A 144,179-nucleotide genomic window follows, 5' to 3' on the forward strand; every position below is an offset into this window, starting at 1 on the left:
AGATGATAGCAAATCTCTGGTTCTTCCCTAGGTAGCCACAGCACTGGCCAGCAGCTTGGCATATCCACCCCCTGCTTCCAGTTTTTTCAGATCACAGTGCTATTGCTTTCACTGCTGACAGCAAGCATCCAGTTTCAGAGAGGGATTGCTACAATTTAAAAAGGCTTCCTTAAAGTTTATGATGGTGGAGACGTCACAAAACATTTGTCTTTTGATGTGATGCAGTGTAAATGCTGTAATCATATTTACAGGACATGATTGATAACATGCTCCACATGAACTCCTTCCTTTAAACCTTCCCATAAAACATATTCATCTGCCATTTCCCAATCTCAACTACCAAAGGATCAAAGTGAAAAAAAAAAAGTGAAACGGGTTCAAGCAGGGCAAATAGGCCCTAAATGACTGTTTAGGAGCAGAAGATGAAAGCTCAGCTCCAAATTTCTGTTTGATGAATTATTATATTCTTTTTTGAAAAGTCTGTGTAGAATAGAGGTTTCAGAGGGCTTTTTTTTTTTTGTTTCACTGAACAAACTAGACTCACACTCATATAAGATTAACATGAGATCCCAATGAATACAAAGTCCAACAGCAAGTGTTCACTTGATTACCAATTCAATTAATTGTTTTTTTATTTTTTTATTTTTTTTAGCAGTTTCATCTCATTGATACAGAAGGCTACTCCTGAGCTCCACTGCTGTACAGGGATCTATGGGAGATACTGTGGAGATGGCTATGGACTTCTTGAGCTGATTTGCTTCTTGACAATACTCTCCTATTAGCTGTAAATCACAGAAAATCACCCTAAGTCACTGCTAGGTTATAACCAGCTCTGCTGGCAGGGAATCAAGGAGCACTCTGTTACCCTTCTGTCTCTAGGGCTGGGAGGTGATAATCACAGGCTAATCACAAATGGCAGCAGGGAGCATCCCTGTTAGATAGTAAACATTTCCACTGCAGCTGTAGGCACCGAAGTTATGGTCCGGGGTGGGAGCATTTTACAACTAAGGCAACTAGTTGGGCTCACTTATCTTGGTTGAAACTCCCCTTCAACACCATACAGGCAAAGTCTGACTCTTGTGGAAGACATGAATTTGACCAGGTCACACAACAGGAAGCACATTAAATTCTTGTAACTGGAGTGTGATGGAACAATTAAACAAACAGTAAAAATGCTAATTTGTCATAGTGAAGGAAGAGCATGGTAAATAAACTCAGATGGAATGGAACATCTAACATCTAGTGCAACATTTGTGTTGCATTAGAATTTCACAGGATTCTGAGATTAAGGCAACCAAGCAGCACATATTACAAAACTCTAGACACAAAAGAAACAAATTCAATTTTTGTGTCATAGAGATATGTATTATTTTGTTATAGTATGTTTGAATCTACAGTCAAGAATGTCTAAAATATGCTATAAACCTTTGGGCAAATGGTAGATAAAGTTGAAGCAAAATCATCCTCACAAAATCTGGCATGTGGTAAAGTTGTGCTGCACTCATTTAAGATTATTTTGTGTAGCAGGTGGACATCCCATCCTGCAGATGCTCAGATAACAAATGTTTTCAAAGCACTTTGAAGATGAGGCACATAAATACAAGGTTTCATTATTAGATATTAGGAAGAGTAATAAAAATAAGTACAGTTTGTACTAAAGAACATCTGAAGGCTCTTTTATGAGACACAATATAGAGGTCTTTTCAAAGCAGTGATTTATTTTTTCACATTACTTCTTTTCATTAGCAGAGTTCACAAATTAATTTGAAAATTTCTGTTTCATTCAATCTAGCAGTGTCAAATATTTTTGCCAAAGAAAGACACAACTACTCAGACAGTGTAAAGAAGCTTATAAAAAACTAGTAAACGGAGAAGTTCATTCAATGACTAGCAGCACTGATTGGATCCAGAACTCCAATAAAAACGGATAGCCAATATACACCCTTACCTAAAACCATCTCAAATACCACACAAAGCAAAGGAGACAAAGGAGCAATAGAGCATAACGTAGAAAAACAAAATGAAAGCCATACATTCAACATCTCAGTTTCGAACAGTTGTGTAAAAACATCTGGAAGCTGCAAATCCTGAAGAACCCAGCAGTGCCCTGGTCTAATGTTTCACCCAAGGACACTGTATTTGGTTTCTATAAACTAGATAAAGAATAGGTACAAAACAAAGCATAGAATGTCAAATATGGCACATACATGAGCTAGGTATTTGTTGGCTTCAATACAAATTAATCTATTTTCTATGTAATCAATGAGAAATGTTCTACTGACTTGGGCTGTGAGAGCAGCACGTTTGGAAGAGAATCTCACACCCTGAGGCTTACATCCGAAAGTGTGATCTATCAGCCGTGTCCCTACAGTTACTATAAATGTATACTGTATCTAGACAGCCTTTTATTTTTTGCAGTGATGATAATATGTAATTACAATTTTGATAAAGCTTCACGAAGGAAATTCCAGTAAGATAACAGTGTCTTCGAACTAAGAAATATACTGAAAGATAGCTATTAAAATTTTATGAGGTTTCATTTACTGGTAGAAGACAAAGACCTGTAGTATTTGATAGACATAAAGCGAGACGCAAGGCAAAATTAAGTATCACCTACACAAAAAGATGAGAATGCAAGTCACACTGGATTGGAAAAAGAATTTTCTGTCCTTTGTATGAGGCAATTTTTGTGAATTACTAATACCATCAGAAAAATCTCTTCACTGAAAAACCAGAGAGGACATCCTCAGGTAGAAGGATAGTGACGGAAGTAAGGATGCAGATGCCAAATAATTGTCACTTGGATCATAGAATCATAGAATGAGCTGTGTTGGAAGGGACCCACCCACAAGGATCATTGAATCCAACTCCTGGCCCAGCAGAGGACCATCCACAAGTGTCACACCATTAGCATGTCAGTCACAAACACTGGAGCTCTTTCAGGCTGGTGACCACTTCTCTGGGGAGCCCATTTCAGTGCCCAACCACTCTCTGGGTGAAAAGCCTTTTTCCATAAATGACCTCTTACAGAATTGAGAACCAGAGCAGGTAAGGACAGGACAATCCTACAGGATGCAAAACCTGGATTTTCTTTCTGATTCTGGAGGGAGGGTGGGTTTGTTGTGGACAAAGAAATACTTATTTCTCTGTTTTAGACATAAAAGATGCTATTATGTAAAAAAAAAACCAAAAAAACAAACAACCCACAAGCAATTTTCTAGTAAAAGAGAAGTATAGAAATATAAGGAATATTTTAGGAAATTCCAGTTAGGGTTAGGATTATAAGGATGATGAAAAGAAAAACTATTAGGGACACATTATTTTGTGTGTGTGGCGCACACATGTAGGACTAAAAATCCACAATGAAGTCACAGATTAAGCTCTTTAAAATGAAGAATACCATAACATGGGGTCACTTGTGTATGTGCCTTAGGATATAGGAAGGGCTGACGGACTGGGCTGCTAGTCATCACTGTGTCCCATTCCCAGTGTTCAGCCTGTGTCTTCTGCATAATTCAGAGTCAACTCTGAAGACAGAAGTGCTGAGTTTCTTCCATGTCTGTTTTCCTTCTCATTATAATACTTGAGTGCTTCACAGACTGCATTTACACCAAACCTATGAAGTGAGGGACTACTTTAAGAGATGGAAATTGAAGCACAGCAGATTAATGTCCAAGAGGATCACCCCTTTGGCGTGTTTGAAGTGAGGTTCCTAGATTTTTTTTTTCACCTTTTTGGAATTAGCAAGAATTTTACATATTCCAGATGACCCTTCCATTGGGTTTCACAGCTCTTGTGAGTATTCTGCAGTTCTGCAGAGAGCAATAAGCTGCTAAATTACTGACAGTATGATGCACATTAAAGGTGTTAAGAGAGAATTCAATTGTCACTCACAGAATTTTATCATCTGACTTTCCCTGAGTCAGTAAAAATCTTCCAGTTTCCTCAATAATTAGGGCAAAAAAAACCCCCTCCAGATAACAAAGTATTCCACTAATGACTCCAGTCCTCTTGTGTTATTGCATTTAGTCTGCTGAACTGGCTCACTCAGATGGTTGCCAGAAAAAGTCTCCAATGCAAACTAGAAAGTAGCAGTTTTCTACTAATATTCCAACAAGTTTCTTCCCTTTCTTAAAAAATTATAAAATCTCACTGAGGAAAAAGTATACAGTCATGAAAAGTGCACTCCATTTTAGAGTTCTCATTGGAAATTCTATTCAGCAATTTCAAACCCAAGCAAGGCAATGGTACAGAGTCTGGAAAATACAAAGCTTTCATTGATTCCTGTACTCCTGTTTTCCAAAAACAAAACAAACAAACAACTAAAAGTTTACTGGCTTACTGGAAGCCAGTTTTTTTTGTTTTGACACTGTAGCCTGATGAATAAGAATGGCTGATGGGATGGCTCTACACATAGCTTGTGTTCTTGATTCAGCAAAATAATGTGGAAATATTGGTTTGGCTTTCAAATACTAAGATTTGCTGATTATAATGAACATCTGAAGGCTACTTATGTACATATTGCTCTGGCTAACCTTCATACAGAACATGTATTTATACTCTGTATAAAGCACAGTGAAGGCTGTTCAACACACCTGTTCTGTAGTATGCTTAATGACCTAACGCAGAGCAAATGTAATTCAGTGGCTGTGAAAGAAGCTAATGGTCCCTTCTGGTTTTAAACTCTTATGAATCTGTAAGAACAAAATACTAAAAAGTTACAGGAACATTTTTCCTTCATAGCTGTATAAGAGTATCTAGTCACATCTTTCAGAGAGTTCTGATTCAGCAGCTTCCCAAGAACCTGATACTACTTAAAGAATGGAAGACCCAGGACTCATGGCAACAGCCACCTGAAAAAAACAAAGTAACTACTCTAACTTGTTTTCAACTAAAGAATGCTATGAGCAGTCATTCCGTTTTATGAGTCAATCCTTTTGCCACAGCTGTTTAGCCATTGTGGGACTGTATTAGATTTCACCCCATCCTATCAGACTATGACACAAAATAACTACTGCCAGCTCCTTGTCACCACTACTACTTCCTTTTTCCACTGGCAAACAACCAACACTTGTAACTTGATAGCTTGAAATTACTGTCTTAATAGCTGGTACCATAAATGATCATATTTTTTTCTGTCATTCCCGTAAGACCTTCGCATGTACTCCTACAGCAAGGTTTAGAAATTGGTTATTTGCAATACAAGAAAATAATTTCCTACCCAGAAGCCCTTAATAGCCACTAAGTTCCTCTGTCAAGCACTGTGACATTTTGCTGATGTGGAAGACTGAAATACAAGGAGTGGAAGGACCTTCCTGCACATGGTATGAATTTAATCCATGTGAATTTAATCCATAAACCTACAATGGACTTCTCAGACTTCCCAGAAGTTTTGATCCAACACTGACACAAATGAAACTGAAGCCCCATTTTTATTTAGGCAAGAATTAATTTTCCCCTCCTTTTTTCTGTGTCCTCAGGCACTTTGGCCTTATTCACTAATACTACATGCCTGCTACAGCCTCCAAATTCAAGAGCATAATGAGTAATTCAGACCAAAGCTTGAGTGAAGGAAGGTGGTGAGATTCAGCACATAATACAGGTTTCATTGTAAGCTGCCTGGATATTCTGTACTTCTGCAGATCAGATGAATATTCTTTTTCTGCTCTCTGCCAAAGAACTCAACACTCCTGTACTTCACAAGACAGTTTTAGTGTCAGCTTTTTACAACTACATGAGAACTTTATTGTAATAACACCCAAGAGAGGGATTTCCTCTAAGTTGCTCATAGCATCTAGATTTTTTGCATATTCATCCCTCTAGGTCATCTGTGACAGACTAGCTGTGAAGCTGGAGGAAGCATGGAGGTTATATGCAGCTCTGTTTTAATTGTCATTTAACATGCTGATTATTGTTGTGTCACACAGCAGCTGCAGAATTGCAACATTTTCAGCCAGTTCTGTTGTCTGTAATCTGATGAATCCAGAATGCCCTGGCATTTTATTCCTGAACGGCTCACATTGACCTGTGTATTTTTCCAGTATGTTTGAATTTCCAGCAGTTTCTCCAAGGTTTGTTCAAACCAACAAGCATTTGCATTTGAGGCTGTTTCTCACAACAAAAGGACAGAGTTTCTGAATGTAGTCTTTTGCTTTCTCTTTAACCCCCAGTTATTTGCTGCTCAGATGATATGTCACTGTTGAAGTTCCCTGCCTGTAGTTACCATCGCCACTAATCCAGTAATTTCTAGTATACATTTTAGGGCCAAGTCAGCCAATCACTGCTTTGGTTGCCTCCTTTCATACACCACACACTAACAAAGGCTGCAAAACAACGCTGAAACTCTGCAGCTCTGCACAGCTCTTAACATTCTTAATTGGATCAAACAGACAGAATTTCCTTTGTTTCATTTGCTCTCCATTTGGAAACACATTTTTGCTAATAGCAGATGCAAACTACACAGATTCACCATAAACTCTGACAGTATTTCTTACTAAATACAAAGCCACATGAAGACCAGATTCATGACTAACTTGTCTGGCTTCTCAAGTGGCATACAGCAAGGATCAGTATTTATTCAGGTAATTTTAAAACTTTCCACCAAATGTTTACCTGTCACTCCAGTACACTGCACTCTTTTTGATGTATTAGCTTCCTGTACACATTGAAGAGTACATGTAAATTTTGATCAGTAACTCTGTTGAACTTTGATGGTGTAGCTGCAGAACAACAACACAGGGAAGGAGAGGAATTTTTTCTAGAGAAGACAGGTACACTGGTGTAGAATCTTTGCTTTTTCCTCAAAAGACTGGAAGGTAAAATTAGTTTTGTTATAGATTACAGCCACAGATCTTAGTTATTACTGCATTTTGCTTCCTTCAGTATTTTATTAGAATATGCCAAGAAGTAAATCCCATGATAGATGTGTATCCTACCAGAGTAAGGCCACAAAGACTTTACTTGACATTTTGCTCTCAGTATTTTCCATACATGTTTTAATGGTGCAAAAGACTTTGTGAGGGAAACTGGTCAACACATATGTTAGCCTAAACATTAAAATAGCATTTGACATCAGGATGATTTCTAGACAAGATTCCTCCCTGCACTGAAAATTTCTGATATTCATCTCAAAGAGAAAAGGAGAAGTTAATAGAAACATATTCTTCAATTATAATATCACTAGGCAGAGATGGGTTAAAAATTACTTTACACTGGGGTCCAGCAAGCCAACCTCACTCCAAGTGGACAACTGCCAATAAGCTGGTAATGGGAACATTCTGAAGAGACAAGAAACACTTCAGCTGGGTGAGAGTGGCCATAGTTAATGAAGGCAAAGGGCCAAGACAGAGCTGAGGACCCGAGGGATGCATGCAGTCGGATAAGGGGCATAAATGACTTTGAAACAATAACTCAGGCCTTCACATAGATGTACCAAGATGCCTGTAATACTCTGAAGTTAAAGAGAGGTACACTTCAAGCATTCAGAATATATGCGCTTAACGTTAACAACATTTCCTGAAGGCAGTTACTGCTTACAGACCATTATCTGCTCTCTGCAGTAAATTTTCACCTTTTTTTTTCAGATTTAATACACATATTCTTAATAACTTGAAGATAGAGTCTGGGAATGAGTTGGAGAATACACAAAATCCTTACAGTGAGTAAAGAAGAAAGCAGAAAAAGCCTTTTGGCTTTTGGGAATTTCAAAGTAAAGATTTTATTTTTTTTACAACGCAGTCATCATTTTCAGTAAACATGACAGGATTCATGAGAAGAATTCTTAGCATTTAAGAGCTTTTAAATTATGGCTAAATGCTATGCACAAAATGCTGACTTAGCTTTTCAGCATCTCTCTCTCTCACTTGCCCCTTTGGCACATTTTCCTCAGAGCTTCTCACTTCAGTGGTTGAGTGGTGTTTATTACCAGGATCTTCTACCCTTATTTATTCAAGCAGAAGAAACATACCTTACATGTATTGCCCAGAGAGAAGAAAAATCATGGAGGTTAAAAAAAGAAAGTGTTTCCAAAGAGCTACAAAGCCTCATTACTTAAAGGCCTTGCCAAACAGCAAAGAACTACCTGGCAAGAAGATTGAAGAGCAGGCGGTATTGCTTAAAATCCTTTGGTTACTCCTTCAGCCTGTATAAATTATCCCTCTAGAGGCCAGCAGAGTATCAAAAACAATTATCATGAACTAGACCATAACACTACCGTAGACCCAAATCTTGCCCAAACTATATAACATTTAAAACTTCTTCCAGCTGTCCAAAGGCTGCCTTTTGCAATGAGACTGAACTGTCCTGCAATACAGTGGCAATGTAAAAAACATTTCATAGCATTACCTCTACCACAGGTCCAGACTCCTTAGTATGGTGTCAGGGATGTTAAGAGTGCTCATGAAAACAGATCTGTTACCTTCACTCGTAGAACATACTTAGGAGAAGTAGTGTTTATTGTGGTCAGAGACAGGAATGGGACTCTAACACACACCAGCACTGATTTGCTGATTCTGACCTTTCTGTCTTAGTTTTGCCATCTGTAAAACAGATACTGTAACACTTAAAATGCAAAGCTGACCCGGGAGAAACGCCTTCTGCCTCACAGAAGTATGCAAAGTAAGAGATTAATTACTGCAATCAATTACATGGAAAAGCCTCAATGAAAAGTGCATTAGGAACACAAAGGAGTGAGAGATTTGCCAAATGAAACAGGTATATGCATGCCTTAGTACTTTGTTCTAATGAGTGCACCGATCTAATGCTTTCACTTTGAGTGGGTTTTACTCCAAAGGCTTGTTCCTGCAGCCCTCACACAGTCACATTCCCACAGAAGTTTGCTTGAGGAAAGCCTCAAGATTTGACTCTGTGTGTTTTCTCTTGTGCCAGGAAATACTATCCTTTTAATTAGCAGGTCCATTTCTTTGATAACTGTTTAAGTGGCTTCACTGCAATTTCATCTCTTTAGTTGTCATCCAGCACCTGGGAGGTAAGGAAAAAGGAAGCAAGCACTGAATTTTTCCATCATTTCTGCTGAGGGATATTTCTGAGACCCTGTACTTTTGTGGGTGGGCGGATGGATGAATAGACAGACGGAAAAGGGAGTTTCCTTTATGGGATTCCAATAATTGGTATGTGGTTTACATTCCATTCATCTGAAGGACTCTTATTTTAATCAGAAACAGGCTCAGGCTACTAAACTACCTCCAGTGTTCAAAACATATCCATGCTTTCAGCTGGTGACTTTTCTCACATGCATCTTTTCTCTGACACCCACAGGCCCCATAGTGTAATGTGGTCATTTACCATCAAGAACTTGGCGTCACCTCCTATAATAGGAGTTGGTTCAGAGCTCTTTTCCAGACAGAGGTTTTCTGATTGCTAGCTTCACAAGCAGAAGCTCTTTAAAAATACTGTGGTATTTGGAACTGCCATTGATTTCTCTAAGCGGGTTTTGGGTTTGGTGGGTTTATTTCCTAGGCTCATCCAACTCTGGGAAAGCCTTTTCTGGACAGTGTTGTGGAAGTCTGGCAGTACAGCTTTGTCTTAGTAGCCAGAAGCTAATGCAGACAACTGCTGAGAAAAGCCCTATACTCAGCAGCTGGACTCACTGGTGTGCTTTAAGGCACTAAAGTCTAACACCTTGTCCAGAACTAGTCAGACTAAATAAATAACCATACAGCAGATTTCAGCTCTGGGGCTGGTGAAAATGCAAAAATATTCAACATCAATTGCTGTTATCCAAAGGAAGGGAAAACACTAAATGACTTGCAGTGAATTAGTATTCTATTATTTAAATCTCTCTGAACCTTTTGTGATAGATCCCTAGTACACCCTAAAAATTTCTTCAAATCCCACCTTTCCCCATCAGCTAACTTGTTTCACTGTCCAGATTTGTTTACCCTTAACTTTCATTATAGATGCCCTAGCAAATTTATCTTTTCAGGGTCTATCTTGTCTAACCTGTCCAAAGAGTGATCGCACATGCTTTAGGGATTTCCATGCCATTTATCTTTGAATGTGCTCCACGTCACGACTCCCTCTGGTGCCTACTGTTCAGCAGATCTGTCAAGCAGCACAGCAGGAAATCTCCTGCAGGCAGATCACACATTACACAATCTAAGAAAGGAAGAAGAGTTTCACAGCTAAGGTCTATGTCAACCTGGATCCATCACAGAGTTTTTGCACATACAGCGTGCCTGCCTCGTACCTCACTTCCCCAGTGGGGAGAGGAAAACGAGGCACAGATGCAGATATGCTATTAAAAGGAATGGTGAGCCTGTCCCCTCTTTCCCACACTGAAGATGTGATGGAGACAACCTGTGGCAGTGGCCTGTGAACACAAACAAGAGCTGCAGAGTCGCCAGTTCTTTCCAGATCCATGCATCCTGAAAGACAACACACAATATGGCTTTCATCTGTCTTTGGCCCACACTAGGCAAGTAGGAGTTGCTAACACCATGAAGGAAACAAAACCATCAAATACCTCTTGCTTTTTCCTTATGACTCAACAGCCTCTGGGCAACACTTCTCTACTGTTTGTTCAGAACATGAGACCCTTGGCACCTAATTTAACGTTGGTACTGGGAAGTGAAAAGTATTTGAAGTTGCATTTTAGGTTGCAAAGGTTTCAGCAAAACCCCCTGTCTAGAACCTGATGATTTCCTCTCTCAAGTCACAAGGAAGCAGGAACATCACAAACTGGGAAAAGGCATTTAACCCTGCACTCTCCTAGACCTCTTAGAGGTGTGGACCCAGGCTGTGCTATCCAGGGCAAGGCAATGTATCTGTCACAGGATGCTTTCATCAAATTACTACACTTTGCCCTGCCTAGGCTTTCACAGATCCTGATCTCTCAGGATACAAGATTTCTGTCTGAGATTCACTTTAAAAGAGATTATTTTCTCCTGATTTAGTTCAGAGCTATAATGAAGTTAATCTTTAAGTACACGCATCTTGCAATCGCAGAGCTAGCTACATTGCGCATTTGGAGTCAATGTATCAAGATTAGAGATAGAGATATCTCAATACTGGATTGAAAACATGATTTGGAGTACTCAATCACATTCTAGCCAAATAATTTCAAATTGAATGAATAGTAATATTTTGTTTGTTTGTTGTATTTCTTTTCTGCCATGAAATGAACCGTCATTTATTTTGAATACTGAGATTTATCACAGAACAAGAATTTGCTACAATAGTGCTTTGCTGCTGGACATTTGTAGTATTCCAGAGTAGAGCTTTTTACTTATTTTATACAGCGAACCAGCCTGATACAAGGATTCTTTGGATTAATCTTTCTGGGGCTTATTATAATAATTTTACACCACTTTTGATTAAAGGAAGGTGAATTGCTGAATAAACTGTGACCAGCAGACCACAGGGGCCTATAAGCAGCACAGGGCAGTTCATTTAGTCATTCCCTAGTGCTCTTCCTGGACTGATCAGACAGCACCTTCACAAACCAGGAACTATAATGATGCCTTTAATGTTAATTAATGTATGACTGCTTAAACTTGTGCAGTTTTTTTCCTCCCTTCCCTTCTTTTGGCTGGTCACAACTGTCGGTTATTCTGCTTAAGTATTAAAAAATGCTTAACTAAATAGGCTGGCTTATTTGCTTTAGCTGATAGTAGCAGTCCACCCACAGAGCTCTTTCAAATCTCTTCAGTGTTTTGGAAACTGGATAAGGGACTTATTCAGTGACGTGCAAGTTCGTCTGAGCCAGGAATGAAGCGTGCATTTCATGAAATGAGAAATAACCTCAGACCACACACAGTGTAATTTCTGAACTCCAGCTTGGGCTCTCTTCCCCTCGTCCCTGTGCATACACACACACACACCCCCCTGCTAAAAAACCAGATGATGACTGACATCCCTAAATCCTTTAAGCATTCTTTTACAGCTAAGAGCAGAGGGAGATTTTTAGAGCTTAGGTGGCTCATTATTAGTAACACACTGATGAAAAAAATGGATTGCTACAGTATGTGCATACCATACCAAAGAAAAATAGCAAAAAGCCTGCACCATCTAAATACTTTCAAGAATATTCAAGAGGAGAAACTGCTGATGCAAATATATTAAATCTATTTTTACATTATAGGGAGATGAGAAGTCCTTCCCACAATTTTCCTAGAGACTAATGTTAGTTCTTGTTTAGTTAAACTAAAATCACTGAGTGTTGCAAATACTGTTTTCCATTATAATTATAAAAAGAAATAAATCAGGAAGGTAAGTTTATTGCATATTAAAAACTCACTCTTTCCTCTCCTAAGCAGCGGAACTATACTGTATGGCTGTTGAGAACAACGTACACATGGAAGAGGCAAAGGGCAAACCTTTCCACAGCTATTACTCCATAGTTTGAATACCCCCTCCTAAGCTTAATGCTTCACAGCCTTACAGCAAATGAGTACACTTCATGATGAGCAATCTGAATCTGAATCTCTGAACAATGAGATAGCCTGGTGGACTCCTGCTCAGATCTCCTTCAATATTTCCTTTATGCTGGACTAAAAGAAATAGCTTTATTGTCTTCAACAGGTAAGGAGTTCTGCATTACAATTGTGGCACCACTGTTCAACTGCCCCTGCAAAGCTTAAAATGGACAAGCAAAGGTGCTTACAGACTGACTCCTGTGCCTCTTCCATTTGCTTTGTACCTGTACTTGATCAGTAATAACATCACGCAAGTGAGCCATTGATACTATCTGCTTATGCATACAAATGTACATCCATATTCATATCATACATACTGCTGATACTCCCACCAATAAAGGTTGCATAACACTCTCTGTTACAGGATCCTAATTCAGTTGTCCATAAATTTGTCAAACTCTAAGTGCTCAAGCTGAAATTCTTCCTGCTTCGTGTCTCCATCAGGCTGAATTTTTCTCAGAAGTTTCAACTTAAACAGCTGTTCTGAAAAGGGGACAAAAGGGAATCAATCTCACTTTCCCTCAAGTTTTTTCTAAACTAAGACACCATTTCACTGCGAATCTGTTTTGTTTGCTTGTTTGGGGAGAGATACTGTGGGTGGCAAGAGGGGTTAACTTACTGCAAGTATCATGTCCAGTAATAGCCTTCTGAAAACCTGACAAATTTTGGCCAGGTTTTAAATACTGGGGCTTACCCACACTCCATACAAATCTCCTAGAGAGAAGCAACATTATTTTCTGTACATTCTACTAAAACAAATTACTGCCTTGCCTCATACACCTCCTTCATCACCAGACTACATACATGTCCCTTCTCACAGATGAACTGAGTGACTCCATGATTATAAAAGGATTTATAGAGCTTTTTGGGTCTTTTCATGCAATTTATGGTACTGGCCCCCAGAAGCTGCTGAGGCACCAGAACTGAGAGCTGAGAAATCCTGACTGTTGTTCCATCAGTACTCACTGATGGTGCCCATGCAGGACACTGGGGAAGCTCATTAACTTGGAAACAAGCTGAAGAGCTTAGGCTAACAAGAAAGAAATAGAAAGCAGAACAGACTTCCAAGATACAGATGCAACATAGGCAGAGCATAATGATCCATTGTGCTAAATACACAAACACTGTCTCCAGACTGTAGAATAGAACCAAGACTTCACAGATGCCTGCACTCTTTTGTTTTCAACCAGTTTCTGTGACATCTACTAACATCTATATCCTTTCTTCCCCTGACTGGCTAGTCTACAAAAGAGACTGTAATCTAGTGCTATTAACAACTCCAATTGGTCAACTAATTGGAATTGTCATTCCAAATTTTCATAATGATTCACATGGGAATCAATCACTTCTGAGCGAAGGAATACCCTTCTCTCTAGAGTTTTATTTGAAAGTTTTCAAAAATCGCCTTTTCAGAACTGCACTAGAAATAATAAAGTTATAAAAACTCTCAAAAGCTACAAAATGACAGCATTACAACTGCTCATGCATTCTGTCATAGTCTTCTACTGTATGCTTAGCAATACTAACTTTTCCCAGAGACGTCACCCTCCTTATCTGCAGATTAACACATTTCTAAAGAGATCCCTTTATTTCTTTCCCTTTATAGTTTTTCCCCTCTGACTTTCTGAGTACAAATCCAAGGATGAAAAAATCCCAGGTTGTACCACAGATCAGCTGCAGCCTCTGCAGTTATGAAGCACAGCTGAACAGTGGGCTACCATTTCAGTGCATCCATACCAAGTTACTTGGTAGATATAATATTTTCCAATTAGTTCCCAGTTCGCAGCCTGTACAATACCAGAAGATAAAGGCAGACACAGATCACAGACTTCTAATCTGTTATGCTGTAATCCTGCAAAGTTAAAAATGGAAGTTCTCTGCTACCAAGAAGAACAGATTTACTGATGCTTCCCAGAGGTTTTGAAAACACCCACTTCTTATCCCTGAAGGAATAAAACAATAAAAGATAAACTTTTGCTTAAAAAGTGACATGCTTGAAGTATAGCAACTCAGTTACAGAAGATTTTATTGCTCACTCTGGTTCTTAAACACAGTATCTTCTAAAATGCTGGGATTTTGATGGTGAGGAAAGTAAAAGTGTCTTGTTCTATTTTTAAAACTCCCTTAAAATTTCTTAAATTGTTTTCTTACCAGGACATTTTATTTTCAGAGACATCATCCTCAAGACTATCAGGTCACAAATATCTCTTCTCATGGTAGAAGCAAAGACTTCTTGTATGAGATGAAAAACTGTAACCATGCTCAATTTACCACCACAGCCTAAATACCTAACCATACAAAGTAAACTTTACAAAAAGGCCTAAACCTTTACCTTTCTTGGGGTAAGGGTGGCAGTTTTGATGCTGGGCATCAGGGTCTCCAGGTGCAAAAAAGTTCCATGTCTTTGGTTTTTTCAGTCACTAGTTAGGTTTTTCATTTCACTGGCACACATGAACATTAATACATAGAATGTTTGAACCAAAGGGTAAACAAAAACATTAAAAAGACTCCCACCACTTTAAGTAGCTTTTCTCATTACTAAAGAGTAATAGTAAGTCCAACTTTCACTTTTAAGTGGTTTCCTACCGCTTCTATTTCTTTTAGTGAAATGGAATTTACGAAGATAATTCCTTAACATGTACATCCAGAAATGTTTCAAGAGAAATACCACCATTTAGTCCAAGCACATTTTCCTAGACTGAACAGTCTAACAAAATAAGAGACTGCACATTCTCTTCTGTGCAGTTTGAAAAGAATCAAGAGAGATGAATGACACTGAATTCAGGTATTTCTGAAGTTACAGTTTTTCACTGATTTCTTTCTCATCTGCTAAGATTTATGAGTTTGACACAGACTATCAGATGCGAAATTACCCAATTACAACAATTTGACAGAACCACAAAATTCTAAACCACTAAATTGTTCTATGTTCCCAAGGTTCAAACAGCAGTATGTCAAATATGAAGGTAAAATACCTAATATTTCTTTTGCTTCAGGCATAAAATACTTATTTCATACTATCATAATTTCTTGTAATTCTGTACAAATTCTTGTAAGTTGATTATATTGTATAGATCATTTAAAATAGAATTCTAATTTATGTATACATAGATATGTATAGTATATAATATAAAGACAGTATATAAGTACATATACATTAAATATATATTATTATCTACCTCTAATGACTAGGGCATACAGTAATGTAAAGGAAGTGTCCATTACAAAGAACATAGGATGTTCCTTGTCTGTTTTTTCTAAATAGTGCAGAGTGACAGTCTGTCAGAAGCAGAACAGAACCTCAACATTTGACTAATAAGAAGTTATTCCTCAATACTCCCACCAAGTATGAGACTCTTAAATTAGAATTAGTGTATTGTAATTACAGCAATATATACAACCATGACAGAACAGTGAAGGCAAAGAGGCAAGAAGAGCACAAATGCCTCTAGTTACACTATATCAAGGGACCAAGCTGGACACAAATGCTCTAGTATATGCATATCGAGGGACCAAGCCAAGCTAATCTGAGTCTGCTGTGAAGGTCAAGAGACAAAAGCACAAAAGAGACGTTTTAAGAAAACAACTTTCTCAGAGGTAATTAAATTACATTTCAAATCAGACCACAGTATGAATGTTTTCCTTGCTAAAGAATTATAAACCAGAACAAGCAGGAACTGTCATAGAAGTCCCATTATAGTCTGAATCATGGAAAGGCAAGTGCTGATGACAGTTGTGAGCAGTTACCTCAAACAACATAAATAGACATTCGGTATTTGTTTTTAAAGCAAGTAGCATAGAATGATTTTCAGGATGATATGGGAGATCATGTTTACATAAGCATTCACATGATGGAAACAACTCAATACAAATAAAAGTGGAATAAAACCCCTCTAGTATAAACAGTTCTGTTGAAGAAAAAAACAGATTCACTCTGAGGTTAGCTGATATTTGTTTAGCATCCCAGCCATCCCCACTGATTAGTAATTGTCTTCATTGGGTACAGTGTTAGGGACTGAGAATGTTGCTATTAAATATACAAATCAGACATTGTGACATGCTACAACAGACCAATGCAAATTTTAACATAATTAAGCTGTCTTTGTGTATTTTCAGAAAATAATGCTTTAGTGCAATGGGCCTGTTTATGCTCCAACTTGTGCAAAATACAGGTACCATTTCAATTCAGTCATACTGTATGCTGCCACAGATACTAGGTCATGTTCTGACCACTCAATTCCATCCTCTCAGCTCTGGCAAACTCAGAGAACAACTGAGACAATCTGTCCTCAAGCATCATGCATATACATCATTCTTACATTCAATTACATCTTTTAGAGCACAATCTTCACTTGGTCTTTGAAAAGGCAATTCAGCTGATGTCAACTAAACAAAGGTTAGGATGCCAAGCAAACAACTCTGAAGCCCTCCAACCATCTGTTTAGATGTACTTTCTTCCTCTTTCAGAATTAGCTGTCAGAATCACACACAAGATATAGACTCACAAGGACATTGCTATGATCCACACATGATCTACAGGACAAGAGTTATGCCTCTTAAATGCTCTGAATCACTGCCTACCTCTCTCATCTGCAATCTAGACATCCAATTTCAGCAGCAGAAATTGCATCTCCTTAGTCATCCCTAGCCAATTACTTTTCAGGCACCCTCTCAAGAAAGGTAGATTATGACATGATATAAATGGTCATTACTCTTTCTTTATAGAATGGATGAAGTCAAGATGTACTGAACTGGGGAATGTGCAAAAACAAGGAGAGTATTTCTAACAGTATTACATCATTTGTTGCATAAGCTGGAAGGTATGCAGTGAATAAGATATGCAGGATACTGCAGGAATGGAAAAATATGTTGCAGCAAAGGCAGTTAAATGCTTCCTTGGAAGAACAAAATCCTCTCCTGCAATTGAGATTTCTAAGAAAGTAACTTAAGTAATCTTTTTCTTACATAGTAACATATTATCACCTCTGAATTATCCTGTGATACTTGATTATGTTATTACCAATCACCCTTTCCTCTTCTTAATACTGGTTTTTACAGCATTAACAGTGTGATGAAGCCATGACACTGGCATCAGTCTGCCTTCTGGGGCTCACATGACCTGCTAAAGCTAAGTAAATACATCCTTTCAAATGATCTTAATGTGTTGACAAATGTTTGCATCCACACCCTGACTTTTCTCAAACATACTCATTACCTGAAATAATTCAGTCTCCCTCCCTCAGATTAAATGAAATCTGTGTACCACACAGCTACTGCCAAATGCAGTTTTAAGTATAGCCCCAGTTTGCAAAACAGCTTATGATCCAAACTACACTCCAAATTAGACTCAGAACACAGTGTCTTTAACTAGGTCTTGAAAGATGATGGTTGTTGGGATAGCTGCATTCGTTAGCATAGACAGGGCCAAATTTCTTACTATTTCACTGGAAACCTGCTTTTTTTTTTCAAAGAATTTCCATTGAAGGCAATACTGAAAATAGTGGTACCACCTGCAAGGTCAGGGACCCACAGCCAGACTCATAGGAACTCCAAGGAGGAAAAAAACCAAGGGAACTGCAATAAAGAGCAGTAAAATCCACCAATTTCCACGGGAAAACAATGATACTCCATCTCCTGGATGATTTACATTCAGATCAGGTGACAACCACCATGAAGCTATTTCTTTATGCCAGGAGGCTGTTTTCCTGTAGTCCACATCTCCCTGCATGGAACCCTGTACATAGAAGTATGAACTCCACACTACCATTTTTGTTTTTAAAGCCAAACAAAATGATAACCACAGTTTTCTAAGAAGATATAATTGATCTCTTCAGTTCTAATATTTGAAGACTATGTCTCCAAATGCAGGTAAAATTATTTTTTAATTTGTTCAGATCCATTTTTTAAAATTATACAGACAACTTCACAACAAAAATATTACAGACAGATCCCTAGGGCTGTAAGTTGCAATATTTATGGCTTAGGTGATATTTCCTTGTAAAATACATTAAATTTGCAGAAAGCTACGGAGTGACACAGATCTTACATCAAGACATGTTCCCATAGCTCAGTTCAATTGCACATAACAAACAGACTTCCACAAATATACTGTCAATATTTGGCAGATGTGAATAAAACATGCACATCTATGGAAGTTTTGAGTTATGCATACCATCACCTTAAACGAGAAACATTTACTTGATTACTTCAGGAAAATTATGACAGCTTCATACTTGGGAATCAATAGAAATCTTACCTACCCAAATCAGATTTTGCCCTCTCTAGTACCTACTGATTCACACCATGACTGACAAACAAGGTGCTGTGGTGAAGCTTCCCTTCAGTACCCCAATACCAGCTGAAGTCAACAAGGTTATCCAGCCCCTTCTGGCCCTCAGATGGATGTTACCAGTCCCTCCTTCTGGCCAAAAACAAGGACAGTTTAATCTATGCAACTTTTAGCAGGCTCTTTCCTCTGCTGTTCTTGATCATGTCAGATACTAGCACTACGCAACCTACAAACTCCCTATAGAGTTTCCCTCCCTACTATCTAACTTCAATTATCTTTGGTGCAGCTTAAGCCATTTAACTCCTGTTTTTCTGCTGCAGACATAAAGGGGTTATTCCCTTACTCTCTTTTAATGTATTTGATGACCACATCTTTCATTCCACCGAACTTGCTCTTTGTTACCTAAGGAGCAGTTTCCCTCTCAAAACATAAGAACTCTACCCTGTACAGAAAGCTAATACTGATGCCACAAACAGAAGGCCTGAATTTATCTCAGGTTTATTAACATCAACAAGGGTGTCGGTATTCCTTGGCTTAAGATGACTTCCTTTAGCTGTACATAATTCAAATGTATCAATGACTAACAGATTATAGCTTCTTCTTTTTCTTTCTTAGTTCGTACTTTTTGTTGAAAAGCTGTTCCAACTGACCATTATACCATTTGGTATAATAAAGTAGTAAAAGCATAAATTCAGAGTAAGGGAAAGTTAGGGAACACATTAATCTTACTTATGTTAGCTACCTGTAAAGCTTTTATTACTTAACATTCATGCAAGATACTCAGCTCCCTGTTTCAGGTATTTAAGTCAGATATCACAACCAGGATTTTAGGTGGTTTCCACTTCTAATATGTTCACAATGGTTACCAGAGAGACAGAGTGTAGTCTACCACAGCTTCCCATGACCAAAAGTAGAAGCTGCTCCAGATCAAATTTAAGCTTATTTTCCAGTGGGTAGTCTTTCAGACCACAAAAACTATCACCATTCACAGACTGCTGCTGTGCAGGTTCAGTGTCCAGGATTTTAAAATTTCATAACATTTACCCTTCATAAAAACAATTTATACAGTATACTCAATGTAAACCTGTATACTAATGCTCACAAAAATCAAATATTAGGGTTAAGGTTTCCAGAGCAACATGAAGCCCTGTTCTCTTCTAGTTACGTGTTACAAGGTGCTCTTTCAGTCCTATAGCACTGAAAAATGTGACAGACCACTTGGCAAATGAGATATGACACTGAGTATCTTACACCCTTCCAATCCGTGAAGAATAGTTTTAATTTGAAAATTTTATTACATCCAGCATTCCACACGTAAGATAATAACTTGTCAAGATGTTAAAATTCCTTACTCCATATACACTGTATGGTATATTTCTTACACATATAATGTGCTGCATATTCCCTGACAAAGACATGACAGAAGTCTATAAAAATAAAAAACGGGAGATGAAAGAGTAATGAGATAAAATTTAACACATCATTTAATGAGAAAGATCAAATAAAAAAACTTGGTTCTTTACATCAACCAAGCTGAGAAACTCACTTTTATAGGATACTATGAAGATTTCAAAGGTCCACAGCTTCAGAGACTGAAGCTACTAGACACAGACATCATCCCTGTCTCAGGAACTCGTCCAGTCTCTACCACCTCAGAAAATATATGCATTATCATTGTTAAATCCTGTTATCTCTACATTGTGTTGGGATGACTGACAACATCCAAATTTAAGTAAAGGGAAAAAATCACTTAGTACTTCTATTGCGCCTAGGAATATAATCAGAATTAAAGAAAGCAAAGTGCAATCAGAAAATTCTAAAAATCATTAATATAAAATCATCATATATTACAGGCTACAATATATAGTACATATTCATGATTATGCACTTATGTACTATATATTAACCTGCATATGTAATTTCATTCATAATCACACTTGTAAAATGTAATTCTGTATCACTATAAATAGGAATTAATCATTTTACCTTTAATTTCATGGAATTACCATGTTTTGTGGCATAATGCTGTCAAAGTTCAAATAAAATAGTTATAGTGTAACTTCCATAGAAAACTTCCATTTTACTACATTACAAGATTTAGTAGTGGATGGTTCATCTCAATCATCTGCACTGTATTTTTTCCACAAAAAAGTTTCATTTCTTTTCCAAAGAGAACTTTCACACACTTCTCTCTCCCCTGTCACTGTGGAATGAGGGACTCTTTCACAAAGCTTCTCTATGACTGTTATATCTGTGAGCTTTCTGAGGCTCTCCTCATTCTGTTCATTCAGCATATCCCAGAAATCTTTTGGTCTCCCCTTTGATTTTTCTGCTTGTCCTGAAGAGAATCTCCTTGGTGATCCTGTAGATACCTTTCCATCATTTCTGAATATTTCATCAAGAATAGAGGTATCTCCAAGTAAGTCCATAAAATAATTTTTCTTGCAAATCTGAGCTTTTCTCTCTACATTTTCTGACTGAGACAGGGATCTTTTTTTGGGCAGCTGTGTTCCTTCTGAGTCTTGCTGTCCTTCACAACTTTTTACAGGCAGCACCTCAATTATTTCTGATTTACTGCTTAATGAGCCAGATGCCATAAAATCCTTGAATGCCTGACTGTTTCTTCTTTGGTTATGTTGAGTAGCAACACTGGGTGATTGTTTATATTTTGCATCAACAAACATATCTTGCAAGTAGGAGTCCTTGTGAAGCTGTTCTGCTTCTCCTTTATGGCACTCCTGGGTCTGCGTTTCTGTAGTTCCACTCAAAAGTAGTCTGTTAGCTGATGAAGGTCTAGACTTAGATCGTCCAAAATTAACAATGGATTTTCTTTTTCTGGAGTGTGTTGTACCAAATTTTCTTTCCTCACAGTTATGTGAAGTTTCTGTAGGTATTTCAAGTGAGAAGAAAGATTCCATGTCTGGATGCTTGGAAACATAAAAGTCCTTCAACATCTTCTGCCTGGTTTCTGATGTAGCTTTTACAATATGTTCTGCAAGGTCTTTCACTGATTCCACATTAAAGTGGGATACCATTTCCTCAAATTGTCTCCTGTAATTATCAAGAAGGAAAAATGTGTTACCCTTAACTAGGGGGTGGGGGAAATGGGGAGGATATAGTTCCAAGTCCTTTTAAAGAAGAGTTGCTAAACAAGAATTGGATAAATGCATGCACAGGAGACAAGCATTGTCCACGTCATCCTACCCAGTGAGTTACAGAATATTTTTTTCTGCTAAAAAGCCAAGCTCTAATTAAAATAGATCACTTTAGTTGAGTTAGCCCTAGTCTGAGGTCAGGGAACTTTACCGGAAGGCTGGAGAGGTAGGTTTACAATCCCATGCTGGAGAAAGGATATGAAACATGTAGCTTTTCATGTATGAGGGCTCCAAAAGGCAGCAAGATTTAACCCTGTTTGCCTCAAATACCACTTGATTGGCTAGCTCAAATTATTTGAGTGTGGTGACTGCAGTTGGCTTCCCACTCTGCCCTGCAATTACAACAAACTGAGGCATACAATCATCCTCATTCACTCTGGCACGTCCACATACACTACAAAGTCTAACTGCATGCCAGGTGCTAACAGATAACCTGCTCAATGCTCAACAGTGAATTGTTTAAGCTTTTTATTAGGTATGACGTTAGGATCTTGGAATAACAGCCTTAGTTACTTCACTGGCTTTGAAAATATTACCTCAGTAAATTTTTCATAAGTAATTATGATTTTGAACATTTTTAGAATGAAGAGTTCCCCTTCACCTGCCTCACAAATATTTGTATTTTCCCGTGTCTATAACAGTAAACAAACCTGACAATTACTGGCACTTTGACAATAACAGCATGGGTAACTGAGGCCAGCTAGACGATATGAAAGCTTCTGAATGCTTACAGCATTACCTAGATACCAGCTTTCATAAAGTAATTTACTTGTCTCAAGGCGAATTGAAAATAAATACCAAATACTTATTCTGTACCTTTGCCTATCTAGCTACAGCCTTCCAGTTTCTATTTCCACAAACCACCAAGCTATTTTTCTTGAACCTCTATCTACATAACAAAAGAATTTAATATTCATACTAATAATAGCAATAATTTAGGAAAAAGGAAATCAAGGAAAAAAATTATTATCCCTCCAAAAATAACGGGGGCAGGGAGGGGAGGGGGGAAGCCTTAAAAGAGATACAGAAAAGTATTGAGCAATACGCTGAAAAAGAAACATGAAGCCTAGTTTTTTTAACCACCATTCAGTGAAAGTGATGACATCTGGGCAAAATCAATAGGCAGTTAGAAGATAACATTATAAAATGCTCTATACAGTTTAAACACTGTTTTGTGGTAGCCCATGATGCACATACTACAAACATTCATGGTGATGACTTCTACACAGTTTATATGTAATGTGTCACAGTAATATATGACCATTGAATCAACATGTTTAAGTGATTTTTAGGTTCAATTAATTTTATTAATCAATTACAGTACTCATATTGTAGAGCGAGTCAAAGTTTCCCACTACTTTCACTCTTGCCATAGAATATAACAGTATTCCCTGAGTAGGGTCGAAAGAAAGACAAATGCAAATACTGAAAGGTAAGTTTGTTTCAACGTTAAAATTTTACTTCCAAATCAGCAAAAAAATCTCACCTGCGTATTCCTTTGGGTGTCTTTCCAATCAAGAAGGTGGTTGAACCTACTCTGTGTACTTTTTTGCTTCTCTGGGTCACAGGATGTATAACATACAGATGATGCTGCTTACTGTTTGTCAACACTTCTTGCCTTTCCTTAACAATTTTCTTCTCTGAAGTATTGTCTTCTGGGACTTCATAATTTTTCTAGTAAAATAAGACATTGAAATCATTAGAACAGCTGTGCCTCTGAGGTAATAATGCACCCAACTGTTTCCAATTCTGTCCCTTGTAACTAGCATTACCGGGGTATTGATTGAACACTAGGATTGGGATTCAGAGCTGAAATGCAGATTCCCTTTTCAGTTGCAAAATTCCAGCGACTTGAAGGGAAGTCTTGGTTCTCTGACATCTTGCACTAAAATATGATCCTCTTTAAACCTGAGTTATTTTTCGGAAATTCTCACAAATTCTCATAAAAATTTCGCCTTTGCCAAAACATAGCTACCTAGTGATATCCTCAGTCTTCCTACTAACACTGCTTCAGAGATGAAATCACAAATTGCATTCACATCTTGCCATGTGCTGTTCAAAATTTGGTTTCAGATCTACACTGTTTCTTCCCAATGCTCTTCTACTTGATCCATATCTATTTTCTTTATTTTCATGGACTGTGCACAATGTTCTTGAGCTTTAGGATCTCACATGTGTTCTGACCCCACTACTTTGGTAAATAACGTCCAACTAGCATACAGAGAGACATGCTAATATTACAGAACCTACAGGAATAAATTTTCACTTTAATGTGAAAATGCACAGCTCCAAAGATTAAAATTTTACTTCACCATTCTTCACCACGTATTACTCTACACAATACTGAAACCCCATCCCAAGCAAAATAAAAACCCTATTCTCCCAATAATAGTGTAATTTTAGTAAAAAAAAAAAAGATTTAATTAGTAGATGTAGATTGTAGATTATCTACATAAATATTGTACAGTTCTCTTGCTGGTTCTGTATACATTTGTTAACTTTCTTATTTTTTTTTTTTTAAATATGCATGGGTAATACAGGATTTTACTCAGAAAAAGAAGAAAGCAATCATAGTTTAAAAAACATTTACTTTTATAGATTTTTTGCATGAAAAACGGTATTCCAATCTCACTATGGTAAGAGCCTATTTTTCACTCTGTTAGGAAATCATGCCTATATAATTTAATTCAAGAAAGTATAATTTGAATAGAATACAAGACTAACCATGTCAATGCCTGTCTTAAAGTTATGTTAAACCTCCTTAAATGTGCATCAATCTACCTCTCATTAAACAAGACCAAAGTATAAGAGGCAGTACTACTTTGGTTTATACATTTGTTCAAATACAGAAGATTTTTAATATCTTTGGGAAAAAAGCCAAATGCTGTAAACATACTGAAAGTAATAAAATTGCTTGTCTTTGCAGGAAACCACATTTAATGTTAGAAGTATTGCTAATTGCATATAAATGCACAAAAAGCCATACTTAGTTCTGGAAGCATAAAATTTTAGGTACACTGCACCACCCAGAAAAACAACACAAAAATACCACCAAATACATTCAAAGAGCATTTCTTCTTCTACTTAGGAGTTGTTTAAAGGTGAGGCTTCTTTCTCATGACAAAAAATGTTACTGTTGATGACTTAAGTTTTAGCTTTCATGTTTTTCATGTTCTGTGCTGCCTAGGTGTGTAGTTTTGAGTTTCATATTAAGTGTTAGTGAGCTCTCTTTACAGAGTAGGTAAACAAAATAATTCCTTTTCCAGCTTTATACCAAGGATAAGTTTTACAAGTTTCAGGCCCAAAAGCATAACCAATGGTGGACTGAAGACAGAAAACAAGAAGGATGGGGCTTCATAACCTGAAGCTGTGATTGGACAATTAACCCTGATACGCAGAATAACCAAAACTTATAAGAAGGTGAGACTTCGTGGCCAGTCATCCATTTTGTGACCATTTTAGGTCCATCATGGGTGTAGCCCTGGCCTGGAGCTTGTACTGCCTAAGGTGTGTCCTTTAAGGCCTTTCGGTAAATAACTACTTCATTCTTAACTCTGTCTAGCCTCTGTTCTAGGTCAGCCTTCTCAAGGAATCACTGTAAAAAACGTTATTGCAAGAACTACAGGAGCTAATTCCAGTGAAAGTCTGCAGCCATTGTGAGTTACTCCTGAAAAACTTCCCAGCTCCCCAGAGCAAAGGCAACTGGTTACATGATAAACAGGCTAAAACACAACAAATGACTCCACTGAACTGGTGAATGCTTTAGAAAGCCCAACACCCAGTGCCTAAATCCAGGAACTTTTTTTTTTACAGAATAAACATTTTTTAAACAAACCTAAAACACTTAGGTTTTTTTTTAGATGTCTCCATGTAAAAGGTCAAATCTGATGTTTATTACTCTGAATGATACAATGGATGACAGGGTCTATGTACAAGTAAAATCTACAAAATTAGATTAAAATATTCTATCCTTCTACTAGCATTACAAAAAAATGAAAACTTCAGTCAATATTCCAGTACTGTCAACATTCTACACTGTTTTGCTTTCTTTTGAATTTGACTTCCTATATTGCTCTTCTATATTAATTCCTCTCATGGCCAGTATCTTTCCAATTATCTTTCAATATCTGCCCTCTTAATCACTGATCTCAATAAAAAATTATTTTCAACAGCTTTCTTTATTTTTCTCAAAGCCCTGTCACAGACAAATTACTGTGTCCACACTCCTTGCTTCTACATGAAATGCCATGTTGACTGCATAATGCTGGTCATGTTTGCACAAATTATCTATCACTCTCATCACATGCATTAAGACAATCTCACGAAGTAAGACTGAAATTAAGAAAACTTGATTCAGATAGAAGCCTCTGACTCTTGTTCTTCTACAGACACTAGCACATTTAATCTGTTTATATTATTGAATGTCACACTCTGTATCACATTCAATATGTCCTATTTGGATATTGTATGATAGAATAATAAAGGAAACAAAAATCTTTCACTGTAAGCTATAGCATACAGTGTCTGCTGTATATTACAAATATTTACAGAGAGAATGACAGCAATCAGGAAAGTCTTTACTAAATATTTAAATACAGTGAACACAATAGGCCTTTGCAGTGCATTTTATAAAATTTCTAATCATCAAATTTCTAATCATCAAAAATCAAAGTGAAGTTTCATTTAAACTTGACCAATACTTGTTGACCATCTGAAAAATTATGTTTGTCTATACTGAATTATCTTTAACACTATTATACATTTCTGTTTTCACAAACTTGGCAGAGAAGGGTAGGAGATGCAGCAAAATAATTACATTGACATCAAAGATAAAATATTTTGACTGTATTACTGAATGCAATATTTTTACTACTTTCTTAAACTTTGTGCACTTCCATTATATCAAGAAAACTTTCACAGCAAGTTCAAAAGAAATACACACTTTAAAGGCATACATATAAGATAAAGACCATACAAGTGGTTTAGCAGAAGGCAATGTTTTTTAATTGAAGAATTTAAATGAGAAAATGTTGCACTCCAGAAAAATCCCACTAAATGCAAACAAAAAGTTAATTGAAAGTACAATAAAATTAAATTACAAAGTGCTACTTTGAATTATGGAAAAACCCACAAAATTGTAGCCAGTTCTTCCTGTCTTATCCTTTTTTTCTTCTCCTATTCCCCCCTAATCTACCACACTTACTCTTAAGAATCTTTTCATACACTGCAATGAGAAAGAAGACAGATAAGTAGTTGTGCATAAAATGGTTTCTACAGTATTCAGAAAATCCAGGGATTCTTACTACAACTGAAAAATACCTCAAAGAAAGCATTCACTGACACCTTTCATTTAGGCTATGTAGTTTCAATCCCTTCTTCTTTCATTATGTAGTTCTCTTACTCTTGAAAATATATATTGAGTTTTGCATACCAATAATGAGTTTTGATTTCTTTCAATTATATATTACCTAAGAGGATGCAGCAATCAAGAGTCTAGCAAAAATACTAGACTATGTGTGCACATTCAGTGTCACACAATTCATTTATGGGTAACACTCTTCAAGAAGAATGAACACAGGCATCAAGCAAAAATTTAGGTGTTACAACACAGCAGGAATTTCTACTTCAATCTACAACTTTGTGAATTTCTACTGAATCTACAACTCTTGGATGTGTTAGCTCTGTATGGCAATCTGTCTCCTGCTGCCTAGTTACAGCAGTTATTTAAAAACAATATACACCTAGCAAACCCCATTTTTGTCTATCTTTGACAGTACAAAACTTCTGTCCTTTTTGTATCAGGCATAAAGAGGCAGCTCTATACTCTGGAGCAATGAATGCTAGTGCGTGTATATGCATCATCAGACATGACTGAGATGACTGAACATCTTAAGCCAGTAACTTCCCTTTCTTATAGTCCATTCAAGCAAGGCAAAGGACAATGTTTCACTTTTTAAAATACAGCAAGATGAAAAGGTACAGCAGAGTAAGTGACCAGAAGCTGGGAGCAGGATGAGTAGAGAAGAAAGAATCTCTGAGAGATTCAGGGATACTTGTTTTTCAAGCTGCCTCATATCTGTGGCAATTCGATAAGAAACCAGACTAACCAGAGAATAATGAACATCCTTCAGAAGCCTGAATCTGAAGCTGAAACTGGATGGCCAGGCCCAGAGAGTGGTGGTGAATGGTGCTGCATCCAGCTGGTGGCCAGTCACCAGTGGTGTCCCTCAGGGGTCTGTGCTGGGGCCAGTTCTGCTCAATATTTTTATTGACAACATGGATGAGGGAATTGAGTCCTCCATTAGTAAATTTGCAGAGGACACTACACTGGGAGCATGTGTTGATCTGTTGCAAGGGAGGAGGGCTCTGCAGAGCCCTGGAACAGCTGGATGGATGGGCAGAGTCCAATGGGATGACGTTTAATAGGTCCAAGTGCCAGGTCCTACATTTTGGCCACAATAACCCCCTGCAATGTTACAGGCTGGGGACGCTGTGGCTGGACAGTGCCCAGGCAGAAAGGGACCTGGGGGTACTGGGGACAGCCAGCTGGACATGAGCCAGCAGTGTGCCCTGGTGGCCAAGAAGGCCAATGGCATCCTGGCCTGTACCAGGACTGGTGTGGCCAGCAGGAGCAGGGAGGTCATTCTCCCCCTGAACTTGGCACTGGTGAGGCTGTGTGATGAGGCACCTCGAGTGCTGTGTCCAGTTCTGGGCCCTCAGTTTGGGAAGGACGTTGAGACACTTGAGCGCATCCAGAGGAGGCAACGAGGCTGGTGAGGGGCTTGGAACACAAGTCCTGTGGGGAATGGCTGAGGGAGCTGGGGTTGTTTAGCCTGGAGAAAAGGAGACTCAGCGGTGACCTCATCACTCTCTAAAACTTCCTGAAAGGTGTTTGTAGTCAGGTGGGGGTTGGTCTCTTTCTCCAGGCAGCATCTGACAGAACAAGAGGACGTTGTCTCAAGTTGTGTCAAGGGAAATATAGGCTGCATATTATGAGAAAGTTTCTTATGGAAGGAGTGATAAAGTACTGGAACTGGAATGGTCTGCCCAGGGAGGTGGTGGAGTCACCATCCCTGGATATCTTTAAAACAAGATTGGATGTGGCACTCAGTGCCATGGTTTAGTTGAGGTGTTAGGGTTAGGTTGGACTCAATGATCTTGAATGTCTCTTCCAACCTAGCGATTCTGTGATTTATTATGGATCCAAATTACTTCTCCAAAGTATTTTGCCAACATCAAGAGACCAGGAAAATTAAAGCTGATAAAATTACATGAATTTTAGAGGAATATGCAGTCATTTCCCCATGTATGTCGCATGTAGCTTTACTGCATAAACAAACTGAGACAAGGACCTTCCATAAACTCTAATATTTTGCTTGGTACTGGAGAATTGACTACTATATCACTTGAGAACAGACTGAATCCTTTCTATTTCACATTTACTTCTGAGTCTGTTTCTTCTACAATCAGGTAACAGAGCAAGAATTTTTCATTAGGAGCAATCTTACTAAAGCTTTTGAACCTTTACCTGAAGTAACTCCTGCAAGACATACCATTGTTTTTCACCAAAAAGCTGACCTTGAATCAATAGTTATTACTACTGGTGAGAATGAGAGGAAATACTTGGTCTATCTAAGAACTCAAAGCTTAAGGTAATTGCTTGTTCCAGCAGAAGCTGTGGACTTGCACCCATCTTCCTTCACCCTCTCATCCTTTTGTCAAAAGAGCAGCAAAACCAAAGATGATGCACATAAGTAATAATGAAAACTCCACTACAAGCTTAAAAGAATGCCACATATTACCCACTGCATTATGAAAACACAGCCAAAAGCGTAATAGTGGAATGGCTAATTCCACTGTAAACTGAACCAGTAAACTCAACAAAGCAGTATTACAGGCAAATCATTTGTGAAAAATTACTTTAAAGCTGAATACTTCCCATCCTAGAAGAGTGAGGACAAAGGCATGCTATCTCCCAAAAGCCTACTCTTTGTAAACAACTATCTAAACTTGTTGAATCTGAAAGCTGTGCAAACACACTGCAATCAGAGTTCCTTGATAGAAAGTCTTTGTTTAAATAATCTACAAAATGACAGTGTAATACAAATAAGATAAAGCAGAGTTCTTAATGACACAACTTTTGTATTTACAGTATTTTCAACAGTACTTAAATCTGAATTGGAGATACAAAGGGCATGTTTCTTCCTAGGCTGACAGCATGCTTAGTTTTCTCATTTACACCACATTGCAATAACATAAAGAGGGGTTTACCATTAATCCAGGTTTTACTACAAAGCATCTCGTTATTTCTCTGTCAAACACTGGCAATAGTGCCAAATGTCTGTCATCCAATTCAGGGGATTAAGCCTTCCTTTATAGTGCAATTCTTGTACAAATTTATAAAAATACAGATAAAGTTTCTTAGAGCTGGTCACAGTCTATATTTTGGCCTGAATTCATGCCGCAGAGGTTGAATATGACAGCTGGCAGGAAGCTGAGGGGAGAATACATCCTCCCCCTTTTCAGTCACCACATTTCTGTTGCCATAGTGATTAATCCTCAATTGAATGGCTGTCTTTGTACATTTCTTTTCAGTAAAACTTAAAGTAAACTTAAGTTGAAAACATGCAGTTGACAGAAAAAAAACCCTCAACTTTAGATATTAAACAGGTATAGTACAAGTTCTTGTGACTAATACTTTTCCATATATTAAAAAGTACAAACTCGTTCTAATGTGGGACATCATTGGATTTTCAAATTACTTAGTATGTCCTGTTCCCATCTTCCACCTTTTTTGTGAAACCTCCAAGCCTTCTCTAAGGACTTCCCCACGCTCACACAGCTCCCCCTCCACACCCTAGATTCCTGTTGAAGATATACTACATAAATTCAGCTGTATAGGAACTAGAGAAAGACTATCCCAGACTTCCATACTGTGCAAAACATGTATCATAAGCTGTTTTTGCCAATTAAGACAGAAATTATTTAGGAAAATCATTAAGAAATGCAGTCATTTAATTCAGAATAGACTAGAAACATTAGAAGAAAATATTTAAATCTTGCCTCTGGGAGGCTTCTCTTTCTTATGGTACCTAAGAAAAAGCTTCACAAATAGAACTTTCAGTGCAAGTTACCTAAAAACCTAAGGAAGTAAAAAGCTTCTGCACTGAAAATCAGGCTGCTTTGTAACTTGGAGTCCATCAAGAAAAAAAACCCCACGAAAATCAAAACCTCTAAAAATACTTAGTAGATGACTAAGGCCTTACAGAGTTTGCTAACACTTCCATTTTTTCCCCCAAATTAATGTCATAATAATTTTGGGCAAAATATCACATGAATTACTCAAGACTTCTTTCCTCTCTGAAAGGCTGAAGTAAATGTAGGCCTGTTCTGAAAGCTACAGTCTGGCTTTGCAAGTCCACCAAGTACGGTCTACAAGTTCATTTCATATGTTTGCTTTAAGAAGCTTTTGTTTTCCATATGATTCTTTCTGTGGCTACACAAGATAGTTCTTTTTGGTTTTCATCTATGTTCTTAACATATAGTGATAATAGAGCCAGCAACCTTCCATTTGCTTAATGAAAATACAATGTTCATAAAGTCTATTTGCACAAGACTTGAATTTCAACTCAAGTGTAGAACACAGATTGTTCTGTGTCATCAAATCAGGCTAAACCCAACAAAAAAATCCCAGAAAAAACCAAGTCATTTATTCCAGTAGATTAACTTGCAATATAATCTTCCTCCCTCAAACTTGTATATAGTAGACTGGAAAACCCAGCCTGTGAATAACCTTGAGTGAAGCAGCACATCAAGTGTGTTTTGTTGTCATGTAACAGCTCTCAGCAATTTTTACTGGAATGGCCACATGCCACACTGAATAACATGCATTTTCTACCTCAAGATGTTTACAATAATATAGCCTTGTGTAATTCTCCCTGCATCATGGCATCACAAATAGAAATGAAACTCATGCTTTAACACTCATGACTTCTTAGCAAAGATTATGAGTAGCATGGGATCTCAAACTGCACAGAGACACATCTGACTACTTTCTGTGACAAACAAGTTTCTAACTGTAAAGAAAGATGAGATGTACTATTAACATATCATACAGTGTAATCCGTATCTCCATATCTGTTTCTCCATATCTCCATATTTCCATATCTGTTTCTTCAGAAACAGCTGTCTACCACACTTCTGCATGGAACAGAAATCCCTGGCTTTGTTTTGATTACCATGGCTCTAAACACCTCCAAGTATTGACATGTAAGTTTCTTCTACATAATAACCACTCTCAGAAGCATCAACTCTTCAAGGGCAGATTATCATACTCTTCTTTGCTGCATCAAAAGAAGTGTGGCCACAGGTCAAGGCAGGTGATTCTGTCCCTCTGGTATTAGTGCAAAGGAAGGCCAAAATATTACTGGAGGGATGGAACACCTCTCCTATCAGGAAAGGCTGAGAGACTTGGGGTTATTTAAACTGGAGAAGATTCTGGAGACAACTTACCGTGACCCATTAGTACTTAACAGGGGTCTGTAAAAAAGATGGAGAAAGGCTTTTTAGCAGGGCCTGGTTTTGATCTAGTTAAGACATAAGAAGGCTTTTTTACAGTGATGATCATGAAACACTGCAGCTGGTTGTCCAAAGGGGTGGTGGATGCCTGTGTTTGGTCTGACTGAAGTAAAGTTCACAGCCCTTACAGCGCTGTGCTTTGCGTTGGTAGCTGAATGTGTGATGATAACAGACCAGTGTTTTGGCTACTACCAAGCAGTGCTTTCCCTCTGACATTCCTTTCCCCATCAAATGGGATGGGAGTGGGCAAGAACCTGGGAGGGGCCACAACCAGGCCAGCTGACCCAAATGAGCCAAGAGATATTCCATACCATACGACATCAGCTCAGATATACAAGCTAAGGGAGAAATAAGGAGAGGGGGGCACTCCTGAGTTTTCAATGTTTGCCTTCCAGAGGAACCGTTTATGTGTGCTCTTAAGTTCTTGTGTGAGCAGAGCTCTGCTTGTTTTGTACTTCTGCTGTAATAAAACTGCTTTATCTCACCCTGCTGGTTGTTCTCCATCTTATTCTCTCACCTGTCCCAGTGGGAAAGGGAGTGATAGAGTGACTGAGTAAGCACCTGGCACCTAGCCAGGGTCAACCACCACTGTGCCCCACCCCTGGAAATATTCAAGGTCAGGTTGGATATGGATCTAAGCAAACTGATCTAGCTGAAAATGTCCCTGCCGATTGCAGGGAGTTTGAACTAGAAGAACTTTTAGGGTTGTATTCTATAGTTCTTACGTATTTTCTTCTCAAAATCTACAGCAATCCAATACTGACAGTTGCGGGCCATTGTCAGAATACAGATAATCTTCACACAAAGGATATCTGCACTCAATACAGGAACTATTGATATTGCAATGTTTTTATTATAATTCTTATTCAAAGTATTCTACATTTAAGAGACATGCCATGTCTGTCAAGAAACACCAGTTAATCTTAGTCTTTTAAGTACCTCCCTCATCAAGCTTGAAAAATCAACTATAAATGAATCTCCACTGCTGTAGATGACTATTTATGAAAACCCATTCTGTAACAACTTGACAATGTCTTTCTTCACTGAGAATGCTGCTTGAACTCACTTAACAGATAGAGCATCTTCTATTTTTATGTAATTCCATGAACTTTTGTGATAAAAGGAACATGTTCCATAATTTGTTTTCCTTTCTTAAGGATCACGTGATAAAATACCTTTCCACATGTGTTTGCTACTAATCTTGTCAAACACAAACCTCCTTTAATTCAGGCGCTGGACAGGATTTATTTTGACTAATCAGATTATGGTTTATTCTCTTGCTCATACAGTTAGTGCATAGTTTATACTGTTACATTTATTACTTCTGGATTTTATCTCACCTTTCACAGCTGCCAAGTTGTGAGAGAGGTATCATGCTGTCTTGTTTTTATTCCTTGATGGCATACTTTATATTCTGGTTGCCACTACCAAACTGTGTTTTCCAGAGTCATATAGTACTTATAGAAATACAGACTAAACAAGCATTCAGTACTATAAATGTGAACATTCTAGCTAAACAAGTCAGTTTGAAAAATTCCTTTAAAAACCATATATAGACAATATAAGTGCACTCCCCATCAGCTCAGGGAAAAGAAGATTAAAGGGCTCTGCAGTCCTGCAGGACTGTTACGGAACCTGGAGAACAAAGCAAGGAAGGAAAAAGAATGAGTAGCAAGATCTATTGCTCTTAAGAAGTATCTTAAAGGTACAGAGCAATAGCAGATTAAAATAATATGTTCTACCTATTCAGAGAAAAGGTAAGCTAGGATGGACAAATACTAGGACAGGTAAAATTAAGTGTAGATTGGATAGTTATTACTGGATAAAAAGTAAGCTTGATTGAAGCCTACAGCTTAAAAGGTTAAGAGACTTGACGAAGAATTACACTAGTGCAAACTGCACAGATCTAACACTGGCCTTCTAAACTCACCAAGGTGAAATCTCAGGTAAGAAAAGATGTTCAAGTCTTACACTTCTTTATAACCAATTTAAATACAAGCGTGTTAGTAACTCATGTTCTTAGGATGTTCTACACACCTTCAGGTATCTTTTGAGGAACATGACTTGCTTCTCCCCATGCAACCTCTCTCATTTTCAAAGAAGATACCTTACAGGTTTTGCAGCCTGCTCCAGCTTTAAGCAGTTACTAGAACTTAAGCAACTACATTAGTCTCCATGATTCAATAATAAATGAAGCACTAACAAACCTAATTTATACTTTAAGTTACTAGAAGCAGACAACCAGGACGAAGACATTGTTTTACAGTGCTTTCCAGCAACTTTTTTCTGTTATTTGTACTCAAATAATTTCTATAAACTGGCTACTGAAACTAAAGACCTTAACCTAGATTCTAAAAGTTCAAGAGAAGTACCGAACCCAAAATGCGATTAGATGGCTAGTCAATAGCAAGAAATCAGCATGTCAATATTCTTAGAATACTTTAGCTTATTATAACATTGCTTATTATCCCTGTCATTACAGACTTCTATATAAGTGTGAAACAAAAATTCCACCAAGATTTGTAGGAATTCGTACCTCCCAATCTACAACTTATCCAATTCAACAGAATACTTCTAGTTTTTCAAAGTTCTTGAACCCCTTTCACAGAAAGACAAGTCATTGCTTGAAAAATGTATTAAATCAGAAATGTATTATTACAGAGTGCTTACTGAGTGAAATTGTAAGGCAGGAAGACAGAAGTGGCATAGATAAAATTAACACCCCAACGGACATTGTACTTAGCAGATCTGTCGATGAAATGCAAATAACCTTTCTTGATTGCTTCTACTTAGAAATAAAACAATTTCATTAACTGCGCTTAAGAAGGGACATAGATATGATCGGAGCATAAATATTATTCAGGTGCCTTCATGACACTATTACATAAAGCTTCAACCTAAATACACCTTAAAAAGCTTCTAATTACGGATCTAGTATCATTAGTACCCACAGCCAATAGAAAGAGCTACACAACTGTTTTGAGAAACTATTAGACCAATGACATTTGAAATCTACATCAATAAGAAATTTCAGAATTTCTGACAAAACTTTGTTTTCCTTTCAATAATTATCAGTTTCCAGTTAACATTCCAACATTCAAAACTATAATTTTATTTACTTAAAACAATGAGGGAAATTTAAATGACTCAGCTGTATTTTTAATATTATATATGTTGCTACTTTAATCTACTGAAAAACATTTTTATTAAGTAGCATTGTTTATGATAAAAGAAGTAGATACTCAGACAGTGAATGTCCTAACTTCAATTGATGGCAACTAAGTGAAAAAGGTCCAGCAAAACATGATGGCCAGAAGCACAACAGTGACCACGTTTTTCCACAAAATGTCTTCTAAGGAAATACAGAGCAATGAAGAAAGAAAAACAGTAGCAGTAAAAATCTAAGCAGAGAACTTTTCAAAGTTGTCCACCAAGTTCTCTTCTTAAGCAGAGTACTAAAAGCTCAAAATGCTACATTTAAGAATAGTCAGTCATCTAGATTTTGTTTCTACACTACTGCCTTTATGTAAATAAGTAACGGGAAATGAAAAAAGAGGCAGCCTTTGCCATGATTTTTGATGTTCTTCTTCCTACTTAGCAAAGAGAAGCGATACTACTGTTGCTTCTGAGTGAAAAGTGCACACCTTAAGAGTGACTGACAAATTAATTAACAGAATTTGATTTGCAATACTTGCATTCACACAGCTCTACATAATAAGCTGTAAGTTACATGAACACCACAAACCACTTTTGAACAGAGAAGAATCAACAGATATTTAGTCAAAGTACTCTCCTCAAAGTTTTCTTTCATTCTTACTTGGTTTTAATAATGTTGTCACCCATTGCCAATAAATAAGTACCTTCCTACTGTACTCTTGAGTATTTTTAATCAACTTTTCTGCTAATGAAGGACATTCTAATCAAATGTGTTAGAACTGAAAAGGCCTTACCTTTACTGGTTCGCCCAGTTTGACCTTCCCAGTATAAAAATTCCTGGCAACTCTGCTAATGGCTTAATTAAATACAGTACAACAACAGCACTGGAAGAAACTCTTCTAGCCACTGCAGATGTTCAACACCCCAGAACAACATGTCTTATATCTACATTTCTGCAATGACAGCTAATGTGTCTGTACAGACTAAGCAGCACATCCATCAATTACTTATTCTGTGCTTGTGGTTTATCTTAAAAAATCTATCTAGGAAACTGCAAATATTTATTACAAAGCACGCAACCTATTACCCAGATAATCAGAGCAGATTAAAAACACTACTGTGTGTAGTAAGAACAAAAATCTGGAAGCTGTACCTGAATTTTTTCCAGATCAGTGTGTGTTCCAAATGCAATTAAACAAGCTACAGGACCAACAAAAACATTAGCAAATGCTAACAAAAAAGCAATTAATAATAACAAAAAGCATTAAACGTATCTGTTGCTGCAACTAAGAACTCCCAGTAAACTCCAGTTCTATGTTTATGATATTAAACATAGACAGTTTGGCTCAACCACGTTTGTTCACCTCCCCAGTGGGGTCTGCAAACTCATTTATGTTCAAATTTCTATGCTACAGTGGCTCCAGAATGTACTGTGGCAACTGGATTTTTGTTAACTGGATCCAGGACAAACTGAAGATTTTTCAAGGCTCAAATCAGAAAAACATGACACAGAATTTGATTAAAAAAACCCCTATCTTTAATCTTACCATTTCTCTCACAGAAAAATCTCACAGAGGGTGCTGTGCTGTTTAATTCAATGCTTTTAAAGCTGGCTAATGTAAAAGCCACCCCAAAAAACCAAAGTAGTTTATTACACTTCCAACTGAGCATTGTCTTCCTCCCATCCTCAGTGTCTTTGATCACTGATGGTGGCCAGTAACAGAAGAACAAGTTTTTTAGAGCTTTTTTAAGATGAAAAATGAGGATAAAAAAAAATTAAAATGACATTTCCAAAAATATCTCTTTACCTTGGCACTACAGACAGCTACATTAGCAGGGAGCTGGGAAAACTGCTTCAACTCAAATACGTCTCGCACTGCCCATCGGCTCAAGTGATTTTCAGCCTTGCTGGATCCAACCACATTCTGATTTGAATGAATATATGCCACTTCTTGAACACCATCTGATACATTATGAGAAAAATACAAAGATGTTGGTTATTCCAAAGGTACTTCTGAAAGGTTATTCTGAAGGTATACATTTGCATTGAAGGACAATGTAGTTTTTAAAAAGTTACATTAAAGTTGAAAAAATCATTACAATTTATCCAGCTAATTTAATACTATGTGAATTTCAGGGTGGTTATTTTCAGATGGACAAAGATGTTTCAAAGTATCTAAGGCTTCATAACTGCAACATCAGTGGTTAAAATTAAGTCTTTCAGAATCAAGTCTTCTACATGGTGTTTAAAACTCCCACACCACTTTTTTTTCCTGTATATTTTATTTAAAAGCCCTGTCAAGACTCTTAAGATTTTACAGTTCAAATATTTAGTTTGTGAATTCTTAGTAAATCTTCAATCTCAGCATATTTCAAGAGACGGTAAGACTTTAACCAAGAATTGCAAAGCAGCCTGTCACCCCTTAAGACAGAAAAGTAAGACTAATAAAGATACAGGAAAATATTACTAAATAATAACTTAGCAGAGCATTTATTGTATCTTGTAACAAAAAAGGTTACAAGATACAGTTCCTGCTTGTACAGTGAGTAGACCTTAAAACCTGCTGACAGTGGTAAATTAGACATATGCTATAACTTTAGTTACAGTAAAATCAAACAAATTAACAGTTACCTAAATATTTGTCCATTGATTCAATTGTTTTCTCTTGATGCTGAAATTCAGTTTTACTTGCATAAGTTCTATGCATAGCATAATTAATAGACTTCATTTGTGCAACAGAGGTATCTTGAAAAGGATGCAGCATTTTAGACCCAAACTGAACTCTGACTCTCTGTTGTTTACACTTAGAGCTTTGCTTCCTGGCATGAATTTTCTCAACTGGAAAGTTATCTTCAGAGGATGAGAATTCATCAATATTTTGAGAATCACTTTCCCTTCCATTTCCGTGGGGCTTCTTTGCTTGTAGCAAAGATTTGGAGTCATTATCTAGTTCATGGTTAAGGGAGCATCCTTCCTTCTGCTTCGAAGTTCCTAGCTTTCTTGATTCAGAATTATGGGAAAGTTCAATATCATCAGACTCATCACTTACGTCACTTGCTCCTTTCAAATCAATGTCATTCTTGACATCTTCAAAAGACATGGCATTGCTGAAATTTGACTCAGTACTGTGGAATCCAAACTGTCTACTGTTTCCCTTAAATACAAACCCAGCTTTTTCTTTTGCTAACTCTTCACAATTTTCAGATGTAGAGCTATGTGTTTCAACTCTTTCAGTAAGCACTGGTTGCTGGCATACTTGAACTTGGGTAGGAAAGATGATGTCATCATCCGCTTCAGAACTACTTTCAGTTTCCATGACTGTATCACATTGCTCTGAAATACCTTGATCCTCATTTTTTCTGCCCCCTTCCTCCTCAGAGCCTGATAAACCAAGACAGTCTCTACTATGCATATCTTGTTTTTCAGTTCCATTTGGAGACAGAACAGCTTTCTTATGCTCCAAAATAGGCACATTGGTTTGACATTTCTGAAAACCACCATGCTTGCAATTTATTTTTTTTCTTATAGTGTGATCATCAGAACTTGAATGATGAGACTTATAATTGTCATCTCCTTCTTTGGTGGTTTCAATTTCTTTCTGCAACAACTTGGAGAATCCACACTGCATCAAGGAAAGCTGTCCTTTTGTTACCACAAAATTATTTTCATTGCATGGCTTCCTTCTGTCACATTTTTTCACAGAACTCTCCAGAATATCATCATCACTAAAATCATCCCAAAAATCAGCTTCTTCTCTTTTTAACTGTGCCTGAATCCTCTGGGGATCTCCATCTTCTTGACAGTCTGGCTGTTCATACTACAAAAAAAGGAAAATACAACAATATTATTTAACTTTAATAGTATACGCAACATGCCTAATTCCAATCTTAGTGCAGTGGATAACTTCTTTATATATGGAGGCTAACATTCTACTCTAAAATTCATCAAGGTCTACTTCAATCAAACAAAATTATGCCCAGGCAATCTTAAAACATTTCTAAGATATGGAAGTCTAGAACACAGGTCCAAAACTGCATACTACTGAGATAAGAATTATGACAGCATGTAAATGGAAGTCAGAATAGTAAATACCAAAATGTTGTACTCAAAGAGACATTTTAAAATTAATACATTAATCCTGATATAATTCTGCTTACCAAAAAGCATTTAACATAAGCTTAAAAAGCTGCTGTTTGTGAGATCATGACCATATAATCATGTATTATCAGTAGGAGGCTGAGATCAGTGTAAGGGCACACATTAAATACTGACATTTACTCACAGAGTATCATTCGGTGCAATCCAATCTAACAATAACTTTAAACTAAAGTACCCGAACATGGCGTTCAGTCAAAAACATTCCTACAAATGCAATGCTCCTATTAAAACTGACCTTTGCTGAAAAACAAAAAATAATATCCTTTCCCAAAGGAAACCATTATGTAATTACATATCTTAAAAAAAAAAAAAAAAAGACAGCATTGAATAGACCACTGGTTTGGTGGGAATCACTCTCCAATTGTCTGACTACAACAACTAAATAGCCCAGGTTTTCTAGAGTTCCACAAAACCAGAAATGAAGCTTTCAATCATCTAAACCAACTGTACTCCTTTCCACAGCCCCCTAAATAAAATCTTCTAAACAACAGGGTAAAAGTATTACCAGCCTAATGACATATTGCCCATATTTGCAACTGCAATATTGGGAACTAGGGGCCTGTCATACTCTGGTCTACAGTCCACAAAGACATCTTACCTTTTCTGAGCTGCATGAACGATTCTCTTCCTTCAGCCATGTAGTCGCTGTCATGACTCCTGCTTCTACCTGTCCTTCCCTCTAAAGGAATCAAAACATAACATAAATAGATACCGTTTTTATTATACACAAAGACAAGCACAGGAAGCACCAAAAATAGAATCAGCAAGGGCCAGACTAAATCCCTAACAGAGGAAAAATAACAGAATAAAGGGAAGGATGGAAAGAAAAAAACACGGAATAAAGCTGCAGTAAATTTGAAGATGTAAGCTAGCTGCAGCAAACATTTTTTTTAAACAGCTACTGACATTGCAGAAAGTACTCTAAAGAGGTTAATGTGATCATAAAAGATATTTTCATGGTAAGAATTCTGGCTTAAAAGGTCAGTCTGAGTTACTGATGAATAAAAGGTATCTGTGCACAAAGTTGCATGAAAGTATCAAAGAATAAGTAATGTAGTTTTTATACAAAAAATATAGGAAACTTATGAAAATTATAATCCAAGCTTTTTCCATTCTCAGATTTGGAGAAATGTATCTGGTCTGTATCAGAATGAGTAATTAGCATACCTATATCATTTAATCATTTCATTCATTCATTTCACTGCACAGACAAGTATTCATTAAGTTTCACCATTCTGTTTTATACTGTTTCCGTTCAAAACAATGACCAAAAAGCCTCATCAAGAAAGGAAAAATTTAAAACTAATATCCAAAAGTAAAAGGGTAGTACTTCACACCTCCAGTATCTCTTTGGTAAGACAGGTCCCATGAGTCCTAAGTTTGAAAAGGTTATGAATCCCAAAAAGCTCTCCTTGATGTTCCTTTGATCCTTGCACTGCCTCAAAATACCGCCTGGCATTTTCCGTTCCAATCACTGCACAGTGAAGTTGCTAAAACAGAGCAACACAAGAGATTTCAGAAGTGTTTGCTACGACAACACATCAGAATTTCCTGGCACCCACATTATATACACAGCTTTAGCTGGAACAAGAAGAAATTCCTAAGAGAGGATATTTTGTTTTAATTTCCCTGGCAGATATTGGTATAATAGATTTTGTATAATATGAACCTGCTTGGCTTTATTGAATTAAAAAAAAAAATAGAATATTCGAAGACTTTTACTGCATTGTTGCCTATTATCAGACCCCCTATACATAACACTGACACTTCGCTGTATCTTGACAGCTAAGCTTCCACTATACTAAATTATTAGCATTTTTTTCACCTTCCTTTGCACTGTACATTTACTTGATAAGGGAAAGCAATACAAGTATAGCCAAAAAAACCCCAGCCCTCAGACTTATAATTACTCTGTTTATTGGTGCTTATTCAACTTGAAAAATGAAAGTAAAAAAAAAAAAAAAGAAAAAGAAAAAGGGAGGAAGAAAGAAGGACAAAGAAAGAGAGAGGAAGGAGAAAAAAAGAAAAAAAAAGATTTATATGTCCTTTCAATACTTATACATGCCTTTTGGAATTCCAAACAGACAATATCCAAGTCTTCTTTTTCTAAGAGATCACCATCTCCAAAGATCTCTGCAAAGCGGGTTCCCCTTCTTTAGGATTTTATTGAATAGAGTTGGTTGTAATCTGCTATTGCTCATTTTCTTAGCCTGAGACTTCACCTATTGATACTTGCTGTTTAAAGGAATTCTCAACAGTATTTTGCACAAGAGAACAGGATCCTCTCTAAGCTCTTCCATGAATGTACATGCAAACAATAAAGTTTAGAAGTTTCTTTGCAATGAACACTCTTCTAAACCTTACTAATGTTCATAGAGCTGTTTATGCTCATGATGTGTTAAAGAACTAAACTATTAGCTTTAATGTTTTCAGACCACTGTCCCTCAAATACTGTTTTAGGACTTACCATGTGTTATATTTAACTTGCCTTTCTAGTTTATTATTTCAACTACTGAAAGGTCTTATTCTGAGCTTCTGACAGAATCTCTGCAAATTTTCCCATTACCTGTTCAGCCCATCACCTACTTATTTTGATTTTTCCTTAAGTTTCCACTTTCTTATTTAGATAATTTTATCTAAAAGAACTCAAATGGCTTTCTGGCTTTTACAAAACACTGACTTTAAGTGACAGAAAAGTCACTATTACAGTTCCAGAAGTAGCATTTTAATGCAAACCATACACATTACATAACAGCAGATCAAGATTCAATCATCCTGAGATAAATTTATTTTATGACTATTGCTCTGTGAAATCAGATGACCTTAAAACCTTATTTTGTCACTTATTCAGATCTTAGAAGTATAATGACAATCCCTTTACTGCTGCATTTCCCACTCACTCAGCCTCCAACTTCCTCCTTGTAAATAACCCAGCTAACAAGTGCTTATCACTGAAGACTCATTAACAACTTTTCTTTTTTATGGACAAAATTTCAAATTTTTAGGATAATTCCTTAAGTCTAATGATGTTTTCTTCAATATATAGTATCATTCTCCCACAGAGGTGACCTACTTCTATCTTTCCTACGCAATGCATTCTTCAGGACAACTGTATCCCAATGGTTTTCTTCCTTTCTCCAAGTTTACATGCCTGCAATGTCAGAACTGGAAAAAAATCAATCGTCTGATTTCTTAACTTGAAACTTTTGTTGAGAAAAACATGTTCATACCTCTTCTAGTTTCTTACTATTCTGTAGCCTGCTTTTTGCTGATCATGTTTGAGTTTGCTTATTTTTTGTTTCAATTCTGGTATCATCAGGAAACAGTTCCTAGGTATGTGTTCCTCAAACCCCACACTTTTCTTTCCCTGATCTTAGATATTTAAGCCTGTCATGGTTTAGGAATGATACTCCCCAATTCAAGTGGTCACTACTTGAAAACCCCCAACCTCTCCCTCCACCATGCTACACTGCCCAGAGGAGACCATTGCCCCAGTTCTCGAAAAATGACAGGTCATGGTATTTGAGTAACTTTCAGGCCCTGGCCATGCCCCCTTCTGGCTACTGCAAAAATTAGCCCTGTCATGGCTATAACCACGACAAAGCCTACCAATGCAAGTCGAAAAATCTGGAAAGCACAAGTAATCCAGCCTGAGTGTTCAGTAAGCAGCATCACTTCTCGTCTCCTTAACAGAGCCCAGGACATTTCCCTCTCCTTTTATACAATAATTTATAGAATCAGGAAAGTTGCAATGCTTCTTGCTTTTCTTCTATAGCATCAGCAAGATTTCTGCTTCACTTTCTCCAGACTTTGATGAGAAAAAGCTGCCTGAATCAGACTGCTGCAGATACTAACTACAACTATCACAGCTGTACTTTAAAAATAAAAACAGTTCTCTGTATAACCTGAATAATGCACATTGCATAATTAAACTGTCAGTAGTTACAGAAAAACTTGACTACAAAGATAATTCTGTTCCATTCTTATAACAATTGCTAAAATGATGCACCTTTGCTTAGTAAGCTAACATCATATACCATAGACACAAAGTAAATTACAATTTTACTATAGGCTAGTTTAGCTTTCACTCCCTGAAATTTCTAGGAAGAGGTCCCCACTTAAACAGTTTGTGAGCTTTACCTGTTTATAAACTTGTCGCAAGTACATCATCTCTTCCACAGTTCCCAAGGATATCAATCTAAACACTTTAACAGCTCTGTGTTGACCAATTCTATAAGCTCTGCAAGGACATGGCACATTAAAAACAGTCTAAGAAATGAGAGCTCTTAGGGGTAGCAATAAACAATAAGCAAACTAAATACATAAAAGCATTATAATAAAACAGGACTATTCAAAATCATGCATATGTTGACTGGGTTGTTTTCTTTACTTTTCCAAATTTTACTCAGCAATTCCTTTCCTTTTCCTTTAGTATTTCATATTTCTCCACAGGTCTATCCAGTTTAAAAAAACTTTCTCCTCATTTTATACCACAAAAACTGCCTCCTACCTCTCCAGAAAACACATCCACTCTGTTTATCTCAGGTCTGGCATTTTTTTTCCCTCCATGTCTCCATCTACTTCTTCTCAAAGTATTCTCCTATTTCCACTTTACAGGAATTAACCCATGGATTACTTGGAGCTGTCCTTTCTTAACTTTATAAATCACTTTACAAGATACAACATCATATAAACAGCTAATGAACTGGCACGGTTTTATTCAAATTGTAAATTCTGAGACTTCTAATAGACTATACTCCACAAAACGCACAGGAGGCTAAAACAATTCATAGTAACATGATCTTACAAAGATTCTTCAAAGACAGTCCCCAATACATGTTTCTGATAGTCCCCAATATATGTTTCTGATATATTTCTCTAGAACAGATGCACATAAACACAACCTAGAAATCAGAAAGCCCCTTAAAACAGAATTACATAATTGCATGAGATAACAGAAACAAGTGTATTTCTGCTCATGAAAAGTACATAAATCTACTGAATTTCTAATACACTTTTATATGGTTTTAATATTTTTTATAGATTTTTAATATTCTTTACTTTAGTTACTAAGAGGTCTGCCTTGGATTCCTAGGGAAATATCCTACAGTCAAAAAGCCTTCGAAGAAAAATCTGTATTACTGGAAATACTCCAAAACCATAATATCAGAGATAGATGTGAGTGCTAAAAAGACACTAATCTCCACAACAGTGAAGCAGAAGAGAACAAAAAGAGGCCCTGTGTCTTTTAGGGTTTTGGAATTCAAAACATCATTTGAACTAGGGTCAACTACAATGTATTCTTCATTACAAACAGAAGAAAAATGTCATCTACACACACATATTCTAGAGATCGCAAAAAGTTATAGTACCCACAAGGAATTTTTGTTGTGTTTTTTTTAGGCTCACTGCTGCAAAAAAGAAATAAAGGAAAATAAATTGCAAAATTTAGGGTTAAAAATAATCCCAAAAGAGCTAAAAACTAATTTAAGTTGGACTTCTCCTATTGTCTTGTGGATGAATCAGACAATGTAAAAAAATTCTTAATTGAGGAAAAGTTTTAGTTGAACAGTCGGATTACAGAATGAATGCAAGAGTGCAACATGGATCAAGTTCTGTATTTTCAGAGTGTACCTGTCAATAGCTTGAAGATCATTTGCTGGATTCCATGTAGGATCAAACAGTATAACAACATTGGCACCAACAAAATTAAGACCCAGTCCACCAGCCCTGAAAACAAAAATAAAAGAACAGAACTATATGATAGTAAGAAAAAACCTGCAACTAGACTGTTCTATATTAGGTCCGTATTTGCCTACCCTTCCCCAACTTAAAAAAAAACACATTAAAGATACTGAAAACAGTACAGTACACCTTTGTACAAATTTGCTATTGTACTAATAACCACCAAGTACTCAAATAACCACTGCCATAAAATGCAGTTTTCTCATCTATGTATCAGGATTGTTACAGACTATATGAACAACTGAGTCATAAGCAACTGCTATCAACTTACCTAGTAAAAATCCCTGTTGCTTACTTCATTCCCATTAAGTCTTACACAGGACAACACCCTCAAATACTATAATGAAATTCATAACCAGTTTTATGCCAGTTAACATTATGGAAGCAGGAAAACTACAAGTGAAATTTTACTCCCTCTAATCCCAGGACACAGTTTTTGACAATAATGCTATGCAGCTTCCATTAAGATGGTCACAATCTCAGGTAAGTCATACCTGTAAGCACTAACAACTGACACAAGTGTATTTGTACAGCAAGTTACTCAGCTATTAAAAAAGCAGTTGGCCACACAGCTGCATGTGATCAACATTTGTATCTGTCATTAAAAGGAAAAAAAGTCATAGCAGAAATGTGTCTGCTCTGGAGGTTAGGAGTCACAGGAATACCAGCTGCATCATCTTGTAACACTCAACAGCTGTAGAGTGTTTTCAGGTAAAATCTGCAAGCCAGAGAAGATACTGAACATATATCTAACCTGAGGCAGCTAACTGCTGAACCCAAAAAAACTGCTCAGTTACTTGGAGTTTGGCATGTGCAGACATGAATGATTTGATAGCAGCAAAAGTGAGGAAAACACTGCTTCTCATCCAGCTGCAAAGCAAGCAAATACTCAATTTTTTTTTTGACTGGCTCAACCAACTATCGTACAAGAGACAAGTTGCTACACAAGCACATGCTAAATACTATTATTAAGTAAATAATTAAAGCAATTATTCACATTGGCATAGGCATCACTCATTTCAAGTGTGTTATATTTCTGGAAGAGGTACTGCAAAATTGAAAAAGTCAATCCCATTTAATTTAACAAGCACCTGGTTTAACAGATTACTTTAAATTTTGTTTGTTTGAAGTCAACGAAAAAGGTAACATTTTCAGGTATAAGAGTGAATGGAGACAGAAACTAAAAACTTATGAAGTCCCACCACTTTTTGGTTTTCATGGAATCCATGTCAACATAAATGCAGGTGTGGCCTTTTCCTTCTAAGTAAGGTCTAGCTTTGGGTTAATTTTATCTGGAAAGGGAGGGGATATGGAAACCTGCTAATATTAATGGATGTTTCCAGAGGATTCAGATTCTCAAACTGTGAAATACTGAACAACAATATTTGGGTTGGGTTCTTTTTTTTTCACAATACATTATGGTACTTTTGTAATTTAGTGTGTTTCTTTTTAATAAAAAAAAAACCCTCATTTTTAGTAAGCCTCTCATCTTTCCAAACCAGCCCTGCAGTTGGACTGAAACGTAAGTCATGATGTAATCAACATGACCTGTCCATAAAAATTAAAAAACCAGGATACCTAGCTTTACAGTAATTTTACCTTTCAATGTTTTTAGGTATGACCCAAAAATTTAATTAGTCCAAACCAGAAAATAATTGCTCCTATATCCTTCACAGACAGAAGAAATGCTGTAGTTTGTGCATTGTAAGTTATGTCCTCCATTTTACCTTTTGCTTTAACTAGATGCTAGTTATTACTGGAATTTGGTACACGCAAATTATTATGGTATGGTTTAAATAAAGAAACTTTTGTTAAAAAAGAACAGTTTTCAGAAGATCATCTTCCTTAAAACTGCACAACTCAATATTTCAAAAGGTACAGAACAATACTACATTAGTAAAGGTTCTATGAAAGCTTAATATAATTCTGTTTACCAAGGTAGGTTTCTAAAGTTTCTATGTTCTTTGTTTCAGAGAGATTTTGTGGCAGAAAATTGTTTGAATGTTATCATATGCACACTAAAACTTGTTCAAAACATTGCTGTGAAAGAATTAAAGCTAAATGAAGCCCTGTAAAAGGAAAATGTAACAAACTGCAGTCCACTAATAGACAGTAATAGAGAACGCTGCAGGTAGAATGGAAGTGGATATTCAACCTTCCATGATAAAAACTACCTACAAATTTCTCTAGACACTTCTCCTTACATAAAAGAAAACTAAGAAGCAGAAATAGATTCTCATTAACAATTCTGACAGAATAAGTCTAGAGAAAGCCTAGAACAGAAGAATCCAGAAACACTGATTTAAAGGCAGGCATACTTACTGCTTTTATTTATTCCTGAACACTAAGACAGGACAGAACTGTGCTGACTTTGGTGCTGTACATATAGTTTCCCTTCTTATGGCTAAGCAGCATCACTGGTATTGAAATATTTGACATTGTCCTGTCAAGTTACAGCAACTCCAGGAATTATTTTAATGTTTCTAAGCATGCTTAAAATTCCTCTTCTCTTCTTCTAAATAATCATGCATTTTCCAACACCAGCGCAGGACTGAAGTATTCTCAAACAGGTATTACTTCATGAGACTTAGAAGTTCCAACAGGGGTATACTTATTTTTCCCTAGTGTTAAACCTGAAATTCATGAACCAATGGTTTGATGAAATGTACAAGCTCTGAAGAAATCAAATACATTTTCTTTCAACACCTATAAAATATATTTATCTTTAAAGCTGTATTAATCACAGCTGTCAATAAAAGCATTAGGGATAGCCATATGCCTATGCTTGGTACCAATATTAACTGCAAAACTTGAGGTCAAATCTACTGATCTGACAAATTTTCAAAACTCTATTGTATATATATATACACAAATTCAGGGAGAAACAACATTTTGTAAAAAAAAGGAATATAAAATAGGAACACTGTAAATTTAACAGATGATTAAAGGATCATCACTGCTACACTAATTCTCTGATTGGTGCTTTATGTTTTATAAGGTGCATGTTAATTGTGCCAGTGAACATAATGACAGTCTGAAGATTACTATGCAGAGAATTAATCCTTTGCAGAATGCGCTTACACATCCAAAAGACTGCGCAAGTATTTTCAGTGAAAATCAGCATTTGGCTCTCTGAGTAATGAGACCTTCAGAACACATATAAATTGATTACACAGAACAGTTGTCAGAAACTTTGCAAGAAGATACAGACAGAAGAGTATGAACCAATTCAGTCAATGTACTCTGTATTGAAAAATACAGAATATACTCTAAAGAGTATTATTATTGTATATATGCCTGAAACCTAAGTGAGAGGAAAGATTAAATCTCTTGTACAGTAGAACTAAGATAAATCACTTTTTAATTTCCAAAGGATTACAAATGTAAAGATGTTTCCATTACTGTGAATCAAGCAAGGAAAAGAGATCACTTCCTGTTATCTGTAATAAACTAGGGAAACAACTGCACCCTCTGTTTTGCTTACAAGACACTAGTTATATTGACTGTAATTCCATTATGGTTTGTTCCTTTCACTTATTTTGTAAGGTAAGTAAAACTATCAAAAAACAGAATCAAGACTTTTCTCCAGCACTATCAGCAGGCAGATAAGGCTCACTAGTGTCTATACACAAGCTTTCAAAACAGGAGAAAGTCCTGACCTTCACTTTTATTTTGATGTAAATTAATGAAAGAGAACTAACAAGGCTATGATTACAGCACTGACTGAAGCAAAAATTAGTCCTTCCTAATGCTACAGATTCTGAAATTTCCCTCTCTCTTCAGGGAGAAGGGGTATGGACTCATAGAGGTCTTGGAGAAGCCGATGGCCAGATTCCACAGTTGACAGATTACAAGCCAATGTACATGACCAGGATCACAAATCTCTTCACAACCCTATTCCTAAACACAAGAGTATTTGAATACTGCTCTGACATCCACCTGCAACAGCCTTTAAGATGACATCTGACTTTAGTAAAATGGAGGTAGTGTGGATCCTCCTAACTCCATCATACCCCCTCCTTCCAGTAAAGAAGAACTACAGTGACTGTATATTCAACAATATTTCATCAAGTTTCACTGAATTTTTCCCTCTGGGTAGGAGGCAAAAGGAGCAAAACTTCTCTTCGCTCCTTTTCTGCCCTTGCCCAGTAAAAAACTTATTCAAGATGAAGTGTGGAAGTAACATGAACAAAACAAATAAATAGTCATTGTAGTAACAATAACTTTAGTTGAACATAATAATCTACTTCAAAATAATTTGTTATCCATCATAAAGCAAATCTGACAGGTAAATACATTTTAAAAGGACGATCAAAGTCCTTGTTGAAACATTTTAAATAGACATGCTAGCTAATTGACATGATTAATAAAGTGCAGTAATAGTGAGAGAATTTTTCAGTTCAATATGGCATTTCATGTTCACACTTGCTAGTTCTACTAGTAGAACACAAGAAGCTGTCTACAATAAAATTAAAGGCCTTTTGTAGATAATGACATAATAATAATAATAATAGTGTTTAAAACTGTTTCCTCAATCCTACAACGACCAGAAATTTAAAACTAGGATCCAGAAGATCTACTTCTTTCTGATTTTAGAAATTCTCATGAAGCAGGAAGGGGGAAGGGAGAAGGTGTCTATATATTTTAAGAAGCTTCAGACCAAAGCAGTAAGTCTATACTTACTCTCACTTTCTCAAAAAGTAATCCCTTATACGCTCAGCAAGAAAAATGCAGAGTAACCATTTTACACTAGACAGATATACTGAAACAAACGACAAGTTAAATTTTCTTACATTGTAGATACAAGACATATGTTAATTTCCTGAATGCTGTTGAACTCTCTCACTATTCTGATCCTATCTTCTGATTTTGTATTTCCATCAAGTCTTCGGTAATCTAGCCCGGATGCCATGCAGTACTGTTCCAGCACATCTAGCAACTGAGTGGAAAAATGAAGAAAAAAAGAAAAAGTGAAGTACTTAACAGCATCTTTTAATTTAACATGATCACAGGGGCCATGTTTATCAAATATATTTTCAGTACACCATCCATTGCTAATGACAGTAAATCTTTGCCATTTTGGTATCAACATTCATGATTCTCTTTGGTCATGATTCTACAGCACTCAAAGTGATTAATACTGGTCTGTTGAAATCTGACTCCATCATCCAACCCTGGCTGCCTGTTTCATCTCTAACTGTCCTCAATCCAACCCAGTCAGCAGGCAGTTAATTTAAGCAGCTTCCTCCCACTTTAGCAAGCTTCAATTACTTGAAATACAGTAAATAAGTCCCACAGCCAGTACAGAGTGCACAGTCAGAGTTCAGAAGCATGGAGTGAAAGAGACTGCAGTAACTAGCAGTCAGTCTGGTACTGGATGTCATAAAACATAGCCTAAGACACATGAGAACTTTACTACTGCATCTTAACATTAAACTTGCATTCCTTCTTAAAGCCAAAAAAAAGAGCCATTTAAGACTCCTGAACTACCACTCAAATTACTATTTTTTTAAATACTTTTTAGTACTATCATTAGAAATACTTAAATAAAAAGCACCAATACTACAGAGTGCGCTATTTCAGGAAACATGTTATTCCCTAATAAGGAAACCAAGGAGCAAGTACCTTAAAAGTAAAATGTACATATGTGTCTTGCTCCAATTAGATAGTTTTAAGTTCAAATCAGCTAATGTAGCACGAATTGAAGTTTCATTGATGATGATGATCAAATGTCAGCAGAATGAGGAAACTTAAATTTCAGCACTAACACAAAGGTTTTATGATATGGCAGTCATACTGAGCTGTGACAGTGCTCTAATTTAAGACATAGCAGTTGAACACAGCTAGGAAAGCAGAAGAGTGTTACACTTATTTTGCTATCACCATTTTTATCATGAGGTAACATAAGGTTTCAATATGCTTGTGGTACAGCACACTGTCCTTGTAATTACTCCTCACAGTATAAGCAATAAGGAAATGTGGTTGACAAGGTGTCAACTTTCAGATTCATGCTTCAGAACTCACTGCTGCAGTTAACTGATAAAAATCACATGGAGCTCACCTTTGTAGAAAAGGAGAAAAGAAGAACTTTATCCTTATTTTTTCGGAAGTGATTTAAAAGCTGCTGAAGGACCTGTAAATGAACCAGAAGCAGAAAAATGAAGAAATTTTTATCTACAGGTCATCTCACAAACACTTACTCATGCTTTCAACCTCCAAACAGGCTATACTGTACTTAATTATTTGCAAAGGCAAACAGAGCCATAACTAAAATCCTTACTAACATAATAAATGGGCCAAAGGTAATGGAGATGCTGGAACTTTGCATTTTTCAATGATGCACATGGAAACCCTAATATGAAAAGGTCATCAGACCACTAAGAGATAGATTCAGAAGCTACTTGTGTCAGTGCACAGACTGCAACAAAATGTTTCTTATGTCATACACTAGCTCAGATTCTGAGTTCTTCATTAAAAAATGCACACATTTATCCTGAAAACTCCAAGGTCTGTTTAAACTTTTTGTCCTACATCTGAGTTCAGAGTTTCTTGGAACTTGTCTTCTTAAAATAATCAGTGAGATGTATGCCCCTCCCTGCTCCCACTCTCATCTGTTGCTCTGTTTACAGTAGGATCCAGCTTCCCAGACTCTGCACAGACCTTGAAATGCCAGTAATCCGCCCACACACAATGTTCTTCTGGTGGGGAAACAAATAATCCAGATCCTTGTGTATAATAGTGATACTGTTATTTTCAAAAGAAGCATGTCCACATCTGGCAGTGGCAGCTCCAGAGTACTGTGCAGAAGCCATACACATTGGGAAAAGAGGAATTTTCTGTACCATGACTGTAGGTTTTTCCCACTGGTCAATAAATATTTTTGAAATTGTATTTGTTCACTGATAAACCGATGAACTGTTAATCAAGAGCTATTTCCCTACAAGCCTTACAAATCCTTGACAATCAAATAATGATGAATGTTTGTATTAATGTCACAATTCTAGACATTATCTAAAACATAAAATGGTAATCATACGTCACCTATGAGCTCCTTAGTAAATGTTAGCCAGCTTGTTACAAGTGAAAACAAGCTAAAAATGACAGATTTTTTGGCCTCATTTCGTTGTACATGAACATATAAACTAGGATTTATTTTCCTGGGGGAAAAAATACACAACAGGAAATTTAACATGAGCCATACTACTTAGATTTGCATTTTATTTAGCCACATTAAGAAAAGAAACAGAAGTGACATTCTTTTAAACCAGAAGGAATTAGCTTCTGTGCTATTGTTGTTATTAAAGTACAGGTCAAATAGTGAATTTCCTATAGGAGAACACAAAAATAAATCCACACAATTTGCTTAAATAAAATGGATCAATTTCATCCCCATTGGGAATTTAGGTATTTGGGAGTAAGAAACACTCTAACAGGGAAAAGTAATGAATGCTTTTGCACCAAAGAGAAGTAAATTCCAACTTGTGCACCTGAATATTATCCTGTATGTTCTTAGTCCTAAACAGAAATACTTGATTATACTCAAGGAGAAGTCACATTTTCTTTTCAAAAGTCCACACAGATTTCAACGTACATCTCCCCATTGCTACACATGGTGAGTAGTCTGTAAGTGATGAAATTTTACCTCTTGCTTTGAGAATATTTTTTTCTATAGAGATGCTCAAGTTAGCCTACAGGTTTTTTTAACCCTTCAAAGCCAGGCCTGCCTGGGTCAGGGTTATGTTTAATGGTAGAGGTTACCATTTCCTGCAAACTGCTCCAACAGACTTCCATTTTCCTACTGAATGATGATATCTCAAGCAAAAATAATTAAATCAATACAACAGTTATTCCTAAGAGATTTGTGTTAAGAACAGTATTCCAAAACCCCACAAATGGATGTCTGTGGAAATGTGTACAGTTAAAAAAATAAATCTTAAAAAAAATATTTCAAGTGCCCAGACATTTAATAACACTTTATATTTAGAAAGCTTATAGAGTGTCTCTGAAACACGATTTTAACAAAACTGTAGAAATAATCAAACAAGGTAGCATGAATGAGGATTATTGCATGATTGTAAAGCTATTTTCGCTCATCTTCTTTTCCAAGCATTCCTCAATATTTCTGTTTGGACAATCTGAGATCACTGTGTTTCAAAAGCAATGAACCACTTGTCCTTACACTTTGCAGGTCCGCACTGTCCTACATCACGACAGAAAAATGGTGATTTCCAAACAAAGCAGGACAGTCCTTTCACTCAGATCTCATATATTCAACTACTTCTATTTAAAAACCTAAGCATGAAATTCACTTGTTAATAAAATGTGTCAGCAAAGCTTGAAAACTGTATTTTCTGCAGTACAAATGAAAAGGAGGGGATAATTTCACAAAAAAAGCTGTGAATTATCCACCTCCCACAGTAACACATATATATTAGTGTCCTCATTACACCATATCAAGTACACCATCAATGGTTATACATGTTGTATATTTGGACTGTAGGGACTGTTTTTTCCAGGCTCTTGTTGTAGTACAAAACTCAGAACAGAAAACCTGGGGTGGCATGCTGTTAATGCTACAGCTTGCAAAACATAGAGAGATGACTGCAGCCACAGCAACAGGTAGGACACAAACACCACATACAGGCCACTCTTTAACTCTTGCATACAAGCAAATCTGGTTTCACTGGTGGAAGCAATTTGTGTCCCATAACAGAATGTTTCCGTGTGTTTTATCTCTGTTTGGTTGGAGAACAGATACATTATGCAGAGGGAACCTTTTCAACTCTGCAAAACAGCTGCTTAGCTAAAAACTTAATTAAAAAAAACCAAAACCACGGCCTTTCCCCTTTCCCTGAATAAATTTTTAAGAAATGCCACAAACTATTCCTTTGCAACTATGCTTATCTCAAAAGAATAATCACCTGTACCAAAATTTCTGTGTAGTTTGTACTGAATTTTAAATTGAAAGACGAAGTAATACTTACTCAGTCTACACTACCAGATGAAAGTTACAAAAGAATTTCAATTAGTTTCTAGATTTTATCCACAGAACAGGAAATGCAAAGTCATACAGTGCTACAAGGTCATTAAAAACATTTTACTATCATTTGTCTCAGTTATTCCCAAATAAACACATTGAAAATTGATAAACCCATTTCCAAGCTCTAGAACCAAGCTCTTCTCTGATTACATTCTTATGGTAAGACAACTTTCTAAATTAATACTTCCTGAGTCATTTTGCTTTCACAGTATAAAATGCAAAATCATCACAAAGAGCTTCCATTTTATAATTCAGAATAGAAAACAAAAAAGCAAGTCACCACACCACAAAGGTATGAACCAGTTAAACTTAACGGACCCAAAACCCAGCTTATTTTCCATGATAGCTATATAATCCATTATCTTCCTTCCAGGCACAAAGATCACTGAATCATACGACAGTTTGGGCTAAAGATCATTTAGTTTCAAACCATGCCACCATGGGCAGGGATGCCACCTACTAGATTCAAAGCCCCATCCTAACTGGCCTTGAACACTTCCAGGGATGAGGCATCCACAGCTTCTACAGGGAACCTGCTCCAGCGCCTCACTACCCTCACAGTGAAGAATTTCTTCCTATTATCCAATATAAACTTACTCAGTTTGAAGCTTTTATCCCTTGTCCTGTCACTGTAAAACATCCTCCTTCAGATTTCTTTAGATTTCCTTCATCAGTGAAAGGTGGCAGTAAGATTACCCAAGTGCCTTGTCTTCTCCTGACTCAGCAACCTCAACGCCCTCAGCCTTTCCTCATAGAAGAGGTGTTCTACCCACAACAATCTTCATGGCCCCCCTCTGGACTTGTTCCAAATGTCCATATACCTCTTGTGCAAAGAAAGATGGATACAGTACACTGCAAGAGTGGAGCAGAGGAGGAAAATAACCTCTCGTGCCCTGCTGGCCACACCTCCTTTGACGCATTTCAGGACACTTTTGGCTTTCTGAGCTGTGCAAGAATAACCCCTTGGCCACACCTGCACCACTTCAGGCACCATCCCCTCACAGCTACTGCACAAAATTAACTCTGGCCAGAATCAGGACAGCATCTTACCACAACCTCATTTCAAGTAGTTGTATAGAGTAATAAGGAGGCCCAGGGGAGACCTTTTCTCCAAGCTAAACAATCCCAGCTCTCTCAGTTGCTCCTCATAAATCTGACATTCCAGACCCTTCAACAGCTCCTTTGCCCTGCTGTGGACACACTCCAGCAGCATCTTAGTGTCCTTCTGGCCCAGAGAGGCCCAGAACTGGATACAGCACTCAAGCCATGGCCTCACTAATGCCAAGCATAGGTGAAGAATCACTTCCCTGATCCTGGTGGACGCAAGATTTCTGATACAAGCCACCAAGATGCCACTGGCCTTCTTGGCCACCTGGGCAAAATGCTGGTTCATGTCCACCCACTGTTGGACATGGGCCAGCACCCTCATGTTCTTTCTCACCTGGAAGCTTTCCAGCTACTCTGGCCCAGCCTGTAGTACTGCAGGGGGCTGTTGTGGCCAAACACAGGACCCAGCACTTGGTCTTGTTGAACCTCATACCATTGGTCTCGGCCCACTGATCCCTCTGCAGAGCCTTCCTAACCAACAACAGACCAACAATCCCACCCATCTTACGTGTACCGACCTACTGAGAGACTCAATATCCTCATCCAGATCATCAGTAAAGATATTAAACAGAACTGGCCTCAACACTGAGACACCACTGTGGGAGACACCACTGGTGACTGGACGTCAACTGGATATGGCACCATCCATCATCACTCTCTGGGCTCAGCTACCCAACCAGTTTCTAATCTGGCAAAGGGTGCACACCTCCAAGCCATGGGTTGCCAGCTTTCCCAGGAGAATGCAATGGAAAAATAAAAATAATTAAATATAATAGAATAATAACAAAAATGTAAAATAGTAATGTGAATAATGTCATAGTAAAATAATCAGTAACAGAATTGCTTCATAAGCAATTCTTCAACTCCTGAAGATGATGGATTTGGTTTTTAAAGCTATATATTAGAAATTTGCTGGTAGCTAATTTAACAATTATTTTCACCTTCTCAAAACAACTAAGTGTATATAACAAAGTTAATATGCAGGCATTTCACATAAAAGTATTAACAGTAAAGACAGTTGTTGCTTAAATGGTAACAAATAAAGTGGTAACAGCCATTCCTGCTACAGCAACATGGTCCTCCCATTGCCATCAGTCCCAAGAAGAAAATATTAATATCCAGTTTTACAGAGAGTCAAAATTCTGCATAACTTCTAACTCCTCAGGTACTCTCAGCTCCAGAGCACTACTAAAACTAGTGTGGTTTTCTTTTTAATTATCTATATTAGACATACTTTTCATCTATATTAAACATCATCATCATCATCTACACTGTATGACATCTTGTCATCTTTTGTTCCTCTCTGGAACCAGAGAAAGACAGATTCTGAGATGAGGAGTTTTTCAGATTCATACTAGACACATTTATTTTGGTCATCTTTAGCATGACTACTATAATTTTCATAATGTCCAAAGGGTTCAAAAAGTCAGTGAGCACTCAGTACATCTTCACCAGCTCCATTCTATTCATTGTCTAGCTCTCATTCATGTTTATCCTAAGATATTCTTTAGAGTTTGGATGGTCGCAGCCTACTTGGCTGCTTCTGACACACAGTTTCTAATCACCCCTGTGGCCCTTCTCTGAATCATCCTTTGAATCTTTTCAAAATCTAACATATGCCTATTGAAACTTGAGAGATTGAAACTACACACAAAATTGAGGCTGTGCACAAACCATTAAGCACACAGTGATTCTGTTTTGCTTCCTTTTCTTTGCCAAATATTGCCGACTGTCACTGGAATCCATGGTTTCATGAAACAATAATTGACTATAAGGGTCATTTCTATGTCCACCATCAAACATGTAAAGTTAAAATCACTTCACATTCAAAAAATTTTAGCACCATGTGAAGAAAATTTTAGCATCACAGATTAGTCTTATCCAGTCTTTGCCCATATAAATACTGATCCACAACAGGAGATACCTGCTGCTGTATGATCAACCATAAACCAGAAAAATTAAAATGCCCAAAACTATCAGGTGTATATTTTCTTATAACCATATAATATAGGCCAAATCTATTACTATGAATAATATTTATTTTTCTTCTAAGAAAGAGGTTTACCTTCATTTTTCCACTATATTTTGGATCTGAAATTGTTTCAAAGGCTGCATCTTTGCTTAACTGCACAAAATCTGGAAAACTGGAAAATACCTGGCTGCAAACTCGTTTGATATGTGCTTCCTGGAGGAAAAGCAGAAAGATTAAACAGATGTTAAAAATTAGAGCTGTATTAAGGCATGCAAGGAGTTAAACAGGTCAAAACATGATCTGCCAAACTATCTCAAGAACAGTTATGTGGTTTTTAATTTAGTTCACTACAAAACTGCTGGATAAAACATATCCTGTGTGTTTTGCTTTGTTTCATTTAAAAACAAAAGATATTCTTAATCTGAAATCATGGATCTTATTCAAAATTTCTTCTCGTGGCCAGAATTGTCAGTTTCAAAAAATTCTGTTGCCTTGAGGTTTGCATTACCCAACAGTTGTGCACCAACATTTCTCTTGATCCTCTGGCGTAACAAGCCAGTAGGGGAATTACATACTGTTCCACAACAAAAACTGTGCAGGAAATGCACTTAAGCTGTTCAAAAGCCCCATAAAGCTCAACTGCTAAATTTAGCTCTGAACTTACACATGACTTCACACTTTAAATCCACTTTTCCAGAGAGAAAGAAAAGATCACATCTCTCACCTAAGAATAACCCATGTAAGGGCCTTCAATACTCAAGGTAAGAAACACTATGAAGTATTAACTTCTCGAGTAGATTTTGGCAAAATTAATAATTATGGATGATACAGAAGACTGTAAGTCACAAAATACTGGTACTCTGTTATTTCAAAGGTAATTTAAATATCAAATGTTATTAGAACAAAAACTACATATGTCATACACAAAAAAAGCCCACTGAAGATGTCTCGGTATATGCTGTGTGTAATGCAGAGGACACTAAAAATAGTATTTCTGAAAAAGCAAAATTGCTTTAATAGAATAAACTTGCAAAATTAGCTAGGACATTCTCATTTCTCTTCCTTGGTAGATTCTAAGAGAAAGTGGTAACATCCCTAAATCCCTTTCCTCATTACTGGATCTTAAGGCTCACAAACAAGCATTTCTTAAATTGCCATTTGTTGGTCTTGTTGCCTGCCATAGCAACCAGATAAACTGATGATGATCTTTCATTGAGCAATTTCTTCTAAAACATATTTCTCATTATTTAAACAAACTCATCTCTTAATATAAAGTACTAGAGAAAAAAAACCAACTATCTAATTACCTATTATTTGTTTATTTGCACAAAGACTTTCCTCTTATAGGCACTCTTCATAAATGTAACAAAAATTTAGTATTAGAAATCATTAAAAATTACTCTCCCTCCTAATCTCTTCAGTATTTTATAACCCTTGCTTTCAGACATGAATCAAATGAGCATGCTGTTTTGTTTAGTATCTTTATAAGGTGTGCATTCAGTATGACTGAAAGGAAAAGGAATTCCCCAAAATATCTTAATTGCAGTTAGTTAAGACTTAAAAAGGTGGCCAGTAGCAATTTTCATTCAAGAATTTTCACCCATTCATTTTCCACAAGTCCATTTTTTAGATACTTCTGAAACTAACCTGCAGCTTGCTGGTGCTGTCCATCTGCAGCAGTGCAGCATGATTTGCAACCTTCTGTAGGATCATTAGGTAACTGAAGCGCAATGATTTAATCGTTTCACCATGTGCATTTACCTACAAAAAAAAAAAAACAGTTTATGCAAACAAATACTACTGAAAATAAGTAATAATCTCAAATAAATACTATTCTTACTAGGTTTAATGTCTTAACAATTCTTAGTACTATAACTGATCCCCCAGAGATGAATACCATATGCGCGATAAAAATGAACTAAGTTTTGTTTTTCCTGCAGTTTTGTGACCCTATTAACAGAAGTGTCTTCTCAATAAGAGACCCTACAGCTATGTTCATTGCTTGCTAAACATTTCAGATAGTAACTTCTACAGACACCACATGGAGATAACAAAGAACTCTTCAGAAAACAAGAAGATGGTAACTTTATAAATAATTAAATCAAGCAAGAACAGTTTGAATGACTTCTTACCTTTCAACTGCTAACTACTTTTCTCTCTAGCAAAAGCCTATAAAGCTTTAGAAACACCTCAAATAGCATAATTCAAGCTTCAGACATTCTACAGTGCAACAGCAACACCCTCATCAGCTATGTTCCTAGTTATGGTTGGCTGGCTTGATCAGTATTTGTTTTCCTTTGGCTTCTCAAGTCACTAAATTTCACAGTTAACTCTGGAGTAAGACAGTCTGCACTCAACTATCTGCAGGCCTGCCTACTGCCCTTCTGTGAATCAAGTTCACTGGCATTTCTTTTTTTCTACAAAACATCACTAGAAACAAAAGCCTACAAAGAGGGCTAGTATCCATGGAGTATTAAACAAAAATTATAAGCGCATTGCTCATGAAGAAAGATGCAGGAGACTGAAGAAGCTACATCATTAGGAAAAAAAACCCAAAACACTACTCAAGAATCAGAGCAGTTCAAAGACATAAAAGGAAGAAACAAGCATGTGACATATGCTTTCAAATGTTTAAGATGTTAAAAGCTGTGCTTAATCTGAGTCTACTGAGTGAGGTAGGCAAAACAAGTTCAAAGCTAGCTAATCAAGCTTTAAAGAAGTCCAAAGAACAATGAAGAAATTTGCAAAGCTGTTACTCATAGACAAAGTTCAGCATGTGCTTTGTGACTGCTGTTACAATTCTCCCCTCATGAAGCAAGGCAAAGTGTATGCTCAATGGCACAGGAAGGCACAACTGCAATTAGAACAGAAAGAACTGCCCAGGCAACCTGCTGAGTTCAGGGTGCCTCCCATTTGCAGCTCCTGCACAAGCTGCCTGGGAAGCACCTGGGAGCAGCATACCTGACATATACTGAACATCTCAACGCAGTACCCTTGCCAATATCAACAAAATCGCAGGTGCATTTAATAATACAAAAGATCCAGAATTTACGGCAACAATCATCTGCTCAGGGCATGCAAAGCAGCTCTGCAGTATCCCCAAAGTACGTAACTCCATCATGCTGGTGATGCAGCTCCCCATGTTTCCAGATGGGTTTTCCCAAACAGATGAGTTACAACTAAGCAAACATTTCAATCAGCTCTTCATCAGCAGAGAATCTCTCAAGAAATTCAGAAAACTATACTCTAAAATCCAAAGAGTGACAAATACTTACTTTGTAACAACAGTTCTTCCTTTTCCGGCCACTATTGCAGCTGCAGGGCTCTCCTGCTCTTAAGACCAAGGTTACATCATCAGTCTCTAGCACAGCCTGGTACACAGCTTTCTGGAATTCAGTTAAGGAACAAAATACCATCTGCCAAAGAGAAAACAAAAGAAACACTATCATGTGCAGCATATAATGAAAGTGAAAAAAGCACTGCATCAAAAAACACAAATCACAGGTCACTGAAAATAAAGTAAGAAATAAATACTACACTTGCTCAAATAATTACAGGAAATTATTCTACCAACAAGAGAAAAAAAATGTGGATTTTGACACCAAGAGAGCATGAAACTGTAGCCAAAATGTATGCATACTTATTTTATACCACCCCAAAATTCTACAAAGAATATCAATATCATTCTACAAGAAACTGATGTTATTTTGCTCAAAACCCTTACCTTAAATATGGCTTTTGTGAATGAATAGGAGGAGAAAGGAAAAGTGAGAGAAGTAAACGCATAATGTTAATTACAAATTTCTCTCTGTTTTTCAAGGTGCTTAATTCGCCCTTTTTTTCCCCTTTTCAGGCATTAGCTGCTGCAGGGCACTACCGCAAGTGGGACAAACAAAATAAACAATGAGAAGGCAAGGATCTACACATTGCTATGGCCAAAACTCTGACCCCTCTTCTTAAAGACCATGGGTGGCATCTCTATGACATCTTTAGTCTTAAGCAGCAGGAGACAGAAATCCCAAGATCATTCCTTAACCTATGCTATCCACAAAGTAGCAGCACCATGCTGAGCTATAATAATACAGCAGTAACTTGAACATATACTCACATTAACAAGATAATGAACAGAATAAAACCTGATAGATTCAGAAAAGCGACTGACGTTTGTGTTATTCTTTACTTCAGAAGACAGCCTAGATGACATTATTATAAACAAAGGATGAAGAAAAAGTACCAAATCTTGAAAATAAAAACAGCTGCCAGCTTATGTACTTGTCTACTCAGAAGATTTAGCAGAACTCTTAGCTATATCAATAAAGTATTATCACTTCATATAATATTTACAATTGCATCAGATGAACAAGATTACAAATCTATCATAGAATCGGCCTGTCTGAGATTTTTCTTTCATTTTGGGATCAAAAATGTGGGAGTTAATAGCATACTGTTCCATACACAAAGTGTCAAAATGCAAATTCAGAAGTTTTACATAGAATTTCAAGAAATTTACCTACATTGCTTTGGGCTTGCACAAATAAGGACAAAAACATACCTAAAACAGATATGTAAACCACTAGTCAGATTAGCCAAGCGTTTTCATGCTCAATTAACTCCATTTCAATGTGCAATCATAGTAATTATGTGAACAAAGCATACTACTTAAAGTGCTGAAGTAGTACTTTTCCAGGGCTATGAATTCTTCTTAAGTTAATACGATGAAGAGAAAACCATAAACCACAGACATGATGCAAGAGAGAAAATACAACAAGAAAAAAAAAAGAAGAGATACGTTCATTAGCATTGTATTTGAAATGTGAAGGAACTCTTACTCTGTCTTCCTTTTTTGGCAACTGATCACTGATAAGCGCTTTGGTACGTCTCAAAAACCAGCCAGACATTTTCCTTGCTAGCTTCACCATGGCCTTACGACCTGTTGCAAGCTCTCTTTTAGTTGCAGTGTGCCTCTGGCCATGCTCCACTGGATCAGAAAATTTCTTCTTGAAATGGACTCTGCTACCTAAAAGTCCTGGTACAGCCCTATTGAAAAACAAAAGGGGATGGGGGATTGATACACGGATTTGAAGCATACTATAAGTTTGGTTTTTTTCCTGGTCAACAGCAAGAAATCTTAAAGTAGCAGTCACTAGAGAAACTATAAAAATTTTAAGTACAAATAGCAACATATACTATTTTAAGACATGTCATTTTTCATTTGTTTTCTGTGATACTCAAATGCTAAAACATATCCCTTAGGAAAAGGGTTACAATCCCAAGAAAAACAAAAGCTTAGCAGAACAACAGAAATCACAAGTATACAGAACCTCTAAACTACAAGGCTGCTAGTGTTGAGGAGCCTAAATTGGAAGTGAAGCAGTTGTGCTTTCAATTTTTTCTGGTTTTATGAAATCAGAATATGCAGATATTACAATTAACTAAATAAAATCTGGAGAAGCCTAATAGTAAAAAGAATTTAGTAACTGTTGGTAGCATTACACATTGGAATAATTTACTAACAACATCAGCACAGTTTTAATGAACCAGATGCAACACTAAGCTTAAAATTTTCTTCCTGCTATTATTATCTTCGTGTTCTGTATATCCTTATATTTAAAGTATGTTTGCTTTGTTCTTGCTCTGCAAAGCATTCACAGGAGGTTTAGATTTGTATCTACAAATTGTTGCATCTCTCCTTGAGCACTGAAGTTTTTCCTGGACATGACTGTTACTTTTCAAATATACGCACTTGTACATTTTGGAAAAAAAGCAAAGTATTTTTACTTTCATCCTCTCAAGTAGGTCAGAATGACCTGCACATACTGGACACAGCAAAGGCACTATGCTGGTCAAGGCTGTGTAATGATTCCCTATCTACTGGGCAAAGGACAGAAGAAAAAAGTGTCCTTTGGGGGGAAAAAAAAAAAAAAGGTAATATTGAAGGTGGAGGAAGAATAACTTTAACTTCTTCCCAAATTCCCCAAAGAAACCAGATGGGATGAACTCCAAATGTATTAAGCAACTCAAATACCACGAGCTTACCTCCCCAGATGTCTTAAAAAAAACACAGTTATATTCTCACAAAAAAAGCAGGTATTTTGAGGTTGAGAGTTGTGTTTTGTTGTTGTATTTTTATAACACATCCAGTCTTTCCCTACCCCCCACTGCACAGTTAACAACAGTGTTGTTTAACCACAAAAGAAAATATTTTCTTTACCAGTCCATAACACACCAAAGTTCCTTCATATTGTTTTGAAGAATGGTTCCAGTAAGACCTATGCGAACACTGCATTTTAGTGACTTCATGGTTTGAGTTATTTGAGCCTTTGGATTCTTGATTCTGTGTGCTTCATCCACTATCACAGCAGACCACTCTATACTGCAGATCAAAAAAAGATTTCATTAACTGACATTACTTGTCCCATCATGCCTCATACATACATAAAAAAGCGAAGTAAGCCACACAAATAGCTGCTATTGTATTATAACACATTATTACTTTTTGATTTCCCTGGTTTTTTTTGTATTATACCACTCCATTTCTTTATATTGTTTGTTTAGTAAATTCAATTAGCATAGTTGAACATAACGGCTACACTACATTGCCAAATAAATGAGCTACTGTTACCTGCATCAAATGCTTTCTGTGAAGAAAGCAGCTTTCAGTCTGTGGACCAATAAATATAGCACATCTCACTAAAATTAACTCCACTCATAATTAGGATTACAAAAAATAAATAAGTCTCTGAAGGTAAACTACTGAAATATGCTTAACATAGGTATGCTTCATCTTCTCAACAAAAAATTATCCAATGCCAGTGAACTGAAAACATTTCAGTCTCCATGGTTTTCTACAAGGAAGTATCACTCAAGAATATTTATACAATAGCAGAAGAATTTTAATATTTTGGGATTGGGACAAGAAGGAACATTGCTATAAGCTGCGACCAAAAGAAGTTCAAGAATAAAACTTAGGGGTAGAATGACCTATATACCATAATAATAATAAAAAATCTTCAAGTCCCTAGGAAGAGATTTACTAACTTTCACTCTTTATATATGAATATGTCAGAACCCAACCATATTCAGTTTAATATGCTGCAAAAAGTTGAAACAGACATGTTTAGAGATGTTCAGTAAAAAGCCTATCTCCTGAGCAAGCTGCATTTAGCTCACTAATGAAGGCTGATCTTGCTGCATTTTTGCTACCCACTAAATACATCCATTCATATTCAAGTTCCTACATTCCCAAAGTATGTTAAAAATTGTAGTTTCAGAAAAGTCTAACAGATGTTAGACGTTATGAACATAAGCCACCTCCTTCCATTTAAATCTCTCATACTGATTTACATGTGTAACTGAGCATATGTATTCTTATTCCAGATAGCTAATTATTTAAGAGCAGCTTTTGAGGCCAATTCATCACTGTAGTGAAGCAAGACACAAAATGTCTTCTGGTGTTGAAATCATAGGCCCAACCAGTCACATCCTCCACAGAAAGAGGTGAACCTGCATTCTGAAGAAATGTACTTGCTGATGTCACACATTAGATCTGCTCCACACATGCACCTATGTATGTCCTGACCACAGTCTATTCCATGACCAAGCATGAACAGTTCCTCAGAAGGAACACAAATAGTTAGGGGTCTGATAACAAAACTACTTTACTCTCTGATCTGTATTTCTCTGCTCTCTGTACTTCAGACCTGAGAACAGAGATGAAGATCTGATTGTTTTGATGATGGATCTCCAGACAACTACAGTACTCTCTGGGGCCTGGACCCTTCCCAACACCTGAAATGCCAAGATCTGCAAATCCACTTAAGATTAGCTGCTGAGAGCAGGCTGCTACCACCAGCCATTGACACAACTTGTACCCTACTTCCATAGACATAAAGGAAAAGGACCTCTAGGATTGGATGAGAAATGTGTGGGTTTAAATCTTAAAGCTTTTAGGGCTCAATAAATTCATCAAGCTAGTGAAAAGAGCAAATAAGGAAAATACCTTTTTGAGCATTTGCTAAAAATTACAGTGATTGTTCTCCTTACACTGCACTAAAAGACAGAAATACCTGCTATGTATCTTTCAGCTGTCATCAGCTTTCAGGCAGGCAGTTCCTGTGTCTTTCAGAGAACATTTCATAACTGTGTTACCAGCGAAGACTGGTTTTATGGGAACTATTCAAACACTTACTGCTACCAAGTGTACCATTACAAAGATAGTTGTATTGAGTCTGACTGAGATGGATTAATTTTCCCACAGCAGCCTTCATAGGTCCATGGGTAGCTGGAAAGGTGTTGTTAAGATGCCAGGGCTTTGGCTACTGCTGAGCAGTGCTGGTAGAGTATCAGTGCTGTCTCTCAACATTCCCCCCACAATAGATTGGGAATGCATAAAATCCAGGGAGGGGACAAAACGTGGCCAACTGACCCAAACTGACCAAAGGGATAACTCATCCCATATGGTATCAGCTCAGATATAAATGTTAGGGAAAGGAGGAGGAATGGGGCACTTGATATTTACAATGTTTGCCTTCCAGTGCTGAAGCCCTGCTTCCCAGGAAGTGGCTCAGCACTGCTAGCTGATGGGAAGCAGAAAAATCTACTTTTTTCCCCCCTCTTTGTGTGTGCATGCCTAAATTTCTGTTTCTGCTTTAGTAAACTACCTTATCTCAACTAAAGAGCTGTTTATCTTAATTTCTCTTCCCTGTGCAGCTGGGAAGGGGGCTGAGAGTGGCTTAGTGGAAACCTGGTGTCCAGCCAAGGTCAACCTACCAGAATTGTACAGGTTAAATTCAGTAGCACAGGAAAAATTCAATAGTTCAGGGATTATTCTCTGAAACACAGTGAGTCAATGGATTTAACAGTAAATATATTATACAGAAAAAAGTCCTTTGAAAGAACAACACACAATTAGACAGTTAAAATTCAGTGTGTACAAAAACACATTAAAACCATTACCTGTTAAATTCATCCAAATACAGGCGAAGTATCTCATATGTTGTAAGAGCAACTTCACATTTACCTTGCTTGATGCGACTCATGTCATCATCTTTTTTACTGCCATGTAAGACAGAGACCTTAAAGTATCCCCATGTGTCTAATTCATCCTTCCAGTTGTACAGCACTGAAAGAGGGGCCACTATGAGGAAAGTCTGACAATAAATAATATTATAGTATCACTTGAAAATATACTATATTTTCAATATCATAGTATCATTTGAAAAACTACAACATAGCAATTTCTTAATAACAGAAGTCAAGATCTTGACTGTTTGACTGCTCTGAGCAGTTCGACTCAGAGCAGTTTAATTCTGTAATTTCAAAAAAATATCTAAAATATTTAGATATCTAAAATATCTAAAGTTAATATAAATTCAAAAGTAATCCGTTTACTCTGAGTATGTATATCATACAGCAGAAAAATACTGTAATACTAAAATTAAATACTAAAAGGCACTACTTACTCAAATTATACTCTAACAACTGCAGTAAGATGTGAAATGCTATCACTTTGCTTTGTTATAGCATCTGTATACCATAAAATGTTTTACAAATGGAGAAAATAAAAGGATGAAGAGGGTAAGCAGCTTCCTCAAATCCACAAATCTAGTCACCAGGTGACTTGAAAACAGATAGTCCTGAAAAGGGTTAAACAAATTAGGACAGCTCTTACAATTAATTTAATATGACAGGATAATAAAATCAGTGAAGTAGGAAGTGACCTTGGGACATTTTCAGTACAACTTTACAGTCAAAGCAAGGGCAATACTTACTTCAGACCCAGGTTTTCCCAACTGTGGCCTTCAAAACCCCATAAGGGTGGATGGAGTCTACAACTCTCTGTGTCCTGTCTCAACACTAAATGCCCTCAAAGTGACATTCTCCTCTTATTCTTAGTCAGAAGCATTCCTGTTTCTTTGCACATGAACTGCTATCACTTTACCCCTTCTCCTCAGCCTGTATTTCCTGAGAAGCATGTATCCATTATGCACAAAGCTACAGTCATATGACCCATCACGCCAGTCAAATTCTGTAACTATTCCAGCAAAATAAAAATAACAATGAAAAACAGAAATCACATGGTTTCTGTAACGGGTAAAATTAAAATGATCTTCATATTTATCTCATTCACACAAAACTTCTACAAGTATATTTTATTTGCTGTCACTGTATTTGACTACCTAGATTATCAGGCAGACTTATTTCCAACATTATGACAGCCAATCAAGAATATACAGGATACCATAAGGCAATTAGAAATACGTTTTCCAAATATATGGATTTCTCATAATTAAATATGCTGTTATTACAGATATACATGCTTTTTTTAAATTTAAAAATATCACCCAACACTAATTTTCTACTCACTGACATGGGCTTTTACTCTAGCCACAAGTCTAACCCGGATACCTCCAAATGTTTTCTGACAGCGCAGATGAACAGTAGTAACAGCTTAGACAAAAACAACTAGAGTTGTTTTTGTCTAGAAAACTGAAGACTTCCCAAACACTGCTAGGAAAGGCATGAAATCCTACAGGATGTCCTTCAGCAACTACAGTATTTTAACTTTAAATTAATTTTAATTTTAAAAATTAATGTACATAAATTCCTAGAACAACCAACCAACCAACCAAAAAAATCTAAGGATTGCCTTTCATCAAAGTCCTTAAGCTAGTATCACTAAAAGTTGTACCTTCTTGGGGTTGCAATCTGAGCTCTTTTTCATTGTCCTCAGTAAAAATTCCGGCATATTATTTTCAATATCCTCATGTGTTCCCTTTTTGTGCAACACTGCAGCCAAAAATGAAATGACCTTGAGAAAGAAAACAATTCTCAGTGACTATGTACAGTAAGAAATTGAATGAATTCCACAAAAAATAAACATTTAGGACAGAACCCTGGACAGGACTTCAGAAGGTGGTTTGGTTTGGTGTGGGGAGATTTTTTTTTCACCATTTTGGTGTGGGATGCAGATAGGGGGTGTTGGTTGGTTTTAAATAAATCTGGTTTTAAAATGGGATCTCTCCCTCCCTTGGATTCCAAAGAATTCCTTGAAGTAATGATAAGAGCAATTAATTGCTCTATCTCACTATTTTATTCTTTACTTGGAAAAGTCACAAAAATACACAAGAGACAGAATATGAATGAGCCAGGAAAAAACAGAGATGAGGCTTGTCTTGCAACTCTCCTCCTTTTCAGGGTACTTAAATTTCAGATGAGAAAACAGAAGAACAGATATCCTCTAACTATCCTCTCAAGGTTATTTCTGCAGAAGGAAGAAGAGGCCTATCCTAGAGGTTTGTTTTTTTACTAATATGTAATTTTCTGTATGTTCCGTTCCTTCAAAGTCCTGTTGGTAACATCAAAATATTTTTTTTCTGTTGTGCTATATTCTCCCATCTGCCTCAAACCATTCAAGGTGATTATGAGAACATATTTATTACAATACATCACAGCAAGGACAAACATCCCAGCACAGGCTATTCCAAACTGCTCCTATCGTAATCCAAAACAGGAAGAAGGCAGAGAAAGATCTGGCCAGAACATGCAAATCCAAAATCCATTTGGGATAAATGGTATCTGTGAACTAAACACTAGCAAGGACCAGATGCATCATCAGAGAGGTACCCTTCTTTTGAAAACTCAACAGGTCCCTTTTATTCAGATAAGCCAGCTGCTACACAGCTGTTTACAGCAGGACAGAGGTAAAGCTACAAACTGTTGATTTCCGAAAAAAACAACTCTCTCCCTCTAATGATGGGGAGAAAGAGTGTGTCAGGAGAGGAGAGCGCAGAAAAGACACCTTCCTGGAAAGAGTAGTTAGATGGAGAGAAGAGAGAAGAAATCCATCATATGTATGGCCACAGAGTGAAAGAAAGGCACGTAGAATAAAAGTAACCTGAACATTTTTATACATATCTCATGAACTGAGATTGAAATGAACTGCCAGTTTGCACATGTTATTTAACTAATGACTTTTACTATTTTTTTTTAATCCTATGAGAACAATAAATCTTCATGTCTTTTCCACATTCTCCACTCCCAGAAAAATTTGCACAAATTTCTAAGAGTAGCAAAGGCAGTGAAACAGCAACTCATTATCAGAAATCTTTGGCTCTTCCAGATAAAGCAAGAAGCAACTAAAATGCCTTGATAGCAAACTAGCTTATTTTAATCACACTGAGAAACAACGTTATTCTATTTGCCTTCACTTAAACTTCAGCTTGATATGAAAGAACCATGTGGTCAGGACATTTAAAGCAAAAATCAGTCCAGAAGTACAAAGGACATTGAAATTCAAAGGATTTCTAGTGAAGTCTTTAACTCATGAATCATCCTCTAATTCAGAAACAGTAAGCTTCAGCCAACTGACAAGCATAAGACAACTTTTTTCTAAGACTATATCAGTTATTCAATGAAGTTTAAATTTCTTTTTTCATATGTACTAACCTTTTCTAAACAAGCAAATTCTACCACTTTATTTCATATCCACTGAACTGCCTTTCCCATACTCAACTTGAACATAAACACTGTGTTTTATAAAAAATACACAAGATCACAGAATCACAAAATGATAAGGGTTGGAAGGAACCTTAAAGATCACCCAGTTCCAATCCCTGCAATGGCCAAGAACGCCATTCACTAGACCAGATTGCTCAGGCCTTCATTCAACCTGGCCTTAAACACAAAGGTTACTGGAAGGCTGCAATGACATCCCCAACGAGTCTTCTCTTCACCAGGCAGAACTGCCCCAAATCTCTCCACCTGTCTTCATAGGAGAGGTGTTCAACCCCTCAGAATACCTTGTGGCTTCCCCTGGACCTACTGTCACAGGTCTACATCCCTCCTGTGCTGGGAACCCCAGAGCTGGATGCAGTGTCCCAAGTGGGGTCTCAGAAGAGTGGAGCAGAGGGGCAGAATCACCTCCCTTGACCTGCAGGACATGCTGCAAGCATACACTGCTGGCTCCTGTCCAGCTCTTCATCCACAAGAACCCCCAAGTCCCTCTTCTCAGGGCTGCTCTCTGCAACTTCTTCCCAGTCTGGGAATGCCCCAGCCCAGATGCAGCATCTTGCACTTGGACTTGTTGAATTTCATAAGGTTCTCATAGGCCCAATTCTCAAGCTTGTCCAGGTCCCTTTGGATGGCACCCCATCCTTCTGTTGAGTCAACTGCACTGCTCAGATTTGTGTCATTTGCAAACTCGCTGAGAGTGCACTGGACCCCACTGCCTGCGTCATTGAGGCAAACATTGCAGACCAGTGGTGGTCCCAAAACAGAGCCTGAGAGACATCACTCATCACCAGTCTCCACCTCAACACCAAGGCCTTGACCACAACTCTCTGGCTGCATCCAGCCAGACAGCCAACTCCTTATCCACTGCACTCTCCACCCATCAAATCCACCCATCTCCCGTTTGGAGGTATGGATGTCATGTGGAACCATATCAAAGGCCTGAGAGAAGCAGAGACATCTGTCCATCTTCCCATATTGACCATTACCATCATTACATCATATAAGGTCACCAGACTGGTCAGACACAAGTTTGCTCGCTGCCTCAGGAAAGTCTCCTCAACCTTTCTTTTCTGACCTATGTACTTATAGAATCCCTTCTTGTTATTCTTAACGTATGATACTCTTCACATAAGATACTCTTTGAAATCTCTACCTTCTGAAAACCTGACACAGATTAAAAGAAATAGGCATCAGATGTGAATTCCTCATAGGAACATACTGTCACTGTGTGCCTAGAGAATCAGCTCTGAGATTCAAAAAATGCAAGATGCAATCAAGACAACTAAATTTAGTTCCTGCCCCCCAAGTTTACTATTATCTCTCACCAATAGATAGATAGACAGATAGACAGATAGACAGATAGACAGATAGATAGATAGATAGATAGATAGATAGATAGACAGATATAAAGAGCTATTTCTTACTATGTGAAATCAGATTACTTGCAGTTCTGAGTAAAAACAGTCTTCCATAACTACTCAGTTCTTCAACTACCATGGACAAGAAACGTGGTCATGCTTAAAATGAATGCAGTTTTGTTTTAATAAGCATCTATTAACAGATCATCATCAACTATATATACCAATCCATGATACACCTCTAAATTCTCTATGCAGTTTTGACACTTTAATTTACTGTCTCCTACTAAGTTTGGTACAGGACAACACTTTTTTGCACTGAAAGGCATCTGTCAACATTCTCCTAAATGTAAGGGCAGTAGGTACCAATAACTGCCCATGAAGGAATGAGCTTGCATTGGACACATGGAGCAATAGAAAAGAGAATGGGACATACTATCCCCCACAGAACTCAAGCTGCTAACTTGATATCAGATAGACCATAGAGAATTTCCACACATAAAAACACCTCAGTTACAGTAAAATGAGTAAAAAAAGTAAGCAAAAAAGGTAAGCAAAAAGTAAGCAATTTAGGTCACACGGATTCAAAGTGTAAGGAAAAAATCCAGTTACACTTTGTCCTCTCATCAATCAAGCTGCATTTCCAAAAAAGTGATACAAGTTGCATGATATACCAAAGCACTATTTCCAGAGACAGGAGTAAAAGGGTTGGCTCTTTTGCATTCCCTGAACAGTGAAACTATTTGTTTTCAGGAAAAACAGGAGAAAGGTATTTTAAAAGCACAAGTCAGATAAGAGCCTTAAGTTCTTTTAGTGTACACTGTACACTCCACGGCAAATTGCTTTCATGATGGGCAGGTAGCAACCCTCAAAGTAAATTCAACACACTAACATTTTAACTATTGTAATTACTCATGCTTATACTAAAAGAAGCCACACCCCAGTTTTATGGCCTGTAAGGAGTAAGTCTTAAATCAGCAACAGGCTCCTGGCTCTGAGTGCTGTCCTGGACATCATGTCCTGCTCCATCCATCTCTCCAACTGCAGAGGGATGTTTAAACGTCATAAATACAATGCTTTCTAAAAACATATTTACAGATCCCAAAAAATATGATATTCTCCCACTGTAACAAACAAAAATAATACCTGTATTGTCTTTCCAAGGCCCATATCATCTCCAAGAATACACCCTCTTTTATTAGCATAGTGTCTATACAAAAACTGGGCTCCTTCCCTTTGATAATCACGCAGGTATCTGTTAATTGTATATGGGATAAAATCGCCATTGTCAGACAATTTAAATGCAACCGCAGGGGAGGGAAGATTTCGGTCAGGAAAATAAGGCTTTTCCAGATCACCCTCATCAAATATTAAGCTTTTCCAGGGTCTTCTACTGTCTTTGACTTTACAAAGTTTTGTTATTAGTACTTTCCTTTCTTCAGACTCCAAGAATGATACAACAGCAAATGATTTTCCATTCTTGTCCTTTTCAAGAGAAGTTATTGTTCCTTCATGAAGTTTTCCATTTTCAAAACCAGGAGCAAGGCATTTCTCCCCAATACGCCAATCGTCTATAAAAAAAACCAAACACACATAGTGATAAACTAGCTGGATATACGAAGTATTTAATTTCTTCATTATTAAAACAATGGATGTAAATTTAGGTGATAAAATGCATACAACTTCGTATAAAACACTTTATTGAAGGTAGCACTAGAATTAAAATAGCAATTACTGTTTACAACCAAAGCCTGAGCTAGACATATAGTTTGCTATTTTTATAAAATATTTTTATTTTATATTAGGTTATTTATAAAAATAACAGAAGGTGTATAGGAAAAAAAAAGCAAAATCCAGAGTCCAATGCATTAAGTTTACACAGTGGCTTCACACAGACAAACACAGAAGTATGTATCAAAGAAGAAAGTCCCCACATTATCCTGACAAGGAAAAACAGAACAAAATACCTCCACTAGAAAAAACAAGGTCTTCCCTCTTCACAGTAAAAAGACCTTGCAAATAATGGCCGTGCACAAGGTTTTCCAAATCTGAACTGAGAGAAAAAGGGGTTTTCTTCTGAGTTTGCAGAAACAATTTCTAATCTTGTCCTTCTAAGTCATCCCAAAACAAAGGGATACATAATTCATTTCAGAACCTTTATTGTTTCTTATCTATTTGCTGGAATAAGTTTTGATTGTTGCAAGAATGTCATTACCAACTACCGTGAGAGGCACCTTTTTTACAGGAAGGAGTGAGCCAGAGAGAATCTTGCACCAGAGCAGGTATTCATCATTCTATGACCAGTGGTAGTACATGCTCCTGGAGACATCAACCCAGACATTTTTCACAGGTAAGGAAAAAAGTTCTGAAGGCAAGAAACCCCACCTTCACCCATTTTAATGTCACTGTGTAAAAACTGGAAGAAGACTGGTTCTCCTCACCAAGTTCTAAGCACCTGAAAGCATATGCTTACAGAACTACTGTTCAAAATGTATTAATTACATTAATGGTAACCACAGCTCATTTATTAAATAGATTTAATATATACACTTAGGGAAAACAAAAGCATCCTTGTAGCCAAGCCCACTATTCTGCAGCCAGAATTGGCTCTAAGCAGATGTGCAGGTAACAATAAAAATAGTACAAGCCTACAGAACATCCCTATTCTGAAATTCTTCGGCCTCTAAAGTATTCTTTTAGTCAGAGATTTCATGGGCCACAAGTGGTTTGTCTGTTTAGCAAACCCCAGCAGACTGCTCTCTTCCAAGCAGCTCCACTCCTCTTTCAATGCATGCAGATTCCTAGAATTTGGTGACTTCTGACTAAAAATATTGTTGATCTGCTCTGGATTCGTGTCACACTTTTACCTGATATGAACTTTGATCCAAAGACCTAAACTAATGGCCCACTAGTTCTTACACTAACAAGGTCAAAAACCACAGCCTCTCCATTCAGTTCACCATTTTGCAGATTTCTTTAATAATGCCCCCATCCTTATTTGGAGTTCAGCCCCATACCTTGTGACCTGCTACATAAGCTGCTCCAAGACCTTCAGCCATTCCCTCAGTTCTTCTCAAAGACTCAAAACAAAAAAGTAACTTTTTGAGGCAAAGGGTGAAGTACAGGCTGTACGTTCAACAAATCCTACACAACTAATCCTTAAATTTCATGGCATTACTATACATCTCTCATCTCAATGCAAAAAGATGCGTACATTAACTTCTCCCAATAGCCCCTAATTCTTTCTGCAATTTCATGAGAACAGGAACCAAAATTGAAAAACTGAAACCAGCTATGTACAGCATACTGTTAAATATGCAAATTAAACTTTAAAATAGCAATGTAATTGCTTTTTTTTTTTTTTCAGTAGTGAAGGGACATGTAACATGTTTAGAGACTCTCAAGTTAAAACTATGATTTAAGACAGAGTTTTTGCTTTTAACGAAGCATTTACTTGAGGCTAAGGAGTTGCATATGACTCATCACAGCTAGAGTTCAGGCGCAAAGTGGAATAAATTATACTGAACAGTAGCTCTAGTATTATTAAGCTCCAAAACTAGGGAGAAGCAGAGAACAGAATGACAAAAAGGCTAAGACATAAAATGGTATAATGGACTCCACTGCTACAAAAGGCCAAAAAATAATGCTATTAAAGCCAAAGCATGAACTACTTACTTTAACTATCCCGAGTCACCAAGTCCTTGGCTTTTGAATTAGAACCATAATTTATGTGGAGCATAAATCTTTAAAAACAAAGAAAATTATCTCGTATGGCTTCCTAGCATGGGTACACTACACTTGCCACCAATGATGAAAGCTGGTATTTAAGATGCTTGCCAGTACTTACCCCTTTTATTACAGGTGGGAAAAATGTGCCACTGTGAACACTGACTGTACTAAATCATGGTGGTAATGGACTCCTGTCACACACTAGTTCCTTTCAACCACTAGTCCTCTGTGAAATTATGTCGCATGCCTTCTAACTGTTGAGGGTTGACCACTTAATGTATGAGTGTAAGGTTCTGTTTTCCGGTTTCGTTTTTTTTTATTTTATCCTCTAATAAACGACTGTAACAACAAAATTCGAGGATATTGTAGAGCAAGACACACGGAAGTCGCTTACCTGGAAGACCATCATCACACATTTTAATTTTTGGCTGTGCAAAGCCCGATGGGGCCCGCGGGCAGAGGCACCGGGGCCCGACGGCACCGGCGCTCTGGGGACCCACCGCCGCCCCTCCGCCGAACGGGTCACGGCATGGCGGGCACCGCGGGAACCCCCGGTGCGCCCCGGGACTCCTTGGCTGTCCCCGCTCTCGGCACCGCGGCCGGCCCCGGAAGAGCCGCAGCCAAGGAGAGCCGAGACCGCGGCCGGGGCCGCGTACCGGCCTCGCCCTGCCCGGCACAGGCACCGGCAGAGGCCCTGTCGGTATCGCGATAAGTGCGTTGCCATGGTGCTCCGTGCTTACAGGCGCCGGCGGGCAGGCGGGAAATATCGCGAGGTTTCCTGGCGGAGCGGCATGCGATGCGGCGGGAGCTATGCGGAGGGCCTGGGCCCGTTCTGCCCGGTAATGTTGTGTCAGGTTTTGGGCTCCTCAGGAGAAGAGAGACTTGGAGCTCGTGGGTTGGGTCCAGCACAGGGCTAGGGCGATGATTAGGGCCTTGGGAGCATTTCTCTTGTGAAGACAGGCTGAGGGAGTTGGGCCTGTTCAATGTCGAGAAGAGATGACTAAGAGGGGACCATATTCATGTGTATAAATATGTGAAGGGAGGGTGTCAGAGGATGGAGCCAGGCTCATCTCAGTGCTGCTGAGCAATAGGACAAGAGGTAATGGGCACAAACTGATGGTGACCATGCACAGATTATTTAGAGAGGTTGTGGGGTCTCCTTCACTGGAGATACTCAAGAACTGACTGGACACAATCCTGTGGAATGTGCTCAAGGATGACCCTGCTTGAAGTTAGGGGAAGTTAGACCAGATGACCCCCTGTGGTCCCCTCTAACCTTACCTGTTCTGTGATTCTGGGCAGCAGGGGGAAAGAGATCTGAAGTTATTCTCCGTGAAAAAAATTGGAGAGGTGAGGAATGAGGGCAAAGAGCTGGTGCAATGGAAGGCACAGCTGGCACAGTACAGAACAGCCAGCTGCACGGAGGTGATGGGTGCTGAGAGCCAAAGATCCGACATTTGGGAAGAGGAAAAAAAAAGAGAGGCACATTTCTTTTCAGCCATTCTACCTCCATCCCTGAAAACTGCTCTGCTTTCAGGAGAGCTGAACTGGACACAGTTACATTTTCCAGATTACTAAGGCAGTCAGTATCAATTACCCTGTTCTTGCTGAAAAAAAATTGGGCCCCAACAAGAAATCTATCCAGATTGACTCACATCTCAGTAGCAGTGCAATGGAGTGTTACATGAAGAATATGGCTTTCCCAGATTCCTGCTATTACTTTGACAAAATGCCTTCACATTATATAATTACATAATGCTATACTAATTTCACTTCTGAAAGTTAAATGCCTATGTTTAAGGGCCATGCAAGATCTGTTTTTATAACAGCTTTGATTTTTAATGCAGAAGACAACAAATTTGGGATGATTTCTCTGTTCCTTTTAATTATCTTTCAACTTTTATAATTTTGGTGAATTTTTAGGAGGGATTGAGCATTAGCAGTTAAAAAACCTGGATTCTTTTGGCATATGCCACAAAATTCTTTACAATGAAGATGGATAGTTAGACTAACTAACCAAAATTCTGCATCCTGCAGTACTTTCAGAAGCAAAGCAAGGCAGTAATACGAGTCTCCATGCTGTTTCTGCTTGCGGCAAACATGCAAAAGGCTACCTATCTGCTTTAAGAGTAATATAGAGTTGTGCAGCCTAGGGTAGCATTAAGTTGCTTCTTTAAGTTGCCTGCTATTAGCCAGAATTTTGTTCTAGAAGAGGTTAATGAGAGATAGGTGGTTGCTTAGCTAATTAAATTAGACTAATAGAAAAATAGCAAGCATGAAAGGACTAACACAGTTGCTGCCACTATGAACTACATGAATATTGAGCACCAGAGCAACAAACTTGCAGAAGTTTGTTCAGCGATAGAACATAATATAGTACCAATATTATGTTATTTTTAAAATATGCATGTAGTCATGCATTCATTCCAAAGGAACATGAAAATAACTATGCCAACCACAAAAATATCCCAGAACTGAAAGGAGTAGCATTCCAGATTTTAAAATTCTCACTGAAGAAACACATGTAAACTGTACATGACCACAGGTACCTAATGGATCTTGGTCCTGAGAGCATCTTTGAAAAAGGAGCAAGTATATAGGTTCTGATTGTAAGGGAGCTTTTAAAATGTATCATGTTTGAAGATAAATGTGTGTTTATTCTACAAGGTTGCATTTGAAGGTGCATATAAGTGTTTGTGCTTAATCAGGACTCTGATGCAGGGTTGAGCTGCTATTTTACAGTGACAAATTTGATATTATGACTTCACAACAGAAAAATTAAGAAACATTAAATTCTTTCTTAAGCACTTCAGTTTCTCTGACAAAAAAAGGCAGAAAAATTCTGCAAAAAAGTTCAAGTACCCATTGTGCTTTTATGTCAGTGATAAGACTTCAGTGTCTTAGCTGGAAACAGAATTTCACCTGAAAATCCTGGTGAAGTCATTAGGATGAGTCTCCGTTACAATTAGGGACACTCTTGAAGCTTTTCCATTCAGGAGGGAGAACAAAGGGAGGAAAGCACCCTTAACAGCAACAGTTGGTTGGCTGTGTGTCAACAGATAGTTTTCTTTTTGCCTTTAAAGTTTCTCTTGTGAACTACAAGCAGTTTCTTATGTTCACTTTGAAGAAGAAGCTAGAAAACAAGCTGTCCCACTGAGATTAGGACTTCTTTCATGCAATACCCTCTTTGGACTGGGCCCATAATGAAAATGTTTCCCAAGGCCAGAGAATATTTAGCTCTGTCATGTATCTTGAAAAGTTTTTGGGATATGTAAGTCGTTTAAGGAGTCTTTCTAACAGAAGTTAGAAGTCATTTTCTAGAATGTCAAAAATGTCTCACCTCATGTTTCTTCGGGAAAAGATTTGTAAAAGATTTCATTTTGAAAAGCTGTTGCCATTACTGGAAAGTTGAATTTATCAAGACTCCATATTAAAATTTGAACTTGCTCATATCTGACTTAGTTTAGCTTTCATAAGAGAAGAGTTAGGCTCAGATAACAACCAAAGTGAATACCATAATGGGGATAAGCACTTTTTAAATATGTGCTACATCCCTGAAAGCATTTCACATGTAACATTGTGGCCTTCCTGTTCACTCTTCTTTGATAGAGAGAGGAGACAAATTAACTGATGTGCATCTAGAAAGGGCAGCTTACTTATATTTACAGCATCCTCCACATCAGTATGTCTGAAAACAAAGCAAGACTGGTTTGAAAGCTTAACCAAAACCCACAGAAAGTACAGGCACCTAGAACTCTTTCAAAAGTTGGTTGTTTAATTCTATATTAGGGAAAAGAAGAGGTGGTTCAATTAATCGGTATTAATTAAGCATGACAACGTTAAAAATGCTACAAAGAGGAACTTCACAATGTGATATTCACCAAATTAACATTTTGTAAAGCCTTTTGTCTCTTCAGTTTATTTGCCACAGTGTTTTAAACATTACCCACGAACAGTATTCAAGAAGTTCTTGGATTTCTTCATTAAAATGAGCCTGACTGGGTGCTCTGAATCACATCCATACAGGACAAAGAAAAGGCATTAGAGCCCTGGTGTGCAGCTGCAGGGCCACAGCCTCCTTGGGGTCACAAAGATGTGGAAGGATAGCTCATACAGCTGAATGCCACAGTGGGCAGATATGGGCAGGATTTAGAAAGACAGGTCAGGACAGCAGGGAGCAGATTTGGCCTTTTATGTCACACAGCAGCAAGGATATGTGGAGCTCTGCCTGGTCTGTAGAGACCATGGGATGTTGGAGTCCAGGATCTTGAGAGAAGGGAACAAAGCAAATCAAGTAGCAGGATCATGACCCCAGTCTTCAGGAATTCACTGGATTAGGGATTAGAGGAAAGCAGTATGTTGTTTATCTTGATTTCAGCAATGCCTTCACTGTTTTCTCCCCTAACATCCTCAGTATACAGGCTGATGCAAAATGGACTAGGTAAATGAGCAGTGAGGTGATTGAAAACAGGCTGATCTTCTGGATTTAAAGGAGTGTTATCAGCAACATAAAGTCCAGATGCAGCCCCATTATTAGTGGATTATTTTGGAGTCTGATACTGAGACCAGAACTGGCCATTAATGACTTGGATGGTGGGGCAGAGTACATCCTCAGCAAGCTTCGAGATGATACTCAGTCAGGAGGAGTGGTTAACAAACCAAATACTTGTGGTCCCATGCAAGAAGGGCAGTGACATGCTGCAAAATGTGTAGGTGGTAATCTCATAAAGTCCCACACCGCCACCACACCACACCACCAAATAACCCTGTAGAGCACTATATACAGACTGGAGGTTGACTAGTTGGAAAGCAGCTTTGCATAGAGGGGCTTAAGGGTCCTGATGGACATGAAATTGTCCATGCACCAGAAGTGCATCCAGCAGCATGAAAGGCCAGCATTGTCTTGGGCTATGTTAGGAAGAGCATTGTTCAGCAGCATAAGGGAGGTGGGCCTTCTGCTCTGTTCAGCCCAGGTTAGACCACATCTGAGGTGCTGTGTACAGTTCATGGCTCCCCACAGGAAGAAAGACATGAAGATAGTGGAGAAAATCCAAGGCCATGAAGTTCAAGAGATTGCAGGTGGAATTGTGTAGCCTTGAGAAATGTCTTGGGAGATCTTGTCTGTGCACAAACACTTGATGAGAGGGTATTAAAAGGATGGGTCCATATGATGCTCAATGGTCCCCAGGGCAAGAGGCAAACAAACAGGAAATTCCATTTAAAGATAAGGAAAAGCTTTTCGCCTGTGGGAGTGGCCAAACACTGCCACAGTTTGATGAGAGAGGTAGAATCCGTGTCCTTGAAGAGAGTCAAAACTCATCTGGACACGGGCCTGAGCAACCTGCTTAAGGTGGCCACACTTGGAGTTGGCATAGTTGAGCTAGATATTCTCTGGGGCCTTCCACCCTTGGTCACTCTGAGTGTTTGAGGAATTGTGTAGGTCAAACTGAGTTTTGGCTAACTGCTTGTGCTATTATTTAAAAATTAAGAGCTGTAGACACCAGGCAGATTGCCTAGATAGAATCCAGTTTTCCTGTTGCCCAGTGCCATAAGATACGGCACCATTTCTAACCTAACTGTATGCATATTTCTCATCTTAATGCAATATCTGATTATTCTTAATAACTTAAATATATTCAAGTCATTCCTCTCTTTTGTATCCTCAGTTGTAAAATAAAAGCCTGAAAATGCTAACTAAGGATGTTTGGAAATGTTGCACTCTTCAACATGTGCACAACCCATAAAAAATAGATAACACCTTGAGAGTTTAACTCAGTGAGTCAAATACTCCTTGTATTGTTAACTCATTCTTCTTCAAGAATACTCTGGCTAGTCCTAATTCTTACTAACTCTTAGAAGCCAGGGTAATATAATTCTTATAACTGCTGCAAAGTTGTCCTTTGAAGTTTTTCTGCCAGATGATGTGTTACTCAGCTTGAATAAACCTGAGAGACTGATTCCACAAGTGTTACGAAGTATTGATTCATTTCCTTTGAGTGTCTGGCTAAAGGGTGACTTGAGGAAAATATAAAGTTTTGTTCTTAAATAAATATTGTATATAAATGGATCATGTCAGCAACACTCAGATTTCATGATTGCCTGGAGTGGGAACTGGATAATGAGACTTGTCAGCTCCACTGGATTTGCAGCAGGTATTTGTATAGAGCAGTTTTGAATGTTTCAGAAAAATCTGTGAACATTTGAAAGGCTCATGGACCAATCTCAGTTGTGCTCTGGGTCTGGTTAAATGAAATCAGCATAATTGTTCTTCAGAGAATCTTTTATTGCGTGTTGTACATTTCACTTTACAAATAAGAAAGGGAACAGATCTTTCTATTAGGACTAGTAGCTACAGAAATGCTTTATGCTTAATTACAATTGAGTTTGGTTCCCGTAATCTCTTTTTTCCTTGAGGAAAAAATAAAAAGTACTTGCTTCCTCAGGTTTAATTTCACTATTTTTTGAGGTCTGATTGACAGCAAAACATGAAGGGAAAGATATAGAAGCAGTGCACACAGAAAGAAAGGAAAAAAGACTAAATGGGGGAGTGGGGGGGTGGGTATGATGGCATGGCAAGTTATCCTCAAGAGATAAGAAAATCTTCATTTAAAGCCTCCTAAGCGAATGAGATGGAAATGTGATCTGGTGTGGGAGACTTGAACATGCATCTTTCATAACTAAAATCATAAAACCTGTAATATACAGCACCTGTAAACAGCTATCTGACTCAGTCATCAGGTCAAGCCTAGCCAAAATATCTCTAACCAAATGAAAATATAGGAAATGTGAATGCCAGCTGTAAATTGCTAGGCTGTTGTGAGGATCCAAAAATAAAGAAAAACTGTACAGTGATTTTCTAAAAGATAAAACTTTTTTTCCTTTCTGACCTATTTTAAGCAGTTTACATCATTAATTGTGTGAACCATAACCTGATGTGTTATACTTTTGAGGAAACGAGCAAAGACATACATACAATACACACAAAAAAGCTTATTAGAAAGCAACTCTGGAGCTCCATTGAAAATAGGACTCCTATTTAAACACAAAAAAATATATTCTAATACTGTGAGTAGAATCCAGTGCTTTTTAAAAGTTATTTCCTGTGTTTCCTCTTTGTGTTGTCTATATGTCTAGCAAAGTAGGGTAGCTTGATGAAGTGGCAGTTTTTAGGGGAATAGTATAGCTGTGTACAAATATGCTAGAGATGTAAACTAGAGACAGGCCAAATTGGGGTCTTGTCAAACAATTCACCAGTCAGTTCCCCTAAAGCATGTATGAATGCTGGGGTTTTGTGTGGAAAGCAGGGATATTTTTTCTGTACCCCTGAGGGTATTCTTCTCAAACTCTGAAGTCAGTTAACCTCTTTTACTACGGGAATCAGGCTGCTGGTGGTGTCAGAAACCACAAACGTCTGGGACCAGTATGTCAGAGATTACTTCTGCTGAATCAGCTCTCAATATAACAAATGTATTAAGTCAGTAACTTAAACACATTTCATAACACAGTATGATAATAACTACACTGCAAAGTATATCTTTGATTTAGACAAATTTTCAGCCCCTGTCCAATGAACACTCTTGTGTTAAAAAAGTATGAAACCTTTTGTGACACTGGCAATAGATTATAATACCAGTAAAACTCCTGGTAGATTTTTTTCAAGTATTTACTTATAAATAAAATGGACAGTAAAATAGGAGAAATATCATTATATGATTTCCAAACCACCAAAGGACTTATCAAGCCAGTACCTTGAAAGTTACTTTAATTGAAATGAATTATTAGAAATATATTCTATATAAAAAATTAAGTTCCCATGCATACCTTTTAATGTATACCTGTAACTTAAAATTGTTGCTAGGTATTTGATAGGTAATATCTCTGGTAATTGGGATTATTCAGAGCAATCTGTTGGCCGGTACATATGTGTGTACATGCATATGGTGTGTTCCTTGCCCAAAACCAGACTGAAACCCTTTCCTAATTTGTAATTAATGCTGTTCAAATGGAAGTAGCAGTAATTAAAGCTAAATAATTAAATCACAAAATTGCAAACTTTACCCCATCCCATAATAGCTAAGTCATAATGTCCAAACCTAACAAATGTAGACAGAAAAAAAATACTAAAATGTGCAGCATTCTATTGCTTCTGCTTTCTACACAGGCCCACCAGGGACTCCTCACAACATTCAAGATTACTGCCAGTTTACCAGCCTTTTCTCAAATTCATCTGTCTGTTGTGGTTGAACCTGGGGGCTGATTCTCTCCATGTGAGTCTTTGGGTATAATGAACCAACTACCTAGGCTAAATGTAAAAGGAGGTCCATTGACTGACCAAAAATGGATGTGCTAAAACTCCAGATCTGCAGTCATAGGTTTAATTGACTGGAAAAAAATATCAGAACAAAATGTTCCCAAGAACCAGCCACTCATTGCATGTCTTTTATCTTCTTTTTCTTAAAGAATATATTAACCTAGTTTTGTATGTGTAGGTGCGAGGGAATGATTCTGGCTTAAGAAAAATGTCTTGTTACTAGACTTACTTTGACATTTATCATCCAACTACTACAAGTACGGGAGCATAAAAATAAACGGAGTAGCAGTTGTCACCATGGATACTGAGGCAAAGTCACCTTCTAAACCAAGTAGTTGAGGTTCCATTCCATCTATATGGTATGAAAACTATTTGAATTCAGTTGCATTCATGTTATTCTGAAACGTTTTTTTCAGAATAAAAAATGTTTTTTTCAGAATACTTCAGGCAAAATGTAGGAGGATGAAAATATCTCAATTAGTATGTGGCTGTATTGATATCACTTGTGTGCATATTAAGTTTATGTAACTAGTACAAACTGTCACAATCAAGTAAGTTTTCTACAGAATCTGGGGTGTTCATTTACAGCACAAAATTTGTACAAATACACCAAAGAAAAAAGTGCTTAAACTTTTGCTCAATGCAAATTTTTGGAGCACTACCATCCTTTCACAACAAAGACAGAATATCTGATTCTTTTAGCTGAGTGATGCTCAAATTATTTTTGAAACAGAATGTAATTAGTCAGTACTTAGTTGTAGAGCAAATTATACCCTCGGTTATTATGTTGTCTTGGAATGAAAACAGAATCCAGAAAGAATTTCACCTCGTTCCTAAAAAGCCATGTAATCTTGATTCCTTAAAAAAAAATAAAAGGCAAGCTACTATTAACTCTTGTGGGGTAATAGGTTGTTTTGACAATTATGTCATTATGCAGATTTATGGATATATCTTTCAGCTTCACTCAAGATCTAATTTGCCTCAATAACTCCCAAGGCTTGAGAATTCAAAGGCTGCCGGAACCCTTCATGAATTGCCTCTGATCCTCAAGGACATTACAGCAATTACAAAATAACTCCCAAACACATTTATTTAAACTGCATATCCCACCTTGGAAAGAATAATCTACAACATTTACACATTTACATATAGACAGAACCTTTAAATATGCAACAGATGTTTCATTTTTTGAAAAGCTCTTGAATTCATTGACAGACCTTTGGCTAAACTGATGAATTAATTTGTTCAGGGCGGATTTCATAAGTCCTCTAATAATTCATACCCTTACACATCTTGACTTGATTTCTGAGGTCTACAGCATGTGTTTTAAATGTTTTAACCTTTACTACTTTAATCATGTAACATTTATTTCAGGGCTGGATGATGATCGGTCATTGAAAGATACAGTTGACTAGGAAATAAAATTCAATTTGTCAGTTAAAAAAACCTCTGCATCTGAAATAAGAAATAATCAGTCTGTATTACTGGAACTCTGAAATGCTTAGTGATTTTGATGTCACTCTCCCTTTCAAGAATATATAGTACTAGATTGCTAAATATAGCTTGATGCAGTGCTCGTATTTGGAAACCACAGTTGCCATGCTTATGTATAACCAATTTCTCAGGATGGTTAAAATGTAAGCCTTTAGCTCTAAACCGAGATGTATTTCTATAATTTAAAGCTGTTTTTCTTTAATACTTAGAGGCTAGATACCAGTTTAAACAGCAACAAAATCTGGAAAACAAATTTTGCCTAAGCTGTTTGCTTTGCAGACATTTTCAGCTTTGTTGCTGCCTCTGATGTAATGTACAAAATTGTATAAAATAATATAAGAGAGATTTTATTTCTGTATCTGATAAAGTGCAATAAAATGTTTAAGTAAAACTCCATAAAAAAGGCTTTTGTCTTCCATTGCTAGACAACTGACATGACATCCACCCACCCAATAAAACATGTATTTTCTTATTACATTGGGTCATTAAAAGGCCCAGAAGTCTAAAATCACTCAGTTACTATAAGAATATATTATATTTAGAATGTTTTTATTTCAAATGAAAACCATAAATAGTACAAATGGCCATTTTTTGCCATTTATCTTCCATGTTGTTGACTCATAAATTGAGGTTTTTAATACTGAAGTCTGAGTACATCAGTGTTGACTGTATTTCTAGTCCCCCTCTGTGGGAATGTGCAGAATTAAGAGTGTTACAACCTTATTTGAGACACTGATATTAACTCTCTAATGTTTGATACTTTTTTACTCTTGTGCATTTCTAAAAACCTATACTACATCAAGTACATTCTCTGACTCGTGAAAGAATTTCAGGATTAGGCAGTACATAACAGACCTGCCAATTGGATTTCAGCCTTCCAAAACAAACTGCATTTTGCCTAAAATGCATCTAAGTGGTTTACATTTATTTGAAACAGGTTTGCAAATAAGATTTCTTAATCTGGGCTAGTTACATATAGCATTTTAAAGCTCTAATGTAAAATGCTGTTCAGGAAGTGAAACTACATTATGTAGGTGAAAAAAATAGTTTAAAAATAAAAATTCTGCTTACCATCATGTGTATATTAATTTTTCAATACATTCTGGAAACAGGAAGTTAACGAAGTTTATTTTTTATCCTTGGTGTGTTCATGAGTTTCCTTCTTGCCAGTTTCTCTGTGTGCCATAAAAACCTCAGCCATGAGTTGAGTAGCTAACTAGAGAAAATCAAGGAAAATGTGTACTAACTGCCTTCTATGTGCCTTTTCTTTGACAATGACACTTTTATTGACCTCTCTACCCAGAAGACAGGTTTTATTACATTTTAGAAATGTAATTATAACAAGAGATTTTTTTAGGAAATGGATAATAACTTTTTTCAGTATTTTTAAAACTTGACTGGACAAAATGCCAAGCTTATAACCTGAAATTAGACTTTGAGGTTGAAATTCTTCAAGCTTCTCTGTTGAAATTCTAATGTGAAATTGGTCCTGTTTTTAGCAAGAGGCTGAATGTATAATCATCCAAAACTTCTGACAAGACTTGTCAAAGACTCCTTTCAGTTAAAATTGGCTCAAAGATTTGAGAATTACAAGAGGAGATTAGTAGATAATATAATCATACCTACTTTGCCAAATTACTTGGAAGACTGCAATACATATGATCCAATATCCAATAAAAGATCCAAAGTATAGACTTCACATAGCTGAATAATAATTCATCCTGTGAACCACCATGCAGGTCTCATTGGATCTTCCAGAATTCATTGTTACCAGAAGTCTTTAAAGGATACATTCTGTAGAAGACTGTCAAAATCTCCTGGCTTACAATTTGTTAAATATGTCACATTTGACAATCTGATCTCATTTCATAGATTGTAAGAAATTATTATACCTGAGAAATCAATTACTTTAATCTTGTTCACTAGATGGAGTTTTCTGCAGGGTAAATGTAGATTACAGTATTCTCAGGGATCAGGATTGATATTAATGTGCTATTCACATTGCAATCAGAAAGGAAACAGATCTTATGCCTTTGAGATTCTCATTAGAAGCAAACCAAGACACTGGGGAAAATGCTAGAAGCATTTTCAAATTGTTGTCAGACACTGTAGATTGCAAATGCAAAACAAACTACAGTATGCTACAGAAACATCTGTGTCATAACATACTAGTGGAAAACAAGTGACAGGATAAACCTGTATCTCAGGAACAAATATACTGTAAACTGTGTGAAGTTGTTGCTAAGTAATTTTCTTCAAATATTTTACTTAACAGTAACAATACTTCCGTCATGGCATGTCTGCTACCTAATCAGTAACATATTGCAGCATATACAGAGGACAGCAAAGCATTTCACAGCTAAACAATCAAATATGAGGAGGTTGAGTCAAATACTTGCCACAGAGGAAAAAGAATTCTTATAGTATTCAGGGAAAAAGTGCCCAATGATTTTTAGTTTCTCATTTCTGCAGTACAGATCTGCACTGCTAAACTCAAATTCTGAGATCAACTTTTACTGGTAATATGTTGTTTTCTACTAAAAAATATAGTAAACTCACCTCCACATTTAGCTGAAAAAATACAAAATATATGAATCTGCAGTAAAACAGCACTGTTCATGCCAAGAAAACAATCTTATATAAGCACAGAAGTCATTCTTGTACATCAACTAAAGTGGGTGTGGCCATTTTCTCAGGGTAGCCAGAAAATGCTACATGGTTCCATGCTTGACTTCACTCTCTTTGTTTTGGAATTAATGTATCTCAGGGATAAAAAAATGGAGTATTGTTTTACATAGTTTGCATATAATTTTAGATCAAGTATCCAGTCTAGAATTCCCCTGGCACAATTTGAGGCCATTTCCTCTTGTCTTATCACTTGATAAGAAGAGAAGAGACTGATCCCCATCTCACTACATCCTCCTTTTAGGTCACTGTAGAGAGCAACAAAATCACACTGAGCCTCCTTTTCTCTAGGCTAAACAGTTCCAGCTCCTTAAGCTGTTCATCACAACTTGTGCTCAAGACCCTTCACCAGCTCCAGTAATTTTTCAGGCACACTCCAGCACCTCAATGGCCTTCCTGTCATGAGGGGCCCAGAACTGGACAACACAGAATTCAAGGTGCAGCCTTGCCAGTGCCAAGTGTAGGGGCATAATCACTGCCCTGGTCCTCCTGGCCATACTATCGCTGATGCCTTCTTGGTCACCTGAGCACACTGCTGGGTCATGTTCAGCATCCCCAGACCCTTTTCCACTGGGCAGCTTCCCAGACACTCTGCCCAAGCCAACAGTCCTGCATGGGGTTGTTGTGACCAAGGACAGGACACAGCAAGTGGCCTTGTTGAGCCTTAATCCATCAATCCAGTCTGTCCAAACCCCTCTGCTAAGTTTTCTGACTCTCCAGCAGATCAACACTCCCACCCAACTTGGTGTCATCTGATTGAAAGATCAGATCCCCTTATCCAGATTATCGATAAAGATATTAAGCACATATGGCCCCAACATTGGGCCTTTAGTGAACACCACTTGGGACTGACCACCAGCTGGATATATCCCCATCCACCACCACTATCTGGGCCTGGACATCCAGCAAGTTTTTAACACAGCAACCAGCACCCCCAATCCAAGCTGCGAGGAGCCAGTTTCTCCAGGAAGATGCTGAGGGAGATGCTGTTGAAGGATTTACTGAAGTCCAAGCAGACAGCACCCAAAGCCCTTCTCATCCACTAAGTGGGCCACCTTGTCTTAGAAGGAGATCACGTTGGTCAAGCAGGACCTGACTTTCATAAACCCCTGCTGACTAAGCCTGATACCCTGGCTGTCCTGTATGTGCCATGTGATAGTCCTCCAGAAAATCTGCTCCATGACCTTCCCCAGCACCAAGATGAAGCTTACAGGCCTGTAGTTCCCTGAGTGCTTCTCCCAATGCTTCTTGCAGTTGGGCTAACTTCAAAGAAAGTTCAAGTGCTTGAGGTGCAGGAACTAAACTTTGAAAAGTGTTTTCTAATCACATTGCAAACCTGTATCTTACAAAAAGGTTTTTTCTAACGTTTGAGTAATATAAACCATTTCAGTGAACTTAGATGAAGACAGAGTTTATGATCTTACTTTAGAGTTTGTTTGGGTTTTTTCACCTTGCCTTCCTTTTCACCCCTTTTCCTTCTGAAACAAACACAAGAAATCACTTTCTGGTACAAGAAACCACAAGGCTGACAGATATATACCTATGCATATTTACTGACTCACAAAATTATTTATGTCCAGACTTCCTACAGATGGAGCTATAATGCAGTTTGTAAGGACTCAATAACTTTTACAGAAAAGGAAGGGATGGCATCTTTGCAAATGGGCTTCTTGTTTAGATGCCTTACATTGTGTTTCAAATTTACTTGTCTTTTCAAGAGTATTTTTCAGAAAAGGTTAATTTAAAAGGTACTGGTCTGCTAGGTTGAGTTTTATACAAAAAACCCTCCAAACTTCTGAGATTACTGGGCTTCATTTTCTAACTATTTAATGCTAATAGATTTAACTTATTCTTCTTTAAATACTTTCTTCAGCATGGGGGTTAATCCAGAAGGAAAAAACCACAGAGAGGATATTTGAAGAAAACAATGCTTTCTTGCTGTCTCATTCTACTCTTGTTGCATGCTTTCTGCCATTGTGCCTTTGCTGTCATCTACTATATTGTAGACTTTTGGGACCAAAGCCACATCCTCCATATGTGGGGTTAAATGGATAACATTCTTCGGCCTTTGTTTTAGAAAAAGGATGAATTGCTGCAATTTGATTTTTCATTGAGTCATCCAGGGAGTTAGACACCTTAAACTGTCTCTTTCAGACTCTTCAGATGCTTTTTCCCGAAGTATGCTTGTTTTTGGATCTTCTATTGTGCCATTTATGTAGCAGATAGGGAGTAAGAAAGTGCCTGGTCTGGCACCATGGACAGAGGTCCCCTATGAAATGGCCAGAGTAGTGGACAGTATATTCCTGACAAAACTTTGTCATGTGTGCAACTAAAATATTTCAAATGTTTCAAATATTTCATTAGATTAGCAGAATTAACTGCATTAGCAGATTTTGGATGTGGATAATTCTTCACTCAATACTAGACAGAGCCTACAATACCTTTTCTCTGAAATATCTGTGGTTTGGAGGAGTTTGGAGGCTGAAAGATTTGACAGTTGTATTCCATTCCATGTGGTCTGAGAGTAATAGCAAAGGCCATGACGAATCAATGGTCTAATCTTATTGCATACACTGACAGGCTGCTCTTTAGTAGTGGTCTTTTGACCTCCAAAACACATTTTTTAAAATACTTGAAGTGTTTTCCTTTGTTTATATCTAAGAAATACATAAAGCTCTAGCCCTAGGGGAATACAATCCAGTTAAAAGGACTGTGGCGTGTTGGGACTTCCATTTTTATTTTCATCATAAGAAATAGATTAAAGATGGAAGACGTTTTCTGTCTGCAAAGGGTATTATACTTCAAACATAACTTTTGAAATTTCAGCACTGCATTCTTATCAGCCATTCTGACTAGTCAGAAAAACCCAAAAACCAAGAATGAGGGGGCTGTGTGATGTATGTGTCCTAAAAGTGTTCTTATCATTTATTCAATGTTCAAGAGGTTGTCACACATATATTGCTTCAGGCTTCTTGCTGATACACTGGGACTTCTTGGTCATGTAGAGTCCTACACCAGCCACACCTGCAAAACTTAGCAAGTAGATTCTTAAGACTAGGTTGAGATGAGGTGTTCCTCAGGCCTGAAACAAACAACTGCAGCCTGACAGAGTGCTGCATGCCAAGCCTTTTTGTCTATGAAGGTAGGCTCTTTTTGCTTAGTGTTGGTTTTTATTAGCAAGTAGCCTGTTTTGATTTATTTATCATATGCGAAATACAAGCAGAAAAATCCTCTGCCAGAGGCCCTAGGAGTCCATTTTGGGGGACTCATAATTTTGCCTAAACCATAAGGGCTGAGGACAGATATGGGATTGGAAAGGAGATTCTTACTGATGAAGAATATAGGCAAGGGGTCTCCAAAAAACCAGAGAGAATAATTTCTGCTGGAATTAATGGTCCATAGTGGTGGTAATGTTAGGCTACAGCCCCTATGTTGTATTTTATGGTAAATGATTGTCTTACTGCAGAAGATGATCTATTTGTGACCCGTATCTATTAATCTGGCACCCTTCAAAGAATGGAAATTCTCCTTGTCTGGTGAGGTAACCTGCCAAAGTGTCCACTGTGACTAAAAGTAACAAAAATGATTCTCAGCAAGTCATATTTATGAACCAATTGGTGTATTAGCCTATTAGTTTTGTGCTCATGGAGCTAAACTCAGAAATATTATGGAATATGGAAATTATTTTCTTTGCAAAACAAGGTCTTCAAGAAGTGAATCATCAAAGATCTGAGTCCCAAGTGATCATTGATGGAGAGATGCAGCTCGTAGTTATTATTTTGTAGGATGATGACTTTAGAAAACTTCCAGTACTGAGAAGAAAAGCCTTGTTTTCTATATTCCATTCCATTCATCATGAGTTAAGCCAGTTTTTCTTTAGACCATACACTTGTGGCCAGCACCAATGAGATTTCTCTGACAGATATTATCAATAGTATGAATCAAAAACAATTTAATGATAAGAAAATGGAATTTTGCTTCCTGAAAAGCAGATTTTGTCAATAATGCAGCCTTTTATATGTAAATGATACTGAAGTTTTATCCTCCAGTGGTGTCCTACTACTGTGGCACTTGCAAAAATTGATTTCCCAGCTAAACTGAAAGCTACCCTGAAAAGAAGGTTTATGATACAACTGAGATGCTGTCTTTAGAGTTCCATGTATTTTGATTAAGGAATACTCTCTTTTTTTTCTGTTACAGAAATTATTGAAAATTATGAATGAAATACACAGTCTGCCTTTGCTTCCCCTGGCTGCCTGAGGCATTTTCATTTATCATTTCAGAGTTGTACCTTTCAAACTCATAGGAAGGCCCCACAGTTCATATCTGAATACCTGCAGGAAATGCATTAATGACTAAGTTCCTACAACAGTGGATGCATGCTGTGCAAAGAGAGGATATTTAAACTGGGTAACACAACAGTTGAAACACAAGGAGCAGGTTGCATGTGGCTTCTGTGTATTCTGTACACTTCTTCTTGCTTTGTCTGGGGACAAGGGCTACAGCCTTCATCAGGATCCAGACAGTACTATGTGAGTAATCTCTTATGGGCACATCTTGTAAAGTTTACACTATGTATAAACTGGATTGAAAGGTGCGTACTCTGTAAAAGTGCACTGCCACAAAAGTCAGAATACAGAGAAAGATGTTCTAGGCCATATTCAGCTCCAAAGATTAATTAGTTCCCTCCTTGCTGATCCCTCTAAAACTTAGCACATAATTGGTCCCAAAATCTACTGAATAATTCGTTCACTGTTTAGCTAGATACATCTAAAATGATTTCTGTAATAATTTATCCAATTTACCACAGTCTAGCTATCACTTTAGTCAGTTCTAGCCACTGCAGTTTTTTGTGTCTCAACTCACGTTTTGTTCCCTAAAGTATTTTGGTCTAACAACCTCATCTCTATGCATATGGGTCCTAGACTAGTAGGCTTGAAGCTGATCTGTGGTATTAAAATACAAAATTAAAAGCAGCCTGAGAAGGTCTGGTAATTGATAACATTTGTTATCCACATTGTTCCACTTCCTTATGGCTTCCTTAGTAACTGAGGAGGATATTTATAAGAAGGTTATTGGAAGTCCTAAGGCTATGTCCTACTGATCTCAGGCATGTGTCTTTGTCAGGTTCTAGACCTGAAATTTATACACAGTACTGCCTTGGCTGTAGAAGTTTATAGAGGTGTGCATTCAAGAATTACAAACCAAGATTTGTTTTCAGATTTAAAGTTCAGTCATACAGTTTTGTTAGGAGTTAGGTGTCCTTCTTTTAGTTCCTTTAGTTACCTGTGGAATTTTTACCCATTAGTTGCGGGGAAAATCTAACTGGGTACTTGGTGGATACTTGAAGAACACAAAGAGTTTGGCGGGGCCCAGTGGGGGAAGTGGGGCAGGAAAAAAAGAGGGTGGGGACAGTTTGGAGGGCTTTCTTCAGCTTCAGAGAAGGACACGTTGGCCGCGGAGCTGTTGCAGTGGAGAGAAGGGAATTTGCCATCACCCAGACGGAGCTGCTGCTGCTTCTTCTCCTTCTCCCCTCTTCGTTGGTGGCCTCGCACCCCCTGTCCTGCCGGGACCTGGCAGTGCCAGGAGCTGCTGATCCACCTCATCCACCGGCCCAGGATCTCAGCTCATCCCTGCTGTTCCAGCTGGGTGTTCCTCAGAGCCCTGCAGGAGCACCGGCACTGCCCGCCCGAGGGGTTTGTGAAGCAAAGCCTCTCCTCCATCCCTTCCCGTCTCGGCCGAAAAGGCTGTCACGGGGCCCCTGGTTCTGTTTTCTTGCTAGTGCTGTAGTTATTGTTGTTTGTTTGCCTTGTTATACATACTAGTAAAGAACTGTTATTCCTATTCCCAGATCTCTGCCTGAGAATTACAGTAATTCGGAGGGAGGGAGTCTACGTTTTTCATTCCAAGTGAGGCTCCTGCCCTCCCTAGCAGACACCTGTCTTCCAAAACCAAGACAAGTTTGTTTCTGAATCAAATAACCCATCTTTCATATCATCTTTCAAGTGCCACAAAACCTCCAGAAGAATCCAACTCAGCAGCCAAATGAAATCACTCTGCGCTTGCTTGATATTTAACACCAACATCTGGGAGGGCAGCCTAGGTGTCGAGTGAGAGGAAATGGCAACACCCCGTTTAGCTAGATTTTGCCATCGGATCTTATGTCTCTTTTCTGCTTCTTGTCAAGCGAGTCCTCAGTTTTGGTTTGAAATATGTGCTCTTTTTCCTTAATAAACAACTCTCACTTGTAAGGTGGAGTGCTGAAGCACAAGCCTAGGTTCAAGAAGAAAGCCTTCCCATCCTCGGTGCATTAACATGGAGAGCATCCAAGTACAGGAGACAAGGAGAAAAGGCTTGAAAGCAATCTGTCAATGGATCCATACCACATTAGTCTTGTAAAAGATACTAGATGATAAACAAAACATGAAAATGGGCAGAAAGGAAAAGTGGGAGCTAAAAAAGCTTTATCTGGAACAGAAGGTACATGCAGTGAAAGATGGAGAGTTTGCTCAGATGTGAATGTTCCCTCAATCTTACTCTGCTTATAAGTCTATAAAGAAATAAAAGCAAGCTATTTTTATATTAACCATATTTTAAACCATCAACCTGCAAATGCAAGGGGAAAAAAGTTTGATACTTGCATAACTCAAGTCTGGTTTCCTTTTTTAATTTCTTTAGATAAAACTCCTGCCCTTGGAAGGGCTATAATTTTCATTTCAGCATGTTCTTCTGATGTTTTCTATTCCTGTCTGCTTCTTCAGGAGGATCTTGCACATTTAAAACATTCACTGATTTCAGACTGTCACCACAAACTTTGATAATTTTTAAAATAATAACTGAACATGCTGAAATATAGTCTCCTTGAAAAAATGTGTTTGTAACAAACATTTTGTAAAAAAAATTACCGTCTGTAGAAGCAGAATTTACATTGATTTTATATAAAGTATGTACAACATACATACCAACTTACCTACACCTTAATATATACTTATGCATGATACTCTTAAATATAGGATAATATTGTCAAAGACACTGTTGTGGACTCCAAAGATTACAGCTTAAATGCCATTTGTATTTAACTCCAGTTCCAATAACTTAAAAACATCGTTTTTTTATCCATATTTGCCCATTAATTATGGGGAAGAGAAGAGTTTGATTTATTAGTTACATTATATTAATTTGTGGTATAATTCTATCACATTTATGCTGGAAAGATGCCACAGAAAGCTTAGGAGGCTGAAGACAAGATCTGCTTCCAGAAGGGACGTATAAGTGATAAAAAGAAAGGATAAACCTTTTTGTCCTTTTTTGGTTATTTTGTCAAACCAGTTTTCAGGACCTCTATTTCAAACACAGAAGATGGAAAATTTTTCAGAGAAATCCATTCAATACAGTGAATGAATATCAGATCACAGAAAGCAGATTTCATATGCCTGTCTTTTCTGGATTGTGCTTAGAACATTGTCACTATAATGAAGGAAGCCCATATTGCATCCAGCTAATTAAATTGAGTAAATTATTCAGAAATTATGAGATAACGAGATCTTCTTGACTGTCACAAAGCCATAGTAGCCATGACAATTCTTGCAAAAATGAAAAGAAAAATGATAGGTCCTTTAATTATTGTAGCTGATCTTAGTGTACTGTGCTGTTCTCATTTGAAAAGTGTCTGCAATGGCACAGTATTTGCAGTATAGACACACGATGTCAATATGAATTGTAATAGGGAACGGTCCAAGTACTGGTGAGTACTGATGAGAAATGCTTTTTAACCATTCTTTGCCTAAGAATATCCCAAGCACATCAATAATTGTAAAAGTCTGTTTGGATTTTTTTTTTTTTTTAATATGGATTCACAGGATGCTTAAAAAGAAGCTGCTCTGTAATTAGGTCTGAGCAACTTTGTGATGTGGTATGATTTACAATTACATCACATACACAAAGCACCCAACCAGAACTAGAGGGTCATTATTTAAACCTCTGTCTGTGTTCTGTATTATTTGAAAGATGTGTGTATTGTGTGGAAGTAGGATAACTTGGCAAAAATGTTTAATAGTAATGTTCCTGACTTCTCAGATCTTCCTCTTACAATTTCAGTACTTCCTGCTACTGTCTCTTGCATTACTGAGTTGTCCACTGATCAGAACCAATATACAAGGCACTCAGCTGAATTTAAGAATCAACCATGACATAATCATGTGATCTGCAATGGAGATATTGGCACAGCCAATATATTTTAAGTCTTTCATCAAGCAGAAAAATAAGCAAACAAAGTATCTATACAATGGAGTGGGTTTTTATTTTCTCTTTTTTTCTCAACGTAGATATTAAATTGGATATGGAGTACTGACAACCTGAAGCACTGCTTTGCATAATAAACATTGATAGTAAAACTTGAGCTTTTAGGGCAAATCAGCACAGGGGTGTTGACAAATGTTGACAAATGTATCTTACTGTGAAGTGGAACTGAAGTATGAAAATTTATTCTGTCAGAGTCTGGCATATATATACAGTTTCCTAGATCACTTATTTTGGTTTAGTTCTGATTTATGGTAGGATTGGAACAGCAATCACAATATCAGGAAAATCTTACCAGACTGCTGCCTTGGAACCCATCCCTCTTACCTGTTAGAGCATTCCTGTCTGTATCCCAGCTAACACCAGGATGACAGGTGTTTGATCTAATTACTGCCACAAATAATCTTTGTAATTTCCTTGGTAAAATGGTATTTGGAATGCCATATATATACTACATATATACTATACTTTCTCACACGTTCCTCCGCTATATTTATATATATGATAGATGCAATCTAGATGCTTAAAGGTGCGTTTAGAAATTATTTGTATGTATGATTACATGGTCTTCATTTTCATCTCTGGTAGAAACATCTTTCTCTTGTAGAAAAAAAGGTATCTGATTTTTATTTTCCTTGAGTTAGGCATTCCAAGTTTCAGACAACTCTAGCAGGATTTTTTCAGAATTATGTAAGAGACATATGGTCTATACCCCAAAAAGTCATAATTGGCATTGGAGCAGCTTAAAACAATACTGAGCTTCTTTGGAAATTCAAAGGGAGAAGGCTAGCACTGGGGTTGGTTTTGCTTGGTTTCAGTTTTTTTGCTTTGAGAATGGGAGGAAAAAGTGGGGGTTTTAATCTGTTACTGTGGTTGTAAAAGCAATGGCTGAGCGCCAAAGCTCAAGTGCCAAAGCAAGATTGCTTCCAGTGGAAAGGTTGATAGGGGATGATTACTGGTTTAGCTGCCAAAAAAACAACTTAAGCTTGCCCGAACCTGGGCAGGATAGAGGCATTTGTAGAGTCTATCAGCACTGAAGAGTCTAATGCAAGTCTGTGTCTGAAACTGGTGGAAGAGTGTGGGAGTTTATGGCTATTTTGGACTCAGAGTATTCAAGAAGGGACAGACCTTTATGATCCTGTAAGAGATACAGAGGTCTGATGTATAAGCTGACAGGTCAAGAAGAAGAAGGTTTTCACAGTGACCTGCCAAGAGCTGAGAGTACAGAAAAAACATTTGCAATCTTCATGGACATTTTAGAGTGCTGTGTATACCAATTCCAGCTGTGCGTGAGTGACATTTAATGAGAAGAATCATCAGGATGATGATTTCATTTTTCTTTTCACTATATAGGTGTAATAAGCACAGAAGACATCTAGACCCTTGGGTAAAGAAATATGCCATGAAAAATTTGTCTGTCCTGAATACGCTACATATACATCCGTATGCTCAAATACACATTCCCAAACTCATTATCCTTTAAAAATTATATATTTTTTACTTATTTGATAATCCAACAAGATGAGCAAAATACAATTCTGTGACTATTAGCACTAAAATCTTTCCAATCTATTAAAAACAATTGAAAGTTCAAAGATAGTTTTTTAAAACTCCCAGAAGTAAATATACAATGGAAATATTTACCCTTAATATTGATCAAGAATGATGACCTGTCCTGAGCTTTCAGTGTAATTTTTAACTGTTTAATAATTAAGTGTAGTGTTTCAGTAATATTCCTAGTGGATAATGCTATAATAGATTGCCAGTGCAATCCTTATCGTTGTGGCAGATCTCCTGCCACTATGTGAATTGTTTTTCACCTACATGGGTGAGTAATGTTACTGGATTGAACTTTCTACCATTGTACTTGTTCTGCCTTTCTCCAAGGCAGTGGTGCCTGTTACCTGGGGTGGGGGAGTGGACAGCAGTCCCTAAGTGCTCAATGCTTCAAGAAGGTTATATTGGCTAGAAACCTCTTACATCTCCACAGTAGAGCTAAGGTTTTGAGAGCAAACACCATTTGAAACTAAGCTGCAATTTCAAAAATGTTGAGGTGAGGCACTGGAAAATGTTGTGAATGCTCCATGCTTGGAAGTGTTTAAGGCCAGTTGAATGGAGTTCTGAACAACCTGGTCTAGTGGAAGGTGTCCCTGTCTGTGATAGGGGGTTTGGGACTACATGATCTTCTCTTTAAGGTACCTTCCAGCTCAAACCATTGTATGATTCTATGCTCTGACACAGCCAAGGACGACAATTTGGTTCACTTTGCATACAAATGTGTCAGGGAAGTCAGTCTGAGTCATGTAGTTAACATTGGAAGTAAAGCCAAGAGCATATCTAAAAAATGTAAATGCTTGGGTAATGACATCTAAAAATAAGATACATGTTGGGTGGTAGACTCTCAGTGTGATGTCTTATGATTATTTTTAGTGTTTATACAAAAATCATCTTGAACAAGTTTTAATAATGTCAGAAACATAAACCATGGCTAATGAAAAATGAAGAAGATATGTGCTATAAAAATATTAAGATGTGGTAAGAAATAGAACTTATTATGTACTGTATATAAAATCTAGCGTGCTTTTTAAACAGTAATGAAAATACAAGTCATATTTTTAAACTAATGTTGCTATTCTTTTTCTGTGGCTAGTATTTTGTTTTTGGGGTGGATATGAAAGACAGAAGAAAGGAATGTTATAAGGACCATGCATACATGAAGTATGTGCATTTTAAAAGTTTAATCCTTAATTGTAAGAAGTATGAGGTAGATTTTGATAAGGAGAAGGAAAAATGTTTTATATTTTGTTTTTGCTGCTAAGTAGTGATAAGACTATAGTGAAATGAATGTTCATGTAAGTCCATTGGAGACAACATGAACTATTTAGTACTAGCAGGAATTTTGTAATAACAATCTCCTCTATTCTGGCTACAAATTCCCAAGGAGGCAACAGGAATAATGTGAATGGAGACTACATTATTTTTTGAGATTCAAGTCATTCTATCAGATACTGATCTAAATATCTGTTAACACTAAATGAGGCGCTCAAGCCCTCCTTTTCATATCAACAAAGGGTTCTTAGTTCCAAATTATATGCCTAAAAAAGACTTAGATGAGAATGTCTCTCAGAAAATGTAATCTTTACTTCATTCAGTTTATCTGCCTCCAAAGAGAGGCAATTATACTGATCTGCATTATCACTGAGACTAAATTATTACAAGCTGAATTTTTTTTTGTACTCCCAAAGTGGGCTGAAGTCTTTTGACACGAGATATTATTATTCTATCAAAATCATGCTTAGTCATCTTCAGTTTATACAACCAAAATTTTTAACCCAGAAATCAATACTCAACTTGCTTTCATTAGCATGAAAAGTTTTTACACTGTTCCAAACTACTGGACATGTATTCCCCTATTGCTGATGAGGGAGAGCTTATCACTGATGACAGTTCAAATTGCAAGGATTTAAATTAAATCTGACTTTGGTTTCTGCTATGATGAGAGGTTTTTTTATCACAGACAATGTAAAGGTCACATTAGGCTTTCTTTATTAGAAAAATAGCTCCTTTTGTGTTAAGCATTGTCCAAAAGAAATGAAAGTCAAGGTTAACCTTAATTTCATACAAAAGAAACTTAGGCATGTTTGAAAATCTCTAAGACTGAAATTCCAATTCAATTTTGAAGAGATTTTCCACATTACAAGTTAAATGGGGCTACACCTATTCTATCAAATATTCAACACATTATTAAAATATTGGATTGTTACTTGAGAAATACAAAACTTTGGTTAATTGAGGCCTGAATAAATACTACATGTTGTGATCTTATCTATAGTAGACAGATTTTTTTTTAATCACTTCATTTTTGCATGATAAAGGATGGGAGGAGAAAGAAGGAATCTGTGATAAACACCATGAAAACACAAAAGAAGGTGATTCAAGAAATACATCTGAGATCATTCCAATTCCAGGTTTAATTTCAGTCTTGAAAGACCTCTTCTTTCTTGTCCTCTTCTATGCCGACATGTATGAATAAAAGGATTAATTCACTTGATTTTATATTTGTGACATGAAGTCATATTTCTAATGCTGAGGAATTTTATCCTCCCCCCTTTCTGATGTGTGGAAAACTGCTGGTTCAACACAAATAATATCAGTATGGAGTCTTAGCTACCGCAGGCTGCTGAAGGAGCAGCCGAATGGGTAGGTAGGGCTGTCCAGAAAAGGGGTGTGACTAGGGTGTCTAACAGAGGTGTTGATTTGGAGTCTGCTGCCAGCAGACCTCTCACAAACACAGTCACTACCCCTCCACAGTGATGAATTGCACCCTCTGGCACAGGAGGAGTGGCTGATATTTGGAAGTGCAAATTCCATCTCCCTGTGGTAGCTTGTCTAAGTCTGAACCTTTAGTTGCAACTAAATGATGAATACATTCCCTTTACTTTTGTTTTGTTTTGCCGAGTTCAGCTCTGATAAAAGTGGCAGGTTAATTTCACTGGGGAATTAAGTCACTGAAGATGAAAAAAATCATCGAACGGTTTGGGTTGGAAGGGACCTTAATAATCACCTGGTTCCAATTCCCCCTGCCGCAGGCAGCGATTCCTTCCACTGAACCAGACTGCTCCGAGTGCCATCCAACCTGGCCTTGAACAACTTTTTTATCAATGTTTTATCTAAAAGATGTTTCAGCTAGCTCTAGAGGGCACAGTTTAATAACAGCAGAAGAGTTTTTCCCTTCTACCTCCATTCAGCTATCTGTGCCACATCTTGGAGTGTTTTTGTGTGATACAGCTGGACAGAAGCCACATGGTTTTTGTCTGTTCTCTGTAGGACAAGCATTTCAGAACAGTCAGTAGATGTTCACATTAAAATCTCTGGAAGATTCACAGGATTTTCCTGGTCTTAAAAAGAGAGATAAAAATCTCAGATTGTTTACAAAAGCGAATTGAAATGTCTAATGGGTATTGTTGAGGATACAGGTAACCGGGCTTGCAAGCCACTGAAGATGTAGATGTAAATGCAGTTTGACGTCTGGGTAGAAGCCCAGACAAGAGTCCGGGGCGAGCTGCCAACATTTGGGATAACAAAGGGCACGAAGACGAGTGACAGCAGCCAGGTGAATGGACACTGAAACACACAGCAGGAGCCTGGCATTGCCGACCTTCAGCATAACAATGGAGCTGAAGCCCGGTGACGCCAGCCAGCGAGGTGAATAGAGGGAGGGACAGGAGCCGATACCGCGGAAGAGCTGAGACTTTCCATGCTTGGACTGTGAGAATATAAAGACCCAGGGGCTCCTCTTCTGTGGGCTGTCCTTGGAGGCACCAGTGTGAGCTGTTTCTGTGTTACTGCTTTATGGGATGAGACATCTGAGACTTTGCCATGGGATACCTGGGCTCAAGCACATCAGGAAGCCTGGTCTGATTGCGGGACAGTGGGGTGTGCAGGGAGTCATGTGGGGCTCCCGTTGTGTCACTGGAGCTGCCTGCTCTGGAGGGGCTGCAATCTCAGCAGTGGCAGTCTGTGGTGGTGGGACTGTGACTGCCAGAGTGCCTCCTGCATGGTCAGGAAATTTCCTTAATATATGCCCTTGTTGGTAGGGCTTTACTTGAACCAGTCGTTGTGAGTGGTATGGCAGAAAAATCCTTTCTACAGCCACTGGTATATTAAGTTACATTCCCCTAAAAGCTTGAGAAAAGTCTAACAAAAAGCTGGTGGCCTCCTCCAGGGCGCTCTCTGGAACAAGGATATGGCATGCTGCTTCCATTTGCTCGTTGAGGATCATTAAAGGAAACTGCCATATTTTAATTGCTAGTCTCATTATATCTTTTGAGGGCTTCTCTGCCGCATAAACTAAGTAGAGCAGGAGACTAAGGACATGCAAGTGGATAAATCATTATTTAGAAATTGTTGCAGAGCATCTTCTGGTTTACTAGTATTACTCTACAGGGGCTGTCTTTAACACAGAGAACACTTTTACGTGATAGGATAAACAAGAGAACATCTAGCAAATTATACCAGAGCTGATAAATAAAATGATAGTTGCTTATATATATGTCCATTTTATTCCACATGTGTAATGTGAAGAGGCAGCTTTCTGCAATGAAGTGGGGATCTTTGTCACAAAAAGTAATGGTTGCTACCAAGTTAATGTTTTGTATAATACAGAGTTCTAGTTCACCACCCAAAGTTTAAGCAAGTGACAAAGGATCAAATCTTTTACAACCAGACATTTCTGCTGATGTGTATTTTCCATCTTATCTACTCCATTTTTTTAAGCAAGTTGTTTTTATTGGACCAGGAGTAGCAAATTCCTACAATTTTATAGCCATGTGACATTGTTGTCATTGCTTTTAGCACAGGAAATGGTACATCTGTTAGTATAGAGACCATGAGTCACTAAAAATCATCTGCCAAAACTAATTAAACTGATGCCAAATATGACAAGTCAGTTTAAGACCAGTAACAATTTATAACACTGACTTTGCGGGGAAAGGTAGAATGTGAGGATGAATGTAGTGGGAGGTTTGGGTAAGGATCTGAATTACGATATCAGAGAAGAGGTAAAGGTCTCTTACCTGATTTTTTTTCCAATAATTCACCCATCTATGTTGAACTAGTCCAAAACCCATTTTCAGATCTTTGTTTTGTAGTTTTATTCATTTACCATTAAACTGCAGTTAACAAGAGAACTGTTCAGACTATTTGAACTCACATTTTAAATTTCTCAATTAAATTTTAAGTAGTATTCTAAGATGGGAACTGGTTTAAAACAAAATTTATTACATCTGTGTATGGAAATCTTGCAAGAATTTCATGGGACTCTCATGAGAACCACTAGAGAGATGTTTCGATCTTGATATTCTAAAGAAATTCAGAATGAAATATAAGACATTTTAAGTGTTAACCTAAAGAATAAACTAGGAAGAGCAATGTAAGTTTTTGATAATAAAAACTGTAGAAATGGTCTTTATGCATTAGGCCTGTTAACCCACAACATTACATGTCTAGCTAAGGCCTGTGGTCTGAATTTAACTTTAGAAGTGCATATATACAATGCATCAAAAAAGTGGAAATATCAATAATGATCAACCTGATTTCCTCAAGAAGTCATATATAATACTTAGAAAAATTACTTCTTTTGAACTAGTTGTTTGTTTATTGCATACATAGAGTTTCTGAAATTATTTTTTTTTCATTTCTATAGGAAATATAATTACTAAAGTGCAACTGTAAGAATACAGTAAAATTATTTCATCTAGGTGAGCCATTAAATTTGCTTTTATTCTTAAATGTATTAAATGTATGGTTGCATAATGCATTATGCAGACAAGGGACACAAGGAATAGAGATGAGTCATCTAGAGAAAAGACCAAGACCCTATCACCCTTGACATTTCGTCTGCTATCCTGCCTTGTATCAAGAGTGTGGAGAATTGCGCCCCTGCTTTTATCTTATAATGTATTTGTCTCCAGTGCTTGTCTTACCTGCCAAAATTTCTGTTGCCAGTGCTACAAATGCTTTCCTTTCTCACTCTCCTGTGACAAACATTAATTTTAGTAATATTTTTGTCTCCATTCAGCCCGTGGTCTACCACAAACACATAGTGTTTACTACTAAGTGCCTTGCTTCATTCTTGTGACACCTCAGTGATTCTTGATCTTTGTTTCAGAATAACTGTGTGTCCTCAGCCTTCCTGTTCACACTAATCTGTCTGCTAAGTTAACTTGAGTGGGTCCAGTTACTGTGAACCAGTTTCTTCTGTCTTTCCAGATTAAAACAAGCATAGCAGGTCTTCCTGAGAGCCTGTACTTCTCCCTCAAATGAGGATTTTGTGTTGATATCCAAAAAGCTATTTTTAGAAAAAAATATTTCCAAGCTCTCATCACCATTGCTGTGAGCTGTTGATCCATCTTCAACATTACTCATGGTAAATTTCTGACAGAAGTGGTTGGCAATTGCATGTATGTCTCTAGCAATTTGTTTAATACTGAGTTTTCTGTAACTTTTCACCCTGTTGCAGATCTGTCCTGCACACAGATTTCCTGTTTATAAAGTGAACATCTTCTGATAATTTAGTGTATTTAGTGTTCGTAAATTAATATTTAATCCCATTATGTGGGAGGAAGTATGTCATAATACTTTCATTAACTAAATTGAAACATCTGTGGCCAAAAGATCCCTGGCATGGACTTAATGATCAAAATCTCCATAATCCTTTTGGTGGTTCATTATTTTTCTCTGATAGAAGCCCCTGGTCCTAACATCTCCTGTATGGATTGATACAGTTTTTTTTAATTAGGAATAAATGATGCCATTCATTTAGAGATACGGTGACCTCAAAATATAGAACTTTTTCCTTGACATGCAAGCTACTTAGAAGCCCACAGGAATAATGCTGTAGACATAAGTGTTCATATTCACATTAACTTTACAGTATGAAGATTAGAAATTCTAACACCGGTTTCTAGCATCAGTTTTTGAAAATATCCTTGTTCCTTTTTGTAACGTTGTAACTTGATGATGCATTATACCTTCTTCCCAAAGGTATTCTAAGCACACTGATTTTTAGGACCATGGTATACAGATCATTCATTCCCTGAATTTCTCCTGAAAGGTGTGATAAATAAGTTTGGCTTTTATAGCAGCGGAAGTCTGTCTCACAAGGAGAATGTAATCTTGCCTACTGCATTTAACCTTTAAATAAAAAAGCCTAAGGGAAAGAGATTAGGGAAAATAACTACAGATGGTGAAGATGGTGATACCAACTGTTGCAAAAATACTGGTTTTTGTTCAAAGATAAAAATCTACTTAGTAAGAGACAAAGTTATTTAAATAAGGAAATGCAATATTTTAAGTATAAATAAAAGTGTTTATACTAAATGGAAATGGAGAATAAATATTATTCTAGTCTGACATTGACAACTCTGGATTTATGTTTTTCTAATAAATAGAAGAGAACCACAATATTTCCTTATAATTCTGTGTAAAATGTAGGTAGCAGAGTAACTGTAGAAGACTGTCTTATCAACCACACCATACTTATAGCCCGTAAAAAGTCAAAAGTCATGGCAGTCAAGCAAAGTCCCCAATGACTGGAAAACTTTTTTTAAAAACATTGGGAAAAACACCTTATTTATTTTAAAAAAGGGAAGAAAGGTCCTCCCTGAGAGCTATTGGCCAGTCATCCTTGCCTCAGTACCCAGTGGTACAGAAAATGAAGCAGATCCTCCTGGAAGTTTTGTCAAGGCATATGGATGACAGGTGAAGGGATGAAAGAAGGAAGCAACATGGGTTCACATAGGGAAAATCATGCCTGACTGATCCAGTGGCCTTTTAGGATGGAATATGTACACTGGTGGATAAGAGAAAAGTCACAGGTTTTATTTTGACTTCTCTGTAAAAACTACACAACACTGTCACTTAGTTGGAGAGATGTGAGTTTGATGAAGGGACTGCTTGATGGCTAAGGAACTGTCTGGTCATATCTGAAGAGTTGCAATCAGTGGCATAACATCCAAATAGACATCAGTAACACATGGTATCCCTCAGAGGTGATTATTTGGCTCCTCAATATCTTTATGACATAGGCAGTGGAATAAGTGCACTCAGCGAGTTTACAAATGACAGCAAGCTGTGTGGTGCAGCGCTGCACGTGAGTGAAGGGATGCTGTGCAGAGGGGCATTGACAGCCTTGAAGGTTGTGTTAAAGTAAACCTCATGAAGTTCCACAAGGCAAAGTGCAAGGTCCTGCACCTGAGCCAAGGCAAGCCCTGCTATTGATAAAGACTGAGGGATGAGTGGATTGACAGCCCTGTGGGGAGAAATTTAGGAGGGTATTGGTTGATGAAAAATCACGTATGACCCAGCAATGGGTGCTTGAAGTCCAGAAAGCCCATTGTATCCTGGGCTGCATCCAAAGCAGCATGGGCAGCAGGGCCAGGGAGAGGATTCTGCTGTTCTGCTCTGCTCTGCTCTGCTCTGCTCTGCTCTGCTCTGCTCTGCTCTGGTCAGACCCCACCTGGAGTGCTGCAGTCAGTATTCAGGTCCCCAACCATGGAATCTCCAGGTGAAGGATGACATAGACAGGTTGGAGTGGGTCCAGAGGAAAATTATCAGAGGGATGGAGCATGCCTGCTACACAAGCAGGCTGAGAGAGCTGGGGGTTGTTCAACCTGGAGAAAAGAAGGCTCCAGGGAGACCTTACTGTAGCTTTTCAATACATAAAGGACATTTATAGGAAAGATGAAGGACTTGTAGTGATAGAACAAGGGACAATGGCTTTACACTGGAAGAGGATATATTTAGATTGGACATAAGAAAGGAACTCTTTACAGTAAGGGTGGGGAGACAGGTTGGTCAGAGAACCTGTGGGTGCCCCCCCTGTCAATGTTCAGCATCAGTTTGGATGGGACTCTGAGCAGCTTGGCCTAGTGGAATGTGTCCCTGCCCATGAAGTTGGAGTTGAAGGTCCCTTCCAACTCAACCATTCTGTGACTCTATGTTTCTAAATAGAAGTATAGCATAATATAGAAAACAATTTTATGTGTTATGGCCTCAGTTAAGAAATTAATGCTTTGCTGCTGATTTTACACAATATTAGGCAGAAATCAATCAGTAATTGTAATTAGTAGTAATTACTAATAACTAATAACTATCAATCAGTAATTAGTAATTAGTAATCCAAAAACTGGACTAGTATTAGATATATGACAGTTTTTAGAAGTGAGATTTTTATTGAGGAAAACAGTACCTTATTGAATGATAGACAGCCTAGATGAATTTGAAAATATATGAAAGGCCTTTTAAATACTTTTGTAAAAATAAAGTGTTACTTGTCATAACCCTTTCAACACAAGAATTACAAAATAAAGATTCAAATATAAATCAGGATAAATGTCAGGGGAAAAACAAACAGTTTCTTTGAAGAGTATTTCTATTTGTAATTCTTCGCTAGCCATAAGTTAATATTTACTCATTATACCCGGATAAAGCTTTATAGGACTTATATACATTAATACTTCAAAAGTTTACTCCTTGTAAACATAACATACATGGGTATAGCTTAGCTTGTTATACCTGCAAAACCAGAGAAAGTTCACTGACTTCACTGAAGTTTTTTGGTACTATATCTTACATATGTAAATATAGGCTTTGGCTCAATGTATTTTTCAAATTAAAAATTAATTCTATCTGCGTTAGAAGCCATGGAGGCTTGTGTATAATCCTTTTAACTTTCTTTCAAACCAAAGTCTGCTAAATAAAATAATATAAAAATACTTAGAATTAAAAGAAAAATATAAATTATTTTAAAAAGCAGCTGTTCTCTCACTATCCACTTTCAAAAAAAATCCCCAGAGAGTATGATGAAGTGAATTAAATCTCCAGTGAATGCTCTGCTTTGTTATAATAAGAAAACAAAAAAATTACAAAACACTAACTTTCAAAATAAGGTTATAATTTAGCAGAACAAAACCAAAGCTTTTGGTATTGTATTTCTTTATTTGTTTTGGCACTGGCATAATTTTTCGATTGTGCTTCAAATACTCAGTTTTGCCTGATCTATATTTCTTGCTTGTTTGGTTGTGTTTGTAAAACAAGAAATATCTTGAAAAGAGGCTTTGGATGAAGTTTGCTAATAAATACTGTCTGTGAAAACCAGCTATCAGACAGACATTAATCTGATCTATTTGTAGTTTCATGTCATGCTTGAAATAAACACAAAAACACGGAAGTTCAGGGCTTTTTTGCTCCAGTTGCTCTGTTTCCTCTATCCCAGCAGTGTTTAAAGATTCCGAAGTCCCCTATTATGAAAAAAACAACACTCAAAAGGAATAGAAAAAGTGTAGGGGTTTCCACAACTGTGGCGTTACTGTGTCCTGAAGAGAGGTCTAATTCTACATCTTGTTCTATAAAGATATATTTAATTCACCAAATGAAAAGACTGAAGTTCCTGAGACCCTTCTAAATAGACCTTTTGACTGACATTTTCCTTGAACTTTTTTTCAGTTATGCTTAATGTTAAAACTCTTGTGCTTTCCTTGGCAGGGATAATGAAGGGGTGTAGATTCATAAATGGAAAAGAGAGGCTTAATGGAGTTTTCTTTGCAGAACTGTGGGATCAGAGAAATCAGCCGTACATCTAAAATGCTTGTTAAATTCTTCAGTGCATCATGAGGAACTGCCCCTACAAATCTCTGAAATCCTTAAATGTTACCTTGTATTTGATGCTGTGATTATGGGGAGAGAAACTTTTATACTGCGGGAGACATTCAAACTCCCCATTCCTCCCCCAGGAAAAGCATTTTCAAAGTACAATCATGTAGGCTGTGTCACCAGCCAGAGAGGAGCAAAAGCCACACACACGTTCTTTTAAAAGCTGTTTTCTCCTCACAGAATCTTTTTGTTTTTAACAATAGTCAAAGAAAATAAAATCTCAATTGAAAGCAGAAGTCAGAAGCCTCCCTGCTTTGACCAGCCAGAGGAGGGAAGGGAGAAAAAGACATTCATTCTCCAAAGCTCCCTACCTCCATTTTCTAATAAAATCCCAGCCACAGAAGAGCCTGATTGCAGCCTTTTCCATGGCACGTTTGTTTCTCTGATGTGATGCCAGTTGATAAAACATTACATAATTAGAAAAAGCTCTGTCGGGCTAGAAACCGTCAATTCAGAAAAAACAGAGATGAGGAACACCTAGATCTGATTGATTTGTGAGGAGTGAGCAGGGCTGAAGATTAGCCAGTTATTTACTCAAGGAATATTTCACATTCTGCCTCATTTCGTGACACATTTCTGAGGTAGTCTCTTATGAGAGGCTTGAAACCCTACCATTGTGCCTGGGCCTAAGCTGTAGTACAAATGCAGGTCTGTGAGTAGAAAAATCTAGTTCTAAAGAGACTGCAGTCATCAGACAGCAGGAGCTTCCCACAAGACACAGAAAGGGGTTTGGATAATCAAAGCCATGGGAAGATGCAGACGTGTTCTGGAAGTCGAAGAAGAGAATAAATGAAAGCATGCAAAACACTCAGAACAGAGGGAGCTTGAGGGTTATACTGAAAGTTACTGTTGTTTCTATAATGAAATATTTTGTACAGTAACCTGGCTGTCCATATATTGCTATAAAGTACCTTGTTAATGTGCTGGTATGTTAGTGTTAGAATTTGCCAAGAAAATCTGTCTGTATGTTTCATTACTTAGGAACCCAATAGGGTGTATTTTCCAAGTCCATTATTTCAGCAATGTTGTTGTAAAGATCTATTTGATACTAGAATTGTGACACCTGAAAATATTTTTTGCTTCTACTGCAAGTTTAGACAACATCATATAAAACATTCAGTAAGCACTTCCAGGAGAAAAAAAACTCTGACACTACTTGAGTGTGTAGAATACTTACTGCAACATTTAATCACTTGTTTCTGTGCATCTACCTGTACACTTGCTGAACAAGGTATATACAGAGTCAAGAACACAAAAGAGCAGAAGCAGAACTGAGATGTACCAGAGAGCTGGGATTATTCAAGAAAAAGAGGTTTTCTAATGTAAGACGTTTTGAAGTCCCGTTGTGATGAAGAATTGTTGAAAAAAAGATAAATACTTTTAAAATAGCCCTCCATTTTGCTTTGCCTGTAAATTGCAGTGAGATAGATGTAACCATATTCAGCTGAAAATAAAACTGTTTATTCTGTTTATTACAGTTTATTCACAGCATTAATTGGATGATTCATAGGAAGTCTCCTATAATCTTCAGAAAAAAAAAATCTGTATTCTGTGGTGTTTATTAAAGCAAATATAATTTTGGAATCCTAAAACACTCTGTATGTACCCTCACATTTAATTGTACTGTTTGAAAATGGTACATTAGCACACCTAAGATGGGCATGTAGCAGTTCAAATCCTAAATTCCAACCCAAAAACTAGAAGAAATTCAGTGTTTTGAAAAAGTTTCAAAATCAAGATATCAAGTTTACATAGAAACTATAAGTGAAAACACACTATGTTTCTGTATGAGTCTGCAGAACTGAAAGTTGACGTGGCATTCTGCAAAAGGACTGATATTATGTAGAACAACTTGAAAAATCGCCTTCCTATATATGCAGAAACCAACCAGCATGTCTTTTGCTGGCTTTTTGTTTTGCACCCTAGCTTCTACATACTTGCAAGCAAAGTAAGCAAATATTTGATAAACAAAACAGTATAATTTTGAAGGACAATCAAAATAGGATTCATTCATATAATACTGAGTGTGCAGAAATGTGACAAAGCTCAAAGAAGAGATCACCAATTAAGATTAACAAGGGCAATGACAGGCATTTGACATCACAGCCAGTATCAAATGTGTCAGGAAGCCTGCTTCCCACGAAACAGTGATGCTGAGACAACTGATGACAAAAATAATTTTTCTCCTCAAATGATGATGTTGGAAAGTGTTGGCCTGAATTGGGGCACTCTTCTTTGTTCTGCACTGGGACGGAAACATTGAAGATGCATTTAAAACTGAACTATGACTCATTATACGGTGACCTCGTACAGAGACCTTTTGTTTAGCATCAAAGTGAGCATGCCAGCCAGGGAGTGTAACTGCCTGCGTCTGTCTGTGTATGAAGGACTATTGAGTCTCCTCTGGCTACAGCTGAGATACAGTCACACGTGAAATCGTGTGGAATACCACCAGTGTGAGTGAATATGCCACACAGGAGTCTGCTAGGCTCAGGCATGCTATGCTCAATTTCTTCCTGAAGTCACACTGATACAAAAATGCTCATGAAACGTTTATTTCAAAACACTCCTTCCACCTTGTTCTCTCTCCTCTGTTCCATTCTCTTATCCCATTTTTTTGTCATTGGCTCATGGGAACTGCAGTGATTGTGATACCTGATTTGTATTAATAAACTCAGGAACATCTCATAAAAAAGTCAGCACTTTTCAAACCTTACTGGGGAACAGATACTAGATCTTCTGTTCTTCCAGAAGATGACCTCTTGGGAGAGAGGAAATTCTTATTAACAGATGTTAAATGCATGACTTTACATTTTTGAGTTCATGCCATGGCTCCCAACCTCAAACTTGTCTAATTCCTGTGTCATGTGTGGGTTCTCCTCTGAGAGTGCCAGCTTCCTCCACTCTCTAGGGCAACAGCAAATGCTTTTACCTGTACACATATTAATAACCTTTTTATCAACTAAAACAAATAATGAATTTTATGCTCAGAATTGATTTCCTGGAAGAATTACTTTCCACTGAATGGTTTTATTTTACTCAAGGACCTTCCCTTTAAGCATAGCTCACTGTTTTCCCATTTAGTTAGTGTTTTCCACATCTTACAGTTCTTCTGTTAATCATACATTACTTAATTCCTGATATACCATGAAAAAAAAAAATGTCCTCTTCCATGAATCCATTAGTCTGGGTTATTTACATCTACCAGCTTTTGTACATTGGAAAGAATGCTTTTCTTATTAAGAAATAAATACTGAGTTAATGTGACTTGGACTAAGTATAAGCTAATGCTAGTTAAGCTGGATGGTTCTAAATGCAAACAACTATGTCTGCTTGCTGGTTTGCAAAGGCTTCTCCCACTGGCTCCCCTAAAAGCTGAACCAGAATTCTCACTTCAATTAGATTTCCTACTGGTTTACTGAATTTAGCTCACCTGTGCTAATTTTTACATTCTTTATGGGTTCTGCTTCTATTAATTTTCATAACTGAATTTGTTGTCTCTAAAATTGAAAAAAATTGTGTGCTTTGCTACTGAAAATCAGGCATATCTGGCATAGATATATTACCAACCTTTTCCTAAGAAACACGTTCCACATTAGTAATTAGTAATATCAAGAATTAATCGAGTTTTAGAACATTTTAATAGATTTCTTTGCAACAGAAGTACAACGTGTATATAGACCTAGTGCTAAATGTTGATTTTTTTTCTTAGGGGTACTATTGTCCTGACTGCTAAGGGATGCTAGTCCTTTTAGTCATTAGAACCTTGGCATTTACCTCCACTGTGCAGAAATGTCACAAATCACCTAAAGGTGTAAGATGCACCTCCAGAAAGGGTCTTCAGAAAAGCTGGAAGGTGAAACATTTTTCAGTTCACTGTTTCTCTACCTACATGGTTAGCCAGCAGTTACAATAAGCCTTCCAAGTACCCTGCTGGACGAGGGAACTTTTCCCACAGCTGATTTTTCTTGTCTTTTAGCAATATCTGACATCCATTTAAATAAAATAAGCCAACTTCCTAAGTCACTTAAGTAGAAATTGCAGTAAGAAATACAACCTTTTGCTGAATTTCCTCCTGATTTCTTTGAAATTAAATGTTGTATGATGTTAATAAATGAGACAATTACTTTACCTTCTTTGATGCTGGTGCTGTTCCAGGCATAGTCCATGAGAATTCCTCTTGGGCTCTAACAAACATGTTATATGGGCATAAGATTTATGAAGAAAGGAGAGCAGATTCCTGTGCCATGAGTATCTGTCTGTTCTAAGAAAGGAAAGAAGGGTACAAAAAACCACAAGCTTTTCTTTCTGAAGATACTGCTCTTGGTAGTGGCAGTTCCTTTTTACTCTGGGAAATCAAAATATTAAGATTTTTATAAGCAAACAGAGGAATTAAGTTCTCTTTTCAGATCTGTCTCTCTCTGCATCTCTCTATTTACAGACTCTCAATTGGAGAATTAGAGACAACAGAATTCTAAACTTGTTTTTTCCCAGGTTTTGAAACTCGCATTAATAATTCAGCTACAAGTATTAGTTGGCTTCTTCTAAATTACCACACTACCAAATAGTTTCTTGTGTTAGACCTTATGCGAAAAATGGCTTGCTATTTTTGAAGTTACAATATGTCTTTAAAATATTTTGCTAAATGCTAGTTTTATAGTATTAAAATCTGTCACCACTTTTGTTTTCAAATAAAGTTAAGCCAGGCAAAAATTTATAAAACATTAATAGTATGGAAGAAGAGATTAATTCTTCTTGAGAATTATTAAGAATTATTTTGAAGTTTTGGTGAGTACTTTAATTACCTAGAAAAACTACAGATCTTTTGCCATTTTCTGGTATCTAAAGTGTGGTTGCTTTGAAGAACACACAACAGATGAGCTGTGTTTGTGCTCATGCCTGTCAGAAAGTGCATATGGAGAAGAAAAAAACTCAGTTCTGACTATGTTTCTGAGCTCTTCAGTTGAAAATAGAGAAGAAGCTAGAGAAGTCTGAAATATTAGTAGCAACAGCAGTGAACTGTAAGAGTCCAGGTGTGATTGTTCTTTCCTCAACAAATCAGATGTGCTAGTAACACCTGGAGTAAAGATCCCTTGGAATAGTAATCATTCTCTGAAAAGTTTAGAGGAGAACACAAATTACAAATGTGCTGATTCAAGACAAATTATCATGACATGAACTCTGGTTATTCAGTGTTCTCTGAAGTATGTTGCTATCTACTAAATACATTTTTTTCTGTGATGTAGGTGCAGCAGTGCTTTTATCAATGACCAATTCCAGATACACCAAAACCAGCACTTCCTATAAAATGCCTCTTCTAGCTGTAAGATTTAAATTTTTCATTTAAAAAAATGCATTCTGTCGTCATTTGAACCCAGTCAGCAGCTAAGGTAAACTAAACTGAGATAAACTAAGATGAACTAACCTAAGGTTTAGTTAGTTTTGGTCAGCTCTCCAGATTCTGCCCACTCCCTGACCACCCTTGACCGACTGCTGGGAGGAAGGACAGAGAGGGAAAAAGTGTTCCAACACTGCTCGCAACAACCAAAATGCTGGTGACTTATCAGACATTTTAGCCACAAATCCCAGAAATGGCACCTATGAAGTTAACTTCACCCTGGCCAGAATTGATATATGTTCCTAACCACAGAAGTTTACCTGTTCTGAATAAGTGCAGTAGAAATAACAGTAGGTAGAGAAGGTGATAGCATTAGAAGAAACTTGTATTTAATTTTCCTATGTGCTTTTTTGAACCCCTGACCCTCTTTCCCTTAGTTCCCCTAGGAAACTCAGTCCTTTCACCAAGTGGCTAAATTTGGGTGTTGCTAAACTTCTCATACAGTCCCTTTTCAAAAATTCAGTTGAAGTTCCTTGGCCGCATTTTAAAAACAAAATATTCTATGCTCCCTGCAATTGGAAACAGTGTATAATTCAACGTGAATTCCTGAACTACTTCGGAGTTGCTGACAGTCCCATCACACATATTTGGAAGTCAATGACTTTCTCACTACTTCTTGAAGCAAAAGCTTATGCAGTTATCACATCCAGGCAGCAGAATCCTGCCTGTCAGAAAAAAATAGTGGATGACAATTATGCTCCTGGTTTTTTGGTAACCTGTCATTTTCAATTGAGAAATCATGCTGATTTCTTCTTCCTTGCTTGTGCCATCTAACTACCATTAGAAAAGCAATCAATTAAGACTTCTAGCACAGGAAACTTCTTCTATCTGTACTGCAAATAAACTAGATCAAGGATGGATTCATAGTTCATCTGTAGCTCATATGTAGTTACTCTCTACTTTTGCTGCCTGTATGGGCTTTTTACATCTACGAGGGAAAAAGAAAAAAAAGCTAAATAATTTGAGAATTTATTTCAATTAGTTTTAATAAGAATAATCCGAAGAACAGTCAGAGGCCTATGACTCATTCCTAGCTATGGAATTCAGAGCTACTGGTGTGCCTGCTAGGTACCAAGCTCCTTGTGCCATAGTGCTGGCTCAGAGAGTGACACTTTCCTCTTAGCTGAAATCATATGAATACAGAGACATACTAAAGGAGCATGACAAGACAACAGAAGTAGAAAAGCTTAAATACAAGAATGTTGATAGATATGATTCAGTGGCAGTCCTTACCTACATGATGCAGCCCTTCTGTACGCCTGATGCTGTAAAAAAAATTCAAGGAGTACAGCAAGGAGGGGAAATGACAGGTTGGATCACTGGTTGGATCAATATCACCAGAGGGTGGATCACCAACAGTGAAATCAGGTGTCCATAGGGTGGAGTGAAGGTGCTGTTTAACTACATTAAATCTTCCATAGCCTTGTGCTAAGGGTGGGAGGAATGCAGTAACAATTTGAAAGCAGAGAAAACAGACTATAATTACTCACTGAAAGCAGTAAAATTGGTCTAGTGTCCCACCTCTTGCACAAAGCAGTATGCATCCTTAACTAAAGCATTCTATTATTTGTTTTTGTCTTTTGAGCAAAGAGCTGAGCAGTATAACCTTGAGATAATAGCTCAGTACTTATTCAGTGGTTGCAATCAAGGATCAGTGCATTCCCTTCCATTTCAGTTTGTTTGGTGATAATACAAATAGAGAGTGTGCCGTAGGGGGAAATCTGCTGTCCACACTACACTGTCAGTTGTATCATGTTGCTTGGCTTAAATAGCAAAGGTTAGCTTTCATTATGATAATAAACCTGTAGTATAAATACAGATGAGTTTTATCTGCTCAATCATCAGCACCACTTTTACCCATTATAAAGACTATAGGTTAATCTGAGAGATTATTCTATACTTCCATTTTCTTTGCACAAGGTTACATTTTTCTGCTCAAATACACAAATGTGGTTCTGAGAGATGTGTTTACATTGTCTTTTAAAAATGCTGAGTTAGGTTTTTTTTAGTTTTTCAGACATAAAAAGATGTAGAACTGAAGATAAGTGCAATAAAATTTCAGATGACAGCACCACTATGTCAGCTAGATTTTATTACATTGTTTACATCAATGACTGGGAAGTAATTGCCTGGATGCATTTCAATCACAATTTCCCGAACAGTAAACAGTATTGGACTTGCCAAAGGCAAGGTAAAAATACTTTCAGTCCCAGCCTGCTTCTTCATATGCTTGTAAGCAGCATTCCTCTCACAGGCATGCTTCACTGATTCTCTGTGATAAAATTTTCTTGATCTTTCTAAGTGGAAAACAATTGTTGGAAATAAAGGTGCTAAGTGTCATGAGTCTGAAAGTATGGCAGGCACAGACCAATCTAAATGAAGATGATTAGGTTAAAAAACAAAGAGAAAAGGGAAATTTGGGATCCATTGAGGCATACAGTGGAAGGACCTAGGTTTCCACCTAAAGCGCTAATGCAATTTCATCATCATTTACTGTGGTGTCTGTATTGTATCTGCAGGTGGAAGTACTGCTATCAGTTTCCTGGACAGTTGTGCATCCACACCCTTTCAAATTCTTTTTTCCTCACTCACAGATGTTAAGTGCTGTGTGCAGAGCTTGACGTAGTCATATAACGTGACGAGAACCCAGCTGTGGAAGGAGGAAGAACTTGTGGTTCCTGGCCATGTGCTTAATCATTTCAAAGCAGCTTTGAGGTGGGGAACGTAAAAGAATCTGAGCAATCTGCCTTCCTAAAATGGAAACAATGTAGACTAGTGGAAAGCCATTAGACAGGCAAGATTCTCAAATCCTTGTGAAAGTCATTTATCTTCCCTCTACCACAGTTTCTTGAACAGAAAAATGGGGATAAAGCACTCAGCATTTTTTTAAAAAATAATGAAATTAAAAGAAAGTATTTGACTATGAAGTACTGTGCTATGCTGCAAACAGGACTTGGATTTTTTCACTACTCACAATAAAGTGAATAGCAATTATCACAGATTTCAAGACAGAAAAATCTAATTTTCAGTACATTAGCAGTGAAGTGGAATCATTACTTTGCCAATGAACTTAGTTTGTAAGCAACATTCTTATTAAATTGGAAAAAATTTGAGTATTTACCCAAGGCTTTAGAGTGAGGTATAAAACTGCTTGCACTGATAGTTAAATGAACTCAGTAGATTCCTAGGAACAAGCATGCATAAGAAAGAAACTAACTAAACAAATCAATTCCAAAGTATTACAGCAATCATGTCAAGAGAGTGGATGCTGGTTTGGTATGGTTTTATTCCATGTCTTTCTCAGTCGTTTATCCTATGAAACTGTTGAGGATAGAAAAATACAGTGTTTTCATGACCCTTGAGGCAGAGCTCTTATGTCATTCTCCAAGAAGTTCAAGCATGAAGCCTCTGAGGAGTGAGAGGCTTAAATCCATTACAGTGCTGGAAAAGCACAGCACAAGTGAGGGAGATGATGTAGATGGAATAGCAACAAGAGTGCAGGAAAGAGGAACACGCATGGAAAAGCAGCTTTCTGTGAGTTTTGGTGCAGCAGGGAGGGGTTTTAAAGCAGTTGCTCTACAAGACAAGGAGCAGTAATGAATGTGCTTCCAGTGCCTTGCTCCTCCCTTTGCAGCTCTGCCTTATCTGCATGGTAACATGAGGGGATATGATAACATGAGCTGTTACTCATGAACATGCAGGAAAACTGCAAAAGAGGTTCATGGAAGAGTGGGACAGACTGGGTGTACATAAAAGAAAAAAACGGGCAAAAAAATATTTTAATTCTACTTAGTTGCAGCAGGGAGATGTTTTCTACACAGGCAGAGGGTGATTTAGGGAGCCTTAAGGGTAACTGGCACTTGGTATTCACACAGGCCACACACATGGATCATGCACGCATATGCACACAAACACTTGCAAAAACAAATCCTTTGCACAGGCTTTCTTGGCAAACATCCTAAAAATCTGCACTTCACCCACAGAGCCAGAAAAACCTTTAGGATTAGGACCTGTATGATTGTTGTTCAGTCAGCTCTGCAGACATCAGAAAACATGTCATGGAAAACTAAGAAAGAGATGGAACAAAATGGAAAGCACAAGTTTTATATCAGAAATAAACATACAATATATTTGCTGAATATGCAGAATGTTCCAAGGACATGTGGATTTCCAGGCTCAAGACAAGGAGGATATATCTCTGCCTATTTCAGTTTTACCACGCAAATGTAATAATGATGCGTGTCATCATTAACTCTGCCTTGTAGGCCTTAGGCTCAGCATGCCTTTGTCTGTCTCTGTGTGTGTGTGTGTGTGTGTGTGTGTGTGCGCTCTAACTAGATAAATGAAATAAAGAGAACAGCCCCTACAGTTGTGTTAGTAGTGTGTGAGGCAAGTAAAATCAACTGCAAGAGGGAAAGTCACACAGCATTTCAAGGGCTTGTGTGAGAGCCCAGTCACTTTTATTCATAAAATCGTATTTTTCTTTTGGCTCTTGTAATCAAATACTTTACCAGTGTTACCTGAAATGAGAGGCACAAGAAAGCAGTAGCCTGTATCCCTCTTCTCATTCAATCTTGAAATCAGTACCAGTGGACAGACTGGAGAATAGGTTCATTGTGTTTTCTGCGTGTACCTCTCTGTCTACCACCTCTTTGATCTCTTGCAGTTTTGAGCCTTTGACTGCATGCTCCAAAGTCAGCACTATGAGAAAAACAATAAGGAATTTCTCAAAAATTAATAATTTTTATTTTCCAGAGTGCTCTTCTGAAGAGACCACATACAACTCCAGCATGTGAGGGATTCCATGCCTGAAGCAGAGAGCCCTTTCTGAGCTCAGCAGCCCACAGCATCACTGGACACCATGTGTCAGAACTCTTGGCCCAGTGACATCAGCCTGAGTATCCTACCTCCCAAAGGTGGAAAAGCACTATTGCTTATTCAAGATGGGTTTGTTGCAATTAATAAGCAGGGGTTATTTGTAACATCAGGGTTTTAATCTTGTTCCCATATCTCAGTTCAGTGCCACAACTTCTTGAGGATGAGGTCTTACATCATTATTTAATTTAGACCAAATCCGTATCACACTTTAGAAAAAATTTTACTGTTTTTTCAGAGGTGAGAAATTTCAGAATGCTACCATTTCATTTCAGTGATATTTTGCTGGTGATGCTGCGGAATGAATTGAAAACCTTATGGCAAGGTGCTTTCCAAGTTAGGGTTCATGCCCAGCTTCCAGGCTCTTGAGGAGCTGGGGATTAATGATGTTTCCTGCCTTAAGAGGTTATGGAGCCTTCTGATGATTGGAAAGTGATCAGAAGTTTAAAACAGAGCCTAGGAGAGCAAAGACCAAGTACCTTCTTGGGGAAATGGTTGATTCAGAGTTAATCTCCAAGTCTGAGTGTCTCCTGACCGAAGAAAAAAACACCACAAACAATGGGGAAGTTTAGTAGTTCTGGTGAATTGGTTGCAGTAAGTGGATAGGATACTACTTCTGTTCAAGATGAAGAAAAAATAAGTTGAACAATGTGGATGTCAAAAACTGTTCACAGCTATATTCTGGCTATCAAAGGCAAGATGTATTTTCTCTATCTCTGCCCTCTGCTGCAGGTTAAGGTATAACCAGTCTTACAAGAAAGTACTCATCATGTAATTTCAGTGTAAGTAGGTGTGCCGTTGCTCAAGTAACACACATTTAGCGACACAGTGCTGGATTTCACCCAGCCAGCTCCCGGCACCATGCCAAGGTGTGGGCTGCCCCCAGAAAGGTGTACAGTCTGGGGTGCAGCCGTAGGGCTCTTGCTCTACGGCACAAATTCTGTTGTGCACCGAGGGTAGTGGCAAGAATCAGGGAAGGGTCTCCTGTGTGGTTTCCAAAGGAAGGCTTATTTTTGGAAGATCCGGAGACAAAAGACAACCAAACACTGTGTACAGCAACTTATACACAGGGGAGGATCAAGGGGCTGGTACAAATCATAAACCAATAGGGAAGACTTGGGGGAGGAGTTCAAGGTGGGGTTCACAGTGCAAGGACCAATGGGGAAGCCTGGGGGTAGGGAACAGTTTACATTATCCAATGGAACATCAAATATCAGATCATTGACTCGGAAGATTACAGAATAAAGGGTGGATACCAGATTAAAACTGACAGAGAAGGATCAGGATAAAGGGGTAGTGTTACAATGACGGCACTGGAATAAGGGGCAGTAGTACATTGATGGACAGCTTTGGGGAGGATGCATCTTCAGGAGCAATGAACAACATAGAGGGGAACAGAACAAACCATGTATATAAAAAACTTCAAACTTGCTGAAATAAAAACACACCACAGCAATTTAGAAAAGGAAAAGAAAAATCACTGAAATTGAAATTCCTGACTTTGGTAATAGAAAGGTATGTACTCAGTGTGCATGTGATGTGTGTATGGAACTTTTTTTGCCTCATGGTAGAGAGAGACAAGTCTTTTAAAATTAATGCCAACATAGAATTAACATTAGAGACAAGGATTAGACCATGCAAGAAGATGGCACTATGTAGCAAATGTCATTATTCCTCCTGTGGAGCCAGTCACATACTTTTACAGCAGTGGTTTGCAGCAATGCCCTTTCTGAAAGGCCCATAGAGAGCCATGCTGAGTAATGAATTAGCAGTAATATCCAGGGTTCTGCCTGGTTAAACGACCAGAGAACTTCAATCTTGACAATGATGGACTGTAGGTGGTTCCCAGCCACCTAAAGAAAAACATAAAAATAATTAGTTTTATTTGAAGCTCCTGGTGTCTGTATTCTTTCCAAACAGAATTAGTACCTGGGAATACACAAGGCGCTGCTCAATTAATTGATATCCTTTATGACTGAGCCCAGAGGAGTCCCCCCTTGAATGGAATCTGCATGGAAGTAGTGGGATATGAGTAGGGATTGGATATACTGCCAGTACATCTCCAAATTAAATCTTTCTTTAAATTAGTAGGGCTTGATGTTCCCTTTTTTTTTAATAAGTGATACACTGCAGGTGATGGCAAAGCTAGTCTTTCCACCGAGCTTTCACTTTGCTGAGCTGCATCCTAGAAAGGACTGAAAGAGGAATTGTGTCAGAGTATTCATCCTCCACAATAATGTCCTCCACATGGTTTTGCTTAATGCAAAGCTTTCTGTACTCATTAACCCTCTTTAACTAAATACACAGTTGTTCCCATGACATAATGAGCTCCAGTGGTGGCTAACCTGGCCTGGATTTCAGCTGATGATATCCATCTATTTCCAAATTGCATCAATAAAGGTTCAGTTTGTTATCCATTCTTACTGCAGCTCCATGCTCAAGAACACAGATTTGCATCCAGGTTTGTGTTTAAAAATATCTGGGCATCCAAGATATATTTGTCCTGGTTTGGACTTGGGTTTGGCTTTTTCTCTTTGCTTTAGCTGTTACTGCATATTCTAATGAGAAACGAAGTTGTTTGAGAAATAAGACTCTGCCTGACTGCTTAACAAAAAAGCACAAAACTTTGCTTACACTTCAGAAACTTCATTCTGTTTCCAAGATCCCTTCTCTGTGATTCTTGTCAGGTTATACTGAAATCTGTGTGGGTTCAGCTCTTGCTGCTTGAGTGGTCTTGGAGCAGAATTCTCAAGCTTCACAAAAGCCTCAGAGGATAAATTCACTTTAAATGTTTGATAGTGAATATCCAAAGTTATTGCAATAAATCAGGGGAAATAGGAAGCAGGAGAAACTCCCTTCCTAACATTTGGCAGGGAAGCAGATGACTAGGGTAGTATGATGGAAAAAGCCTCTTGTTTAATAAAAGATATAATAAATACCAAATCTGTTGATTCTTAGAAACAACATAATGATGCATTGCATTCTGGAAATCATAGAATTCATGATGAAATTACATAAACAATTCAGACCACAGTCATCCATTAGAGAAACTATAAAATTCCCTTCTAAGCAAGTTCCCTAGTTTCAGCCAGGGCAGAGTTAATTTTTTACAGTAGCTCAGAGGATGCATGGCCAGACCCTACTGTTAGGATACCAGCTCATGTGGGAAAAAGGAGATTTCAGTGGGAGTAAGGGATTTATGGTATTGTTTCACTTTGCATGTAAATAATTTTTTTGTCTTGTACCTTTTGTTATTGTTACTATAACATTGTTGCTGCTACTGTTGCTGTTTCTTATCTATTGCTGCTTCCAGTAAATTGTTCTTATCTCAGCCTGTAATTTGCACCTTTGTGCCTCCAAAGGAAGGGGAACAGGAAGAGATCTAGGGATTGAGCAAGGGTGTCTCATTTGGTAGAAGGAGACTAGGGACAGTATTGGGAAGTACTGTTCCTAAACCATGACAGTAAGGTCATGGGTCATGAGATTGAGGTCATGGGAAGAAGCAGAAAGAGGGGAGAGACAGTGGATACAAAAAGACAGAATAACACTTCAGGTAGGAGCGACCTTAGAAAAAACTTGACAAACCATTATTTTTGAAGCTCTCCCTTTAAGGTTCTGAAATTTTCAGGTTGTTTCTTCAAAATGCATTGTCTGGTGCAACTGAATGTGTTCTGTTAGAAACAGGAAATATTTGCAATAAAAGTAACAGTTTTCAGCAATTTTCACACTTCATTTCAAGCTTGTAAATGAGCCTATCTTGCCAAAAACATTGTTTTATTTTGTCAGTGTTTTAAAAAGGGGTTTTGCTAATGGAAAAATACATCCTTTCCAGGAAAACTGTAGTTCATCTGAACAGAAAGTACTGCTGAAATTAGAAAGGTTAGCATGGCACAAGAGCTTTAGCTGGGAGAATTAGTTAGAGCCTCCTGTAATCTCTGCAGGCACAAAGTCTCGAACTTTTATTCCTCAGCTAATTAGCACAAAAAAACTTTCCATACTGAAAAGCAGTTACCACCCTTGCAAAACAATCTAACGTACAGAATTGCTGCAATGGATTTGATCCAAGTCTACCTAGCCTCACAGACAGTCTAGAAAAGCATCTGGTATATTTATGGTGAGAATAGCATGACCTCCTACCATGCATTGCCCAGCCTCCAGTACCCAGTGTTCTAGACATTTATAGCTCAAGCCTCTAAGTTCCAGAACTTGGAGATGTGGAGGAAGTCAGTACTTCTTCTTACTTGTCTGTGTATGATAATTTTGCGGCATGTCCCCTTTACTGGTATCATTAAATCCTTCTTCACATCTCTTCACTATGGTAACAATGTCATCAATATCTGTGATTCTTTTCCCCTACCTTCATCCTGCCCCATTCCTCACTTTGCCAACTGAAGAATCCTTTTTACTCATCTCTTCCAGTATGACCTTTATTTTCCTGATTCTTTTATAGTGGTCTTCCTTTGCTACCTTTCTCTGCTTTTTCTTTTTTTTTTTTTCCCTCTTTCTGCAACAATTGTTTTAAAGAGAATAGTACCAAAACTGCCCAAAATTGTCGAATCTGGATACAGAATATTCCATAGCACAACACTTCTTATATCATGAGGATAATGAGCTGAGAGTAAAACTTGGTAATTTAATTTTTGATTAAATTTCCAAGCAGTCATCCTAAATAAGTACACTGTTCAAAGACTGCAGTGTTCTACCAGTGAGTGACTCTTTGGTAAAAATTAATACCAATACTCATGCTCTACTTAGTGAATGAAAAATAAATTATCATAACTGATAATCCAGAACAGTAAGGAATACTTTCTGTGCTAACTTAAGCTGACTCTGAATGTCCACAGAGCTGTGGATCTACAAATAAATTATTTTACAAGATTTCAGTGTAAGAATAGTTTCATCACATATAGGAATATGACATTGGAGGGGCTAAAATTCCAAAATCAATGCAGCAGGTAGGTAATTTATGAAAAATTTTTCAACATTCTTTTTACCAGTTGTGAATTTAAGGCTTTGGAGATACACACACACACACACACACACACACACACACACACATATATATATAACATACTAGACTTCCTTTATTTTTTAAAATATATATTTAATAATAGTAATAAAAGTCCATTACAGACAAGGATTCATAGCCCTGATAATTTATACCCAAACCTATAAGTAGCCAGCACATATGAATACAATATCAAGAATAAGGTCACTGAGAACAAACTAAAATTCTGTCAAATTTTTCTTGAGTGAGACATACAAAACTAACTGGGTCAACTTAAATATTTCATTTCTCTTCTCTCTTGGAAATCAGTTAGTTCTGGCCTTTGGGCCAGAATAGGAATGGATTTAAGTCAGGGGAAATAAGGCTGAAATTCACGACATATTCAGCATTTTCCTAATGAATGCTTCATTTACATCATATACCAAGTATCTAGTTATAGAAGGCAATTTTCATACAAGTCAGCAGTGTCAGAGGACCTGCTAATAAAATAATTTCTAAAGCAAGTGTCTTTGAAGAACACTGTAGGAAATAGCTGTACTTAGATCTTAGGTCATATATAAAATATGTTTTCCACTCACTCAGATTTAGTCTATTTAAACTAAGAGTGTGGCTAAGGTTACCTTTTTTTTTTTTTTTTTTTAATATTAATTTTGTTGACTCCCATAGGGATTGAGATATCAGCATTTCCATACTAACTCAACGCCTCCGAAGGCTGTGAAATGACTGAACATGGTGGGCACTCTTCTGTTGTTTTACTAAATGAAACCAAGCTTTCACACTTGGAGCAGCAGACAGGGGTAAAGATGCAGCAGGAAGGCAAGGGAAAAATAACCTTATCTTTGACATGCTCTGTTAAACAAGAAATACCACCTCTTTGATCGTCCCAACACACATATCTCCTACCCCAAAACAGCAACTGCGACATCCTGTAACTTGAAACCGATACTTTAAAGCAGTTTAGTGCCATTTAAATTGTCTGCTACACAAATAACTTGCAGTGAAATGTTTATCAGCTCTCTGATGTAGCTGCTTCCATTTATAGCTTATAAACTGTTTTTTACTGGTTTCTTCACATCTGATAACATGGTTTGAGAACAGGTGGTGAAAATGTTCAACAATTATGAGAGCCTCTGTTTGCGTGTGTGTGGTCTCTTGCAAGCCACTGACCACATAGGAAGGCATTGTAAAAGTCCCAAAGTTACATTATCAGCCTCTGTAGTAGAGTACTGCTCTAGACAGAATCTTTTTGCAGCTGGGGTCTTCCTGGGCTGTAAATAGCTTTGCTGAAGGGTTAAAAGTTCAGAATTATCAAAATCTACCCTCAAGAACAAATTTCACTCAAAGCAACTCACAAAATAGTTTTAAACCTCACATGTGTAACCAATGCGGTAAGTGTCGAGTGATACAGTGTAAAGCTGTTTTCTTATCAAGGCTCAGAAAGTGATAAATTGGCCTAGGCAGAAATTGCATGTTGTCATTGTACCTTTAGAGGTTTTGCAGCAAATCCTGCTGGAATAAGTTGGCTTTTCAGAGATTTATTAGCATGAGTTGTTTAATTTTTTTTGCAAGGAGGGATAAAAACTTTGTGTGGTTTAATTGCAGAAATATTCTCCAGAAGATTCTTTGCAAGTTCCTATTACTCAGTTAAAAATATCCGCCTTTAGAGGCATAGTACTCTCTGACTCTGGATTCAGATTTTTATTTTAGAAAAACAAGATTAAAGTGTGGATTAGTAATCCAATCAAGAAAGAATTAAACTAATGGTAAAACCTTGCAAATTATTTCTGACATGTATAAAGCTTTTTAGTCAAAGTAAAGGGGTTTTTCTAATTTGAAATAATTTCTGAGTTCAGTGCTGTTGTTGATAAGGACTTGTCTGCTTTGAACAGTGTAAGTGCTGTGAGACTGTTTCTCTCTAGTGAATATAGCCCAGGTCAGAGTGCACTCCACTATTTCCCTGCATTTGGATGTGACAGGTGCCATTCGCTGTTATGCAGAAACAAAAATAACTTCAAATATTTGCCCTAGAGCTACAATAGGAATGCACATCTTGGATTTCAGCAGCCATTAAAATAACCTTTGTAGAATTTAAAGGAGCAAAGTAATAGAGAGGATACTCTACAGATGGTGCAGTCTTGTATTACCCCTTCCATCACTACACTCCCTCTCAACACAGCTGTATTTATCCAGGTCCCCTTCTCATTTACTGCTCAGCCATAACCTCCAGAAAAAGAGTGTGCACTGTAGTACAAGGTTTTAAGTACCATGTGCTGTCTTCCATCTACAATGCGTCTATTTCCAAGAGGGATTCAACAACAGATCTATGCAATTTATTTTTTCAAAATATTTTCAGTGTTATTGACTGAGCTGGGCAAAGAATAGTGAATCTGTACAGAAAAGGTGCATGAACCATGATAATTTTAAAAGAGGCATGTATCAGAAAGCTATACAGCCTTCACAGAATTCCTTTGTGCTTGAGTAAAATACAACATACCTTGAGGTCATTGTACTCAAATTCCTAAGGACCAGTTTTCCTTTTGGCATCTCTCTTTCTTGCAATTTTTGTTGCAAATAGTCCTGAAAGTTAGTCAGTGTAGGACAATAAATACAGTTTTGTGCTCCTGGTAATAATTTCTAAAATTCCAGGCAAGAAATGATGGCTGCTGCTCACACTTAAATATTATAGAATTACTGCCAATATCAGTTTCTTGCTGTTTGGCCATGAAATCATTTTTGACAATCTAACTCTTTCTGTAAAATAATTTTTTGCTATGTCTGTATGGCAGCATTAACTTACCATGTTCTTCTATTTTTCTGGGTTTACAAAAACATGTGTCCAAATAAAGAGACAAGTTTTAAATGAACTATGGTTGTGTAGTGCACAAAAAATTTTACAGTTTATACTGTTCTGATACTTTCAATATGGGCTTAAATTAGAGTTCTAGCTTGCCCTTTCAAAATAAATTGAAAAGAGAGAATTCTTTCCTTCTTTTAGCGTTAATAACATAAAAATGTTTTTATTTTTTTTAATAGGCCACAAAGAAAACTATCAGAAATATTTTGAAACTGTAAAATCACGTGTCTAGAAATTGATAAGTGGTGGAATTAAAGTCGTCTGTGAAGTTAATCACTTTGAGACTCTTCTGAAAAGTTTTTAAGAAAACGTTAATTTATTTTTCCACTAGATCCTCAACCCTGGCAGTGTGCACAAGAGCAATTATTCAGGGAATGCAACACCTACTGGTTTCAGATGTGTACTTTTCGTTTCTATTTTCCCCTATTTGCATGCTGGAAAAGTGTTGTTGTTTTGTGTTTTTTTAATTGAAGATTTTGTTAAGAAATTGCGGTCTGCAGTGAACACCACAATGAGAAAACTCAGTTCATGTGATTAGTTTATCAGTGTCAGGAAATGACTGAATATAGAGAATTATAACGGAAGTTAGGCTACTTCTACTGATTGTGCTGTTATCACAGCAGGAATAGTGTGTTTTTAAAGGATCAAATTCATTAATACAATTTAAGGTAACTGACACAATGGACTATGGTGACTTTGCACTGCAGGTTTTACTTGTGGATTATCCCCATGACAATTGACACTGAGAACTTGTACCTGTTCAGGAAAGTAGAGGAAAAAGGTAGAGACAAATGTGGTCTAACTCAAGTCCCTTTTCCTCCCTGCTGCCAGGGATTATGTGTGCTGCAGGCTTCGGATACTTGCAGAAAACAAGGAAGGGAAAACAGATCTTCTAAGGTTTGAATGTTAAATGAGTGTGCCCACCCAAGGGATCCCAGCAGTACGACTGAAACACTACCACTGCTCCTCCCAGTAACATTCCTCATGACTTTCCTGTTTGCTTGGATACCCAGTTCAGGAGAAGTTGAAATATAAACCAACAGTGTTTATATTGACATATACTCTTATACACTATGATTTCATTTTTGAAATTTTCACTGCTGTTGTTCCAAAGAACTTGTGAAACCAATGGTATAAATTAATTATTAACCTCTGATTAAACATAAAATTTCTGCTGACATCTTAGCTAATACTGAAGCCTAGCCAAGTAAGATGGTCCCTAAATACAAATTTAAAAAGACAAGAGACAGTACTTTTAGCAAAGTTGCAGCATTAACATGGGAAGAAACTTTTATTGAGATATTTTGGTTTTTACTTTTTTCGTTTATTGATATTTTGCTTTTTACTCTTCAGGCATTGGTCTTCATTTAGGCTAAATTTTCAGGATTTTTTTGAAATTATGAGCAGTATAATTTATAAATGAAGCAGAGGATCATCACATATTTGTAAGGGATTTGTGACAAAAAGAAAGCCATCCTTGCAGTGTAGTGCAAATGTCCTTTAAACTCAGCTGTTACTTCTCACATTGTAGCTGTGTGGTTGTAAAAACTGCTTCAAAATCTCCATGAGTGTTCATGTGTTTAGGAACTAACAACTATACATATGGAAAACAATTTGAGATATGTTTGATATAGAACAGGGTTCTATATATAGAATATCTATATATCTATATCTATATCTATATATCTTATTAGGGTGACTAGTAAGGGCATTATACTTTTAATTTTCATAAAAAAGGGGCTTCTTTTGTGAGAGAAACAAGATTAAACCAATGAACTGAAAAACCACAACCCCTTCCTGCAGTAAAGAAACTGAACTCTGGTTTCCTTTTCCATCTAAAGGGCCTCAGTCATGGGATGAGTAGTAGGGTGCTTGATATATCATAGTGAATAATTGGTCAGATTTGTCCTAAAATCTGTATTGGCTGTAGAAAATGGTAGTGTGGAACTGGTTCCTATGGAGATTCCTGCTTGCATCAGAGGATTGGTATAAAAATTATGTATGGCATTCAGAAAAGGACAGTGATCTGTAAGAGGAAGAAAGAGGTTGTTGGGTGTGTGAGAGGGTTTTTATCTTTTTTTTTTTTCTTTTTGAGTTAATTCTGATGTCTGCTTCAGAACTTGCTTGGGAAACAAAGTCTAGCCATAGTTTACATAGCTCTATAAATAATGCCAGCTGTAGAATCGTTCACACAACATTGACAGCAATGGATAAAAATACATAAAAACTCAATTTCTCAAACATTGCCTTTTAAGTACAGTAAATCAATGAGCATAAGTTCTCTGAAACACCAACTGAGTTGAAACATAAATGTTTATAAAATATGAGGCTCCCAAGCAGATGGGCTAAGGGCTGCTTGGTAGTTTGCATGTAAAAGCAAAAATTTCTTAAGTGGCCACTGTTTGAAATCCTTTCACATTTAAGCTGTAAACTGGCAATAGAACAAATTTGGTTTGTAGAACCGCTCACCCCACACTACTTCACATGAGCTTAGTGGGAGCTGCAAAGCTTTACCAGTTATGAAAACTAAAATCAAATGCCATGCACTAAATTACCCAGAAATATTTAAGTATTTAACTTCTTTTGCCTTATCACTGATAATCAAGTTTGTTAAACTTCATTTTCTATTCTATTAACATCACAGGAAAAAAGACAGCAGTACTTCTGAAATTTGAACTGCTTGTACACTGACAGCAAGCAATGACTGGAGAATGTTTGCATTCTTGATTATTCATTTGTAGTTTAAAATCATATGCTACTATGAAAAATTACACATATAAAGTGCTTTTTCATTGTTTCATGGGTTTTTTCTCCAGCACAGTCCACTGTTTTCTAAGGACTGTAAGGTGTAATGTATGCTACTTTATAAAATTAGAGAAAAATCAATGTGTTCGGCTAGTTGGCAGTCTTGTCTGTTCTGCTACTTCTTTACAGTGGAACAGAATTTGCCAGTATGGCCATGGTATTTCTATTTCTGTCCACTAAAATGATTTTGTGTCAATCATCTAAGAAAAAAAATAGAAATCAGTCAACAAGATGCAAGGGAATTTACACCTAATCAGCCTCAAAATACAGAATTTGCTTTTGTATAGCAGCTTGGGATTCTGTCAGATCTTACAAGAGGACAGGCATACACTAAAGGATCAAGGCTGCAATACCTCCTTATCCCCCACATCATTAAAGAACAAAAATCAGCAACAGAATTCAGTTTGTGAGTATATTTCCACCAGAATTAATATTTTATGACCAGTTTTGCAATGGATTCCTTCAGCCTTACTAGGGTCTTCTATTCATAACATACTATGCAAACCATTGGATAAATTTAAATTGAATTCTTATAGATTTTTAAGTGTTTATTTAAGATTATTTTTTTCAAAAATCAGAGACAATGGTAAGTGATTTGCAACACGCATAGTTCTACTCTTCAGCTAAATATCTCTCACTGCACAGGTGATACAGGTTAAATTCTTACCTTCTAATTTGGCATCTTTTTTGCATAAGGCTGCTTTTTTCAAATTATTATCCTTTGCTGATATAATTGATTACTACAAATGGAATGCCACCATGGAAGGTATCACAGTTCAAGGAGAGTTTAAGTTATAATAATATGATAATTTCTGCGGTTTTATGAAATAATACCTGTATGCTCAGCCACATTCTCTGCCTTATTTCAGTCCTGCCCTCCTGGCCACCTTAATACTCATCAGAAATGCAAGTGAAGCAGTTTTTGTTACCAATGAAAGACATTTTTATTTGCATGAATTAACAGAAGTTTTATGTTTAGCCTGCTAATGGATAGGGTTATGAAGTTATTTTTTAATTCTTGGTCATGCCAAAAGATTACATATACAGACAGTTTTTTCTGTTTTTTTTACCAATCCAATGTGCTTCACACCTGTATAAGGTTCATTTTATCGTTTAGAGATAGTTACAAATGTGTAGTTTACAACTTTGTTCAAAATTCCCAACAATTCCATTCTCTTTTGATAAAGAGGCTCTACAGATGGATGTTTATTCCCTAATGATGGGAATATATCTTACCCAATGTTCAGTTTTACAGTTCAGTAAACAGTATGAAATTCATCATACAGTACTGATGAATTTCAAAGTGAGAAATTACTGTTTTGCTCCCTTAGTCCCATCTTGCAGCTATTACAGGACAGAGCATATTTTTCACATTTTATCACGACCCAGATTCACTTCTTCTTCTTTTTGTAATAGGAGTTAAGCAAACTGAAAATCATGTGGGAATCCTATAGGTTTTATTGGAAATTAACTTTTGCTAAAACTGAGGTGCTGTCAACAGTAGATTTGATATTCTACATCAAACTTGAATTTCAAGAGCAGGCACCATGCAAAGGTACAAAGACTAAAAGGTTTCCATTGGAGAATAATAATAATAAGATGCAAAAGTATCCATAATTGAATTCTGACTGCATGAAGAATGGCTGAAGATTTTTACCACCAACTGTGTAAGCAGAGAATTGGCAGATTCCATCTCAGCTCAAGAAGTTACAAAAAAGTCCAAGTAGCAACTTCCCCAAGTTTTAGTCAACCAACTGTCAGGTGTCTGGCAACATACGTCCCCAGTTTTTATATGATCTGAGTCAAAATGTGGTTTGACAGTTTTGGCTGGACAGTTTAACTTGACTTTTTGTTTGCTCTGGAGGTAATCAAGATATCGTCATATAAGATACTCAGTTTCTTACACCGTAAGGATCAAATTTACATAAAAATTAAATGGAAAAGAAATTAAAAGCTGTAAGTACCTTACAGAATTTGCATTAACAAAACAAATAAACATAAAATCCCCAACAAACCAAAACAAAACAAGCAGCAACTAAAATCTTGCTTAAATTAAAGAAGGTTCTTTTCTTCCTGTTTTTATGTTTTGGGACTTTAGATTTTATGGGAAACTGAATGCTAAGTCGTTCCTACACATTAAGCAAGTCTCAGGACCAATAGTTCAGCAGGGGATAATATCTAAATTGAATGAGAAGCTGTATTCTCCCTTTTTCAAAATTTTAAAAAAGAAAAATGCTCACATCACTGTCAGACAAAAAGATTATGTACATTTTCACAGGAATTTTAGGTGTTTTTCATAAAAATTGAGTCAATCAAAGCAGAGGTTTTTACACAACATTTGCTTAGCCCAGAAGACATACATGGAGCCAAGGTTTAAGTCCACCATCTGAATCAGGCAGGTTTTCTGCATTGTAGATGAATGTCCTGAACATTTTTCTCCAGTAATGCAATGTATTGCTCTGTGTGACTTGAAATTCTTTTTTCTTTTTTTTTTTTTTTCCATGACTGGCACACATTTAGAAATTTCATGTTCTGTAGGTTTTTCTTAAGACTAAACAGCCCACCTGAAAACATCTGACTGGTTCTAATGAATGCATTTTTCTCTGAAGTTTTCAATCTACTGGTTTATGTCAAGTAATCCCAATATTGTGAATGTTCTTTCGCTAGGTATCCTGTTTGTGTTAAAGGATCCTGTAGATAAGTTACTAAACTTTTACCCCTGTGTTCCAGCCATTTCAACTGGCTTTTAATCAAATTGAAAATATAGTTTTAGTCAGCATTAAAATTGCTGCATCTAATTTGGCTTAAGGCTGTATGTGAACAAGTCCTCTCATATTAAGCACAAAGGTACTGTTTCACCAACCTTCTATTTTATGCTAAAATCAGTTTTAACACACTTTTCAGAACTGTGGAAGTATTATAGGGTCATTAGGCATTTGAATTAAGGGGTCTTATCATTCAATTCATTAACTTCTGGAGAGGGAGGCTGTATCTTCTGTTTATATTCAAGGAAGTGAATGTCAAAGATTGCCATGTGTGTGGTGTAAATAAGAAAGGCCACCAGTGTAGAGCTTCCATTTTTGTGATGAGAACATAAAAGTCAGTTGCTTCTGTTCCAGAGGTGATATTTTACTTAGACATCTGCTCTGTTTGCAGAAAGAAGGCAAAACATCTTTTGTTACTGATTTGCAGACTGAGAGGGTTTAGACATCAATTAAATGAAAGCCTTTTGAAAGTCCTTCTGTAAACCTTCATGTTTTACTGATAGACTGGGCAGTTCTTTGTTAAAATAAAATTTACATAAGAGACAGAGGAAGTAAAGCAAATAGAGGGTGTGAGTTATCATGAAAATAATTGCACTACATCCCTGGAACACTTTGCTGCTCATCATTAATTTTCTTATGCTGTAATCCTACTATGAAAACTTTGCTGTGGGGAATTATAACATGCTCTCTAAAGTACTAACCATAGAAGAAAGCAATTTTTGTATATGTTCATTGAGGGAAAAAGATACTATGAGTCTGGCTGTTCAAAATAGCCAAGGGTGACAGAATTTTATAGGAAATAATTTAAGGGATTTTGCATGATCCATTCTTCTTGATGTCTTCAAAACAAGGTCCTTATTCTTTGCAACAACTTTTGAATTAATAAAAGGAAGGCAGGAGTTGAATATTGGGATTTTTGATATAATTATGTGGCTCAAATAACTGACAATAAAGACTAAAATGTTATATTTAATTATTATATATTTACCCTACACCACCATCATGCAAATAATCTATAGAGTAAAGATTCTTTATGTAAAACTTACCTTAATCTTTGAAATTACATTAGTGGCTAAATTGCCATGATTTACAAGGAATTGGTAAATGCTTATGTTCATTTGAACACAGAATTTTTTAAAAGCCCAAAAATGAGCAGTCATTCAATACATGCAAGGAACAGCTCATAAGAATACTTGAATTTCAGCTATTTGCTGCACCAGTCAACATGAAAATAAAAGCAACAGTTCAATATTTTTTTCTATGCTGCAAGAATACTCTCTGCAGCTGTACTTAACTCCACTGGAAGTATCAGTAGCACAAGTAACTTTATTAGCAATTGTTTAACCGATATGTTTTCCTTGTCACTGTTACTAATTCTGTATGTAACACTGAGATCAACCTGGCTCTTTCATTCTTTGAATCTTTGAACAGTGACTCTAAGGTACTATGAAAATACAATTTTTATTCTAGCATCATCATTAAAATTGAAGGGACGCAATGTAATCCAGACTCAAGCTCTTTAAAATTTCCCTCTTTGCATTTGATGCAATTCTTTATGCTGTTATGATATGCAAAAAATCCATTACACTACGGAAAATACAGATAGATGAAACACTTTGTAAAAGATTATTTAAGTCCCAGATATTTTATTCCGCTCATATCTCCTAATTTAAACAGTTTAGTTGAAGAAAGAAGCACAAAATACAGAGAGAAGGCCCCTCAAAAAAAAAAAAGGGGGGGGGGGGAAGAAAATAAAAGAAAAACATTTGACTTTCCAAAAGGAGAATATGCTAGAATAGAAAAAGTAAAATCAAGGACCTGGGACAATGATTTCTGAGGCCTCAAAGACTGTTTCAATTCTCTAATTTTGTGCCTATAAACATAATGTGTGCCCCACTTGGTATTTTTAATGCAAATGAATAAAAAATTGAAACATGTGTAGTCTTAGGCTGTGATGAACCTATAGCAATGCAATTGTGATAGGTAACTAGTAATACTTTCTGGTAAACTATCTGACCTAAACAAAGACAGCTATAAATGGCCTGCTGCAGTAAACTCACAACTATGTGTTTAAAATAGATGATGTGTTTGACATCTTTAAAAGTGATGAATATTACTTAATAAAAAGAAAAATGCTCAGCATGTCACGCTTAGCAAGCATATAGAAAACACTTGCTTTTTCCTTTTCAGGCATTTTGTAAATGTTCTTCAAATAGAAGAGCAGCAGAAAAATATTTTTGTATTCTTTGAAGAATAAAATTAATTTTGTTTTCTATTGGGACTAGATAGAAAGAAGAAATAATTATTACGTGGATAAAATCAATATTCTTCTGTTCATAAAGCTATCATACACACTTCCCCTTGAGAAATTCTCCTTTATGGAAAAACAAAGAAACCTGAATTTCCTCTGCAAAACCGCAAGCAAACTGAAGTGTTTGCATTGCATATAAAATAGGTGGTAAATTTGAAAGGATTTTCAGAAATTCTCAAGAATTTTACCAGTCTGGCTCTACAGTTGTATACAATATATGTAAGTGGATAAATAGCCCTTTTTTCCCTATGCAACAATAACGTGTTACTTAAGGTCTAGGTTCAGAGTGCATTATTACTAATGACAGCACAAGTGGCAAAATATTCCACTGTGAAGTTGTTTTTCAATGTTTCAAGTAAGGATAAACAGCTTAATTTGTGATCTAAGTTTAATATGGAAATAACTGAGAAAGAATTGGCAAAAAATGCTTTAAGACATTTTGCATATTTTCCTGTTTTCTCCTTTTCCACTTGAAAATGCTCAACTGAGTCTGAATTTGAACTTTAAATGTCAAAGTGGTTTCACAGTAGATGGTGCAATGAATGGACAGTTCATGAACTAGTTTTGTCAAGTTTTAACATTGGCTCTTAATTTCTTGAACCAAACCAAGAGATTAAAGGTTATGTTTCTATTGCCATCTTTTTTAAGTGGGTTAGGGGCCTTCTCCTTTGGAGACATTTCTAGTTACTCTCTGTTATTACTGCAGCACGAATACTGCTAAGGATTGGGTTCAACTGGCATTCAAGTTCACAGTCCACGTTGTGGCTGCTTAAAACTCTTTTTTTCCTTCAAGAATTATTTTTATTTAATTGCTAAAAGCCCACAAACTAACCATTTCAAAGGAGGAGGTCTTTCTAATATGGAACAGTAAATTCCCCCATAAAAATGGAGTAAAAACAGCCTTATGTGTCCATAAGAACCTGAGAACAGTTTAGGACCAAAGCAACTCACAGGCTTCACACTGCAGTGTTTTGCTTTCTTCATGCAGAGGAAAGGAAAAAAGGTGCCAGGGAGAGGAATTACAGAGTTACTGTGTCTCTGTACACTTACAAAGTGCAGGGAAAGGCAATTACCTAGAAAGACCCAGAAATGTCTAGAATTAAAGTGCCTCAGATCCTGGACACACCTAATACAGTACAACTTTATATTTTACTCAAGAATGAACTGTGTCTTACTCAGTCGGCTAGAGAAAATTAAATTGTTAGTACCTGGTGGAAAAAAAAGCATTAGAAACTGTCTTTCAGGCTCACCAGTGTCTACAGAGAGGGCAAAGTTTCCCTGTCTGAATTGTTTTGAATTCAGACAGGAAAGTGTTGTTTTACCAGCAAGACTGGTTTGCTGTGAGCACAAGGACCAGCATGCTACCAGCTCCAAAATCACCAGCTGCTTGTTTCTGTGTTTAAAAGGTATGGGGAATCTTTCAAGAAACTATGAGTCCTGCCTTTCTACTCTGGCCTCAGGGAGCTGAGTGGCAAAATCTGCCCACTTCACAGAAGTCATTCGTGGGATAAGATGACTGAATCCTGTGTTGACATACACAGGCTAGAATAAACATAGCTGTGGCACTTAACATTTCCATTTAAATTTAAGTGAATGTTTTCGTTACAATGTTCATTTCCAAAACAATAAACCAGAAAGCATTGGAATATATGGAAAGTTGATTCTGAAGTTTGTGTTTACACAGGTAAAAATTTGAATGTGCATTCTGTAAATAGAGTTGTTATAGCTCATCTTTACCTCTCACTGGGCAGCATGTCTCACTCTTTTGAAACTTTTGGGTGAGACCACCATTTTTGTAGTTCTCACTATAACTAACTTGTGCTTAGCCAGGCAAAACTTTTTAAGAACTCCAGTTCCCAAACCATCCATGAAATATCATGAGGAAGAGGAGAAAATTAAAAGCACGACCTGCAAGGTAGGAGTTTCCATATATTATCTTTGTGAGTGTACATTGATCTCAAATATTGATGTCTGAGATGTTCCTTTCATGTCTAATGCAGAAACTAAGTGTCCTGTGAACTCAAAAACAAGGGTTCAGAGGAAAAATGTTTAACAGCCCTCAGTGGACATGGACACCTGCTTTTAGTTCCATGGAGGCAGGAGAGAATATTAATGTTGTCTATATTGAAATAATTAAGAATAAAAGATGTTATTATAGTCGGTCTTAAATGCAGCAATTCTAGCTTGAGTCTGCATTATTTCTGCAAGGCGCTGTAGTTGGAGTCCTGCCACTGGGAAATCTCCCAGCAGTTCGTATGGCTACTGTTTTACTTTGCTTGGCTCAAAAGAAAGGAAAAAAGCTGTGTGGAAAAATCATGGGTCGTAGGAGGAATTGCAGTGCCTGTGCAAACTCATGAAGTGTGGGGCCAGGTAATTACCTAGAAAGGCTGAGAAACATCAGCCAGTAAAGCAGAGCAGCTACTGGACATGTCCATGTAGGAGCTGTGCTGTACATTACCACCAAGATATGTAATGGGTGACTAGAGGGAATAGGACACTCAGTTTCATGTCCACAGGGCGCTGCAAGAGCCTCTGATCGCTGGTGGCTTCCCCCTGCAATGTCACAAAGAAGTGACTAGCTGTGTGCAGGGTTTCCCTGGCAATCCCAGTCTATTGGGTAGCACACATCTGAGTGTATGAATGACTTTGCATGGGTTTGTGTGTGTTTGGTTTAACATTTCCCTGATCAGAAGACCCGTGGTAGTTAACTGTCACAAAATGGATGGATTCTTATCGTGAAACTGAAAGAGGGGAAGTAGGCATTTGAAAGCAAAGCTTCAAAGCAGTTTAACTGCTACTGGCACATTTTTCTCAGATTTCAAGACCATGCTGGTTACAGGTCCTGTTCAGATAAAAATCCTTACCTCGTAGTCAGGATTAATTGCTTTCATACTTAATGTTCTTCTCACAGGAAAATTATTAAAATTACTCAATAGTCAGCTAAATTTAAGAAGTTTCAGTTTGAATTGGTTATCAAAGACCATGGCAAGATTTATGTCTGTGGTGTCTAAGGTTTCCTTTTTTCTCTTTGTTAAGAGTAGCTAATCTGTAGCTACTCTTAAGTATTTCAGGTTTCTTAAAGGGTAATTTCAGAGTGCATTTGTAAGGTGTACGGCCAAATGTTACAGTTATAGTCATGGACCTCATTTGCATACACAAGGAGCCTGCAATGCCAATGTACATGATTTAGTTTTGGAAACAAGATTAAGCTTTTACGCAAATACAGGATTAGATGGAGGAATATAAATGAGAGACTTTTCCCTTATCACTTTTAGTAAACCTCTATAGAGAACACCATGTGTTACATATCATTCAAGTGTTTGGTATCTGGTTTTAGCACAACACATTGAAAATGTGTCTTGTCCATATTAGAAAACTTGGAATATTCCAGGAAAGGTGCGCTTATAAACTGTCACTCTCCAGCAGAATGTCAGACATCATCCACAAGCTGAAATCAACCTACTTCCCAAAAACATGTCGGCAGAAGAAGGGAGACTTTGTTTTCCACATTTGCACCATGTTATACCTGCTGGCCTGATCAGCTTTCCAAAATGGGAAATGCTTATTGGTCAGCAGCAACTAAAAGTAATTAAGAGCTGATGAACCTGGTTTTACCATATGTAGGAAGTAGTGTCAGCAAAAGCCTGCGCTGCTGGTGTGATGCCCCTTTAATTTGAAGAAGACTACCACAGAAATGTGTTAACAAGACACATACTGTCCTGTATCAGAAGACAAGGAAGAGAACTTCTCACAACTCTTTTCTTTTTGTTTGCCAAAGTAGAATAAATTTCTGCAGAACTGGGATTAAGTAGTATATTTTCTTCTGTTTTTCTTTTCATTGCTTTCACTATATTTCCAAAGATTATGAAACATACTACTTATACATACTCAAATCCTCAAAAAAAAAAAAAACCCACATGAATTTTCATAGCAAAATACTCCTGAGACACTAACTTCCCCCCCCCGCCCCTTTCAAAATATTTGCATGAAAAAACAAAGCAAAACCAACCCACAAATGGCTCAGCACTCTTACAAAGTTTCTTAGTGCAACAAATCTCCCACCAGATCCAATGGGGTGCCACTGTGTAGTTTGCTTTGGATTAATTTAAAAGGGACAGTGCATGCAAATCATAACTAAAGTAGATTTCTAAATAACATCTTGCTTGATGTAGTCAAAACTCATCATAGCTGTGTATGCAACAGAATACACAATAGTTTTGCCAGCCTATAGGAAGAGTAAACACCTTCTCACACTGAGGTTTGTAGCAGTGTCAGATACTTAGGAACACAGCACATTAACCACTGCAGTGCCCAATTCTTAAGTACTTTACCTGCTCTGGAGCACACTGTCCTAACTTTGGGTGTCTGGGCCTCCTAAAGCCATGCCTAAAATAAGAGAGAAGGATGCCTAATCATTGAACCAGCAATAGCCACCATGCTGCACAGAGAATGGGACCTTACATTGTATTCTGCTAAAGATGCTCCAGAGACAGGTAGAACAATTAAACAAGACTTGAAGCCATGGATGAAGCAAACAGAATTTCTGTCTTCTCGTAGCATAGGAGACATACTGTTATGTCGTTCCAAACAGCAAAGCTTCTCTGACCCAGGGACTGAGGGTGATGGAGATAAATGCAGAAACCATCAAGAGGAATAACACAAGCACACCAGTCCTCTGTAAAAGAGGGTGTGTATCACACAAACTGTTCGCTTCAGCTTAGTCTTGACAGAAATGAAACTTTGGTCACAGAAACCAAAGAAGAAGTTATAAGGAAAAAATATATGTAAAGTAATAAAATATACCTGAAATTTCATACAATCTAAGGTCTTGTTTTCCCTCTAAATTTCCAGAATCTTAAGGAAGAGGTAGTGGAATTGACACAGATGCAGAAGCAGAACTGAAGGTGTTAGGATGCCCTTTTTCTAAAAAGTCCATGAGAAATTGATTGAAAAACAATCTGTTGACTGGTACAAAGCCAACTCTAAAAATATTAAATTCTTGACTTACTAATGCTGATTTCTGCAATGATGATTGCATATGAAGGGCAAGAATTTGGCACAATACCTTTGATTTGAGAGAAAAAAGGGGTCTCTTTAGGACTCAATAATACCATGAGTATGGTACAGGTCACCTGTACTCAGAATCTACAGCAGAATTTTGCCCATATTGATGACCAAGACTCTGAGCATCTCAGGTGGTTTCCCAGTGTAAGGAAGTTCTCAGAAAGTTGGAGCATAACCAGTGAGAAGTTAAAAATCCCATACCATAAGATATAATTTGTGTAGGAATTAAAGTAATGGGTAAGATTTACCGGTAGTAAAGAGAAATTTGTTTGTGCTTGACAGCAACTGCTGGATTCTGTTTTCAGTGATCAATGTTTTCAACTCTAGATAAGATATGTTGTAGTAACTCATTTAGGTCTCCTTCTCCTAGTAGGCATTTATGAGCCTCAGTCATCACAGGTTTGAAAACAGAAGTTTTTTCCCTCTTTGGGTTTTTTTCCTTCCTGTCAGCTGTAGAAAGGTTTGACCCATTTGCTGGTTCATTACTTTCATGTTGGTTAGTGCTGCTTCTGTGTTTTCCATGCCCACAGAGAACAGCTGGTGTGGTCTTGCACTGTGAGATTTTGAGACAACCTACAATATCCTTTCCAAGAGTAAAACTGGCATGAATTTTATCTAAAATTTGGTGATTTTGTAACAGTGAATTTGTTTCCTTAGAATTATCAAAATAAGATTTTTTTCTCTCAGATCCTCAGCAGAGGATCTTTCATTTGAAGACTTCACTTTGTTAGTTTCAGCCATGTTGAAGAACAAAGTTTGCTAGACAGTCAAGCCATGCAGTTGGTTCATGTCAAGACCAAGAGACCTGAAAAAACCTGTTGCATTTGAGTTGAAGGGTTGTCTAAGTTGAGTAGGTTTTAATAGAATTTTCTTTTCAGTGGTGATATTTAGAATATTGTTAATGAGATTATGCAAAACCCTATCAATATAAGGATAATGTTTGTCATATATATTTAGATCATGCTGTTATACCTCTGAACACATGCAGGTCACATACATTCAGATGAAAAATTCTGAGGAAATTGATAAGTTTTGCTTGTATATGACTCACTGTGTAACTTGCAGCTATTTGTTCATTCTTGAAAATTTCCATACTTTTTAATAATTTTTGCTTCAATCCATAAAACCATTATGTTAAAACAAAGTAAAATAGTCTTCTAAGCTCCTTCTTTCTGCACTGATGCTTCCTAAGTAATCACTTGCCCCCCAGAGCCAGAGCCTTGGAAAAATGTACAGAGCAGATCTGGAAGTTGTGGATTAAAGTCTGGAAATCAACTAATAAAGAGCATAGTTCTTACTGGCAGCAATCTTTACTGTCTTGTGACTGATGGTAGCAATCTTGGTATGCTTTCAGTCAGCCCATAAAGGGATATGTTTTCTTTGTCCTGTAATACTGTTTGCTGCCCAGCACCTCCTATGCCTCCTCCTGATGAAGTTGCTTGAATTTGTTTACTGAATATAATTTCTCTACTGAAAACATCACATTTTGGTGTTGCCTATGCCTAGCTCCCAAAGACTGTGGCAAGTTTGTTCACACTACTATATTTCCATGGAGGTTGAACATTTGCAAATTTATTATACTTATGCAGACTTTTAATTGTAGTCAAATGTTTTTCCTGTACTAACAATACTAAAAGCTCTATTGCTCTGTTCACAAATTTGAAGAGGGAGACAGAAGTCATTTAACATTGCCTAATGATTTCAGCCTTCATTTCTTGGTCTGTATTTTCCAGTCCACTACCAATCTCTGCTCTCCATATATCTTGCCCACATTTTTCAACCCATTTTTAAGAAAGCTGTGGCAAGATGTACAAAATGGTATTCTACCACATAATAGAAAGACAAATCCTTCCTTCCTTTATTTTTTTTCTTTTTCGTCTACTCCCTTTTGGTCCAGTTCCTTTGGTCTCTCAATTATGTACATTATATTATGTTAGAAAAAACTCTCCATAAAAGTAATATACCAACATCCTCAGTCAGCTCTTGAAGTGTCCACTTTCATGATGATAAGAACCAGGACAGCCAGTGAAGCCCTGATCTTTTATAGTCTGCTGTTAAAAGTACAGAATGTCTTCATGTCTCTGTCGTGTGACGAACATAAAACAGTAATAGGCCTCACTTCTGAAAGCAATGTTAATTAAAAAAATATTTGTACCATTATTTTATTTGCTAATAAAAAGCAATATGGAAAACTTGAGCCATTTGAAACACTTCTGTATAAAAATAGACCTTGAGAGTAGATCTAATCCATCTCACTAATATAAGAATTTAATTGATTGCTTTCAAACATTTTTAATAAGGATCTTCATGATAATCTGAGAAAAAAGCCAAACAAACCTATGACACAGGATTTCTCTGAAATAACTAAGGGGTCAAAAAGTAATCTTTAACTGGAAATGTTCTTCTAATACATGGGGTTTTTTTTTCTCATTAATATTATCAATCTCATTGCTTGAAAACAAAGCCTCCTGTACCACAAGTAACAGATAGTCAGAGATGGCTTTCAATAGCAAATAGTGAAGTTCCAAATCTGAAGGAAGGTGAAGTAAAAGGCTGAAAGACAGGATGTATCTACTGAAAAATTATACTCAAGAAATTTCGTTATTCAGAAGAGCTGTGTTTTCTTGAGGGAATGTATTAGATGGCTAAAAAAAGGCGTATATGCAAATAGTATTCTAATATTGCTGCTCTTTATAGTAGTAAGAGGCAACTCTACAGTACAGAGATTTTCTCAGACTTTATGGCTTAAACTTTCTTTTGAGTTTAGCATCTTCATTATTTGCAATAAAATAAACCAAATTTAGAACAATTTTTTTTAGAAAGGACCATTAAGATGATCTAGCTCCAACACCTCTGCCATAGTCAGGGACACCTTATACCAGATTACTCAGAGCCACTTCCAGCCTGGTCTTGAACATCTCCAGGAATGGTGTCTCCACAATCTCTCTGGATGGCCTGTTCCAGTGACTCACCACACCCACAGTAAAGAATTTCTTCCTAATAAACTTGTTATCTTTCAGTTTCAAGTCATTACCCCTTGTTTTATCACTACATGCCTTTGTGAAAGGCACGCCTCCCCAGCCTTCTTGCAGTCCACTTTTAGGTACTGGAAGGCCAAAATGTGGTTATTCTCTCTGTTGAATAACGCAGTCCCTCTGAGTCTGACTTCATAAGAGTGGTGTTCCAGCCCTCTGATCACCCTTGTGTCCTTCCTATGGAATTGGTCCCATAGATCATAAGCCTTCCTGTTCTGGGGACCCTGGAGCTGGATACAGTATTCCAAATAGAATAGAGAATAGAGGGGGGAAATCACCTCCCTTGACCTGGCTGCCACTCCTTTTGGTGTGGCTCAGGATGCAGCTGTCCTGGGCTGCAAGTGTACATTGCTGGGTCATGTCAACATTCTTGTTAACCAGCCTCCCTAAGTCTTTGCATAGCTGCTCTCCATTCATTCATTGTCCAAACTGTATTTGTGCTTGGGATTGCCCTGATACAGCTACAGGACCCTGCACTTGGCTTTGTTGAACGTCATGAGATTTACACCCAGGCCCACCTCTCAAGCCTACCAAGGTCCCTCCAGATGGCACCAATGCCTAGTGACTGTATCACACAGCTGGATGCTGTCAGTGAATCTGCTGAGAATTCACCCAATCCCCTGTCTGTGTCACCAACAAAGACACTAAACAGTGCCAGTCCCAGTCCTGAGCCTTGAGGACACCATTCATCACTGCTCTCCATACTCCAGTCTTGGACTGAGACCATCCAAGTCCTTATCTATCAAGTGGTCCATCCATCAATTCCATGTCTTTCCATTTTAGAGATGAGGATATCATGTGGGACAGTGCTCAATGCCTTGCTCAAGGCCGGACAGATGATACTTGTTTCTCTTCCCTACTCACTTAGTCTGTAACAACATCATAGTCAGCCACCAAATTTGTCAGGTATGATTTACTCTTAGTGCAGCCATGTTGGCTGTCACCAATTACCTCTTTATTTCACATGTGTCTTCACATAGTTTCCAGGAGGATCTGCTCCATAATCTTGCTGGACCTTGAGGTGAAACTGCCCAGCCTGTAGCTCCATGTCTTCTGTTCTTTGTTTCTGAAAATGGGTCTTATGTTTCCTCTTTTTCAGTCAGCGAGAACTTCACTACACTGTCATGACTTCTCAAATATGATGGATAGTGGCTTAGCCACTTCTTTGGCTAAGGTCCTTCAGGACCCTCAGAAATATCTCATCAGGTCAACTTACAAAACTTCAGGTTTCTTAGATGTTTTTGAACCTGATCCTCTAGAGCAAGCAGTTCTCCATTCTCCTAGTCCCTGGCTTTTCCTTCTGTGACTTGAGCGATGTGACTGGTTTACTCACCAGTGAATATTGAGGCAAAACAATTACTGAGTACATCAGCCTTCTCAATATCATGAGTAATCAGGTCTCCTGTTTCCTTCTGGAAAGGACACACATTTTCTGTAGTTTACACTTTATCACCAACGTGCCTGTAGGAGCTTTACTTGTTCCCTTGACATTGCTGGCCACATTTACTTCTATCAGGGTTTAAGCTTTCCTAACCTGATTCTTGTCTGGAATTGTTCTGGACAGTTTCTGTGCATTACTCAAACAATGCTTCCACTGTCTATAGGCTTCCCTTTTGTGTCTGACTTTGTCCAGGAGCTCTTTATTCATCCACACAGGCCTTTTAGAATTTCTGCCTGACTTCCTCTTTGTTGGAATGCATTGCTCTTGAGATTGGAGGAAATTATTGTTCAATACCATCCAGCTCTCTTGGGCTCCTCTTCCCTCCAAGGCTCAATCCCACGGCATTCTAACAAGTAGGTCCTTCAAGAGGCCAGAGTCAGCTCTACT

General features: G+C 37.4%; 1 protein-coding gene across 1 annotated transcript; it reads right to left on the reverse strand.

Moving 5' to 3' along the window:
• Positions 1 to 20,189: 20,189 nt before the first annotated feature.
• ERCC6L2 (ERCC excision repair 6 like 2) lies at positions 20,190 to 75,889 on the reverse strand. Its single transcript, XM_005522739.3, has 19 exons — positions 75,630 to 75,889; positions 72,653 to 73,077; positions 68,326 to 68,445; positions 66,591 to 66,784; positions 63,847 to 64,008; positions 62,465 to 62,672; positions 60,911 to 61,051; positions 59,283 to 59,396; positions 57,729 to 57,848; positions 51,578 to 51,649; positions 50,310 to 50,455; positions 45,406 to 45,501; positions 43,912 to 44,011; positions 41,109 to 41,261; positions 40,370 to 40,450; positions 38,245 to 39,430; positions 37,421 to 37,575; positions 23,365 to 23,552; positions 20,190 to 21,774 (listed from the first exon to the last, which is right to left on the reverse strand). The coding sequence occupies exons 1-19, from the start codon at positions 75,649 to 75,651 to the stop codon at positions 20,841 to 20,843; spliced, it is 4,617 nt and encodes a 1,538-aa protein (XP_005522796.2). The 5' UTR covers positions 75,652 to 75,889; the 3' UTR covers positions 20,190 to 20,840.
• Between the last annotated feature and the right edge of the window lie 68,290 nt (positions 75,890 to 144,179).

Source organism: Pseudopodoces humilis, chromosome 4, assembly GCF_049639895.1.
Source record: "Pseudopodoces humilis isolate 2021_Gansu_Grassland_sample_001 chromosome 4, ASM4963989v1, whole genome shotgun sequence".
NCBI lineage: Eukaryota > Metazoa > Chordata > Aves > Passeriformes > Paridae > Pseudopodoces > Pseudopodoces humilis.

Bases quoted from the DNA above. Each gene is read 5' to 3' on its own strand.
- ERCC6L2 (XM_005522739.3), bottom strand. From the start codon at position 75,651: ATGTGTGATGATGGTCTTCCAG. The intron at 57,849-59,282 runs GTTAGTTTCAGA...CTTTTCCTCCAG, and splicing joins ACAGCACCAGCAAGCTGCAG to GAAGCACATATCAAACGAGT. The intron at 21,775-23,364 runs GTGAGATTTTTT...TGATAATTACAG, and splicing joins ACACCCAAAGGAATACGCAG to GAGACAATTTGAGGAAATGG.